This window comes from the organism of the source record quoted next, unplaced genomic scaffold (assembly GCF_019419815.1).
Source record: "Pyrus x bretschneideri cultivar Hongxiangsu unplaced genomic scaffold, Pyrus_bretschneideri_v1 Contig1, whole genome shotgun sequence".
NCBI classification, from domain to species: Eukaryota; Viridiplantae; Streptophyta; class Magnoliopsida; order Rosales; family Rosaceae; genus Pyrus; species Pyrus x bretschneideri.
The window spans coordinates 5,254,341-5,395,494 of record NW_025999390.1 but is presented as its reverse complement, the minus strand read 5'-3'; the positions used below and the strand labels follow the sequence as shown (position 1 = coordinate 5,395,494).

Below are 141,154 nucleotides of genomic sequence, written 5' to 3'. Positions count from 1 at the left end.
AATCCCAAAGCAATAGTCAATTCAATCTACCCAAATGAATAGTAATTGATTGCAATGAATAATAACTTTCCAAGTACATATTCATCCATAAATTGAATAGCATAGTGAATTCATATTAAACTATTATTAATTTTTTATTATAAAATAATAAAGAAATAATTTTATTTTTAATTTCAGATATGATTTTTAACCCATCCTGTCACGCAACGTGTCATTATCCGAAAGTACAATTTTAGTGGATAGATTTTTAAGTATAATTTTAACCAATTATGTAGTGCCACGTGTCATTATTTTGTAAGACTTTGATAAGATTTTTGAACTAATCTTGTCGCGCTATGTGTCACTATCTATTTAGAATCCTTTAGAATAGATTTTGATAAATTTTTTAACTAATCACGTCATGACACGTGACATTATCTACAACCCCATCCTTTCTTTTTTGTCCATATAAGCCCTACATCCCTCCTAAGTCATACACCAAACTCAAATTAACTTAGAATCCTCGTTCATTCTTACAATGTCTTATTCAAGGAGATTGTTAGAAAATCGATGAACAAGAGAAAAAATTGTTTGAGGAAGATGAAGAATTGTTCAATCTCGAGGATGGTGCAAATGAGGTGTTTGTAATGGAAGAGGAAGATGATGATGAACTGAGAAGGGAGAGAGTCTCACATTCTCATCGTGTCATGCAAGTTGTGGGTGAGATCTCCAAACCCAAGCATTCTGCAAACTTAGATAGAAAAATGGAAAAACAAGACAAGGATCTCTAATCTCTTGGAAGACTACATCTACAATTTCTTCCAAGTTTGGTAACAACCCTATTTCATTTTTACCAAACCTTATTTCATTTTCTTACTCATATTGTTTTCTTCAAAATCTTTTGTTGGTTATGGATTTGTACTTTTCTGTGAAGCTCTTTTCTGTTAATTATTAATTATTAGTGTTCAATCCATTGGTAGCATCATAGTTTTTTAATTCACGGACTTTTCTATAAAATTCAAATGGATCTATTTGTCCCATAAAATTTAAATAGGACTAGTTTTTTTCAATTCATGAACTTATTTGTAAAATTTAACGAGACTAGTTTCTCCAGTAGAAGTCAAATGCGACTAGTTCTCTTTTATTAATTATTTCCATTTGCATCATATTAGTTTTTTTTTTTTTTTTAATTTACAAACTTTTCAGTAAAATTCATATGGCAATGTTTTTTTTTTATTATCAATATTTACACTACTGTTGCATTTGCAGCATCGTAAATCTTAGTGTTCAAACCTTACTAGAGGCAGCTTCAAGGGGATAACCTGCTCCCAGAAATCTCGACATTACATTTAAAATACTAATTACATTCCAAAATATTGAATTTCAACTCGACACATTGACAAACAAACAGATTAGTTCTTTGTCTTTGTATTCAGCCATTGGACTTGCCATAAACCTTCCTAGTTAACTTGCCTAATAGCCCTGAGAATTGTTTCTTGATTAGCTTTTCCACTGCTACAATGTTGCGTGTGGTAATGTTGTGTTCGAAGGTGTTCATCACCAACCTTACAAGTTGTCAATTCATTGACATTGTACTTTTCAGATTTCTCATGTTTGAAGGTAGATCGAAGTTTATCTGTCAATGGATTCCCACTTGGTTCCGCACTATGGGCTGTGGAACCAAGTGGAAATCTATTGACAAATAAACTTCGATCTACCTTCAAACATGAGAAATCTGAAAAGTACAATGTCAATGAAATTTGACAACTTGTAAGGTTGGTGATGAACACCTTCGAACACAACATTACTACACGCAACATTGTACCAGTGGAAAAGCTAATCAGGAAACAGTTCTCATGGCTATTAGGCAAGTTAACTAGGAAGGTTTATGGCAAGTCGAATGGCTGAATACATAGACGAAGAACTAATCTATTTGATTGTCAATGTGATGAGTTGAAATTCAATATTTTGGAGTGTAATTAGTATTTTAAATGTAATGTCGAGACTTATGGGAGCAGGTTATCCCATTGAAGTTGCAAATGCAACATTAGTGTAAATATTGATAATAATAAAAAAAAAAAACATTGTCATATCAATTTTATTGAAAAGTCTGTGAATTAAAAAAAAAAAAAAACTAAGATGCTGCAAATGGAAATAATTAATAAAAGAGAACTAGCCGCAATTGACTTCTACTGGAGAAGCTAGTGTCATTAAATTTTACAGATAAGTTCGTGAATTGAAAAAGAACTAGTCCTATTTGAATTTTACAGGACAAATAGACCCATTTGAATCTTAGAGAAACAGAAAAGTACAAAACCACGACCAACAAAAGATTTTGTTGGAAACAATATGGGTAAGAAAATGAAATAGGGTTTGGTAAAAATGAAATAGGATTTTACCAAACGTGGAAGAAATTGTAGACATAGTTTATGGAAGTGGGATGACTGAATACCGAACTAATCTTAATGTAATGTTTGTGGAAGTCGTTCTAGTCATACTCTACTACAGTGTATTCCATGATTTTTGCAGAGTTGCTCTCCGTTTCAGGCACCCATTCAATTTTTGCAGTTCTTGGTTGATCTAATTCATTATTCTCTGAGAATGTATATGCTGTAACCAGATCCTAGAACAAATGATCATGATTAATTACTGCGAGATTTATGGACTGCATGTATATGGTGTAACCAAGTACTTTTGAATTCATACAATTCCACTAACCAAGAGATTTTTCCATGTTTATTGTGTAATCAACTACTTTGAATTTATACAAATAATCTGATACTACTCACAATACAATAATTACAATTCAAATGATCAAATTAAGATATAATTATTTGTATGAAGTACCTGTTTGTTGGATTCATTTCTTATGACTTCTTCTAGCTTATCCATCTCCGCACGCAGTCCTCTGTGTTCCTTCACCTCTTCAGTCAGTTCTTTCCTCAAATTTCCAACTTGCTCCTTAGTGGCCTCTAGCTCTATTGATTGATTCAACATATCTTGTTTCATGATCCCCTTTCCTCTCTTAGCTTTTTAAGCTGGGCATCCTTTTCCTCTCCTAGATTATGCTCCATGTCCTCCAATGTTTGCTATTTTAGGTGACCTTTCGATAATCGGCTTTTCAAATCGTGGTGCACCAGCAGAAGACCAATAATGAAGAACAAAAATCCTGTTGACCTCAGAATTGGGCCAAATTTATCGTCTCTTGAGGCTACCTCTAGTAAGCTTTGTACCATTTGGACACCAAATGATATCATGCTGCAAATGCAATGGAAACAACAGTACGAATTCACGACTCCCATTTGAATATCAGAAAAGTACCAAAGCGAAGTTGGCAAAATTAGAGGAATATGACGATTAAAAAAAAATAAAAAATTAGCCAACGTCTACTATGAAAGAATGAACAAGGTCATCTGCAGTTTCTGGCGGCGTGATGGTGTGGCGAACAGCGCAGGGGAGGAGATGGTAGACCTGATGAGATTATGATTTTGGTTAATTAAATTGAATATTATTAAAAAAAATAGTTACTCTTAAATACAAGTTGGAAATTTCGTTCATTTAAGAATGATATAGCTCGTGCCACGTCATTTGACACTCAATTTTGATGTACAAATTAGTGTCTCTAGCATTATTCAATGATTAATTAACCCTTTCGTTAATCAAATTTTGGGGGTTGTGTGTCTTTGAGGAGGACTATCAAATATGCATGTCAAGCATGAGAAGGTTGATCTCGTACGAGAGAGCAGTAGCATGGAAGGAATTGAATGAAGAAGAAACTGCTCGATGCATCTGCTTCATATTCATCCGCTTGTCATTTATTTAAAACTTTGGGGGCACAAGAACAACGTCATAGGATTTAGAAGACAAAAACTAGAGAACTTAGAAATTAAAAAATCGTATGTCATCACGAAATTTTTTAGTGTGTCGGGAATACGACTAGATATGCCAAGTGAAATAATAAAATTGGTTAGAAACTAAAAAATATATTTCAATTACTTATATTATGACATTTAGTTTACTGGCCTATATACTAAAAAATTTCTCTTTGTCATGAGCATGTGCACCTAAAGACATACTAAGCGGAAAAGGATGCTTTTCCTAAGGATCCCCTAATCGTGACCGTTCATCGTATATCGTGCGGTCAGAAATCATTTTAAATTTTAAAATTTAAAATTAAATATAAATAGTACTTAATAAAAACTGACCGTACGATGAATGGTTACGATCACGGGATCACTAGAAAAAGGATCCGGCGAGAATCCTTTTCCATAATAAGCCAATATATATATATATATATGTATGTATGCATGTATGTATGTATGTATGTATGTATTTTGGTTATGATCTACTCCTTGTACTTTTCTTTATGCTTTATTTATGATCTCACTGTCGAGTGAAACTGACTTCAAGCCTTCAAGGCTTCAGCGAGTGTATATCCTCTTCTTTCTATAATTATATTGAAATGAATCACTTTTTAAATTTAAGGTCTAGTAAAAGTAAAGATTAATGATTTTTCCTATTGAGAAGATTTGGAGATTAGACATGAAGGAATGTTTTCTTCTTTCTAATTGTACTAATTTAGGGGAATTGGAATTAATGGACTATTTTTCTTCATATTTGTGGAGACATGAATTGACCGCATTTCATAAGTGAAGGACACACAGATAATATGCTCAATGTGACGGTTTTGCCGTTGATGTCGTGAATAGACCACATAATTACTCTATGGGAAAAGACGTGGTCTTTCCAAAGGTAATTGGACTTTTATGCCACTAACGGACAATGAGCTCTTTGGGCTACCCAAAATACGTACTGCCACTGGGCCATACTTAGTCCAATGGTGTAGAGCCTAGTCTGCCCTTGTATGTTCTGCGCACCTGTGCATGTACCAATAGGGACCTTTAGAAGTGCTAGCTAGCAGGATTGAGGAGTTTGGCCTGCATCATCAAGAACTGCCTAGTATGCTCTGCAACCTCACCTCCCAGCTGCCTAGTAGGGTTTCTTTCCTATGAATAGCCAAGTCAATTAGAGGAAATGATAATCGCCACTTACTACTAAACATTCTCTCAAATTTTATTTCTCTTTACTACTTTTCTGGATGTGGCATCAGAGGCCCTTTGCACCCCCCCCCCCTCCCTCTCTCAAGGTGTTTGCCAATTAGGTTAACGGTGTTTGTCCTCTTGTAGGAGAAAATCAAATCAAGTGTGTATGAAGTTTGCACCAACAATAACTAATTTATCTTCTACCTGCAAGCTAGACACAAAATTTTCCTTCAACATACTTTAAAAACAATAATTTATTTATCCCAATCTAAGTCTCTAAATCAAACGATTCCGGACAGAAGGGGTGGTTTTGTAGGCAAAGTTACCGAGGGGCAATGAACATTATACTTGTTCAAGGTCTGCTCCAGAATAGTTGCCAAACCAACTAAATATGCTAATCATCCACTCTACTTTTATAATTTTACTCCCACCTTCCTACTTCATTCCTTTCAGTAGTGCACCATTTGGGACCGTTGTCACTGGCATTGGTGCCAGTAATAGATAGACGACATGGATGCAATTGGCTCAAAACAACAGTATTTCAAAAATCTTGAGTTTTGTTTTGTTTATGGTCTCTTATTCTTCAAACTAATTCAATTTGCCTCTAAATGCACCTTCGCAGTACTCTTTTCCATGATGGAGGAGGAATTAATTAATGGAGATTTAAAGAATGGTCAATGAGCACTAACAAACTTGATATGGTTATTACTTGTCAGACCGTAATTGCAAGAATTTCATATTCTAAAAAAGGAGGCAAGTAATGTCTTTTATTTCTCACAAAATGATGAAATTTAAATATTGAACTCAAAAATTTCTAGCATCTCCTAAAAACCGTACATGCCAACACCAAAATGCCAAATTCCAACCCAAAGTTTGCTAAATAGTCCCTAGAGCATCCGCTCTATATAAGGCTGGAAAAATGATGGATATAATCCATTTTAGAGCTCCAAGTAATCTTTGGGGCTTTATAAAAGAATCTTTTTCAATGAGGGGCTATATCTTTTGGGCTCTATATGGGGCTATATATATATATGTAGTAATTTGATTAAGTGATGACTTTTTTTTTGTGTTAGCTTTTCTTAAGTTGATTTTTTGACGTGCGAATCTTTTTTTTTTTTTTTTTTTTTTATGAACCCTTCAATCTAAAAAGTTCAAATTGTGACAAAGTTAAATTTCATCACTTATGAATCGTTCGTTGGATTAGATTCCCTTATATCAATCTCATTCATTGAAAGAAACAAAACCCCACTTCACCCTCTGAAATAATTTCATTTTCACGTATAACACAACAATTTACCTAGCACCAATTGGTAAATTGGTATCATACACTTTTGAAAAAAATTATTTGAAAATTTCACTCATCAATGGCCCATGAACGTTAAATCAATTTGAAATTTTAATTCTTATGGAATTTAAAACAATCATTAATTACCCAAATTGCAAGAAAAAAAAAGTAAGAAACAAGAATTTAAAAAGTAATAAAAGGAGAGTATAAGTGTATTTGTATGTGGAGGAAGAGTGATAGAATTTTGCTCACAGGGTGTCACATCCCGGCCCGGGAGGGACCACTTCATGGGCCCGTTCCACCACCGTAGCACGATATTGTCAGCTTTGGGCCCCGACCACGCCCTCACGGTTTTGTTTCTGGGAACTCACACGAGAACTTCCCAATGGGTCACCCATCCTGGGAGTGCTCTCGTGCGCTACTCGCTTCACTTCAAAGTTCCCATGGAACTCGAAGCTAGTGAGCTCCCAAAAGGCCTCGTGCTAGGTAGGGATGAGATTATACATATAAGGATTACTTCCCTTAGCGATGTGGGATATCACACATGGGTTACTACTTTTATGTGGGACCCATTGTTTTTTGTGGCTAGATGTAATCCGATTTTATGCTACCCAAGAAAGGAAGTTACTAGCCCTAGTGGTGGATCCAACCCTATTTTCCGGCTCATTAGGGATGAAACTTCTTACTAAGGGTGGAAATGTTGTAGCCTCATGCAAGATAAAGCCCCCATTGAGGATGCTCTTAGAACTCTGCACTTCACGACATTGCAGTTATTATCTCTGAAGGAAGATTTGTGAAAAACATGTTCATTTAAGCAACATCAATAGCATGCAATTAACAATTAAAGGCGGAATCATGCTTGTATGCACTTAAAAACAAAACATTTACCCATGAAATTCAAAGCCTAGTAGATAGGTGAACCAAGACTCAACTCAAAACAAAGTGAGTTGAGAAATCAATACCTTTGTAGATTCATCTTTGCATAAGCAAAGGCTAATCACCCAAAGAGAGGGCCTTCATTCCTTGCATCTTAGATCCATGGATTTAGATGGATGAAAAGGTTTCTCCAAGTTCCCAAAATTGAGAACCTTTAAGTCTCCACACCAAGGCATATTGTAGAAGAAATGAGTGACCTTGAGGAAGTAAGATTGCTAGATGTTTTCCTCAAGTTGGCCGGCCATTTCTAGAGAGAAAGGAGAGTTTGTGTTCTCATCCTTACTCCTTAGAAAACCTCATCCTTACTCCTTAGAAAACCCTAAGGATGAAATGGCTATGAAGATGTCTTTATACCACCTCACAATAGAGTGGCAAACTTGCAATTAAGCCAAGTTCACTACCCTCCTCTAAATGGCCGGCCTAAGGGGATTTATTGGGCTATTTGGGCCTTTGTGAATCATTATTCATTAAGTTGTCATACAACTTAAGTCAATGGACTTGACGTTCGAAGCCCATTGGGCCTTAAGGTCCAAAACTATCCCGAGGTCTTTAACGAACTTATTCGTTTTATTAATTAACATATTAATTAATCCTTGCCATAAATAATTAAACCATTTAATTATTCTTACTCATCTCCGTTGAATCTTCAATCTCTACCTTACACGGTGTACGATCCATTAGGTTCCTTTTAGCGAGGCAGTGGGCGATTCAAACTCTTTCAAATCGATTGTGAATTGAAACTTACTTTCAATTCTCCCGTTAGTGATAATACACTTTTAGAGCTTCCACAAACCATGGTTGACGCCTAGCAGCATGTCATGGTTACCCAAGCTAATCAGAAGAGGTGGAGAACCTATTCAGTTTTAGGATTACAAATGCAATACGGTCTTTCTCTAATACAATACTCTTAACCACATTGTTTGGTTTGATAGTTTATTCATGTCTACTATCCAATGTGAGTCTTGTGCTTATATGATTACCTTGAATGTGATTTGGAACACATTCCTAAATCTCATTCATACTTTGGCCAAAGATTCTTAATCATATCATAGAGTATTCTCCCTCAAACAGTTTGAAGGTTAGAGATCCCTTGTTGCGCATTCACTTGCCTCCATGGCTAAGTGCCTTAACCCCAACAATGCCATGGACACCCTCCTGATGGAGTGACTTTGACATAATCAAAGATTAAGGACCTAACCACAAGACAACTGTGATGCCTCAGGTCAAAAGACTAATTTGCATTATCCCAACCATGAGTTCTCATGTGACATGAATATGAGAACTCTTCGTTGATCGTGTTCAGTGAACTCCTTCTCTATTGAGCACCTACGTACTTGTCTTGATGTCACACACACCAATGACTCGAGACTAGTCACTCTCCCTGAGAGAAGACATAGCACGTACTGATCTTAACGGACTGTCAATGCCCAATTGACAATCCTATGATCAGGAACGTTTAGGATGTGTCAACGAAAGAATGGTCTCATAAATCTAACTTCTTTAGATCGCATTCTTCCAATCACATATTCCTTGGACTTATCGTTTAAGCATATAACATTTATATGAGACGGCTCAAACAATAATCTTTGCCCTTTACATTTAAACTACATTAGTTTGAAATGTCCGTAAAGTATCATCATATGATTGGTTTTAGGGCACATTTCCAACAATCTCTAGGCCCTTCTCAAATGTGGCATCTAATCAACAAGAAGGGAGATTCAAATTTGAGTGTGGTGGGCAAACCAGCACGGTCAATAAAAAATACGTCATTCACGAACTCGAAACATCTCACGACTTACAAGTGAAGAATGATCGTAATACTAATTGGTAAGCAATTGGTTTTATCGAACCGTTTAAGGATCTCATGAGGAAGGCCCATCCTCCATCAATCAACACTCTTGGCACTCTCCAATCTCTATCCAATTTAAGAAGTGTACTTAATTGTCATCAAGCACAAATCTGCCTTTGGAGTACATGTCCCCATCATGCACGTAGCTTTCTTCAAATTTTCTTTACTTAAGATCAGAATAACGAATATATATGGTTTAATTGGTAATCATTTCTGCTAAGTACTCTTTATCGTCACATCGATTAAACTTGTTACATTAATCAGATAAGCAATCTTGCCTACACACACACACACACACAACACAAGGTTTAAATGATACAAAACACAAGATTTAAATGATTCAACTTATAGTTATAGCCAATCTTTATGTTTCTTTTTTCTTTGAATAACTAGTACGTACTAAAGCATCTTAATTTTTGTTAAGGATAATGAATTTGATAAAGTTTTATACCCCGAGTTAATAATATTTACGTCTTGATTGCATTCGATCATTGGTAGTGAATAACCGAAATTTTGTAGAAAGTGTAGATTTCAACTCTCTAATAGCTATCGTAATCGTAGCCTACCGTGTATAGTACAAGACTTGGTTTCCGTAGAAGTACGTGAGTGTATGTTAGCCGATCCACATTCGTTTTGCAAAAGATGTTTGATTTTTACACCAGGAATTGATGTTTCCTATATATCATCCGTTTTCCAGACGTTCTTTTGCATGAAGTCTTTTGCTTTTATTAGCAGCACAAAAAAAAATTTATAACACGTGCAAGTGATTATCACATGTTCATTTGAAATTGCATTTTAAAGCACATGAATGTGCAGGCATGTTATGTGTTTCTTTGTAAAGCGTTTTCAATTGTTTCTATATCGAAGAAGTATTTTGTCTATCTGTATAAAAAAAGGGGTTGTAAACGAGGGCGCCATATAATTTCATTGTGCTCATGTTTCACTTTTAAATTTGTTTCGAGCTAGTTCGAGTTAGCTAGGATTGATTTTTATGGCTGAAATTCAATGGGGAGGTGAAATGTAAAATAACAGTTTTAGTTGGAAATACTTTCGACCATGTCGTCAAAAGCACTTCTAATTAAGCATACTATGATCGACGTTGGTGGCAATATTCATCAACTTTTAAGGGGCATTTATATTTGGGTCGAAAAATTTATCATTTTTGGGTTGTGCTTAATGAGTGGGTTCTTGCTGTGATATACCATAATCACCTTTGAGATGGGATGCACGTGTATCCAATTATTATCATACAATCAAAAATCGTAAACAAAACCCACCTGTCTTAAGTCAAAGAATCCCACTCCAAAATTGTTTGATTTTTGATCTACAAAGTAAACAAAAAAACGGAGAAGAAAAATGCATGACCCAGCTCCCCTAAGAAATTGAGTAATATATTATGAAAGGAAAAAGACTATATATAATGATCGGAAAAGGAGCTTTTTGAATGGAAAGAAAGAAGCCAAATAACCTTTTGCATGGTCTCCAAGAAACCATCATTGAAATCTTGAGGCTTTTAAGATGAATGTCCTTCAAAAAATAGATGATCATATCCGTGCATGCCAGCAAAACTGAGCTGGGTTTTTTTATCTCCTAAAAAATGTCAGCTACTTTAAACTTTTATGTTTAGATTGATCTTTTAGTGGAATCTTCGAACTATTTTAGCCCTTATGATCATGAGTAGTTCTGCTGCTGATAGATTATCAGCTGTACAAATCAAAGAAAAGGATTCTTGTATCATGCATTTTCATCATTGCAATAAGAGCAAATAGAGCTAATAGAAGAATAAGAAATTAATGGATATCATTAACAGTAGTCTTTATTAAGAATGAGGATCCTCTATGTGAGGATACTCACATCGTGCAGTCAGTTTTCGTCAAGTATTGTTTGTGTTTAATTTTAAATAAAAATATTTAAAATAATTTCTGACTGCATGATATATGATAAACGAACACGATGTAAGGATCTTCAAGATCCTTACAAAGAAGATCCGGAGAGGATCCTCATTCCTTTATTAATTAAGCATCATAATTGCTACCTCGAAGGGATGTAGGTCACAAGAAAGATTGCTGCATAGTGGCCTGGTCGGAAACAGCTCTATCAATGTTAACACTCTTCGATCACATAGAGATATCAAACGATAACCTTAAAGAACAAATAAACTGGAATCCACAAATATATAAAGAAAATCTCAATGTTTATTAATTGATAATATGAAAGATAACAAACCCTAGCACCCTAAAAGTTGTTTATATAATGTATGTTATCCTTAGACTTTCTTGGAGTACTAATAGGAAACAAATTAAACATATAGCAAGGTATACCGAAAATACTTTAAAATCTTAAAATCTCGTTTTGAGCTAGTAAACCACCAAAATGCCTATACGGCAAGGCTAGGTCTAGGTCTTGTTTGTTTTATTGTTCTCTTCAAGACGGAATATCACGGACCTAAATCAGACACTGAAGTCTAAATCTGCAATGTTTGGATCTTGTTGTCAGATTTAAGCCTTTCAATTTGATCTTTGATCCATTTCGCCATCTGATCTATATCGTTTACATATAAGATATTAAGTTGAACAAAGCTTCAAGTAGAAGCCAATAAGCATGTTGAAGAAATAACATACTGAAAGATTTAAGAGCTATCTATCCTCTCTTTTTTTAAAGGGTACTATTTGGTGACTTCACCACGACAATCTGCCTTATGTGGACCGGAAAATTTCACAGGAGCATTTCAGCCTCCCCTTTAACATCATGTCAAACATACCATTAAACATTTGAGTTATAATACTAAAAATTAATTAACACCTTATGTTACAAAATACAACAAAAGGTGGTAATTAATTCATTAACACGTACATTACGTTATAAGAAACCCAAGAAAAAATTAAGTGAAAAAAGAATTAAGTTAAAAGAAGCTGAAAACAGGAACAAAAATCCTTAGAGGGAGAAATCAAAAAGGTGAAGAAACATTTAGGCCAGCAACACAAGAACGACTTGTCCTCGGAATAGAGTCTAAGGTTTTATATAGTTCATTCGCGCATGGTCTAGCCGTGGGGTCACCAGCAGTGCAGTGAAGAGCTAGGTTCATGGTTTCCACAATCTCGTTCTGATTGCTCGACACGTGTTCTCTGATCATCGAGTCGGTCCAGACATCAAGATGGCAGTCTGAGTAGCAGTACCGTGCCCATTCGACGACGCTCTGGTGCGCGCCAAATTCAGTGTCGGTGGGGCCTTTTCCGGTCAGCAATTCGATCAAGACGAGCCCAAACCCATATATGTCACTCTTCTCTGTAATGACTTTGCTTTCTTTAGCATCTACAAAATGAAGCTTTAAAATTTAGTATACAGCATTTCTAGACTCATAAATTGTTTGCATGCACAAAGAAGATGCGACCGTGTTTTATTTGTTTAAAGTTCAGATATTCTAAACGTTAATTATTCGTTCATAACAAATCAGATAATGGCATATATATATATATATATTCAGATATTCTAAACGTTAATTATTCTTTCATAACAAATCAGATACTGTCATGTGTGTGTGCATATATATATATCAGTCAAGTACGTACGTACCCGGAGCAATGTATGCAGAAGCAATGAATCCCTTGGAGTCCGTCCGAACTTGTGCGGAGAGACTCAATCGAATATGAGGCTCACCTTTTGCGTCTACAATCACTTTCTCTGGTGACATACAACCAGCTACAAGGCTCGGCGAGCAACAACAATGCAAGAAACGTAGAGCTTTCGCAATCCCAACGGCAATTTTCCGGCGCTGATCCCAACTCAAATCCCTCATAACATGAGTCAACACTTTCCCTTCACAATACTCAAAAAGCACATACGCATCGTCTTCGGAATGACATATTCCGATCAGTTTGATCACATTGGGGTGCCTAAGCTTCCCAAGTTCAACCATCTGCGACCAAAAGCTTGGTGGAAGTGATTTCACAGAATCCTCTTTTACCACGAATTGCATTCCGTTGGAAACCGATTCTCCCTTGTATGAAATTCCAGTCTCACCCTTGGCAATGATATTACCTTCTTTGGCTGCCGATAAAATGTCATGAATCGTAACTGATCTTGAAACCTTTGATTCGAAAAAATGCAGCTCCCAAATCCTTTCTTTGATCTCCACCGATTTAACTTCCAATTCCTTTCTCCTCCTCAATAGCACAAACAAATAACTGGCAACTCCAAAAGCCAATAATGCAACAAGAAAACACGTGACAATAAACCACCAAGTAGGGTTTCTCTTAACGCTCTTACACGGCGGTAGAGCACTCATAGTGTCACTGCCACCACAGAGGTTGTTGCCGTCCACTGCGCTGGCATCTATGGCAAGAAACACTGCTGTGGGCGGCAATATGCCGTGGAGTTTGTTGTGGGAAATGTTGACTTGAACAAGCGATACTTTAGCGCCCAAATTCCGCGGAACCTCGCCCGATATTTGGTTTTCGGACAAATCTAGGTCCCCAAGAACCAGCATATCAGAGAGGCTAGTGGGAATCGTGCCGGTGAGGCGGTTGTGGCTGAGGTCGAGGCTAACGAGTTTTTTGCATGAAGACAATTGTTGAGGGATTGGACCAGAGAGCTCATTGTGAGAAAGCTTCAATTGCATTAGCTCCGGAAAGTTCCCGAAACTCGGCAAGATACTTCCTGAGAACCAATTTTCGGACAAGTCCAAGTTCTCCAGTTTTTGGCTCCCGAAAGTTTCCGGTAACTTCCCAAAAAATCGATTTCTCGCCATATTCAGCATTTGAAGAGATGGCATGTCCCACTTTCTGTCGTCGATTCTTCCAGAGAGATTGTTGCCCGAGATATCCAGGAAATAGACAAGTGGGAGTTTGGTGAACTCTGCCGATAATTCACCTGAAAGCCGGTTGTTCTGGAGTCTGACTCTGCTCAAGCTCCTGCAAGAAGACAAGCTTCGCGGGATTGCGCCTTCGAGTGAATTCGAGAAGAGGATGAGCTTAAAAAGCCGGCCCGAGTCGCATAGCGTATCGGGTATTTTCCCAGTAAGGTTGTTTGAGGAAAGGTCTAAGACAGTGAGGCTGTTTTGATTTCCGAGACGTTTTGGGATTTGGCCCGAGAACTTGTTTGACCATAACTGAAGAACTTGAAGCCTTGGCAGAGAAGCCAGAGCTTTGGGAATTTTTCCCGTGAAGTTGTTTGAAAAAAGATGGAGGATTTCCACGTTTTGGAGGTTGAAAACACATTCGGGAATCTCTCCTGAAAGAAAATTGTCACTAAGGTCGAGAGAAACGAGTTTCTCCAGACTGAATAAGGATTGTGGAACTGGACCTGTGAGTTTGTTTCCGTAGAGGAAAAGGTACCGAAGATTAGTGAGGTTGCTGATTGTGATTGGGATTTCTCCGGTGAGGTTGTTGTAAACAAGATTGAGATGATTTAACAGAAAAAGGCTACCAATTTGTTCAGGTATATTGCCGGAGAGATTGTTGTAGCCCAAGTAGATCCACTTCAAGTTCTTCATTTGGCCTAATTGTGTTGGAATTTTTCCAACAAGTTGGTTTGATGCCAAAGTCAAGTACTCCAAGCTAGACATGTTTGATATGGAGCTAGGGATGGTTCCCACCAACATATTTCCTCCAAGGTCAAGAAACTTCAAGGTAGAAAGCAATCCGACGTCGTTTGGGATTATGCCTGAAATCATGTTGTTGGACAAATCTAGTACCTCAAGGGTTGTGAGTGAGCCTTGTGGAAGTGTGCTGGTTAAGATGTTGTTGCTGAAATTGAGACGGCGAAGCGAATTGGACCCGCTGATGAACATGTCTTTGGGGAGTTGGCCGGATAGCTGATTGTTGGAGAGGTCGATGGTTTCGATGTGGGACAAGTGGAAGATGGAGGATGATAACTTGCCGGAGATGTTTCTTCCGGTGAGCTCAATGGCTTTGATGTTGTTATTGTCGTTGCATGTGATGCCATGCCAATTGCATAAAGTGTTGGCTGAAGTGTTCCAGTTTGAGAGGTAGTGTGAAGGGTCGTTGACAGAAGCTTTGAAGGATAAGAGAAGCTGACGTTCCTCACTACCATCCAAAGCACAAGTACGAATTGAGAAGAAGAATAAGAACACGAGCATGCACCATATGAGACGTGTTTGATGATATTGTCTCTTTTCCATCTTGATCATCATCAGCTCAAATTTATTAATATCCACCTAAAACAGCACTGACATTAGAGAGAATAGTATTATTTAAGGTCATATCATCACTGCTAATGTAAGTGTTTTCATTCGAAATTAAACAACACAGAATTAGATTATCATTATCATCTGAGGGAAACAAAATTGAAGGAATATAAAAATAAATAAATAAATCTCTGGTAAAATGTCTACGACGTACCTATTAGTATTAGGGTTTCTGTATGAAGATGATGAAGAAATGTGTGGATTGGAAGAGAAAGCTGAAAGGATTGGTTGGAATTGAAACTATTTGGCGAAGAGAGTTTAGTGAGGGAGAGTGGGAGATTGGACTGTTTAAATAGATTAGAGGGATTAAAAGGTGAGGAAAGTGGGCAAGGAAGTTTGAGATAATTACGATTGGGAACCTTGACTTTCTTTAGAAATGATGGTTTGAACACCGAGGGTCGAAAGGAAACAGGGACAGATGATGGAAAAAAGACACTGATTTTGTCGGGTTACTAAAAAGCTCTTTTGACTGAGCGGCATGGATTTGTAACCGTTGAAGACCTTCCAAACTTTTTTATGCATGAAGATATGCCTTTACCTCTGTTACTTATTTTTTTCTTTGAACTTTTAAAGAGGTTTTACAAATTAAGAAGAGAGCTTCCATAACAAGATTAATGATGAATAAGATTAAGGGAATTTTAACGAAAAGTTTCAGGTACTGTTCATTTTAACGAAAAATCATATTTTTACTTTAAAAAGTCAATCCTGGTACTATTCATTTTACCCTTTATTTTATCCTTATCACTAAAACTCAAAATTTTTAAGTCATTTCATTAGTTTTCCTTAAAATTAACCTAATTGATAGAGGAACACTCACTTACAAACTCAGGCTTTAGAGGAGAGATAGGTGCTAGTAATAATCGCAAAGGCAACATGGTGTGTTGTAGAATAACTTTTCATAGTCTAAATCAAAATTGAAGATCAAGAATCGTAATTAAGAGTAAATTTGGGAGTATAATTCCAAGATTTGTTTGGAAGAAAAGATTTTCACACAACTTTTCTCCCTATGCATACCGTCATTTATTTTTGGCATTCAAAATGAAAGTAAAGAGAATTAAATGACAAAAGTAAACACAAATGTGCAGATATAAAGTATCATTTCAAAATTTTAAAATTTGACAACGGTACATCCATTCAGATCTCATCATCACTAAAGCAAGTATCTTGTTTGCAACCTAAGAACAATAATTGTTCAAACCCATGCAACAGCTTGGTTGGAGTTTCACTAATCATTGTTGCAATATCTACACCTACATGTGTGGTCATTGATTGGTTTGTATCTAAATGACTACTTTGTCAGACAAAATTATGACAAATTAATAAGTCAAAATTATTCTTCAATCTCACTTTAGTGTGTATGTGTGTGTGTATACAATTTATAGAACAAATGAAACTTGGTATTTTTAAGGTAATTATAGCGCATAAGCAAGGGTAACTTGGTAGGTATAGCTAGTTATGAAGAAAGTTGAGGTTTCACCATAAAACCAATTGATAATATGGAGAGTAACTCAACCTTTTATAAGAGGTTCATGATTTGATCCCTCACCAATGTAGGACTTTACCCTCACATTCTCACGCCCTCCTCTGGTGAGGTGGTGCACATGTAGCCGTTGTGCTTCACACATGAGACACATGAGCCAAGCTGCTTCGGTACCATGAAGAAATTTGAGGTTCCACCATAAAACCAATTAGCAATATGGGAAAGAGTCTAACCTCTTATAAGCTCTCGCAAGGTTTCTCCTTTTAACAATGTATAACTCTTTTACCTTCACATTCTCACAAGTTAAAGTTGATCATGATGAAACTGCTACAACCACCACCCCCCCCCCCCCCCCCCCAAAAAAAGCAATATTCTTATACCCTTTTTGCTTGCACTCTATGGCTTTTTTATTATTATGTAGGATTCTCTCGTTCTAATGAGCAGAGAGAGGAAAAAAAAATGAGAGAAAGGAAACTTTTAGAGAGAATAGCAAAAGAGGATGGTACAAACATATACAAGGAGTTACAAGTGAAGTTTTTTTTTTGTTGGGGGGGGGGGGTGCTTTTACGTTACATACACTTAGTGGCAGTGCTCGTGCGCACACTTTCCTTCTTCTCTATTGCCTCTCTCTCTCTCTCTCTCTCTCTAGTCTCTACAATGAGGAGAGGGAGGAACTCAAAGTCTCTTTCTTGAAGGAATATACAATGTCTGGTCTTTGTCATAACCGGCATGCTTTGCTCACCTCCATTTTCTAGGGTTCTACACTTGCCAGCTTCGCTTCCTTCTCTTTCTTTCTTTCTCTAGTTTTATCCCCATGCTCACCATTATCAGAAATATTAGCAACATTCTTTTCCTTTTTTTCACTTTTCATTCTCATTCTGCAATGTAACAATGTCGCATGATAATTCGACTTGTCTATTTTCTAACATTACACGGCAGGATGAAAAGAAGACGGTAAAAATAAAAAGGTCCGAGTATTAAAAAAGTTGATAGCAACCAAAGAGAAATGGATTAGGTACATGTACATTACGAGTTGACAAATTGTATTCATCCACGTGTCTTATTTTCCAACTATCTTCTTATCCTAATTTTGTAACCCTAGGTGATCGAGCTTTTCGTTTTATATTGGTTGGATCGAACCCTTATAACCTCCGTCTTCTGAAACACTATGCAGTCGTGTTTCTTTCACTACGTCTCTCATATGAAAAGGCCATTAGGAATAGGGAATACAAAAATATACTACTTCTAGTTTGTATGACCGTTTAACACAAACACCTGTTCAGTAGGCAAAAATGGTAAGTGCGCTCGGCAGCCACGGAGTGACAAGCAGAGAAAGAACATTTGCTTCTAACTCTTCTTTATTTGCACCAATATGAAGTGGAAATTGAAAAGACGTTGTATAGCAATAAGATATACGCAATCAACAGGCTCTAGATTAATTTAACTATTTACTTAATTAATTTCCTCTCATATATATCCATTACTTGGACTCTTGGGGCCCGTTTGTTAGACCTCCTTAGGAAGGACAAGATTAGCTAGGACTATGGTCCCGCGTTTGGAGCGACAAAGTATTAACTTAAATGAGACTCACCTCAACTGGTAGTCCCTCTGCACCTCACTAAAGGGTGTTATCTAATCCCGAGTAGATCCTTGGTATTAAGCGGTACTAACAAGAAACGGTCTTCACTTTGTCTTCTCCGCTTTCTCCCACTTTCTATGCAGTTTAAGCATCAGAGTTGCTGCTTTCTGCTCAAATTACTAATTTATCTGCATCGTCGGCAATTCCGACTAACTTGTTCCAGAAATCAACCTTCTCAATAACTCCAACGGCCTTGCTTGTGTTGTCTACAGAGTTTGGTGGCATCTTCTTTCCGCTCTTCCTCACATATCATATGCGAAGCTTTTTAATTTCGAGGTCAGTTCAATTTGCACAGCTTTTCAATTTGAGAGTTGTTGATTCAACTTGAATTCTTGAGCCCGCACGTAGAAATATCGGCATGTTAGTGGAGGTTCTGGCAAAGCTACCATCGCTGGAGTCACCTCCGAGAAGCGAATCGAGAGGTTGGCTTTTTGAAAATCGGAGAAGTTCTCAGGAGGCTTAGGTCTTCGGAATTGAGAGGGCTGAGATTTTTTTTATTTGATTTGGGGATTTTGTAAATCGGAGGGCTTAGACCTCCAAACCAGGAACTGACCCCATCTCCCAGTGCTTAATCGAAGAAGAAAATTAAGAAATTGATGCAAGATTTGAGGCTAGAAATTTCAATTTAACAGAGAGAAAATCATGGACAAGAGAAACGAGGTAGAGTAAAAAAAAAAAGGGAAAGAAAATGTGGTTCAAATCCAGTCAACTCTAGACTTGGATGGTATTGCCCCCTTTATTATTAATTTTTATTTAATTTTTAAGGCAAAAGTGAACTAAAAATGGCAAAAAAAAAAAAAGTCCATAATTTAGTCTGACATTGTACCAAACATTTCACTAAATCAGTCCACCTTAGTCTAATCTAAGCCAATTCAGCTTAGTCTCTAAAGCTAATCCAGTCTAAAATAGTCCAGTAAAACAAATGCATCCTTGGAGTTTGATGTAACCATGTGGATATCTTTATATATAAAGCGAATAGCCTAATGAATAGTGTTTTTGGTGTCACAAGTTTGACAAAAAATAATTAAAAAAATGCTCCTCAAACAAGAAACTTCAAAACAATTCAAAATGATGCATCAAATGTGGCATGGGTATTTTTGTCATTTTAATATATATATATATTTTTAATAATTAGTTTCTTTTGTACAGTTTTTTTTTAATAATTAGTACCTCACAATAGGCTAGCAATAATGTGATTCAATCAGTTTTTTATTAAATATTATTTTCTCTATTTTTAAACACGTTCAAAACATCTTAAGAGGTGGATAATGCCGGTTATAAAAATGTCTTTCGCACGCGGATAATAATATGATTAAATTAGTTGTCAAATGATTTTTTTTTTGAACAAACGATATTATCTACACTAAAGGGGTGAGGGTGGGGGTAGGCTTAGCCTCACAATGGGCTAGTAATAATGTGATTCAATCATTTGTTTATTAAATATTATTTTCTCTATTCTTAATATAAATTCAAAAGAGACCAATTTTATTATGTGGATTTAACTGCTTTAATTGGTTTATGAGCGGTTCTTTCTAGCATGATCTAAGATTATCCATTTACTTCAAATATTTGATTTTCCTTTTATTAATTTACGCATATAAATACATTTAAAATGTGTAAATTACGTAGAGCACGCCGTGATTCAAAAATGTCTTCACACACCTGCATGAAGGCTAGCTTTGATTATGGATTCAGTTCAAAATCCTCTTTGAGGGTACTAATATTGAAAAGTTCAATCAGGCCGATATGCTGTAAAGAGCATTAAGTCCAAAACTAGGTTTTATAATCACTATATATATATTTTTTTAGAAATGCTAAAGGGGATTCTCTCAAAAGTGAGAATTTCTTTGGACTCTTTATTACCTCACAGTTTAATGTTACTTTTCGTGCTAACGTTAGAAAATATTGTACCAAAAACATGGGGTGGTAGAGAATCCATAATGAGTCCCACTTTTGAAAGAGTCCTTTTAACATTTATCTTTCCTTTTTCTTTTTGAAGATAATGCTTCTCTCCTTCCTACTTAGGAAAGTCCTTATTTCTCCCAATGTAACATTACTACAACAGACAAACATCATGATTGAAACTTATCATAATCTAAAAAGATTTCAATATGGAGTACTTTCTTCTTTATTAGGAATGGTAGAAGTATTAAATTGATCAGTGAGATGTATGCATGACGTGGAGCCGACCCATTTACCCTTCAATAATCTGTTTGAAATTTGTAGGGCTTCATGTTCCGAATTAGTGACTTAGTTCATTCACTTAGACGGAAATTTAATTATATTTACTTTGCTTCGTTTAATTTAATGACTATTATTAACAGCTTTAGTTTGCACTTTGCTGTGTGTTCTTTCTTTGTGAAACAATAGATTTCCAATGTATTATGGACTGCAAATGTCGGGCGGAAGGGTCCACTACCATTTTGACTCACATCACAAGGGTTATAGAGCCATTAATTTAGCCAAATTGAGCCACACGAAAAAGAAAAAAAAAAATAGCTACTGTCTAATATGCACCAAATAGGTTGGATGATAACGTATTATAATTGCAATGTGTTTGACACTCAATTAATGATTGATTCATTGTATGTATAAAAAAATTGATTGAATTTGTTTCGTGTCTTTGATAATCATTTGTACTTTTTTTTTTCATCTAAAAGTTATTTTTGTAAGCTTTCAAATTTTAACTTGATTCCAATTCGGCAGTTTTTGTTTTTTTTTTTAAACATAATATGTTGCACTGCAAAGGAATTGAACAAAAATCTGACGAGTGCTTTAGCATAATGTCGTATTGTCGCATTATGGACCCGCCAAGTTTCAATTGGGAGATCGTGAGGCAAAGCTATAAGACTAAAAAGTCTAGATTTCACATGCAACATGCAATTATGTTTTTTTGTTTTCTTTTCTGTTTTAAATAATTGTGTTCCATGATGTATTCAAGCTTTGAAAACCTAAAGTTGGATGGGATTGCACGTGTGAAACTCACGAGCTATATGAGATTTTGCGCCAACTATGAACTATGAACTATGACTGGGTAGAGATCGTATATATTTAGGTCAAAATGTACAGGGCTTTTTATATATAGTTTGATTTACATGGGACCATTTTTGTAATTATCGCACTCAACGGGCCAACGTGTACCCCATATGTTTTAACTTGAATAATTGATCTTTGTTTTTCCTTCTTTCCCTTCACTTTTATTTTTTGTCCTGAACGGCGCATCCTAATTTATGGCTGCCAAGTTAAAGACGACGATGATACTTGGAGTTTGGACAGCTCAGGCTTCAGCCCATTACTACTTTGGGCTAAGATTGTTGCTTGGATTTGCATTTTTATTCCTGTTGCCGGAGAATACTTTGTACTCTTAGACCATCTCCAACAATGGGCTAAATGCCAAATTTCCCCCCCAAACCATCTCCAACCCATGCTAAAACATTGGGCTAAATGCCAAATATTAAAGTTGGGCCAAATACCCCCCAGATTTCCCCCCCCGCGCGACTGGACTCGCTGGCCCAAAGGCCAGTCTCGGCCCGCTCACTCGCGAACGCGCCCCACGCGGAGCGCTTGCATTCCGTCTCCGACAGGGTGGGCCCCGCTGTCAGCGGGTTGTCGGCCACCCAGATGAACTCCAACGGCTAGTTTTTCAATCCAACGGTTGCGTTTCAAGGACCGTTGGTTGATCCAACGGTCCAGATTCAAATTTGATTTTTTAAAATATGTTATTTTAAAATACAATGAATCCAACGGCTGAGATCAAATATAATCAAATCTAACGGTAAAAAAAAAGATCTAACGGTCCAAATTTAAATCTAACGGTTAAAATAATTAAAAAAAATTATTTAATTCAAAATTCACTCAAAAACTCTATAAATACCTATGTATTTGTTCAAACATCCACACAAAACTCAAATTTCTCTTACAATTCTTCCAATTTATCTTTCTACCATTTCTTTCCATTTCCAAATTGTTCAACATGGCAAGAGAGCATATTAGAGGTCGTAATTGGACTTGTGAGGAAGATGTTGCTCTGTGCTTGGCATGGGTTTCTGTTAGCGAAGATGGTGCAGTTGGCACTAATCAAAATAAGAAGGTTTTGTGGGATAAAATCATTGCAAAATTTCAAGAAAACTGCAATGGTAGCAGGCGGGATGGTGGTGGTGTTTATGATCGGTGGAAGACTATCAACAAAGCATGCACTTTATGGAAGGGAAGCTTGGAGAGAGCCGTGGTTGGCATGGCTAGTGGGAGGAGCGCCATAGAAATTGTGAGTTTTGTTCTTGATATTTTATTTGTCATGTACATAATATTATGTTGCAACTAATTATTTTTATGTATTTTTTGCATAGGGTGACAAAGCAATGGAAATTTACAAGACAAGAGTAACACCAAAAAATCAAGTTTTTAAGTTGCAACATGCTTGGAACATCCTCAAGGATTGTCCGAGGTGGGGAACCGATGCGGACCAACAATGGGGAAGATTATTTCAACGTGAAGCTGCACAAACAAATGCCGGAGATGAAGGTGTTGATGAAGGTATCGATGAAATGACCTCATCTCCTTCTTTTGCAAGGCCCCCAGGAAGAGATAAGCAAAAGGAAGCAAAGAGAAAAGGGAAGTCCCAAGATCTGATGAGTGGACACTTTGATACCGGAATGGCAAAATTGAACGAAACTCATAGCGCTCGCCAAGAAGAAGCGGCCCGAATGCGTTTGCAAATGAAGGAAATCTCGGATAGGGAGGAAAATAGGTTTGAAATTGAATTCATGATGAAGGACCTCAGCAAATACACTCCAGAGAGGAAGAAGTTCTTACGTGGTAAGCAAAAGGAAATTATGCGAAAGTCTGCCTCAAGGAGTATGTTTCAAGATGATGAATCTTCTGAACCCTATATCCCAACGTTTCAACGAAGTCCATCACCAAGTGAAGATGGTGGATATGATTGTTAAGTTTATGTAGTGTATGAATTATGTGCTTTATTAATTATGTGCTTTATTAATTAAGTTTATTAATTGTGGTTTGTGAATTATAATTTATGTCTTATTAATTATCCAATAATTTATGTCTTATTATTCCCCACTTTGATGTAAAATTTAGTGATTTTTCAATATTTATCGGAATTTAAATTTTTTTAGATTCAAATGTTTATAAAATTAATTTACGACAATCTACGTATTTATTTTTTTTTTTTAAATTTAATTTAAGAAAAAAAATAGCCTAATTTCATTCTTTAATAATCCCGGGCTAAAATTTTAGACCGAAATGGTTGGAGTAGAAAAGTTGTTTCTGGGCTAAAAGCTAAATTTTCCGGGCTAAAATATTTAGCATTTAGCCCGACCATTGGAGATGGTCTTATACGCTATTTTATGTGTGGCAATATTCAAACTAAACACATAATCATTAATGTGATTGTTGGGTGTTCATACATAGACTAACTTGCTATAATATCATAGATGAAGTTGAGTTCTATATATACACCATGAAATCAATTGACAATAAAAGGAGTCCATTTATGTAATTGAGTTAGGTTTAGCTATTGGTTCAATTTGTGTTTTATTGATTGGGTTAGTAGTTGATGCGGCTGATTTGTCATAGGTAAGCCTGTTGCGTTAAACAGCTCAACTACTCCACATTCTGCTCCCTTTGTCAATGAATGAAAACTTGAAGCAGTTCAGTTACATTTTACAGCCTCTTGATCGATTTCTCATCTCTCTGAATTTGCTCTTTCTCAGACCAAATAAATTGAAATAGATGGATTGAATACTAACGATTATAAAACAAATATATGTATGTGTGTGTGTGTGCGCGCGTGCGTGTATATATATATTGAAGTCCGACCAAGTAGTGTACTCATCATACCAATAGTTACATATATTGCTTGAAATCAATTCTTGGACCGCAGCTGTTTCTTCGACCAAGCATTGGCATGCTGTTGTTCGGATTTCTACTCTCAGAGCTTCTTTTTGCTATGTCCCTCAGGGCAGAGGTCAATGAGAGCTTAGGGTTGAGCCTAGTGCTCTTGTACTTCTGGCAAAAGTCCCTGTGCGAGCTCACGACTTCTTGCATGGGAGTGCCATTTGGAGCCCCCGTCATATTATCTTTGACAGCCACTGAACAGAGCCCACAAACCCATTTACCTGAAAAGGAGCCCTCAACTTCGTTGATATAGCCTTGTGTGCACTCCTCCTTCAGCCCACAGCATTCACACTCTGCCTGCTTCACTTCATCAATTGTAGCAAGCATAAAATCGTTGCTACTAAATTCCAGTTCCTTCTTATACTTGCTTATTTCAACTGAAACATCGGAGAATGCCTTTCGAAGCCTTTGCTCGGTCTGCGACTGTATGTATGCATGCATGTTTACGCGAACGCATGCATGGACATGAAAGAGAGAGATTAGCTCAATGATATAATAAACCATGTGTTCAACAAACGTATCAATTTTGTGTGTCTGAATAACATCACCCTTGATGTAAAAAGTTAAAAGCAAGCAATATATTGTATGAGTATAGTTAAAGACAACATTACCATGTCAACTGCTCAGAGACTTGATGATATGATCATATATTTGTTGAGAGAAGTAATAGTTGGCTATGTTGAACTGAAGTACAAGATCGGAACATATCACTTGGGTATTTATACGAAACGAGGGTGTGTGGGTTGGGTTTTCTTGTGTATTGACAGTCGTTTCAAAGGTTGAATGCGATAATGTAATATATTTTAAAGTTAATGTGGATATACATAAGCTTCGAGAAGTTTTCGTCAGTTGCATGCTGAAAGGCCACTTTACAGACCAAAATATCTATGCATTCTACATATAAGTGTTGCTTTTTCATGCCAATGTTGTGCAAATTGCACGCATTGTTATCAAAGTATTAATTTATAAGTGCAACATGCACCACTAGTTAATTGGCTACCTAGGGCTCGTGTTGCACGTTGTTCAGTCGGCGGCCGGGGTTCTTGCATGCATACATGTAAAGTACAATCATAAGCTTAGCTGATATTATATGTGTACTGTAATTAATTGCTTGTAGTCAAGTTTCCACTCGCGAGGAATTGAAGAACCATGCACATCTTTGAGAATTCCATAAGTTTGTACGTGGTCTTTATGGAGCTAGTTAATTTGGGTTTTAAATGGTTTATTTTCGTACTGTGCATCGACCAAAACTTGTTATATGAATATGTATTTGTGTGATCACGTGTCACACTGGTACGTGATAAGCAATTAAGTTATATGATAATTTTGTATTTATTTGTTAATATATGCTATACGTAGGACTATAAATTTTAATATTATCGTCTATTCATATTATAATACTTAAATTAATAACATTACGCAATTATTTCACACTCATGCTGAAATTTATATACGTCTCTTATAAACCCATAAAAGAAGTGATTAGGTCTTTTAAAATGACCAAGTGCACGGGTAGATAAACCAAAAAGAAGAGGAAAATGCATGCAAAAACCGTGGATGATAAACCATAGGACGGTCCCCCTCCATCTTACACTGCCAACAAAACTATCTAGCTAGATAACAAAGACGTGAAGAATGGCCCATCGGTGGAAAAAGATTAATGCTTGATAAAATCTTTAGTTGCGGGGGGTTATTGGAATGGACAATTTAAAAAGTAAACAACACACCATGCCACCATCATAATTTCCTACTGATAATGTTAGAGAGAATAAATTTCTAAACTAAATTTTGTAAAATAAATAATGTGGATGTTAATGGTTAGATTATTACTTAAGTGTTGATTAACGTGTTTATTTCGTATTGGTGACACATTATTTAGTTTATAAACTTAGTTTAAAAGCATAGGCTCCCTAGCATTACCCTTTCTTACCAACATGTTTGTGGTTGTGAGCTTTAGTTTGTTATGGTACACAATGGTTGCACTTTTGGGGCATGTTTACTAATCCGTAATCAAAATAGAGGGAATTGAATTGAGGAGGAATCAGAATCAGATTCATATAAAAGTTGTTTACTAAATTGTCTGGAATCAGAATGGAAATAATGTTGATTCTGTACAGGTTGTTTACCAAACACTCTTGAATCGGTATTAAAACTAGTTTAATTACCAAGCTGCCCATGCCCTAAAGAAATTCATTTATGGGCTAGTTACTAAATTTTAATTTCCAAAACAACATAAACGTAGACCTAATTATATATATATATATATATATATATATATATATTTAAATAAATAAATAAACAAATAAGATAAAGTATAGAAAGAATGAGTTTTAACGAAACACTCACAGTACTATTCACTTTCAACGAAAAATCACATTTTTACATTTCCCTGATACTATTCACTACACCTTTATTTATCATTTTTTATTAAAACTAAAAAAAATTTAGACTTTTCGTTAGTTTTCCTTAGAAAGAAAAAAAAAATCCAGGCCATCGCCTTGAATGAGAACAAACAATTACATATTTTACATCATGAATTGGTGGCTGCGGCGCTGGGCCTGTGTAGGAATGATAAGGGTGGCCGCGGTGGTCAGGGAGAGGTAGGAGTGGCGCTGGGCAGGCGTGGTGTAGGTTTGTTCGGGTAATGGAGGGTAAACTTGGAGTTTAAAAATTCAAGTGAGGGTATAATTGACAAAAGGTTCCATTCCAGATTCTACGCATCCTCGGAATTAGATTTCCACCTATGTCTAGGGAGTTGAATTCCTCCAAATAAGGAATTCAATTCCAAAATTTACATGGATCTCATTATTTTTTTATTCTTTATTATTTGATAAACACAAGAATATTTTAAAATCGAAATTCAATTTCTCTTTTTTATTTTGATTACGGTTACATAAGCATACCTTTAATGAGTAATGATATATGATATAGCATATGAGACATATTCGATAAACGTTTAACTAATGAGATAAAATTCAACATTCCCATGATTAATCTTCAACAAACGTAGAGTTTACATCACATATTTGACATTGAATCGTGGTACGATTAACTCCTTTTCTTTTTTTCTTTTTCTTTTTTAATTTATTCACTCCAAATTACATAAAGGTTATGACATGTAAATTTGCTTTCAAACGTTTCCCTTTACCGTTGATGACGGGACTTGATCACAACTGGGCTTCATCACGACTGACCTGGGGCAGTTTTAGGACGAATCACAGTTCACAAATAGATTTTTTTTTTTTCTCTAAAAACTCGAGTAATGTTATTCAAACCATATTTTTATACCACATTTTTATACGATGTGAACTGTCACATCATTTGAATTAATTATATTTTTAAATTTAGTTTATTATTTAGTAAATTAATAATTAAGAAAAATTAATTAATTAAATGATGATCGTGGTATACGAAAAGTTTTTCTCCTTCTTTTCCTTGGGTTTTGCAAATTTTTCAAATAATGTGGCTGTTCACATCAGATGCCACCTAAGATGTTATAGAAATATGATATAAAAATATGGTATAAATAACATTATTCCTATCAACCCCTTAAATCTCATACTCCAATACTATAACAAATTATTGTTTACCCAAAATGAAATATTGGTTACATATTTAAAAAGGTCAAAGTTGCCATGACTTATATGCTCAAGTAAACGAGACAGTATTTTCCACCAAAAGACAAACGAGATTGTGGCTGGATTTGGTACCGTACCAATCCTCCAAACCAAATTTTTGATATTTCAAAATCTATTATCATTGTCGTGTCAAATTTTCAGTAATACTAAATAGTTCAGTTGGTATAGTAATGTAGTAACGATACCACTTTAATAATAGGCCATTTTATTTTGGCCAAAATCTGAAAACATATTTAGTTCAATTTCAATTATATGGCAGCAACCTCTTTATTTATTCTTTGTCAAACATTTATTACTTATTAATCCAAATTTACTAGATTAAAATGATTATAAGAAAATACCTCGAGGCAACGTATAAGAAGGTAAAATGAGTTCTTCCCTTAGTGTGCCAGTTGGTTTTTTTTTTTTATGTTAAAATTACTGTTTAACTCTAGCAAAACATTTTTGGATACCATTCACATTTATGATTGATTCTGTACAATTATCATACTATTGCTGATTGATACGGATCAGGATCCTCCCCTGAGTAAAGGGTGAGGGTCTTCCTGACCAAGCCCATTGGACCGTTGAAATTTTATCCAACGGCTACAAACAGGGGGTCCCTCTAAAAGTTATAATAATTGTAGCATTTGAATAAAATTTCAATGGCCCGATGAGCTTGGTCAGGTCACCCTTTGCTCAGAAGAGGATCCTGATCCAATTGATACAAAATCAGTATAGTACAATAATATGCTAAAAAATTCACCCCTAAGCTCAATTTTATACAAGGCGTTTATATATTCCTTCATAGCTAGGCTCATCTTATACGACCCAGTACATGTATAAAGAAAGGAATAGAAATTTGGCATAAACTTTATTTATGTGCCAGGGCTAACTAATCAACAACATTAGCAAGTGTTGAATTGTTTAACCGACTGAGTCTCTTGTTCAAATCATCTTCCTTCCCTTAATGTAGATTGAAATTGTAATATCTGTGTAATAAAAAACTAATCGATCAAAGTAAGATTAGCATTAGATTGTTACATTTATTGCAAATGGAAAGTACCCCCTTCGACGCTAACTATGATGGATACTTGTTGTGTTACATAGAGAAAAAAACTAAAAAAGTCCTTTCAAATAACAAAGGTTTACAATTTAGAGTTTAATTAGAGTTTAAGATTTAGGGCTGAGTTCTTCTCGGTTGATTGCGGGAATACAACTGGAGCTCCTTGCAATACCCCCGTTACCCTTTCGAACACTCTTATCTCTAGGACTTATGGATTTTGCCCTAACTGTTGAACTCTTTTTGAAGATCTCTTTGATGGCCTCAGCTTGGTACAAAACGGGGTATGCCCTACCAAGCCTATTGAACTTTTCACAAGCACTCATATGCTCATTTACAGCCTCTTCTCGTTTACCTCCATTCTTGTCCATCTCTTCCTTCACAGCCTCAGCACACAACCCGCAAATTAACTTCCCCGAAAACTGGCTGCGCACGCGATCTATGTACTCATTCGTGCACTCCTCAGACATGCCACAGCACTCACACTTGGCATCCTCAACCTCGGATATAGTTGGAAGATGAATGTCATCATCAAGGGCTTCTTTGCTGCTGCTGCTGCTTAGTTGAGCTGAGATGTCAGATATGGTTCTTTGGAGACTTCCCATTGAGAGTATTGGTGGCTTGTGGACAGTGTTGGCCTTAGAGTATGAACCCATCTGGTTTTCTCTGTTTGGTGGCATGATGATGAACTTGTTGAGGTTCTTAGAACTTTAAAATTTTGAGTGTGAAGATTTATGGACTTGTAGGTTCTATTTGTAATTTATATTGCTTTCTGTTTTCCTGCAGAGGATGAGAGAAATTGTATGTGGACTATGAGTACATGTGAGAGAGAGAGAGAGAGAGAGAGAGAGAGAGAGAGAGAGAGAGAGAGAGAGAGAGAAGGCTCCTGAATAAGCAAGATTTTTCATGAAGTGTTGAAAGCTAATAGGTCTTTTCTGCTTTTTCTGATATGAAGGACTCTGCTTTGGTTGTTTTGGCTTAAATGCAGTATTATGCAGTTCAGTTAGAAACCTTTATGTGGTGAGTTCTTATTGTTATTTACTTTTGAATTATATACTGGAACTGGAAGCCTGGAAATCAGCATATGGTGAGAAAAATGGTGCAAAAAAAAAAAGTATTCATAGACTCATCGTAGGGTTTCGTTGTGAAATTAACAAATTGTTTCTGCAAATTGAGGCATTATTAATTTTCTTTATTTCTTACTGTAAAAAATATAGGAATTCAAAAACTAGGGTTTGACCTAAAGAGCTGTATCTTCACGAGAAACAAAACCAACCATGCATGTGAAAAGTTGAGAGATCATGACAAAATTGTGGTCACATCAGATTCTCACATGTATTCGAAGGTGTGAAGAAGAAAAGCACTTGTTGATCGAGCTGTCAGTATTTCCTTTGTTGGGAAGAAAGAAAACAACGGCATTATTGGGATATTTAGTTAAAAGGAAGGACTTGGATTGTCTGCACTTCCCATCCCATACCATTTTCATCCCTTCTTATATTATGTGGTCACGGTTAAGCCACGTCCATATTTTATATTTTCATTGTTTTTTGTTTTATTATTTCTATAAAAAATTAATATAAAATGTTGACGTGATTTAACCGTGATCACAGAAATAAAAAAGGATAGAAAAGGTCAGGGATGGGCAGGGCAGATGATCGAAGCCCTAAAAGGAAAAGCAGGAAGTTGGATCACTTTTTAACTTTTTTTTTTTTTTTTTTTGGTGTGAAGCGACCTCTTGATCAACTTTGTGAAGGCAACACAGGAACTTCATTTATATGAAAATTACACCAAAAAAAGGGGGAATGACACTTTTTAGTCGGCATGTTACCAAATCTTTATTATTTGGTGGATTCTTTAACCAACGTGTTATTTGTTCATTTATTGTTACGTAGAACGTAGTAGGACAAAAACAAATATTCAATTCTATTTCTTATTTTTAGGGTTTGAATTCCTCGATTATACGCGTTTTCAAATATTAATAATTTTGGAATTGTAAAGGCAAAACCTTCTTCATCATTTTTAATTTACAGGCGAGAGATATTCCAACAGAGATTCGATCCAATTTCTTATTTTTAGGGTTTGAATTCCTCGACCATACTCGTTTTCAAATATTAATAGTTTTGGAATTATAAAGGCAAGACCTTCTTCATCATTTTTAATTTACAGGAGAGAGATATTCCAACATTCGAAAGAGAAGTACTAATTTTGGATCAGTAAAAAACACAAAGAGACGGGCTTGGGCTTTTTGACCAATTACGAAAGTTAGTTTACAATTGGAAAAGCTGAACTTCACTAGGCCTATGGGCTACCTCAACTTTGAGAAGGCCTACATAGCCTGATTATGACAATGTGGATACTCATTTGTGGCTGAGGCCCTTTTCACCCAGCTCAGCTTCAAAAACAATCTTTAGAAACAATAATGCTCACTTTTATTAATTTCACCATTATAAAAATGCATAATTAATTTGTAATCTTTTGTTTAAGGAATTTTGGCCGTGCTTTTAGGGGCTAAAAGTGTTTTTAGATAATAAAGAGTGTTTTTTTTGTTGGCGGTGCTTTTAAAAACTCTTGAATTTTTTAAATAAAAAATTATAATATAGATAAAATAAAATATAAAAGCACATCCAACCTAACGTTATCGCATACCTTACTAATCATATAATTTTGATCAAGCTTAATATGAAATCATTAAGAGGTAATAAGGAATCTCTCATTTTTCTCACTTATCATTCATACAATGAATCTCTCACCATGTTTTGATACCACTAATAATAGTAAAATTTAAAAATAAATAAATAAATTGGGCACGTCGGATTCAATCAAAATCAAGAGTCGTATAGGGTTTGCAATTTTTCCCGGGTTACATCCATAGCTATTCCAAATGAACATACAAAGAACTGACTTTCTGAGCTTTGGTTTTTAGCTTTTCTGGACCCCAATTGACTGATAAGTGCTTTTTTTTCAAAAGCAAAATTGAATATCCAACTTCCCAAAGAAGTATAGCGCCAAATCCCCCATATTTATTTCGGACAAAAATGTTATCCCCCAACCCAAACCACCGATCAATCAACATGCTTTTTTTCTTCTTGCACTTATTTCTTTCCTCTCTGTAAAATTGTCGCAATTGAAAACTACATGCACCAAAAACATCATCTTCAAAGACTTTTTAGGGTAAAGAAGCCAAAAAATTCATGTTGCCACCACATAACAGGTTTTGCGTCCTTTCATGGCCTTGAAAATTTGCTTTCATAAAGCAGAAGCATCGGAGCCAACGGCTAGGTTTAGTTTGGTGACCTAACCCTAATCCTAACTCAATATCCACCACGCACCAATTGAACTGTCCCCAAAAGCTAACTAAACATATCGAAACTACATATTAATAGAATTTTCTTTTGATTTCCTAAACTACATATTAATAGAATCATCTTCGTTAACCAAAAGAGAGTGAAAAAACTATTTAGTTTTCTATCACCACGAAAAAGTTAAGGGTAATAACGTAATTTCACAAAAATAAAATTTTGCTTTTTTTTGTTTAAACATCACCTACATATTAATAGAACTTTCTTTTGGTTTCCTAAACTACATATTAATAAAACCTTCTTCGTTAACCAAAAGAGGGTGACAAGACTATTTAGTTTTCTATCACCATGAAAATGTTAAGGGTAATAACATAATTTCACAAAATAAAATTTTGTTTTTCTTTTTTTGTTTAAGCATCACCTACAGGTGATTTTAACATCTCTAATTTTTTAAAAATTTAAAAAACATTATAACTCTCTCCCTCTCTCCCTTTCTCCCCACTTCCACCTTCTCTCTCACTCTTTTCCTCTCTCCTTCAAATTTTTAAACAAAAATAAAAAATTTCACACACACTTTATGTGTGGGCATATACTAGTTTATTATTATAAGTGAGAACCCGTGATTCAATTTAGACATGTAGACATGATTATGCTAGTTATCAATTTAGAAATCATTTATTTATTGGAATAATTAAGTTTTATACTTAAAAATATATATGATTGATTAAATTATGAAGTGAATCTACTAATCAAATAATCATCTAAAAGCAAGTGATTTGTAGCTTAATTAGTTAAGAACATTTATCATTGTATTTGGTATCCCATATTATAATTCTCTCTTGTAATTTAATGTATATTATTTTATCGTTTGTATAAAACTATCAAAAATATATAATGACGGGGTGAGCTCAATATGTTGGTGTATCTAGTACTAACCCTTCGTAATTTTAGCATATCTATCTCACAATGTTAGAAATTAAAACAATGAAAGTAAAATAATAAAGATTGGACCGACTTGGTCCTTTTTCAAGCTTTGAAAAATCGTTCTGAATCTTCCGATGGTGTATGTATGGGAGATGGTGTTGACAAGTAAGCAAAGGTGTAAAGTCAAAGGGATCTGCTATAAAAATCCCGATTTGATTATTATTTAGCTGTGTAGCTGTGAAATGAAGCAGATAAGGCTCCAAACTCGAATTCGTTCAAATTCGTAAGTAAAATACGTGGTTTCTGAAATGCATTAGTTTAATTTATTTTTTTTTGCTAATTTCATCATTTAACAAACACTAGATCCTAATGCGACATATATTACATCCATATTTTAAGATATATTGATTGTCAATTTTATAAAAAGATTAAAAGAGTGCTTTAAATGTGGACTAAGTCTATGTATATTAGCAAGTAATGTCAAATTAGACAATGAAGTTTATAGAAAAATTAAATTGTGCAATTCATAAACCACGTGGTGTAAAATGTAAAAATTAAAACCTCGTGATTCAATTTGCAATTGACGCTCATACCTTGAGGTGTAAATTGTAAAATCCAGTTAATCTAAAAAATGAATAAAAATCAGATTTGGGCTAAATTTTAAATTTAATATGGTTTGGTAATGGTAATAAATTTTTTAATACCAAAATTTTTAATAGGAAGTTTTAACGAAACGCTTCATGTACTGTTCACTTTTAATGAAAAATCACATTTTTACATTTCCCTGATACCATTTACTACACATTTATTTATCATTTTTCAAGTTTTTTTTTAATTTTTCGTTAATTTTCATTTTTTAATATAATCATTTGTACGAGAGTTTTTGGTATGGTGGGACTTGGATCCTCTCCTGAGCCCAAAGAGAGGATCCTCCTAACCAAATAACTTGGGTCGTTGGATGAAAATCTAATGACTACAAACAAGATGTCACTTTAAAGTTATAATAATTATAACCGTTGAATTTTCATCCAACGATCCAAGTCCTTTGGTCAGGAGGATCCTCTCCTTGGGCTCAGGAGAGGATCCAAATCCGGTATGGTGACACCCATCCCATACATACCTAGCTTGTAGCTAGGTCCCTGTGGTAAAATAATTCTCCTCTCTTTCGCTGGCAATTTACTTCAAAGAGCTTGACTAGCTGGCTCAACATGGCAGCTTAATCTCTTTTAATTAGAGGAGTGTTAAACCCATCCTATTTTCTTATTTCCCCACCCTACTTAAATGTGAAAATTCCATTGACAATTATATCCTTTTAGAGAATGATCGTAAGGACCTAAACAATAACCAATTGTATTTTGTCACGTAAGCATTAGATTTTTTTTCATTAAAAACTAAAATAGTAGAAAAAGAAAAGAAAAAAAAAATCAGAAAACCCCCACCCCATTCTCACTATTATAACCACGACAAGTGCACAACCACACGCCTCCCACACGCCTCCCTCACGGTGGCATCGATGACTGCTACCTTCTCTTCAACTCCTCCCCTTTCCCTTTGTCTCATGACAGTGTATGATATCGATCCAATTTCGGCAACGAAAGAGATTGTGTACAGCGAAGGAAGATGGGTAAACCCATGGAGGTGGGCAGTTTTGAGGCTATGGTAGTGCTGCGAAGGTTGGATGGGGTGGAGCCTAGCTGGGTGTTGGTGCGGCTGCCGTATTGGGGATCATGGTGCAGATGTGGTTTGGAGGTATGTTGCTTCGATGGTTTTGAAATTGGGATGGTTAACAGATTTTTGTCATTTTTTTGTTAAAGAGATATATAAACAGATATATATCCTATATATTCTAATTTATAAAATTTAAAAGAATATAGATAAATATAAAAGGTTATATTAGGAATAAGGGTGGGTGGGAAAAGAGAGTTTTTCATTTTTAACTTTTTGTGGTGGGTGAAATTATAAGGTGAGTGAGAAAATAGGACAATGGAATGGGATTAGTAACACTCTTTAATTAATTGTAAATCAGATTTAATTCATCTTATTTAACTGTCGTGATCTTCGATGCCATTGGTTTGAGTTTTTGGAATTTACACAGAGAATGAAGTACATATAGTAACAAATAAATCTCTACACAATCGTAAATTGATAAATTTATAAGAGATAGAAAATAGAAATAGAACTAAATTTAGGGATTTTGATAATGTCGGCAAGGCCATTTGTTTGGACCTGTTGACTATGGTGGTGTGAAATCTGAAACATGTGTTATTCTCCTTTTTAAGACACGGAAAAAAAAATTAGAAAGGGAGAAATATAGTGTCAAGAGAAGAGAGAGTAGATTGATTATTTTGTTCAGGATGTAACAAAAATAATAAATTTTCATTGATTAATTTACCGTCAAATTAATTTAATGATTGAAATGCAAGGAGAGTTGTGTCTAGATATACACACATTTCTTTGAAACAAAATCATTGTACTTGCATCATTGCCTATCTTTACACACATTGTTTTTCTACCTTTAATAAGAAAAAAAAGCACTTGCATATGATTTTTTTTTTTTTTTTGAGGCTACTTTTAAACGTGCTAAACAATTTTTGAGAAAAAAAGTTGCTTCTTGCCTTTGTTTAATAAAAAAAATTAAAAATACTTTTGAGTTACAAATCCATTGTTAAAATTATAAATATAAACTTCACCATATTTTTACTAAATACACTAAAGTAATAAATAAATTTTTTTTAACAACAATCTTAATCTTAAGAGGTTGTATTTAATTGAGGTTTTAATTTTTTTAAAGAACTCAAAAAAAGAAGGGGTCGAGCCGAGCTGCTCAGCCAAAACCAACGTAACGTATAATATGGCGCGCACCCATTTCTGCACAACCGCCTGCCCACAATTTAATACTTTGACGTAGACCATAGTCATACCATCAAACTCGATAATCCCCTACACACCAAACTCGGCAACTTTTCAATCCTGACCGTCCACAGTCGAAATCACCACTCCCTCAACCCATCGGTCCCGCCACGTCACCTAACCACACAGGAATTAGTCATCCTTGTCCTCCACGCTTTATTATTAACAAACCTCAAATCCCAACCGTCAACATCCGGGCACCACCTAATGAACGCCCAAGATTGACCGCTACGATTCCGAACGACAAAACACTTTATAAAGTCCCATTAAACCGGCAAAATCATTTCCTTCCCCCTTTCCATTTCATTCCTTTTTTCCACCCTCTGCGTTTCTTCTCCCGAACCGGATTCCTCTCCCTCTCTCTCTCTCCCATTCTCCACCGTCGATTACCCGGCCATGTCGACGGCGGAGATGGAGCAGCTGACCTCCGGAGCCAGCAATCGCATAATCCCGATCCTCAAAACCCTAAGAGCCTCCCTCCTCTTCATCCACACCCTCTTCCTCTCCCTCATCCTCTTCCTCCTTCCCCGCCGTTGCCGCCGCGGCATCTCGGAGTCTCTGCTGGATGCTCCGTCGTCTAAGAAGCGAAAGTCGGCGTGGAGGAGAGAGGAGGAGGACACCTTCAGGCGCAGAGCATTGGCTGAGGGGTACCACACCGGCGACGGCCACTGCTGGTACAGCTCCGCCACGTTCTTGTTCCTTGGTGGTCGCAACAACGCCCTCTTCTGCCGATCATGGTTTCCGGTCTCCGGCACTCCAAGGTATAATTCTTCATTGTCTGAATTTGTGTAATTTCATCGGTTTTTTTTACGTAATTTTATAAGTTTCGGAATATTTGTGTTGTTAAATTGTATTTTTGTGCTGGATTCGGCGTAATTTAACAGAATAATTAGCTATAATCTTCTTGCTTTTGTTCTGTCTGTCTTCTGTATAATCTTCACAAGTTCTGATTGTTTTTTGTTTTTTTATTTTTCTAAAATTTCAGGGGTATTTTGATCATCATCCACGGGCTTAATGAGCACAGGTAAAACTTCAGGGGATTTTTTTCTTAATTTGATGGGTATTTTTTTGAAGTTAAATGTTGTTTTGATTGAAATTTTGTGCTTTGATATTTGTTTGCAGTGGAAGGTATGCTGATTTTGCAAGGCAACTAACCTCATGCAACTTTGGGGTGTACGCAATGGACTGGATAGGTAGCTAAAGTTTTAAGATTTCTTGTCATTTTGGATCTTTCGCCTTTATAGTCAAAACGAACATAACTCGCTACGATTTAAGGTCCGAAAGAGGTTTATGCCGAAGAGAGAAACAGAGAGTTAAAAGAGAAAATTTGAGAACTTTGGGAATCTATTTCATGTTTTTGTAGAGTCCCTCTGAATCTTTCACTTTGCAAAGGAAGAGAGGATAATGGAGTCTCATGTTGATACTGAAATTCGAGCTCTTTTGCATTATATATGTCTGGACCTTGTGGGGATTTATGGGAATATCTCATTTGCATTATGGTAGGTGTTTGTGATGGGAAATGCGGGCATGACTACTCGATTCGGATGATTTCTGAAGTCGTTGGAGTTGCGTTTTTATTAATCTATTGTTCTCTTTGTGGTAGGTCATGGCGGCAGCGATGGATTGCATGGATACGTTCCTTCACTTGACTATGTTGTTGCTGATACTGTAAGTTCAGCAGCATTTTCTCCAATTGATTACAAATCTTGCATTTCCATTCAACTCAGCATGCTATCCCCTCATGTCGATATTAGGATTTTCTGTATGAACAATTGAACATAGCCTTTTCGACTATATAGGCGAGCTTACTTTTCTTTCCTAATTTTATTTACTATTTTTTGGTTCCAAGTGTCTACTTTTCAATCCCCCTCAAGTCTGACAGTTTTGATCCTACTCTTTCAATAGGGTGCTTTCTTGGAGAAGATTAGGTTAGATAACCCTGGAGTACCGTGCTTCCTCTTTGGTCACTCAACAGGAGGAGCTGTTGTCTTGAAGGTATGCCATCCAAAAATCTACTGAGCGTCCAACATAATTGGGTTTTAAGTTTATCGTTAAAATTGCTCAACATTTTCGTAGGCGGCGACCGTCCCTCAAATTGAAGGAATGCTAGAGGGTATTGTACTGACATCACCAGCTTTGCGCGTTAAGCCAGCGCATCCAATTGTTGGGGTATGTTCCTTACTGCGTCCCAAATCTTGTGTAACTACTGTATGTTGAAAGCTTCTGCTTTTAGGCGATTTTATCTCCCCCCAAGCTTGAAGCTGTGTTAAAGACATAGTCGTTACATAGTTGCTTACATGTTACAAATCTACTCTCTGATGTCTTTCAGGCTGTGGCTCCAATTGTTTCTATGGTCGCTCCCAAGTTCCAGTTTAAAGGTGCAAACAAGAGGGGAATTCCGGTGTCTAGGGATCCTGCACAATTGTTGGCCAAGTACTCTGATCCCCTGGTCTATACAGGTCCAATCAGGGTCCGAACAGGCTATGAGATATTGCGGATCTCCTCTCACTTGACGCGGAACTTTAAGTTTGTGAATATCCCCTTCTTTGTTCTTCATGGAACTGCTGATAGAGTCACCGATCCACTAGCCTCCCAGGACCTCTACAATGAGGCGGCATCCGAGTTCAGAGATATAAAGCTCTATGACGGTTTCTTGCACGACCTTCTCTTTGAGCCGGAGCGTGTGGAGATTGCACAGGATATAATTGACTGGATGGATAAGAGATTGAGTGTTGGCGTCGAAGATGTTAATGGCCTGTAATTTAATTCACCTACCCACTTTAAGAAAATGAAAAAAATGGGAAATTTACATGTAGCGAATCATCGTTTTTGAAGGAGTTAGGCCATATATAGTTTTAGCTGTCGAAAGTTATACATTTAAGCTGTTTTCTTACGATCATTCTTCAACGCGGTGTCGTTTACTGTTGGTCCTGCTGCAGTTACGAAGATGGTGATGGAGAGAGCATCAGAACAACTCACATTCTGTAGAAATGTGAGGTGTTTACATTGGCCCAATATAGTCAACTTCCTAAGGACATGGCTCCATTGATTTCTAATGCGCATAAAGAATTATCTTACAAATCAATGTTCAACCACAGATTTACTTAACCCCACTTTCCCCTTGCACGTATTTTCGTTTAGATGGGACTATGGGAAATGATGTCAGCATTAATTGTTCACGCTCACGAGTCATGATATGTTGTTCTAGTTTGGTGACTAATGCTAGCATAACTAGAGACGATACTGAGTGACCAACACATTGATCTCAAGATAATTTACACAGAAGAACATGATAGGTAAACGTTTCCTTGGCTATCACAAACACTGTCAATACAAATTTGCCACAGAAATGATCGAGACAAAAAACTTATATGGGGACATACACCAAGTCACAGCCAGCAAACGAGACCACGTCAAAGCACAGTTGAATACGAAGAGAAAGTCATTACAAATTTTACATAAAACAAATACTGAAGTTGAAGGGTTGAGTACATATCAAGTAGTAGTAGCAGATGGAGGAGGATGCTCCATGATCGTCTTTCCTATCAATTGAACAGAAGAATCAAGGTAGGAAAGAAAATCATCCAGTCCCCACCCTTCGATCGGATCGCTAACAAACGACCACTCGATCCTGCACCCATCTCCGCCGTCCATCGCAACTAATTGCATTGTTGCAACTAAACCTGAGATTGCTCACCGTGACCTCGTAGCTCAAGGTCAACAACTTCTCTTTAGACCACTTGATGGTGGACTCATCATTATCAACAGGTGCACTTGAGTACTGGAACAGATCCGGCTGGCCAGGGACGCCCTCCACTTGGCGACACGCGGAAACCGTGGGGAACCACTTTTGTAGGTTGCAGAAATCGGCCAGGGCCAGCCAGGCTTGTTCTGGCGACATGCGTTTTAGCTCGGCGGAGGCTTTGCCTTGCCATTTGGACTGCGTCTGATATTCTTCTTCATCCATAAGAAAAACAGAGAGAATTGAAAAGGAGAAGGTGAAAAGATTGTTCGTTTTTATTAGTTCATATATATTTGTGGAAAGGCTAAAGAACGAGTCATGTGAGATTCTTTGTTTCCTCGTCAATTATTTCTTGACGGCCAAGTGCGGAACTAATTTTGTCCGACGTGTTAATTAGATTTTTCTCATATAAAAAGGGGGATCGCTGGTGACTTCATGACAACAATTTATTTTTTTGGTAGTTAAAGAAGGCTTCCAGAGACAGTTAAGTCTCCAAAATCATGCGATTCACTAGTGTCGAAATTCATGACGTTTTGTGTGAAATACAAACTTGAAATTTGTCTCCAACCACTGATTTACCCGTGATTGTTTGACATGTTAATTAGTTGAGTACTCACGAAAGGTTCTTTAACTATCGCATATTGCAACACTGTCTCGGCACAACACTGACTTCAAACTGAGATGCCAAAATCATTGTGGGGAAGTTTTCCCAAAAGAAAAAAAATCATTGTGATCCCTTCCACCAAGTCTACAAATCTAAACCCTTGAATTTTGATACAACGGCTAAAATTATTATAACTTTTAAAGGAGCCTTATGTTTTTAGTTGTTGGATTAAATTTCAAAGATCTGAATTAATTGACTCAATGGAAGGTATCCGGTAATGATCCCTTTCCTGATTGTGGTGAGGCTGCTATGTCAGATTGCAATGTTGGCATATGCCTGTTTTTTAATTGAATTGTTCCATTTGCTTTCAAAATTGTGCACCAGAAGCTTCATGCATATTTTTTCTTTTAAAAACATTGGTCATAGACTCATAATCCCCAGAACTTGAGTATAATTGGACAGATTACCCAAGGGACATGAATTCGTGCCTACCAGAGAACCTACCGGTATTTTTAAGCTTATAAACATTTTATTGACAAAATAGAAGAGAAATATCATCGATCAAAAATATAATTATATGATTACAAATGTAATAGAACAATAATACAAAATATAACCCACGCAACAACATCGAACCAAATAATAAGATACATTCGCGAGGATAAAACTTTACATCACTTTCTGATGGACTTGCAAAAGACGACGGTCCTTTGCCAAGAAGCGTTGCTATAAGACATCACGAAGATGTCCTCATAATCCTTTGCCTGACGAACAAACAACACACCACAAAAAAATTAAAAATTAAAAAAAAAATTTGACAAAGCACAAAATAAACTCTTCAAGGTATGATTCCTCAACTATGAATCTATGCCTAAACCAACAGAAAAGATAAGCTCACAAGGCCTAAGCTCTACGAGACGGACCCAACACTGTCAAGACAAACAAGATAATTGTTGTACCATCACTTGAAGTCTATGCAATGACAAGAAAACACGGCTATGAATCCCTCAAACTGCTACAACGCCCCATGAGGGAAAGACAACACCACCTATTAATGATCTTGCAATCGTCGGCAAAAACCTACTATAAGTAACCTGTAATCAACAAGCGTCAAGTTTACTCCGCATAATCCTTGATAAGCGCACAAACCACAAAATTACCACCTCAAATTTTAACAACAATTGTCGCTTTAAGATTCAGAGTTAAGCAGTAAGTCATAACCGTCGCAAAAGTTCTCGTCCTTAGAAGAGGAGGGTGACCACAACCAAATTCACAAAAACTTTCCTTGACAAAACGAGAGAGTGATCCTACCAAAAACAGAAAAGAAAAGAAAAAAAGAAAGAAAGAAAAAAAAAAAAAAAAAAAAAAAGAGAGAAGGGGTCAAGAAGGAAGCCTACATCAAGGCCATAGACTTGGGTCCGCGATGGTAGATTCTTTCTTACGGTTTCTTCAGTGGAGGAGCTCCCCATCATCGTAAACCATCAAGATTCTCAGATCGTATATGTTTATCGTATATCGTGCGGTCAGTTTTTGTCGGATATTGTTTATATTAAATTTTTAAATAAAAAAATTTACAATGATTTTTTAACGCATGATACACGATGAACGAATACGATTGAAGAATACTAGGAATCCTCACAAAGAGGATCTGGAGAGGATCCTCATTCATCGTAGATTAATGGTTTACATTGTCAATATGGATATATATAGACAGTTATGCGACACTACTTTTTTACATAACTTTCAACACAAATTTTTGTAAAGCTCACATTATTCTGCGACACTACTTTTTTACATAACTTTCGACACAAATTTTTGTAAAGCTCACATTGTATTGGATTTTAACGATTTGAATTGGTGGTGGACATGCCTTGAAGGTGTTGTAGGGTTATACAAAGAAACCCTTAACACTTTTTAATCTAATGGTCATCTAGTTTCAGATTTGATGATTTTTAGTATACATGATCTTTGAGTGAAAATTTAAAAAACAAACAATTAAGATAGTTAAAATACATTACTAAGTAAGTCCTAAAAAACATGTGCTAAAAATTATGTAAAAATATTGTGTCACGAATTTGTCCCTTACATAACTTATAATTCATTTTACGTTTCAACTTGCCCAAAAATACATAAACAAGTGACCGCTCGGAGGTGGGTTTTGTCGCGGTGTGTTTTTGATTTTGTAAAACCCCATTTTAATCTCATAATCTAATCACGTGTCTTCTAGGTCCCTCTTTGATATTTCCCAAACGGAGTGTTTAAAATTTGAAAATTCCAAAACCCATTTCTAGTCCACATTCTTAGTCGACTGAAAGGTAAAATTTAGGATAAAGTACAAAAAATTACCTTAATTATTGGTATCACAACACTTTTATACATCATCTTTTAAAATTAACAATATTATACCTCATCTTTAGAATTTGGTCCAATGTTATATCTTCCGTTACTTGGCCGTTTATTGTTCAATTAAATGCTGATGTGGCTTGATTCGGAACCTACTTTCTATTAAAAAATTATTAAAAAATAAAAAAAATTATTTAATATTTTTTAAATATTAAAATAACAATAAAAAGTAGGGATATAATATTAAAATTAAAAAAAAAACCCCTCATTTCGTCCCTCCCCTCCTCCCTCCTCCCTCCCCCCTCCCCCCTCCCTCCTCCCTCCCCCATCTTCATCTTCTTCCCCACCTGCAAATCCCAACAAAAAAAAAAAAAAAAAAACAACCCAGATCCCATCGACGGGAAGATGGTTGTGTAGAGAAGGTGGAGGATGGGTGCGGAAGAGGTTGTGGAGAATGGATGAGACTAGTGGATTTGGGGTTTGATGGGTTTTCAAAATTTTTTTTTTTTTTTCCTTCCTCCTTTTTTACCTCCTCCTCTTCTCCTTCTCCTTCTCCTTCTCCTTCTTCTTCTTCCACCGGGGGGGGGTTTGTTGATGGGTTTTCAAATTTTTTTTTTTCTTCCTCTTCTTCTTCTTCTTCTTCTTCTTCCTCCTTCTCCTTCTCCCTTCTTCTTCTTCTGCACCAAGGGAGGGGGGAAATTTTTTTTTTCTTCCTCCTTTTTTTCCTCTTCTTCTTCTTCTTCCTCATCCTCCTTCTCCTTCTTGTTCTTCCGCAGGGGGGTTGTTGGGTTTTCAAATTTATTTATTTATTTATTTATTTTTTTGGGTTTGCATGTGGGGGGAAGAAAATGAAGATGGGGAGGGGGAGGGGAGGGATGATGGATTATTTTTATTATTTATTTTTATTTATTTATTTTATTATTTAAATGTTTAAATATTTAAAAAAAAATTTAGTTTTTAATAATTTTTTAATAAAAAATCGATCCCGAATCAAGTCACGTCAGTATTTAACTAAAAAGTAAACGGCCAAGTAACGGAAGGTATAACATTGGACCAAATTCTAAAGATGAGGTATGACATTATTAATTTTAAAATATGAAATATGAAAGTATTGTGACATCAATAATTGAGATAGTTTTTTGTACTTTAACCTAAAATTTATCATAAATCGCAACGTGTTCTCCTAGCCTTTAAATAACATTGTAATTCTTCTAATAATTAGAATTCGGCTGTAGCCCTGAAAACTTGATTGAGCTTTGTTTCACACGCGGGTTTGAATCCCGGTAGTGGAAAATTTTATTGTTTATTAATTCTAATTTTTTATAACTTCCGTACATTATACAATAATATTAAATTAATTTACTTTTTTTTTATAATTTTTGTATAGTGTCATACAATATAATACAATAATGTCAATTTAATTTTACTTTTTTATCACTTTCGTATAGTGTCATACAATATAATATGATAACGTCAATTTAATTTTACTTTTTTTATTTTAAACTTTCTTATAATGTGCCAATGTGGTACAATATAATACAATAACATCAATTTAATTTTATCTTTATGTGCAACTTTCATATAGCGTGATACAACATAATACAATAATGTCAACTTAATTTTATTTTTTTATAACTTCCTTATAGTGTGATATGTCATAATACAGTAACGCAAACTTATTACTTTTTATAACTTCCTATAGTGTGATACAATAATATCAACTTGCTTGAAGACTAATTCAACATTCACCTAGAAGTAGAAGATAGAAGAGCATTCTCCATATTCTTTGCTATCAATTCAAGATAAGTTTCATAAACAGCTTGAAGATCTTCATATTTCCATCCCTCAACCGGATCACTAACGAATGACCATTCGATTATGCACCCGGTTTTGCCATCTTCACCGTTGATTGGGACTAATTGCATGGTTGCAACGTACGACTTGAACCCGAAATTGTTTTCAGTGATCTCATAGCTTAAAAAATGGTTGATTGGATCAATCATGAGGAGCTTTTCTTTGGCCCACTTGATGGTCCCGTCGTCTGGATATGGGAGAGGAGCGACGCAGTACCGGGTCACACCTGGCTGGCCGGGGACTCCGTCAACTAGGTAACATGCATCAAGGACCGGCAACCATTTGTGCAAGTTACAAAAATCAGCCAAGAGAGGCCAAACTTGTTCTGCTGCATGGCCCTTGAGCTCTCTAGAGGTTTTGCCTTTCCATTTTAATGGTGACTGGTTTTCCCCCATGACAAATAAACAAAGAGATTAAGAACAATTAGTTGTGAGAAACATGGATGAATGGATGCCTTTTTATGCATGCTAGGGTTGGCCAATGAAAGTGATGTGGGAACTGCTCAGTGCCTTGGTCGCAAATCTTTCCTTATATATATATATATATATTTTTTTTTTTTACATATATATTGGTCGGTGCCTTGGTTGGAATCTTTTTTAAGCCCCTAATAATTCACATGGCTTATATTTCTTATACTAATTTTCTGGTTCTATAGCACCTTCCCCAGTGAGCCGAAGGTTTTGAGTTTGATTTTGATTCTAATAATGCGGTCACTACAAATTTTTTGTTCTAAACTCAAGCCCAAAACAATTTAATTATATATACATATATATATGGAAATAATACATAAAATACGTGCAAGGGCTCATAGTTTAGTTAATTAATATTATTTAGCTCAAATTAGAGGTCCTAAGTTCTGTTGGAAAATAGGATCTACATCGGTAGAGCCGTTTTTGACATTTGGGGGCCCTATGCGAATTTTAATAAAAAGGCCCTCCTTATAAAAGAAAAATAATTTTTCGACATATTTATATATAATTCAACAATCAATATTAAAACTTTAATTGAAATCAACATCACACTCTTACTAATTGAATATTCTCCTATTCACTTGAAATTACAATTTAGGGTTCATGCATGAAAAATGGAGCACAACTGAAAGATAGATACATATTCGACAAAAAAAAAAAGAAAGATAAATACATAAATATGCTTGTGTTTGTGGAAGTAAATAATACACAAGTTAGTTTTTTTTATATTGCTAAAGAAAAGTGGAATAAAGTAGTATATAAGTTTTTATTGCTGGAGAAAAGTGGGAAGTTAATATATTAAGTATAAACTCCACTAACTCAATTGTAATATAGAGAAAATCATATGATGTGTTTTCTTTTGCAGTCACAAACTTTTCTATTAGATTATACTCATGTGTAATATATAGAGGATAAAATTTTTTGGGGTGCCTAGAAATTTGGGGCCTTGTATCACCACACCTTTTGCACACTCTTAATGCCCCCTCTGTAAATCGGGCAAGTGACTAAATAAATAGACAATTATAGTTAAGAGATTCAACTCATAATATATCACCGAAACTTTTTATGATAAAATCCAACACCGAATAATATGTGATTATTTTAAAACAATATCCGTCAGTTATGGATTATATTGGGCTTTTAAAAGTTATGACTTTCCTTTCTTTGAGATTATTTTTGTTTTTTTTTCTTTTAATCATAATCTGCATCAATTATCTTATTAGTTTAAAAAGTTTTCAAGCATCCCATTCCACTGTAGCACAATAAAACTAGATTGAGCTATACCGGGTTTGAGTCCCCGCAGCGGAAAACAATTTTTATTTATTTATTATTATTTAAAAGGCAAACGGTTTTATGATTTTATTTGAGATCTGAAATTATGGGGACTCTCCGGAGAACCGTATATGAAAATTTCATGTGTTAAATAAGCTTTGTAGTTCTCCTATCAGTAACATATTCTGTTGTAGTAGTGGATTTAGCATACTCATTCAACTTCGGGCGGCATCAACTTTTTTTTTTCGTATTTTGAGAGAAATGTTAAGGAGATTCACTCAAAAGTATGACTCTCCTGTAAGAAGGATGAAGTTCAAGAGTGTGATCCCAGTGAGGAAGTTATCAATGGTCAAAACAAAGCCACTTGTCAAAAGATTAAATAGGTTGTTATACATATAGTTGGTTAGTTAGAATCTGTTGCTTTGGTTAGAGGGAGTTAGTTGATATAAGAAGGTAGTTAAAGAGGAGTACTTGCTCTGCAAGTTTGGAATTAAAAACTTCTATATAAGTGAACAATGTAAATCGTATAGTTTCCCAATGAAGAAAAATATTTCTACTGATACAACTTTCTCTCATCTCCTTTATTTCTCTTCTTAAAACTGTTATTGTATCTATCTTAACATGGTATCATCGCCCGCCGATCCGGTGCTTCCGCTCAACCTCTAAAGCATTTCTTTCTCTTCTCTACCCTCTAATTTGCATCTCTCTGTGATTTTTGGCGACGGAAAACATACCAGTCGCTCAGAAAGTTGGTTTCTTCTTGTCTACCCACCAACTGTTCGATCAAATGTCTCAGTCAAAAATTGTTCACGAAATCTGCAAAATGGTCACTGTAGCTCAGTTACAGATTGTTCAGTCGCCGATTACCAGTCTTCTCTCAATCGTCTCCACTTCTGTTACAGTAAATCTTGATGATTCCAACTATCTTACTTGGAGCTTTCAGGTCCGATTGCTTCTGGAAAGTCATGGAATTACGGGATTTCTTAATAGTTCAAGAAAGTGCCCACCAAGGTTCAACGACAATTCTGAAGTTGAAGGGGTTGAAAATGATGACTACCTGGTATGGAAAATGCACGATCGTGCACTGATGCAGTTGCTCATTGCCACATTATCAACCACTGCCATTTCTTGCATCATTAGGTGCAAAAGTTCTGCTGAGATGTGGTTGAATCTCACTTAGCAATTCTTGGCTGTGACAAAAGCAACGATCTTCCAGATGAAGACAAAACTTCAGAATATCAAGACACGGTCAAAATCAATTTCTGTTTATCTCCAAAAGATTAAGGATGCAAGAGATCATCTTGCTGCAGCTGGAGTAATTTTTGATGATGAAGATATTATAATTCTTGCATTAAAAAGACTACCTGCAGAATTTAACACATTTCGATGTGTGATCAAAGGAAGGGAGAATGGGATATCTCTCAAAGACTTCAGGTCTCAGCTCCTGGCAGAAGAAGCTATCATTGATCAGTCTTTTGACAGTTCTTCTGGATTGTCCTTTGGTAGTGCCATGGTTGCTGGAATTCAATATGACAAAAGGAAATCACTTGTTCTTGATCAAGATCAACGACGGTCCTCCTCTGATCCATCTTTCAGGCACAATGGAGGATCCAGTTTTGCTAATTCCAATCATAATACTGGATCTTACAACAATGGGAGTTACCACAACTTTGGTAACTATAAGGGTAACAATTTCAGGGGCAAAGGGAGAGGCTGATTCCAATACAATTCAGGTCCCAAATTTTCCAACGGTAATCCAGGCATTCTTGGTACTTCAAAGCCATATCAATCTCACTGTCTGGATCACCCTTCTGAGATTCCTACTTGTCAAATATGCAACAAAAAAGGTAATGTTGCTGCAGATTACTTTCAAAGACATACCAACACTGCCTCGAGCTCTCATATTCAATGTCAAATCTGTTGGAAATATGGACACTTAGCTCTTCAATGCTACCACATAAGTAATTTTGCGTATCAAGGGAGGCCTCCAACCACTAATCTCAGTGCTATGCATGCCAATCATCAACCTTCAGCATCGTCTAAACAATTTTGGCTTGCAGACACTGGTGCTACATCACACATGACATCTGACTTGGCAAATTTGGACCTCTCCACTTCATTTCAAGGAACTGATACAATTACCACTGCAAGTGGTGTAGGTTTGCATATTTCCAATATTGGCATGTCTAAGTTGGTTGTTTCTCATTATTCCCTCACTCTTAAGAATGTATTACATGTTCCAAAGCTTTCTCAGCATCTGTTATCTGTTTATCAACTATACAAAGACAATAGGTGCATATTCATTTGTGATGATGTTTCTTTTTGGGTTCAGGACAAATCCACAAGGAAAATCCTACTCAAGGGGCTGTGTAAAGCTGGTTACTACCCTATACCATTCACCATTTCACATAAGCAAGCTTCACCACCTACATCTCATTCATGTTTCCTTGCAAAACCAGTTCACAAAAGCATATGGCACAAAAGGCTAGGACACACATCCAATGCAATTACTTCTGTAATTCTACATCAATCTCAAGTACTTGCATCACTAGACACATGTTCATCCATTTGTACACCATGTTTAGAGGGAAAGTTCACCAAATTACCATTTCAATTTCCTGTAAACAAATATGTACATCCTTTAGAAAAAATCCACAATGATGTATGGAGACCTGCCCCTTTACTATCCTATGAAGGATTTCGGTATTTTGTGACCTTCATAGATGATTGTACTCGTTACACATGGATTTTTCCATTAAGAAATAAATCAGAAGTATTCATGCCTATTTGAGTACACAGTTTTCTGCTATAGTTAAAATCTTTCAAAGTGATGGTGATGGTGAGTATACAAGTACCAAGTTTCACCAATTTTTAGCACAACATGGGATTTTACATCACAAATCATGTCTCTATACACCTAAACGGAATGGTTTAGCAGAAAGAAAACACAGATATATTGTAGAAACAGCAATAACCCTTCTTCAAACTGCCAAACTACCTAACCAATTTTGGGTTCATGCTTGTGCTACGGCTACTTACTTGATAAACATCTCAGGGTTTTTGGTTGTGCCTATTTTCCTTTGCTCAAACCATATAATACTTCTAAACTTCAACCTAAGACAGCAACTTGTGTGTTTTTAGGATATGCAAGTCAATACAGGGGGTTCCTATGTCTAAATATTGCCACTGGTAAAATTCAAGTGTCCATACATGTTTTATTTAATGAAGCTAGTTTTCCATACTCAACCTTCACAGTGTCACACACTTCCAAATTATCTTCTGCATCATCACGTATTACAATGCATCCACCCAAGTTACCTCCAGTCATCACATTAACAAATCAAGCATTCACACCCTCCTTTCATTCCATCTTATCTCCCACCACGGAGTCTTTGCCTATGCATTCATCTAGTGCTTCAAAATCTCTTTCTGCATCTTGAACCTCAGAATCTTTGGAAACAGGTGCATCTAGTGCTCCAGAGTTTGATTCTTTACCTGCACATGACACACCTGCATTACACATACCCTGTGCCTCTTCCCTACATCAATTGCTTCCACCTAGCTCTAGTACACAGCACCCTATCCCTGTGGATCCTGATTTCCACCCTGAGAGACTAAATGTGGTTTTGTCCATACCAATGAATGTACATCCCATGCAAACAAGGTCCAAGAATGGGGTGTTAAAAAAGAAAGCGTTGTTAGCTACGGTTACTTCTGAACCCAAAACATTCAAAATTGCTTCCCAAGTTTCTGAATGGCAGATTGCAATGCAAGAGGAAATAGAGGCTCTTCATTCTCACCAGACTTGGTCTTTAGTCTCATTACCACCTACTAAGAATTTAGTTGGATGCAAATGGATTTACAAAATTAAAAAAACATGTAGATGGGTCTGTGGCAAGGTACAAGGCACGGCTTGTAGCACAAGGGTATAGTCAATAAGAGGGTGTTGATTATTTGGAGACTTTCAGTCCTGTGGTAAAACCTACAACTATAAGGCTGATCTTTGCCTTAGCTGCTCAATTCAAGTGGTCTCTTAGGCAGCTAGATGTCAAAAATGCCTTCTTACATGGCATACTTCAAGACGAAGTATATATGGCACAGCCTCCAGGTTTTGAGAGTGTCACACATCCTTCAAACTATGTTTACAAACTTCACAAATCATTATATAGTCTCAAACAGGCTCCTCGAGCCTGAATGACAGGTTCACCAGCTTCTTACCAAGCTTAGGATTTTAAGTTTCACAGGCTAATCCCTCGCTGTTTATACAACAGTCTTCCAAGGGCACGATGTTATTGCTTTTGTATGTTGATGATGTCTTTCTCACAGGTAGCAGCACTCAATTGATCAACCAAGTGATCACAGCTCTCACTGCAGAATTCGAAATGAAGGACTTGGGTCTCCTGCACTACTTCCTGGAATTGCAGATCAGTTACACCTCAGAAGGATTATTTGTGTCTCAAACAAAGTATATTAATGAGTTAGTTGATAAAGTTGACCTCCAGGACTCTAAACTGTGTGCTAAACCATGTCTCTCATATCACAGACTCCTCAAGGATGATGGGAAGCCGTATCACAGTCCGGATCAATATAGAAGTGTTGTTGGTGCTCTTCAGTATCTTACTTTCACAAGACCTGACATAGCATTTTCAGTCAATCAAGCTTGTCAGTTCATGCACAATCCTATGATTTCTCATGTTATTGCAGTTAAGAGAATCCTTCGTTTTCTCAAAGGGACATCCACTTATGGCATTCATTTTAAACCAAAACCATTGCATCTGCAATCTTATAGTGATGCAGATTGGGCAGGAGATCCAAATGATCACAGATCTACTTCAGGATTTATTGTATTTCTTGGTTCCAACCCCATCTCATGGGCATAAAAAAAGCAACGCATGGTATCCCGATCATCCACAGAAGCTAAGTATAGAGTGTTGGCAATCACGGCTGCAGAACTTGCCTGGATTCGACAACTATTCTGTGATATGCATATACCTTTACATTCCTCTCCGCTGATATATTGTGACAATGTCTCAGCTATTGCCCTCTCTACAAATCCTGTGTTCCATGCAAAATCCAAACACATTGAGATCGACTACCATTTTGTCCGTGAAAGAGTCACTCGGGGTGATCTTCAATTTCAACATATGTCTTCGACAGACCAATCAGCAGATATCCTAACAATGGGCTTATCTGCACCATTATTTCAGCACCATTGCAACAATATGATGCTTAGTGTTCTCGAGCATCAGCTTGAGGGGGGATGTAAGAAGGATGAAGTTCAAGAGTGTGATCCAAGTGAGGAAGTTATCAATGGTCAAAATAAAGCCACTTGTCAAAAGATTAAATATGTTGTTATACATATAGTTGGTTAGAGGGAGTTAGTTGATATAAGGAGGTAGTTAAAGAAGAGTTCTTGCTCTGCAAGTTTGGAATTAAAAACTTCTATATAAGTGAACAATGTAAATCGTATAATTTCCCAATGAAGAAAAACATTTCTACTGATACAACTTTCTCTCATCTCCTTTATCTCTCTTCTTAAAACTGTTATTGTAGCTATCTTAACATCTCCATCTCCTTATATTTTTTGTATAATTCTCCATGTTAATATTATAAAATATAGCATCAAAAACATGGTGAAAAACTTGTGCAGGTGGTGGAGAATCCAGAAATAATCTCATCTCCTTTTTGTAATTGTTTTACATTTTATGACTTCTATTTAATGATATAATTACAGAATATAATCACATTAAGCTAAAAATCCCAATTAGCAAAACAAAACACAACTAAAATATTAATTATTAATATTTGTAGATCTGAATTTTCAAATACAAGGTGCACCTTCCATTCTCTTGGACATTTTCTGCCATTCCACCTCATATTTTTTCACCAAATCATCAAAAACCCACCCTTCCACAGGATCAACGGTCACAGACCTATCTCGACCGTCTATATCCCCTCGCGGAACAACCCTGACCGTGGATACATACGACTTGAACCCAATGTTATTTTCCACGATCTCGTAAGGTCAGCATCACAAACGGCTACCAATCGTTCCTTGGACCTGCTGGAGGACTTCTCACCAATGGGTCTTGCTCGAGGGACGGAGGTTTGGTGGAAAAGGGTTAGGGAGACACATGACGATGGGCTTAAATGGACACATCACACGGGTTTTATTTGCTTTTTAAGTTGGACATGCTATTTGTTTGCTTTTTAAGTTGGACATGGTAAAGCCTAAATGTCGTTACTCTGTTGTGATGAGAAAATCCATCCGATCACCATTTTGGTATGTCACCAGTGAATTTTTGGAATCTCGTGTTTTGATTGAGTCCATTTGGCTAAAAATTAAAACATTATTTCAACCATATACAGGAAAATTGGTAGATATTAGAAAGGTTTTTAGCCAAAATGATCTATGAGATTTGTATAAATTCTCATTTTGGTCACTGATTTGAAATCAATAGAATTGGTCACTCAGTTTGTCCACACTCAATCATTTTGGTCATTCGGTGAAAAATCTCCATAAAATAAGGATAAAATGACAAAAAATACCCTTAAATTTTGTCAAATCATTTTGACCTATTGTTTGTTATATTAAGAATAATTTTGTCATTTGGATCCTTATTTAACATAATTTTTCACCAAATGACTAAAACGATTGATGAGAACAATCTCAATAACCAAAGTAAGGAATTAGGCAAATATCAAAGATCATTTTAACTAAAAGGCCTATTATAAATTTAAATTTCATTCATAATTTTAAACAGTTTCCTCATTTTCTACCAAATATTAAAACACTCCGATTTCAATGCATTAGGATTATTTTCTTCTAACAGATTGCCGTTGTTTAAATTTTAACTTCTTTTGTTTTGTTTTTTAATTCAACAACACTATGAAATTTGGACTTAGATCTCTTCTAATAAAGTAGAAACCAGAATAAAACATGATACACTAATACAATAATATCAACTTGCATGAAGACCAATTCAACGTTCACCTAGAGGTAGAAGATACAAGAGCATTCTCCATATTCTTTGCTATCAATTCAAGATAAGTTTCATAAACAGCTTGAAGATCTTCATATTTCCCTCCCTCAACCGGATCACAAACGAATGATCACTCGATGATGCACCCGGTTCTACCATCTTCACCGTTAATTGGGATTAATTGCATGGTCACAACGTATGGCATGAACCCCTCATAAGCCATGGGATTGCTAGTCCTGTTTTCAAAACACGACGTTTGCATTGCAAGTCTGCAAGCATGCTTATGGGCAACTCCGTTTGCCCACCCATGCCTGAATCTAAAACTCAACCCCACCCACATCCTAAATCTCAAAATCCAACCATCAAAATTCCAAAAAATTAAATTAAATTAAATTAAAAAAAAAAAAAAAAAAAAAAAGCAAAACAATAACAACAACAACCTTAATAGAAAAAATCTTCCTTGTTCCCGTAAATTCCTAGAAAGGTTTCCTTTTTCCCAGAAATTTTTGAAGAAAAATGGATAGAGAATGAGAGAGTAGCTTTGGGGACGAAGAGAGATGGAGAGATGGAGAGATGAAGAGGGAGGAGAGAGTAGCTTTGGGAATGATTTTGTAGGAAAAATAGTTTTGAAGCGTTTTGCAAGAAAAATGGTTTTGAAGTCTTTTCCAGAAAAAAAAAAAATGGAAGGAAAGGAAAAGAAATAATGGGGATGGAACCTAAGAGGAAGAAAAGTACAAAAGTGTCTAGTGTGATAGAAGAGTGTTTTACAATTTTTAGAAGAAAAAAAAAAGAAAGAAAAAGGTTGAATTAATAATAAAATACTATAAGATATATGTTAAATAATATTATAATTTGTTAATTATTTTGTTTTTTTATTTTGACGCTGCACCAAATGCTTCACTAAGTTAGTTTAACTTAGTTTATTCTAAACCAGTCCAACTTAATCTTTAAAGCTAGTTCAATCTGAAATAATTTAATGCAACAAACGCACCCATGTATTCATCATATATTAGAACTATTCGGTTCCTTAGTCACAAATCTATTTTTTATTTAAGACATGTATTTAGGTAGGGCTGGTTCGGTATGGGATACCGAACCGAAAACGGCACATCAAGTCCCAAATCGTTTATTTTCGGTATGAAAATCTAAGGACCGATCCCAAACCAAAATTTCGATATTCCTGAAGTTTGGGATTCCCGAAATATCGAAAATATTTCGGGATTTTCCGAAACCGAACCAAACCTGCATCAAAATTTAAAACCCCAATTTAAAATCAAAGATTCATGGACCTCCCACTCCCCTACCAGCCCACACGGCCACACCTCGTCCCAGATTTGTCGACCTACCCACCCCTATCTCCATCCCTCTCATTCCTGGGTTTGTCTTTGCTGCCTTCGGGAGTCGGAGAGCTTTGTGACGTGCACCGAACATAATTAGGTACCCATCCTCGTCGATGTGTGACCTTTTCCATGTTTTGCCGAACGAAATCGCCATCGGAGGGCTACTCTGCTTTGCAGCGATGGCACTGCTTCGTGGAATTCTGATGCCATGACATCAATGTATGGTTGTTTCCAAATCCTAAATTCGTGAAGCTTTCTAGATCTGCAACAAGAAAAAAGAGAAGCTACAGAGTGCCTTGGGCTTTCTTCATTATGTTCATTTGAGGGAGTCGGTGGAGGGAGAGAAGAGGTAGAGGATGGCTGTCAGTGGGAGTGGGACAATGGCAGACAATGATACTATCAAGAAATAAAAAAAGAAAAAGGTGAAGAAGACAGATAGCTATTGGCTAGAGGAACGGACTGAAAGCCAAAAACCCTAAAAATAAAACAAAATATTCGGGATTTCAGGAATACCGAAAAAATGTGATTTGGAAAACCAATCCCATACCAAATTCTTCGATTTTTTTCGGGACGGGATTATTGAATTTTGGGATGGTTTTGGTTTGGGATTTTTCGATTTGGGTTTGGGACTTTTTCGGTTTGGTTTGGGATTTTTGAGAATTTTTTCCAATCCTATATTTAGGTGGCCACTCACTTCTATATATAATAAGATGCTCTAAGCCTCTGATAATGGACATGGCTTATATAATTTTCTGGTTGTATATAGGGATTATAATTATAACCGTCAAACTCGATAATCATGGATAATCGTCCGAATGGAATGAATTTGGATATAGAAGTTTGGGTATATTTTGGATATGGGGAAAAATCGTTTATATTATTCGGTTATGGTTTTGTACATGGTTATAGGGGTTCCCAACCTGTATCTGTAACCGAATCCGACTCGAATAGTAAATAATATAATTTATATATAATATAATAGTATAATATACATGTATATGTATATGTTTGTATATCTATTATTCACCGAATTCATTACCTTGAGAATACAAAAGTTACATTTTGTAGGAAAATAAAGTTTTGAATCAAAATCAATGCGAACTCGTTGGTGCTTATGGGAGATATCAAAGACAAGCCAACATCATCAGTGTTTTAATTTTTATACTCAACAAGATCCATTCCTAATCATTTTATACATCAAATGTTTAATGACAAAATTAATATCTACTAACTTGTAATGTCTCAACTAGACGAATATATTTTTTTGTATTGACAAAGAAGGATATAACTGTTAACCAATGAGGAATCCGTTACCTGATGAACATGGTTATGAATAATACCCGATGATTAGTTTGTGGTTATGAATATGATTAATTTTTGTGGTTATGGGAATGAATATAGCATTTTGGTCCTCAAACTAAACCGTTGTCATCCCTAGTTCTATAGCCCCTTTCTCAATGAGTTGAAAGTTTTGAGTTTGATTCGAATTCTAATAGTGCGTGCCACTACAAAAATTTTGTTACAAACTCAAACTTGAACAACTTAATTATATATATATATATATATATATATATATATATATATATATATATATATAGAATCACATTAGTTGGCCAATTAAAGTTTGATTTTCTTTAAAAACGAATTTGAATTACATTATTATTAACTTATTGTGAAGCTTAATTCACTCACTACCCTCTTAATGTAGATATATAATTTGTTAAAATTATTTTGAAACTTCCAAAATTCCATTTTCTAGTTCAAAATCTCATTTTAGTCGACAAATGTCACCTTAACTGGGAGGAGGAGGGTAATATTTATCACAAATTGCAACGTGTTCTGTTAATCTTTAAATAATATTTTAATTCTTCTTTTGATAAATACAAATTGCAACGTGTTTCACATCTGTATACAATAATGTCAGCCTCAAAATAACTTTTTTCATAACTTCCACATAGCGTGACCAAAGGGGTTGGGCTGTTTCCCCGTTAAAGATGTATGTGTGCTCAGAACGTCGTGAGATAGTTTGGTCTATATTTAGTGTGGACATTAGAGTATTGCAAGGACTTTTTCCTAGTACGAGAGGATCAAGAAGTATACACTTTTCGTGTATCAGTTATCGTACCCACATCAAACGCTAGATAGCTAAATGTGGAACGGATACTTGCTGAAAGCATCTAAGTAGTAATGTCAACTTAATATTACTTTCGTATAGTGTGATACAACATGATGCAACAACGTTAACTTAATTCACCTTATTTATAACTTCCCTATGGTGTGATACAATATAATATACTAATGTCAACTGAAAACCAATTTTAACATAAATCGGCATACAAGATACTACATCACGTGTCACTATAAAAATGATGGAATATGCGTGTTAAAAAGTTTTTAAAAAATAAAATTTCCTATCACTTATATAAAAACACGTGGTGTACCACTCGTATTTCCATTACAATAAAAAAAAAATCGTTCACCTCGAGCTAGAAGAGCATTCTTCATGTTCTTTGTTATCAATTCAAGATAAGTTTCATAAACAACTTGAAGATCTTCATATTTCCATCCCTCGCCCGGATCACTAACGAATAACCATTCAATTCTGGACCCGGTTCCGCCCTCTTCACCGTTGATTGGGACTAATTGCATGGTTGCAACGTATGACTTGAACCCGATATTGTTTTCATTGATCTCATAGCTTAAACAATGGTTGATTGGATCGATCATGAGAAGCTTTTCTTTGGCCCACTTGATGGTCGTCCATCGTCCGGATAAGGGAGAGGAACGGTGCAATACCGGATCACACCTGGCTGGCTGGGGACTTCGTCAACTAGGTGACATGTGTCAAGGACTAGCAACCATTTGTGCAGGTTACAAAAATGTGCCAAGAGAGGCCAAACTTGTTCTGCTGCATGGTCTTTGAGCTCGCTAGTTTTCTGCCATGACAAATAAACAAAGAAATTGAGAACAATTAGTTTTGTGAAACATGAATTAGTGGATGCCCTTAAATACATGTTAGGGTTAATTAGGCCAATGAAAGTGATGCGGGAACCGGTCGGTGCCTTGGTTGCAAATCTTTATTTATTTATTTATTTTTTAGTTGCCCACTCACTTCTATATATAATAAGACACTGTAAGCCTCCAATAACGCACATGGCTTACATAATTTTCTGGTTTTATAAGACCAACTTTAACTTTTGGAGTAAGTTCTAAATTTTCCCTTCTATTCCCTCCTTTCTGAATTTCTCTCCAACCCTTGTTCTAAAATTGAATTAAGTGTTAAAAGCTAAAAAAAAAACATAAATTCCCTCCAAGATTTAGCCCAAAAAACTTGGTGGAGCCCAGAGAATATGGCCTACCCACATGGGGCTGTCTGTCTGAGATGTCTGATGGGTAACTGAGCCCAACAACTCTTTTATGATCTGGTGGCCACAATTAGTTGGGTTGTTGGTTCATCCAACGGTCCACATTCAAACCCTTTTTTTTTAATTGTATATTTATATATTTATTGAATCCAACGGTTGAGATCGAATCTGATCAAATCTAACAGTAAAAAAAAAAAAGATCTAACTACCCAAATTTAAATCCAAATGCCAAAATAATTAAAAAAATTATTTAACTCAAAATTCACCTAAAACTCTATAAATACCTATGTATTTGTTCAAACATCTACACAAAACTCACTTTTCTCCTACAATTCTTCCAATTTTTCTTTCTACCATCTTCCGAAACCATTTCTTCCCATTTACAATTCTTCCAATCTCTATCATGTGTTTCATATTCTTTCAAAGTGTTTCATGAGTTTCATGCGTCGATTTAGTTATTTTTAAATATTTATCGGAATTTAAATATTTTTAGGTCAAAATGTTCATAAAATTAATTTATGATAGTCTACATATTTTTTTTTAAGTTAAGTTAAAAAAAAATTAGCCTAAGTTTATTCTTTAATAATCTGATACTAAAATTTTCGGCCAGAATGGTTGGAGCAGAAAAAACTATTTCTGGGTTAAAACCTAAATTTTCTAGACTAAAAATTTTAGATTTTACTCCAAGGGTTTGGAGATGGTCTAACACCTTCTACAGTGAGTCAAAGGTTTTGAGTTTAAAACGAATTCTAATAATGCACTCTAGTTAAAAAAAAATTGTTATAAACTCAAGCTCGAACAATTTAATTATACATATGGAAATAATATATAAAATATTGTGCGAGGGCTCGTAGTTTAGTTGATTAATTATATTTAGCTCACAATTTGAGGTCTTAAGTTTTGTTGGAAAATAAGATTTTGCATCGGTCATGTGAAAAAAAAATATACAATTAATACATGAGAGATTCTACTCATAACATATCACCGAGACTTTTAGGTGATAAAACCATTTTTTAAGAGGGGGGGTGTTTGTGCCAAAAGCTTTGATGGGCTTGTGTCATAAAGAGACGAGCCAAAACCTTAATGTCCTCTGTTTATAAGTTAGCGAGTACTAAGCTCAAAGCATCCCAAAGGAAAAGCAAGTCTTACACTATGTTTGGATGAGAGAAATAAACATGGAGTTTTGGTAAAAGTTAGAATTTATAAATTGACAGGCACCAATTCTCTTGTTTGGATTTATAAACATAGAAATTTAGAATTTCCGCATGGAAAAAAAACTTAGAAATTGGGACCTCCAAATCCCAAGTTCAAATTCCATGTAAATAGGTATCATTTCTCAATTTCTATGATTAAGAGTTTAAAAATAACAAATTTCGTATTCAATTTCATTGTTCTTTTAGTTAACCAAACAAGAAAATTTATAAATTCTAGAAAATAAAATCTCATCATTTCAATTTCCGTCATTTTTAAATTCCTTAGTAATCTTAAATTTCTTCACCCAAACATAGTGTTAGGGAATGCTTTGCTGTTCTTCCAGCAGTTCATGGGTGCATGGTCTAGTGTTATGTTGAGTGCTTTTAGTGGTAATGAGGTGCTTTCGCGGTAGTTGAAGTTCTTCCCATGATTGTGGAAGCTCTTCCGGTAGCAATGGAAGCTCTTTCAGTGATTGTGAATGCTTCCATTGGTAGTCAAATGTTTCCGTCGGTGACGAAGTGCTTTCCTCGATGAGGAAGTGTTTTCCTAGGTGACAAAGTGCTTCCTCCGGTAGTTGAATGTTTCCCTTGCTAGTTCAGGCTGTTTTGAAGAATATTTGTTAAACCAACAAATACTGGGAACAATTGTAACTTGTTTGCATTGATAAATTATAGACGACGTTAATATTGTTTACTATTTAAAAGGATTTGCTTGTTGATATGCTTTTGAACCTTGCACTTTTTTACATTCGTCCGTCCCCCCGATAGTTCCTAGCTTTCGTCACTGTCTGCACTTAGAGAAAGCTTGCTCTGCTTGGTGGATTCTTGACTTTTCGTTCTTCTCCCCTCGTGTGGTTATCCCATTTATAGCGTACTGATGTCTTATATTTATTGAAGTAGGGATCTTTTCAGACTTTAGTTGGGGAATCTCTTGGGTTCTTCTCGTATTCGAAATCAACTAAGTCTTCCCTTTATTTTTTTTTTCATTGCTGCAATTATAGGTTTCCTTTTGGTATAATGTTGTAGAGGCTACGAGTCACGTGAAGCTTGTTTGAGCACTCTGCCCAAAGTTTCTTCTTCCTTGAACCAAGCCCCACATCATGACTCTATTTTTGGTAATGCCTCTCCATACTTTCTCTCTTCTTTTTCCTGTGTGATCTTGGAAGGGAAAGCCTATTTTCTACACAATAAAAGTTTGCGTAACTCCAGGTAAACATGTGATTCGAGTTTTTATTTGGTTAGCTCGGCTTTGAGTTTTAATTGTTTCCTAAGTATCCTAGTTGGTTTGTTAGGGAAAGTGTAAGGATAAAACTATTTTCTCTCAAGCCTTCGCACATGAAGCTAAATTCATGTGCTTGGACTTTTGGTGCTCCTAAGCAGCCTAAAGCCTTCTACAATTCTAGTTAGGGCTAGGCAAACGGGTCCTGGACCCGCGGTTAGGGGCGAGTCCAAGTGGATCGGGGCAGGTACGGGGCGGGTCTTATTTTTAAAAATCTGAAACGGGGCAGGGCGGGGCGGATCCATGTTATTTGCGGGGCGGGACGGGTCGTAATTACTGAGGAAACGGGTCCCCGACCCGAACCGTTTCCACCTTCCAAAATTTAAGATTTAATCTGATCCGTTGATTAAAACCACGATCGCACTCAAGATCAAGAGTCTCTCAGATCAGACTCTCAGTCTCAGACAGTCAGACAGACCTCGACAGTTCCCTTCCCCCACTCCCCAAATCTCCTCTCCTCTCTACTCTCTCGTCTCAGAGTCAGACCTCGATCGCTCGCGCTCCCATCTTTTTCCATCGATTCTCCACTCCACCCCTACTGACTCGACTCGACTCGACTCCTTGAGACTCATAGTGAGTCAGTGACTGTCGACCTCGACTGTGTCTGTCGACATTACATCAATCCTCCCCAATCGCGAGTTCCGACCACCACCACACGGTCGACACCAACCTCGCCGTCGAGAACACTACCATCATCCTGCAAATTCCTAGGTAATTTATGAATTAGGGTTTCTGATTTGGGAATTTAGGGTTTTTGGGGCTATGATTGCATAAGCTTTTCGATTGATTATATGGATTGCTGCAATTTGATTACTAGCAAAAACTTGTTTATTGGTTTTGAATTTTATGGATCTGCTTATAGATTGTAGATTTTAAGTTGTTTGGTTAAATTTGCAGAAATTTAAGTTGTTTGTAGATTTTAAGTTGTTTGGTTAAATACTTTGGTATTTAAATTTGCAGAAAATTTGTAGATTTTAAGTTGCGTAATTTTCTGACTTTTCAGAGAGACAGAATCGTGTTGCTGTTGTGTTGAAGGCTACTGGGGAAAGCTCCGAGTCTTCAACATCTATTGTGAAATCTGTTCAGAATGTGGTAAGCTCTTTCCCGCTGCGCTTTCATGATCAAATTTTTATATTTATGATTTGTGCTCAGTACATAAAGAACTATAGAGGGTTTCACGTTATGCTTTGGCTAGCCTGAATCTGTAGGCAATATTTCCTTTCTTCATTTGATTCCTCTAATGGTTTTCAATTGTGTGCAAAGTTTATGAATTCCCCCTTCAGTAAATTTCGAAAAAGCATGCATTTTTCTTAGCTATGAGAATGGGCTGTGATATGGATAACACACGATTTTGTTTTTTAGCCAACTTTTGGTCCTAAGAATTTGTCATTCTATGGAATGAAGAAATACATGCAATATTTTCTTTCTTCTTCATTCGACAGATTGACAAGTTAATTTTGATCTTTTTTTTTTTTTTTTAAATATCAGGCTTACTATTTTCTTCCTCTCGCTTTGATTTGAAACAGTGGGATAATTCTGAAGATCGGCCAGCTCTTGTTGCTTTGGGGTTTGCAGCTGTAGTAGGTTTATGGACATCAACGAATTTGATTACAGTAATTTTCTTATCTCTCTGTTCTTTTCAGTTCTTGAAAGGAATGAAAAGTGTTGTTGCAATAGTTGATATGAGCTTGTATGTACTAATACCAACTATCAACATCTGGTACTTTCTGTGGCATTCATATGTAGGGACCAAGTTACACTGTCAAAGCTTAAAACTTCTTAAATTTTTAGATTAATTAACATGCACAATATGGAGAACATTTTGGTAAAATGTCATGAATGGTGAGTGCATGCATGTTGCTGCATGTTACTGGCCTGCAGGCCCTGCACACGATTTGAATTTTGAAATTTGAAGTACATGAGAAAAACTGTGCAGTTTGCAATCTGTGCAAATCTGTGCAGTTTGCAATCTGTGCAGTTTTGTGCAGATTACAATTTTTTTTTTTTTCAAACAACCAAAAAAAAAAAAGAAAAAAAAAAGGGACCCGTGGACCCGGCCCGAACCTACCCGCTTCAACCGGGCAGGGTAATGTCCGGTTCTAATATTAAAAAATGTAATCCCCGGCCCGGCCCGTGCCCAGCCCTAATTCTAGTTCCATGTAGGTCCACTGAACTTCCGCAACCATACACACTATGAACCACTCGGCAAGCCCCGTTATTGTGGCTTGGGCCCATTTAAACGTGTTGATAAACATGCGTGATTTGCGTGTGTGATACACACTATGAACCTCTCGCACTTTATGCATGGATTTAAGCTTGGGTTGTAACGCTTCCACGACGATTTGGCTTTGAGATATGATTGGGCTTGTAAGTGAGATTTCTAAGGCCCAACAAAATGCAACATATAATAATAGGTGATTAAATTGGGACAATATTAATGATGTCAGTCATGGACCATAATGGCCTATAAAGTTTATCTAGTTCTGACTTCCCTTTCTTTGAAAAGTTTTTTTTTATTTTTTATTTTTATCATAAATTGCAACAATTATTTTATCTCAAAAGTGAGATTCTTCGTAGACTTTCCGTCACCTCATATTTTTCGTAGAATTTCGATGCCAACATTATAAAACTTTATGCCATAAACATAAAATGATGGAGAGTACATAAAAAGTCTCATTTTAAGAAAATCTCCTTAACATTTCCCTTATTTTATTAGTTTAAAAAATTTCAAATTTCCCTTGTAGCATCTCATTCCGCTGTAGCACAATTAACTGGATTGGGCTTATATAACCCGGGTTTGACTCCCGACAGCGGAAAACATCTTTTGTTTAGTTTTTGTTATTTTAAATAGTTTTGCTGTAGTTCTCCTATTAATATTATCAACATATTCCACAAAACTTAAAGAGGATTGAGCATACACATCCGGGTTCGACTCCCAGGCACAAAACTTGTCAATTTGTAAAGGATATGCTAGAGAGACCATATTTTAAAACCAAATGACATGTTAATCAACATTGAAATAATAATGCAACCATCAATATTTATATCATTTGGTTTACAAAATTTAGTTTAAAAATTTGGTATTCCTAATCGTAACTATTAACAAAACAAAACATGGCCACAAATTCTTATTAATATTTGTAGCTCTGAATTTTCTAACAAAACACGGACATTTTCTGCAACCCCAGCTCATATTTTAACACCAAATCATCAAAAACCCACACTTCCACAGGATCTACCTGTCATGGACCACTAGTTCACGCACCCATCTCGACCGTCGATATCCCCTCGCGGAACAACTCTGACCGTCGATACATACGACTGGAACCCAATGTTACTTTCCACGATCTCGTAGCTCAGACTCTGGTCAGCATCGTCAACGGCTATCAATCGTTCCTTGGACCAGCTGACGGACTTCTCACCACCCTTGGATGGGATTGAAGAGCCAGAGCGGTATCTGATGCAGCCGGGCTCACCGTTGGTCCCGTGGATCCCCTAGCAAGTGGCTGGGGTTGGAAACCACTTGTGGAAATTAAAGAAGTTTTTGAAGAGAGGCTTTATTTGGTCCACTGTGAACTTTTTTTAGGGTTGCAGGAACCTTGGCTTCCCACTTTGGATGTGAGTCTCCCTCCATTTGATTTGATCTCTGTGCGTGAGATTTGGACTCACGATCTCTCTCTTCTTTTTTTTTTAAGTAGAAACCGGGAGAAAACTTTTATATTAAAGTGTATATCTTAATTGCTTCTTTGTCTTAATCACGCACATAAAGTGAGATGAAAGAGATATTTGAGTATATTAAACCAAACAATGTTTTGAATTCAACTTCAAAATTGAACTTAGAACCACTTAGAAGTTAGAACCAAGTAATCATATATAATAGACTTTTTTTTTTTGTCAGAAATCATAATAGAAACTTTTTTATTTTATTTTTTATACGAAATAATAATAGAATTGGATGCACACGAAATTGATGAGAAAAAGTGACAAGATTATACTTTACCTGCGGCTTATTGTATTGTCCTTACCATCTTAGTCAAAACTATGTTGGAGCAATTTCTGTATCATGTGAATTATGAGTATAATGAGGAATAATAACAAAATTGTTTCACGATACGTATATGACTATATTGTATACATACTTTCAGACTTTATTCACCCCATGTCTGGTCTGTAAACGATGCAAGCGTTAACTTGTTGTTTGTTAAAGTTTCATACATTTTTAAGACAAACGCCGAACACTCTAGAAATAACAAGAGTACTCAAGATTATCCAAAAACTAAACTCCAGAATTTATTTCTAATATGAAAGTAGTTTGTCCCATTATTTAAATAGCAAGCTTTTTCTTTTTCTCGTCCCTTAAAAATTTGACAGAGAATTAGTTCGAATCTTTCAATAAAAAAGAAGGTCGAATCTTTTGTGTAAAAGGATCGTTCGTTTTATTTATCAGATCAAAAACTTATACGAAGAGAAAGAATGTGATTCTTCTTCAAATAATCATATACATTGGTTAGAATCTCAGAACTTTCATATTTGAACTATTTGGATGACGTTCTTCTTTGCTTCAGATATAAATATTGTTGCTGCCTATAGAATATCTGAGGTACCTTCTTACCTGAACAGTCGGCATCTAAGTTATAGCTACCCCAATACCAATTGCTGATGGGGGTTGATGCTTTACTAGTAGAATTAATAAGTTGGTATATATGATCTACATCTATACAAGTCATTGAAATAAAATTCCACACCTAACAAAAAATATATGTAAATACGACTGCCATTGCCAACCTAACACAATTAGGGTTATTTAATAAGATGGTCATTTTCATTCACTGAACAAAAAGAAAATTTAATGGCCCTTTGTAATGAGTACTTTTTTTGGTGTAACCACACATAGTAGCGCGTTATAGAACATGAGTGCATTTTTGCTCACCATCATTTAGTGTGATATATACTCACCACCCTATTTATCACTATTAGATGAGTTTGAATTTTAAGATTTGTTCCTATCCATTACACGAATCTCGAAATTTAAACTCATCTAACGATTATAAATAAAGTGGTGAGCATACACCACACTAAATGGTGGTGAGCAAAAAATACTCTCATAGAACAAATATATCTACTATATTCTAAATCTAAGATATGGATTCTCTCGTATTATAATAACAAGTAACTTGGTAGCACCATGCAGTAGTGTGGCGGTAGTCTGCTGGTAGTTGTGTCTCTATTTTCAAACATAGGTCTTAGATCCGACTCACACAGAAATATAATATATATATATATATATATGAATAATGAGTACAATTCTTAGTTGTGATTGAACATTATGGTGACGTAGCTATGTTATGAGAATAAATCTTGTTGTGAGTAGCGATATCTAATTATGACTAATTTGTTGTGATAACCCAATTGCATTTTACAAATGGTTATTTCTCGAAAGTACACTATGGTCCCATGTCAAATGTTCAACCACGCCAAAATCCACAAAATGTGGTTTGCCACTTTGCCATTCCTTCCCAACCCTCCAAAGATGAATAAAATGCCAACTTCTTCGACTTTAAGTGCACCGGGGATTAAACAAATAAAAGACATAGGATCCTACATGTTAGCTTTCATCATGATCAAATCCAATACGTAAATAAACTAATTCAAAGACTTTGATTTCCTTAACAGTTTGGTATATAAATTTGAAAGTACAGGATAATGTAGGGCTAAGGGGAAGGCTTACACCTAACTAAAGCTTTCCACATATTGCCATTCATTTTTCACTTTCTACTCCTTTATCCCCCACTATAATTAGTCCATTATTAATATGAACTTAGCTTTATTTTTCCTTATTTCACTTCCCTGTACTATAATATTGGTTTTTGAATGATGTTTTTGAGACACATAAAACTGACAAATTTACAAACGCATTCCTTAATATAGGTAAAAATAATGCTAGGTACGCTAACTTGTACACCAAATGATGCGGTACCATTCAAATTTATACTTTAATTCAAGTTGAATTTCATTAATGATGTACGTGTCACGTTATTCAGTGCTCGAATTTGATGCATATTAAAAAAATGTATGGATAAAACTATATGCATCAAATTCGAGCACTGAATAACGTGGCACATACAACTCAAGATTGAAATCAATGGTGGCAATTAAAATGGATGGCAGTTAATTGATTTGAGAAATTAAAATTTTAATTAAAAGTTCAAACGCACTAGTTTTGTAGGGACAACTTATGCAAATTAACAAAGAAAAAACACCTAATTAGAAAAAGAAAAAGAACAGCACAAAACAAAAGGCAATGATTACGCATATTATGTTACACTTATCAACATTAATAGAAAAATATGAAAAATACACTCTTTAGACTTTAGTCCCCAAAAACCCAATACAGATATAAAAAATAAATATATTAGGGCCCCATCCTACTCTGTTTGGCCTTTAAATATATTCCTATCTTCATCATTCTCTCATTGAACTCATAACCTCTATGATCTATCTCTGCCTCCCAGTTTTTTAGCCTCTGAATAATTCCTTATTCCCCAAAACCTAAAATATGGAACCTACAAATACACCGTTCATAGCCAAGAAATTAGTCAACATGGTACGTCTAGTTTTGTTCACCTTACAAAAGGGTGTGTCCAAGAAAAAGTTGACGATGATGAAACATGGGAAGATCTTAGGCAAGTCTTTCAATGATTTCATGGTCCGTCACCAAACTGCGCTTAGCTGCAAGTCGCACGACGTGCACGGGACGTCGTTCGTGTACCCGTTGGAGTACGAGTTCAGCTGCACCAGCAGCCCGCCACGCAGGTCATCCTACACTCCTCCGTGTCAATCCGGCAAGACGTACAAGGGCCGGTATGTATGGCAGCATTCGCGGAGGGGAGCTTACGTGCCGATGATGTGCGAGGATGCATTGGCGACGGTTCACGGGGTGAGGAAAGTGAATTCTCGTTGCAGTGACGTGGTCGAGCCGCTGCCAATGGTCAGGCGGGCGCGGGTGAGGATAAGGGAGTGGGAGCCTTTGTTTCCGTTGAGTGGTGATGAGGAGGAGGATTACCACGTGGACAAGGCAGCCCAGGAATTTATTGACAAGTTTTATAGAGAGTTAATGTTGCAAAAGTGGATGGCTGCAGGTCGATACAGCTGAAGTAGGCCCACGAGTTTAGATGCGGAGAGAGATTTACATGTAACAGGTACCCGATGATCAACGTCTTCGGGAGGATTTTCATATTGTTCGGCATAATACGTTAGCTTCTAATATGTGCAGTTCATCTCGCTGATCTTAACTGCTTTATTAGATCTAACGTATTAATTAAGCATACTGAAGATCGAATGTCATCTTTATGTAGTTTGAGAGTGTATTTAGTGAAGCAATTAGAACTCATGCTTTCCTTATTGCATGTACAGTTAAGACTTAGAGAACGGTTAGAAACCTTGCATGTATTATGAAATGCAGAAATTCGTCAGAGTTTAAAGATTGTAAGTTTCACTTTTTACCTTTTTGTAAAAAATTTAAAACACAACGATGTGAGATGTTATCGTATAAGTGAACGACATGATTAGTATTTTCAATTCTACAATATATTAATAAAATATACATACACATACATATTAAGTTATGATTAGAATAAAATAATAACACTAGTTAAGGGTGTTTCGGATACCCCGAAAAAATTATCTAATTTCCATATAGCGTCATGGAGCCAGAAGATTGAAGAAGACCAAAGGTAAGTTCAATAATTTGGTGAATCCGATAATCCTATAAAATAATGTTAAACATTAAACAAAAGCAAATTTAAGCAATGGATTTCAATTTAGGCAAGGACTTAGATCCTCTCCGGATTTCCTTACTGGGGATTCCGGGGATCAATTAATACCAACCATTCATCAAAAATTGTGTGGCCACAGTTTTTTCTTTTGAGTAATGTTATTCTTACCACAATTTTGTACCACATTTCTTTATCATCTTAGGTGGTAGATAAGTTGGACAAGTTATATCATTTAATTTCAATTTTCTTATTAATTAAAACACTTAAATAAGGAAAAGTGCAGACTTCAAGATCTCCCTCTGGCGTTAGTAACTTAATTGGGTATGAACCCTAATCCGATAGACAAACTTGATTTTGACTCCTAATTCGCATGAAAGCTAATAGGCGTTACTTAATGAAATAATCAGATGAAATCCTTCTTTTAAACCACAAAAACATATTTTGAAAAGAAAAAATAAAAATCACTAGATGAATAACCATGGAGTACCAATGAAGATTGGAGACCGAAATACTTGAAGAGGAATGAGGATTGGGGCTGCGGGGCATGAGTCTGGGGATAGAAATCAATGGTGATTGTGATATATGAGTAAATTCTATAAAGCTTGACCATAATCATGAAAATCAACAGAAATCAATAAAAAAAAACTGGCGTGAAAAAGAAAGGGAAGGAAAAAGAAGGAGAATGGAAAGGGGAAGGAAGAAGGAGACCCCTCGTATACTACAATCATCATTTAATTAACAATCTTTTTATTAATTATTGATTAACATTTTGAAATTAAATGCTAATTAATTTAGATGATGTGACTATCCACATCAAATACCTCCTAAGGTGGTATACAATTGTGGTACAAAAACATGGTAAAAATAGTATTATTATTTCTTTTTTATATTTTTCACGCAAAACAAAACTGTCTTACCGTTGAAAATATAAAAAAGAAAAAGTGGCCACATAATTTTTAATGGACGGTTGGTATTAACTGATCCCCGGGATCCCCAGTGACAAGATCAGAAGAGGATCTAATTCCTTTAGGCAAAGTCCCTTTTTTGCGAGGCACGATCCGTGAACGATGGGCGCCTACGACCCATTATCTCACATAAACCTCATAGAAGTCTAATACAATCGTAAAAGAAAAGTTCTTTCAGAAATACAACCCAATGATTAAACAACGAAACCACAACTAGCTATTAAAAGAAAGTTTTAAGCACCTTGGATGTGAAAACAAACTAGAAAGGTAGCATTAGCAATGGAGACTTGCTTAGCAGTAAGCAGGTGAAAATTATGAAATGGTTGCCTTTGTAGCCAAATGACTTGACAAACAAGTTTCGTACTTTTTACGTTTTCTCTTCATATAATTCCAAGCAGGGATTTACCTGAGTTGCAAACTTGCAATTACTCTGTTGCTGCATTCTTCTCTCACTCTTTAGTATGAGCATCTGCAGGCAGAAACTATCAGATTTACGAGCGATGCACGTCAAGCCGCTTGCAGAAAGCCAACTGGAGATCGCATTCGTCTCTTTAGGGATATTGTAGTGAGTCTATTGGTCGAGCCTACAAGGACGAACCAGATACTCAAAATCTGCTTAAATCTCATCCGAGGGTTTAATTTTTCTAACAGAAATGAATCGTTACCTTCAGAATGAAAGGTATAGGAATCCTGCTGAAGTCGAGCAGTGCACTGATTTCTCTCCATATTTGTAAGGGCTACATCAGTATAAAAGCAATCCATATCTAAAATTTTTGTCCATATAATTAGACATGTTTTTGGATCTACCTTATGAATATCCATATAGACTTGAGAAGAAGGACAACACCATCAACAGGGACTTTGGATATTTTTGGTAAGGAAAAGTCAAGGTATTTGTTTACAATACACCGCGGGAAAATACAAGGAGGTAACAGTAGCCAAGCCCAGTTCTTCCAGCCCTTCCTTTATGTTAGTCAGCTGATGCCTTACCGATCCACTGTACTTAATATGTTTCCATGTGCCATTTGACGAATTGTAGTCCTTCACTTTTATCTTTTCCTGTATCGACAACCTACTTTATCCCATCTATAAGGAGGTTTCAGCCACATTAGTGGCCACAACTACACGAGATTGCTCTTCTGGAGGCAGCCTAGCGTAAGGAGGGAGAACATGCAGTGCCCCAGTTTTCCCCATGCTAGGATTGGATTGGTTAGAATAAGCCTCCAGATCATCAGTATCTTGGCACAATGCATCCCTATAATCGTCTTCCTCACCATAATTTTCTAGCTCACTCTTCGTATCTGAATCATACGAATAAAACCCCAACTCATCATCCTCGTCTGTCTCGCACTGATCTTCTTCAAATGCTTCACAAATATCCGTTTCAATATTTGTTCCCTCAACAGAAAGTGATCTTTTCATAATCAGTTTCGAAGCTCTGCGTAGCTTTCGACACAAGGACCCTACTCGCTGCCCGGTGACAACGACAAGTATTCCCCCAGGTGGCAGCCTCTTGTGAATTTTCAAGACCTTTGATATGCTTGTTTAACATAAGGCTTTTCTGTATCAGTTCTCATTTCTAAGGGAACGGTTACCTTAAATTGTCTGGTTTCAACTTCTACGATAGGAGGGTAGCAAAACAGTTCTGACGAAGTCTTCCACTAGCAACGTAGCACTCATCAACACAAGCTTTAATGGAAAAATCTGATCTCCGGGTGTTTGGACCCAAATCTACACTATAGATCCGTACAATTAAGACCGTTGAGTAAGAATAGCTCCACACCATCGGATAAAAATGAAGATAATTTTATTATATATTATGATTTTTATCATAATAATTATGATAAATAATGAATTATCTTGGACAAGACAAACGTGATGCAAATAATATCTCTAAACTGTAGTTTAGAATTAATTGGAGATATTCGGCATATTGGTGTTGGCAGATTCACGCGGCAATACAGTTACTACTGGATTAGTTTCGTGCAATTAATCCATGCATGGGATAAAGGTGAAATTATGAGGTGATGTGACTAGGATGACATCTGAACAAAAGAGTAGGCTTCAGCTTATGGACACATTGGGAAGAGTCCATTAGCACAAGGATAGTGACGTTGTGATCTTTTGACCGTGGATCACATGATGACGGGATAAAGCCATCATTGTTTGGTCAGATGTGGTCAATTAAAAAGAGATAATTATGGAGTTTTTTTTCCTATAATTATCAAGAAGAGATCAAAGGAATATCCTCCACGTGTGCTTGGGAGCGGCTAAATCAAGAGGTGATACCGTGCATGCCGCGTATTGTGGTGATGAAGATTGTTCAAAGTTGTTTATAGCATGGCCCATGGGTTTTACAATGTGGTCATCAAGCAAATATCCAACCCTATAAATATAAAGCGGCAGATAATGGTAAAGCTCTCTCAAATTCAACACACAAACTGCCTTGCTCAAACTCTCGCTCTATGCGAAACCTCTCAACAACCTTGAGATTTTTATTTTCTTTTTCCGCCAAACACATCTTCAGTTTGGATAAACAGCACAATTTGAAGGAAGATTTGTGAAAAACAAGTTCATTTGAGCAACATCAACAACATGCAATTAACAATTAAAAGGCGGAATCATGTTTATATGCACTCAAAAACAAAACTTAACCCATGAACTTCAAAGCCTAGTAGATAGGTGAACCAAGACTCAACTCAAAACAAAGTGAGTTGAGAAATCAATACCTTTGTAGATTCCTCTTTGCATAAGCAAAGGCTAATCACCCAAAGAGAGGGCCTTCGTTCCTTGCATCTTAGATCCATGGATTTGGATGGATGAAAAAAGTTTCTCCAAGTTCCCAAAATTGAGAACCTCTAATGATTCATCACCAAGGCATAATGAAGAAGAAATGAGTGACCTTGGAGGAGTTTGATTGCTAGATGATCCCTCCAAGGTGGCCGAAATTTTAGAGAGAAAGGAGAGCTTTTGTTCTCATCCTTTCCCCAAAAATAACCATTAATGAATTTTAGGCTATAAAGTCCTTTATATAGTCCCTTCAAATAAGTGACCTAATGGACCAAAAGCCCTATTCTTCTAACATGGCCGGCCTATAGGTTTATTGGGCTTTCAAGCCCTTTGTTTATTCAAGTTGTCATACAACTTGAGTTAATAGGCTTGACATTCAAATCCCATTGGGCCTTGCGGCCCAAAACTAACCCGAGGTCTTTAACGAACTTATTCGTTTGATTAATTAACATATTAATTAATCCTAGCCTTAGATAAATAATTAAACCATTTAATTATTCTTACTCATCTCCGTTGTTTCTTCAAACTCTACCTTACTCGGTGAACGATCCATTAGGTTCCTTTTAGCGAGGCAGTGGGCGATTAAAAACTCTTTCTAATCGATTGTGAATTGAAACTTACTTTCAATTCTCCCGTTAGTGATTATACACGTTTAGGGCTTCCACAAACCATGGTTGACGCCTAGCAGCATGTCATGGTTACCCAAGCTAATCAGAAGAGGTGGAGAACCTATTCAGTTTTAGGATTACAAATGCAATACGGTCTTTCTCTAATACAATACTCTTGACCACATTGTTTGGTTTGATAGTTTATTCATGTCTACTATCCAATGTGAATCTTGTACTTATATGATTACCTTGAATGTGATCTGGAACGCATTCCAACATCTCATTCATACTCTGGCTAGAGATTCTAAATCATATCATAGAGTATTCTCCCTCAAACAGTTTGAAGGTTAGAGATCCCTTGTTGCGCATTCACTTGCCTCCATGGCTAAGTGGCTTAACCCCGACGATGCCGTGGACACCCTGATAAAGTGACTTTGACATAATCAAAGATCAAGTACCTAACCACAAGACAGCTGTGATGCCTCAGGTCAAATGACTACTTTGCATTATCCCAACCATGAGTTCTCATGTGACATGAATATGAGAACTCCTCGTTGATCGTGTTCAGTGAACTCATTCTCTATTGAGCACCTACATGCTTGTCTTGGTGTCATTCACACCAATGACTCGAGACTAGTCACTCTCCCTGAGAGAAGATATAGCACGTATTGATCTTAACGGACTGTCAATGCCCAATTGGCAATCCTATGATCAGGAACGTTTAGGATGTGTCTACGAAAGAATGGTCTCATGAATCTAACTTCTTTAGATCGCATTCTCCCAATCACATATTCCTTGGACTTATCGTTTAAACATATAACATTTATATGAGACGGCTCAAACAATAATGTTTGCCCTTAATATTAAACTAGATTAGTTTAACATGTGAAATGTCCATAAAGTATCATCATATGATTGGTTTTAGGGCACATTTCCAACACAATTGCCGTAGAATCAGCCGATCCGGAGCACCTTCAGTTTGGATAAACAGTACTACGTCGAGGCCGATTGGTTATGTATCCAAGTCTTGGTGGAGAAGGATTTTTGAATCCTTATTGGCAGAGGTCATCTCATTAGCCTTTTCGCCGCAATGATGTGTTATAGATTACTGGGCTTGGCGCATTGAACGCCGAGTTGTTTTATGATTGGATATTCATAAGTAAGTTTTAGAGTTCAGCATTCTGACGGTCGAACCACATTTACCATTAAGACATGTATCTCTTTTGAGTACTTGTGTTCATATAGTTTGGTGCCAGTTCGGCATGCTTATACTCTTACGAATATAATCACTATGACCGAACCTGGCGTCGACGATCATTGAACTTCGCAAGACTAACAGCCTTGTCTTCAGGCTCTAGAACCCGAAGATTGAGACGTGTTCCTTCCTCGGCCGCAGTCGCAAGATCAAGAAGTCAGCAGCGCGCTCAACGTAACATCAACACATTTTACTCCCCGGTTGAGCTCGACCGACGAGTTGGCACGCCCTACACATAACCGAAGGACATAGTTAGCTTATTGATTACTCGGTCTGCGTGCCACGTAAACTTGGTAGTTTTTAGGATCAACACCGGGACTTAACAGTTTTTCCCGAACGCATCAACTTTTGCTGGTTTTTATATTCATTCTGTAATCACATGGAAGAGAGTACAAGGAATGGGGTTATAAACCTTGATTAATGTAACATTTAGTAATAATAACCACACTTGAGGTCACCTGACGCGGTGACACGCTATGCTAACACGTGAAAGCATTCGCATAAGAATGTTTGTGGTGTAGCTTGTAAAACCATTTTGTGAATGACAATGAATTATGCCTAGAATAAATGAGGGAATAATTGACTTGACAATCAAGTTAATGAAATCTCTAGGACTCTCGGTGCCTTAAGGAAATAAACATATTGGAGTCCTAATTAAATGCGATCAATTATGGACCTTTATTAAGTAAATACAAGGAATAAGAGTCATGATGGGACTCTAATTGATTAAATATGATTTGGGTTGATATCCTTTCCGATAATAGGGAGGAATTGGTTGAAACCCTAGCTATATAACCTAAGAATAGTCCCTACTTCCATACCAACTGAAACTCACAAAAACTACAAGCCTATTTCGATAGTAGAGTTCATTGAGAGGTAGTGGAAGTAGAAGACTACTTCTACTTTGTTCGCAAGGATCAATGGCTTCATCTTCATAACCATGTCTTTCGTATTCTACAGATAAGTTTAATATAATTAGTTGATATCTATTTTATATTGATTTGATTTATTCGTGATCCTAATGTCTTGTTGTTGTGATTTTTGAATATGTCTTACATAGCTCCGAACATGAACTTCATCAAGATTTATAACAGAGTATTTCTTCAACAAAAAAGCACTCTGCACGTTAAGAAGAAACATTACACAAAGAAGACAATAATGATACCTGTTTTGGTGTAAAATACATTATCAACACATATAATCCAGCATAAATATAAACCTGAATAGCGAAGACATTAGTTATTTGATGCTAAAACGTTCAAATCATGACATGGATTAAACCATATCATTTGCCTAAAAAACCTTGAGTTCTCATAGTAATATTCCGTCAGTCATGAATTTGATGGAGCAACATTTACTCATCCTTTTGTCATGCCGAAGTTGAAAGCCAACATCTTCACCTAAATGTAGTCCAAGCTCAAATGCTACTCGCCTAGAAGTCGCATAGAATGCAACATGGCGAGGTTGAGTAAACACCGATCATACCACTCTGGGCACAAGAGTAGCTCAAGCCAAACACATCTTCATAAAGAAACTGCACGAAAAGTAATCAATCGCAAAATTAGTAACAATAATTAATGTACAATTAGAACAAGAATAAACGCCAAAAAATTAACCCACCTGAGGAACTTGGGTCGTTTCACATCCGGCCAATCTCTCCACGTATAATAACAGTTACAGTGGAATTTTTGTTAATAGCCTCCATGATCTCCTGCTCCATCATTACTATTGGAAGCTTTTTTCTTGCCTGTGATCAACTTCATTAGGTCTTGATACATGTACTGTAGTTGGGGAAATTAGAGACCTTGATGCAGAAAAATCTGATGCCCTGCGGATGTCTAGTAAAATTTGTCCATCAAGTTTCGTTTACAATTTTTCGTTTTAAGGAAACTTCTTTGAGTAAATTGGAGTGTTAGCCCTTGATATTTGAATCCAAGGTTTAATTTGCCCTCGAAATTATGTTTTTGGATTCAAGAGTGCACGGACTTTTCAAAAAGAGTTGACATTAACACTAAAGACTGACTGCACTAGAATTTCCGTCAATTTGCTCATATGGCGTGCGTATAGAATCCACAATTTCGTTAATGTGAATGCTAATCGAGTTCAAAATTAAAAAAGAAATAAGCATTCTAATTCTTCTACAGAAGGCATATGTGTATTACAACAAACGGCAAGTAATCTGAAGGCAAGAAACAAACATGGAGCAACGTAAATTGACAAACAAATATAGAGAGCCACATCAAAGGAACAAACCTAATTGGCACCCAGTACCAATGTCCAAAATAGTTGGATGTCTCGGTTTTAGGGTTTAGGGTTTTAGCCAAAAAAAACTTAAATTTACAATTTCATAACTTTAAAATATCTAATCACATATCTTCTAAATATTACGTGTATTTTATGTATTTTAAAATAAGCAATTTGGTCCGATTGATATAAATCGCATCTAAATCGATTCTTCTTGTTTGATTTGGTTTTTATAAACCGAAATGACAAAAAATAAATCAAAACCGGTTTTGTTTGGTTGGTTTTCAGCTTTTCAGTTTGTTTGTCGAACCTTAGTTTTCTTAAGAAAATTAAGATCATATGATTGATATTATATTGTAAGTTCAAACTTTTGGTCACATTTAATTTTCCAAAAATGAAAGAGTCCGTTACACCTTCTGGAAAGTGGAGCACGTGATCCCTCTGCAATTTGTTATGCAATTTTAAATTGTAATTTTCCTTGATATATTAACATTATCCAAAAAATAAAATATAAACCCAAATGAATATGAGCATCCTCTTCGGATCCTCGTTGTGCAGATTCTAGAAACCCTTCAATCACGTTTGTTTATCATACATTATGCGGTCAGTTTTCATGAAGTATTGTTTATATTCAAATTTAAATAAAAAAATTTATAATAATTTATGACCATACGATGTATGATAGATGAATATGATTGAAGCATCTTTAAAATCATTATAAAGAGAATCTTAAAAAGAACCTCGTTCCAATTTTTATCCAAAAAATAAAAAAAAGTTAGTTGATCACCATTTTTTAGTTACAAAATCTCAACTAATTAAGCTCACAGTCATAATATATTAATAATATTAACAAAAAAATTCAAAAAAATATAAACAAATTTACAAATTTACCTCTCCATCTGTTCATATTTTCTCTGTCTCTTTCTCTGCGCTCTGAAAAATCCAGAATCCCCTTCTTCTCCTTCCTCCTTTTCCATTTGATTTCCCTCCACAGATCCCAAAATTCCCTTCTCCAAACCCTAATTTTCTCTCTCTACACCATCTGTTTCGCTCTCTCTCTCTCTCTCTCTCTCCCTCTCTCTCAGCATCCACACTGATCGATTTCATCCGCCGATGGTTCTACAAGCTTCATGAATCTTCCCGATAAGGCGCGCTTCTCGCTCTTCATGGACCACCGCCACCGATCTTACCATGCCTGAGCTGCGTCCACGCAGAAACCCAGACCCGATCACCAAGACCCAGCCTCGGAAGGCGACTGTACGGACTCGGCGGAACAAGAAGAATAGTAATAATAATCAGAAGCAGAAAAAGAATAATAATCAAAAACAAAAGAAGGCAGCTGTTGCCCGCAAGCGGAGGTGGGCCGAGGGCGGTCCGGTGATTGAAACGAGGTCGTTTAAGGAAGACATAGAGGAGGAGGCAAGTGAGAGAGCAATGGACGAGTACGATAGTGGCGGTCACAGTGGCGATAAGGGCCTTGCAGCTGACGACGAGGGCGCAGCTCCCATTCCCGAGAAGGTCACTCTCTTTTTTTCTTTTTCTTTTTTCACCGCGGGCATTCCATTTCACTTTATTTTTTTGGAAAAATTAATTTATTTTTCGATATTGGGTTTTTGTTTGGATGATGTGTGGGATGAAGAAGGTGAAAAAGGGAGAAACTTTTTGTGTATTTTGTTTGTTCCATTCAAAGTCTCAGTCTTTAGTTCCATTTTTAAATTATAGAATATGAGGTTGAAGAAAATTTTAAAAATTTTGTTTTATAGTAATGTTATTGTTTATTCATAATCTACTAACTTTGAGGAAGGTCTTGAAAGTCCTGCATTCTGCGTTTTCTCGTGTTCTTACTTCCAGTTGGGATGGGGAGAATGTGTTGTTGTTTTTCATTTACTTAAATGGGCAGTGAACTCTTTGTGAGTGGGAGGCGTGGCAGGAAAGTGCAGTTTTCTTCTTAATAACGTGTGTGTCACGCCGTCAGGTGTGAACTATTTGATTAGCATTTCGTCGTATTCTTTGAAAATTTTGCTCATTCTTGATTTATTGACAACAGGTCCAGGTTGGTGGTTCCCCAGTGTACAAAATAGAGAAGAAATTGGGGAAAGGAGGCTTTGGTCAAGTATATGTTGGTCGACGCATGGGGGCTGGTCCTGGAGCTGTTGAGGTGTGCAATCATCTTTTCTTATGGCTTAACATCATTGCATAATCTGTTTTCTGGAAAGAAAAAACAAGAAACAAGTGTTCTGTCGGATTTGTATTAACATATCTGTTTCATCTAGGTTGCATTGAAATTTGAGCATAGAAGTAGCAAAGGATGTAATTATGGCCCACCTTACGAATGGCAGATTTACAAGTAAGAGGCTTCTGTCTTCTCTTGTGATATGTTTGTTGAATAGATATCACTTTCTCACCTGCCATCTTGTATTTTGACTCTCACTTTATCTTATGTCTACACAGTGCACTTGGCGGTAGTCATGGGGTGCCAAGAGTTCACTATAAGGGTCGGCAAGCTGACTTCTATATCATGGTATGAGTTGTTTGGTAAATGTAGTTTCTAATTACCCTAGTTTCAGAATTATAAATCAACCCTACTCTGTATACAGGTGATGGATATGCTCGGACCTAGTTTGTGGGATGTCTGGAATAACAGCTCACACACGTAAGTTTTTCCTGTCTTTATATTGAAAAGAGTTAACCCTGTCTTTATAAAGAAATAGATTTTCATTTTTCACCTTATTATTTGCTTGCAACACTTAACATTGTCTGCCTATCTGACATTCCTACCTTTTAAATTTCAGGATGTCAATTGAAATGGTTGCATGTATTGCCATTGAGGCAATATCCATATTGGAGAAGATGCACTCCAGAGGGTGATAATTTTGTTTCAGAATTTCTGTCAGTATAATTATTAATGGCAATTTACCTGGTTTTATAACCTCTCTGATGATGTTGATGGCAGATATGTACATGGGGATGTAAAACCTGAGAACTTTTTGCTTGGCCCCCCTGGAACTGTCGAGGATAAGAAGCTTTTTCTTGTTGACCTTGGATTAGGTAAGTCATTGTTATAGAATCTCCTTACTTACAGCTGAAATTACTTGTCAGGGTAATTTACCAAATGCCTTGTCATCTCACTACCTGTTTTTACATGACAGCCACCAGGTGGCGAGATTCGACTGGCCTGCATGTTGACTATGATCAACGTCCAGATGTTTTCAGGTGAAATAAACATTGGTTAATTATTTGACCGTAACTATGACGATCTTTGCATGTAATCCAAAAAAACAAAATGATTTTACTCATTGGTATACTGATCGTTAATGTGCTGCAGGGGAACGGTGCGGTATGCAAGTGTGCATGCTCATCTTGGTAGAACTGGTAGCAGGAGGGATGACTTGGAATCTCTAGCTTACACACTGATATTTCTTCTTCGTGGTCGGTTGCCATGGCAAGGATATCAGGTTCATAATTTAAAAAATTTGTGTAGGCTTGTATCTAATTATGTATACCACTCTTAACACAAAATCACAATATTTTTTTAGGGAGAAAATAAAGGATTTCTTGTCTGCAAGAAAAAGATGGCCACTTCCCCAGAAACTTTGTGTTGCTTCTCCCCTCAGCCATTCCGACAATTTGTTGAGTATGTGGTGAATTTGAAGTTTGATGAAGAACCAAACTATGCAAAGTACATATCCCTTTTTGATGGAATTGTTGGCCCAAACCCAGATGTCAGGCCAATAAATACTGATGGTGCTCAGAAGGTACTTTGAATGTCTTGCATCTATGTAGACTATATTTTATGGATGTTAGTTATAGGTCTTCCTTTGGAGTTCATCTAACTTATATCTCTTGCATTGGAAAGCTTATATGCCAAGTTGGACAAAAGAGAGCAAGATTGGCCTTGGAGGAAGAGGATGATGAGCAACCAAAGAAGAAGATTCGTATGGGGATGCCTGCAACCCAATGGATTAGTGTATACAATGCTCATAGGCCTATGAAGCAAAGGTATATCCTTACGTTTATACACTAAATGTATAAATTTAGTTCAAGTTTGACCCATCAGTGAACTAAGTTTATGTTTTCATTTGTTGTAGATATCACTATAATGTTGCAGATGTGAGGCTCTCCCAACACATTGAGAAAGGAAATGAAGATGGGTTATTTATTAGCAGTGTGGCTTCCAGTTCAAATCTTTGGGCTCTAATCATGGATGCTGGCACTGGCTTCAGTGCCCAAGTTTATGAACTCTCTTCATATTTTCTGCATAAGGTTTGTGATCCATTATATCAAGAAGAGCTGTCCACTGACGTTGAAACTTAGTTTGCACAAGCATCGTTGTTTATTTGCGTGGATTTTTTTCTCTTTTAGATTACGGTACATGGGGGAGGATTATGACTATTTCTTGTTTAAATGAACACATCAATCATACTATTTATCTCTGTTTTGAAGGAATGGATTATGGAGCAGTGGGACAAGAATTACTATATCAGCGCGATAGCAGGAGCAAACAATGGAAGCTCTTTAGTTGTAATGTCTAAAGGTTAGTCTAAGCATCTGTGATTCTGTATATCTACCTTGCCAATGTAATTGTGCATCATTGATTCTGTACAGTTACATTGCCAATCTAGTTGTCTAACTAGTCCTCTTTTGCTTCATAAAGGGACCCAATACTTACAGCAGTCCTATAAAGTCAGCGATTCATTTCCTTTCAAGTGGATTAATAAGAAATGGCGGGAAGGATTTCATGTTACTGCAATGGCAACTGCTAGGAGTAGATGGGCTATTGTTATGTCCCGCGGTGCCGGATTTTCTGACCAGGTTTTATTGGGATTTGCAGATATCAGCTCTATTGATGTACCCTTTTGGTGTTGGAGAAAAATCATCTCATATTGTGTTTTGCCTCCCTTGACGTGAACTATTTCAGGTTGTGGAACTAGATTTTCTGTATCCAAGCGAAGGCATTCATCGAAGGTGGGATAATGGTTACCGCATCACGTCAACTGCAGCAACTTGGGATCAGGCAGCTTTTGTCCTTAGTGTTCCAAGGAGAAAACTGGCAGATGAAACTCAAGAGACGCTTCGGACTTCTGCTTTTCCTAGTACACACGTTAAGGTGGAATATTTGACTAATCATTTTCTTTGTACTTGCCTTTTCCTATTCATTCTTGTTTCTGAAAGCTCAAGTTTCTATGTGGCAAATTTGCAGGAGAAATGGGGAAAGAACCTTTATATTGCATCTATTTGCTACGGTAGAACTGTCTCATGAACAGCCAAGCTTATGTTGAGATGCCACGGATGGAATTCTGATAATTTACCTTTATGAACAACAAGCCAGCGTTTACCATTTAGTGCCTGTTCAAGAGCAAAAGATCCTCTCACGGGAAATTGATTGGTCTTGGCATTTGGGAGTTGATGTACGCTAAACTCTTCTTTATTGCCACCATAACATAGCATCTGTTGTCTTTCAATCTTTTGAGCTTATTATATATCTCACTGGGAAGTTGTTTATTCCCTCCCATTGTGAAAAAGTTTGTGCATTGCCAAAGCAATAATTCCTTCGGTGAAGGCATGTGCACAAGCCATGTTTTGATTATTGATAGAATTTGGGAATGTGCAGCTATGACTAGCTGTGGTTTTTGATGTTCTCAGCCCTTCAGTATGTACTTGGTTTTTTTTTATTCCCCCTTTTCTTTTGAGGGGGTGAGCTTCTGTGTGGACTTTAAGATGAGATGTCCCAATTTGACCGTTAAACAGAAAGTAGTTGTATACTTACAAAGCATCAGTGTGTAATGGTTTCTTAGTCATCTTAGTTTTTGGTTAATCTTAATCACTTTCCAAATGCTTGTATCCTTTGATTTATAACCACTGATTGTGTATCCTGACCTCTTATCAGTACATTACACATAGAAGTTGTGCAACATGACTATGCTAGATTTCCAGTGAATAAATGGGTATTACAGGTTAAATAGTAGATAATTTTGGTCAAGGTCTTTGAAGCAGAACTGCAGTAGGGAAGGTTATATTGCACCAATGTATGAAGTAAGACCTATGATGCCGATAAAGAACCCATCTTTCCCATTGGTAAGTTGTATGTCAGATTTTGTGCAAATTTCTCTCTTGCAGTTTATATTATGATTTCCCGTGTCTGATTTTGTAGCTATAATGTCTCGCTATCAATTGGCATTCATAATTTGTTAGACAGCACTTAGTTGTTTGTGTGTACTCAAGTTAGCAAGGATTCTCTTCACTTGTCCCCTTTATTTTACTTTTGTAATTGTTTTATTTGATGTAAATAGTTGTCTTTGTGTTTCTAATAGATATAAGGTGAGCTGCTTGCGAGACTTTGTGGTTCATGCATATCCATCCATGATGCTGCTATTGGAGGAAGTGCGAGTTTTCAAACACAAGGTAAGCCATTTTTCTTTAAATAACATCCCAACAGACCTGCCCTGGTAACTGTTGTTAAACTTCAATGGCATACTGCTTTTTATCTTGTATGAACATCTTTTTGATGCATTTCTAGTTTACTTGCATAAATGAGCCTGTAAGTTGGTTAAATGGTACGTCGTAGGAAACTTAATAATGGTGGGTTCTAGAAGGAAAGTAGTTAAACGTAAGAGAACAGATTAAGAGCCAGAAAATTGAATGCTGCACCCATGACTATGCGTTTGCTTATGCCGAAAAGCATTGGTCATTTTTTCGACCAAAAAAACAATGCATCTTGTTGATAATTCATATGTGCTATTATTTCCAATGTGCATACGAGTCTATAAGAAAAATGTGGTTCACTCATACAAGAAATGAACGGTTAAGATTGAACTGATGGGAAAATTTGCATGCAAGCCTCCCTCTCAACTCCAAGCATTTGGTTTCTTTTTCAGCTGCAGATGTGAAGCGATCTTAGCCCAAAGCACGGCATTGCTGTGCTGATTTTTCCGGATTGAACTGATGGGACTGATTGTGCCAATTTCCGCGAGGTCATGATTTGGAATTTTCAGGAGACGAATCGATGATGAACTCGAGGCATCTAGGTTGCAAGGGATCGGTTTTGTTTAAAAACTATTGTCAAATTTAATCAGATTTAAACAATGTCAAAGTGAAGGATTTCAGTGGTTGCTATCGTCGTTTGAAATACATGAACTCTTTACTTCCCCCCTCTTCCGAACATGTCGCACGCCTAGAGCTCATAGCGGAACTAGAGAAACTGACTTATACATCGTATGCTTGTGTGCTCGGAATGACGGTTTACGAAAACTAAGCTTTCCCTATATGATAACTTGGATGGTCATGACATTTTCGTTCCACTGCCATCCTTAACTGCAAAGAAAAGGAGTGGTTTAGAAGGAACTATTGAACCGCAACCATATGGTTTATAGTAATTTTCGACGCCACACACCTTTCTAGAATCTAAACTTCATGCAAAATAATGTGTTTCAATTTCACCTTTGGCGAAAATCTAATCAAAGATCTCTCGCTTATAAGTAAAGATGAATACCACTAGACTGCGGTACGAGATGGCTCTTGAAAAGTTAATGGTCGCATTTTCAACATAACCGACCTTAAAACAATCCTCCGCGCAGGACATTCCAGTGATGGTCTTGTTGCTAGAAATCCGTTCCGGGCGCCGATAGCCTATTCAGTGTTTTGAGTCGAGCAATGGCGTTAGTAAGACAAACAGTTGTTAAGGGAGAATTGCGGTGGGAGATCGAACCCGCATCAGAATTATTTTCGTTCTTCCAAGTAGAAAAACTCGGTATGTCTTGAAAGTCAGTCACTTATGAAACTTATAATAAATGATCAGACGACTTCCAAATGGCAAAAGATGTAATGAATCTCAACAGACAACACTCTCAAAGAGCACAAGTCGGATGGTTTTCCAATTGCATAGAAACAATAACAGAACTTGGGATTTACACTACAATGTGTTACCACACCCATTTTCTCACACAGCACCCAAAAATGTACGTCACGAATTGACCCCCCTTTCTATACCCGTATTCGTACATATGGTAGAACCCTAGATTACCAAAGGGTTACAGTGATCCATCAAAGCCACAACCTCGGAGACTCGCAAACATCGACTCCCCTGTACATTAATGGGTTCTGGTGATCCATCAAATCCACAAGCAACAGACTGCCATATATCGACTACCCAGTATGCATTGTCTCTCTTGCTAAGTGCCCATGCCCCGTTCATGCCCTCGCACAGCTCGAGTACAAAAAAGCTTGACAAAATTGAGCTGGCGTTAAGTGAAAAACTTGGACAATGCATGAAACATCTAATGTTTTGGCCGACGACACAATCTCCTCAAACGAACTCGTTCCTGGATGATATTAAGCATCATCAGATCACGGTTATATATCTTAAGACTGAATTGAAAAAGGAAAAACATTAGCAATACTTGCCTCGCTGTTGTCGTGATTATAGCGGATTGAGAAAAGACACCTGCAGCCCCTTACATCGTGCATTTTCCTTTGAATATCTGTAATATGGGCATCGTAGTAGATTGCTTGATCTCTCCTCTCCTAATAATAACCAAGCCACCAAAATGTAAAAGCCTACCAACTTGAAAGATATGACGGTAAGGTTATTACCAAAATAGATTTTTGAAATTTACCAGGAAGCAGAGGACATGATCTCCAACCTTCAATGTATGACATTCTGAATGCTCCAGTGGCACTGAGCGCTCCCGCACGGCTTTTTTTACATTAACCCACTCATCCTCTTCGGCTCCAAATCCAACAAATTTGACACGAACTTCCTTTAATAAATGACAAAAGTCGCTTAATGAATTTATGAATGTATGTTGTACTCAAAATTCAGACAAACATGTAAATCGGAAGCAATCAGCAGTATATACATGAATAGAGCAATAAGTTATGACTTAAATACTTACAGTTTCCCCCGTACTAGGGAATCTGTGAGCAAGGAACTTTTCAACATCATACCTGCGGCAAAGTAATATAAGAGATTCAGAGAGAGAAGGACTGAGGGGGTTGGAGGAAAAGGATAGAAAGCATCTCATGATCAAAACATGCCATGTTGAGGTTCACATTCAATTAAAGCGTACAGATATAGTATTACCAACGAGAGATGAAACTTCAGAAAGAATTACGTTTGGATAGCTATTTTACACTAGAAAAAGGACTTTTGAGGTGAAGCTATACTGAAGTCAAAGGGATCGGGGGCATTGAAACTATACTTAAGTCTTCATTATATTTTCAAACTTTGTACTATCTGTTGCCTTAATAATGCAGTTGCTGAAGGGACTTCAAGGCATTAAACCTGTACCAAGGTGCGCATGATCATTTATTCCATACAGCCTTAATCAAATGCCCCATATCAATCTTCCCATGATTTGTAACAAATGGCAAGTTTTCTAAGCATGCCAAATTAGGCACAAGGTTTTGGAACAAAAGATGCCAATAACCAACAAGATAAAAGTTATAGAAGCAATAACAACAAACTGAAGCATCCAACATGAAAAAACGTAAGGGGACCAAGAAATTCAATGACAAAGTCATCCTTGTTTGTACTAACCATGCCCCATCTTTTGACGACCTTGCCTCAAATTCCAACTCTGATACATCTGGGATCTCTTCTTCTGCTTTTAAATGGACATTTGTCAATTATTTACAAATGATATTATGTAAAAGACAAACAGTTCAAATAACTTCTTATATATGACATTTAGTGGCTGGTTGATAACAGAAAGAAAAAATTCTAAACAACGGTATATAACTAGTGGCACAGTTCAAAAAGTTCAATAATCTCGGTTGGCTGGTCGTTCACTATTTTTCTAATTTTGCATATAATGAAATGAGTTCACCGTACAACAATCAGATCTAACCAGTTTTCAAAAGCCTTACAAGCTTGCATAGTACTAGAGCCTAGACATAAAAGCAACAAGCACTTGTGAGAAGCACCTTTAGGTTTTTGAGAACTTTTGCGTGCCTTATTTGAAGGGCAATGTCCCTGTTCCTCAGAGAGATTTCTGGATATGTTTGATGATTCTTTCACCCTATTCTCGAACCAACTTTGCACCTAAGAGAATTGCAACAATGGGCGTTTTAGAAATGATTGATCAAGGCCACCTTATGGTAAAAAACAACAGCAACTACAGATGGAATCAAATGAAAGGCAAAAAAAGAGATAAATATGTTTAACCTCGGTCCATTTTACGATAGGTTTCCCAGCACGACCAGCGGAGCGACTGAATACAAATAACAAACCAAAGTAGGAGTTAGACCAACTATTACTCGAAAAGTAGTAATCAGTATGATATGAAAGTCTAAGCATGAAATTAAACTCACTTAAAACTTTTTGCAGTACTTTGACAGAACTCTCGTTCCAGCACCTGTTCTCCTAATTCCCTCGTCAATCTCTCCATTTTTTCAGTCTAGTCGCAATCACAAAAACCGAAAAACCAAAGTAAGTTCATCAGATAATCCCCAAATTACGAATTCAAAATGCTAAACGAACACTAATGCAGTCTTAATCACATTAAGCGTGCTATATTTTCAAAAGAACACCTCAGAAGCTTTGGCTAACATCAAAATCCACACTTATATTATCAATAAAATCACAATAACCAAGCAATACCCAATTGAATTTAACCAAAAATAAATCAAATTTAAGAGAAATTAGGGAAAAAGGAGGAGAATTTGCATCCATTACCTCGGCCTTCGTAAAGCCGATGAAAATCTCTCTGTTTCTGGGACGAAGACCGTCCATTGACTCTCTCTCTCTCTCTCTCTCTCTCTCTCTCTCTCTGTGAAACCCTAGCTTTGTTGAATTTGATTGCTTTCCCACTCTCCCGTTTCTCTCTGTAAAACCCTAGAAATTGGAAAGTGGCTTTTCTTATTCTGATTTTTTATTTTTTTGTCTTGTCTTCGTCTTGTCAAAGTGAAATGGAAAACAAACACACACTCTCTCTCTCTCTCTCTCTCTCCCCCTCTCCCCCCACCCAAAAAAAAAAAATCAGGTGTTTGTCAGGAATATATGGGTTTCTGACAGGCCCAACTTAATTGCCAGCCCAGAAGGGGTGTTCACCACGAGTCTCGTATTTTAAGGCCTCTTTTAGTTTTTAGTTTTTTTATTTAGCTTATGTTTAGCTACGTCCCTTAATACTTAATTTTAGTTTTATTTTGTTCTATATAACTCAAAAGTTATTATTTTATTGCTTCATATGTCTTAGATCTATTAATTTCTTATACGAACTTGATTTGGGTGCGTCATGCTAATCAACTTTTGTTTTATTTTTTTCATCTCTTTAATTTCTTTTAAACTAAATATTTTCTGATTTTTGAATGTTAACGTATAATGAAGATTTATAATCAAATTTATTGCACATGTGGCATAATCTTATTGGGTGTTGGGTCTTACATTTGTTTTAGAAAGCAACATATAAATTATAGGGAGAATAAAGAGTCTACAAGTCAAAGTGGAACAAATTTTGAGTTTCAGATAGTAAAGTGGTGACTTTTGAGTTATAAAGGTCAAAATGAGATCAAAATGGAGTTTCAGGAGACGTAACTAAAAATAAGTTTTTTATTTTAATAGTGTTCTTCAAGATAAGAATGGATGAAGAAGGGTGATGTGAGAAAGGTGATGAAGTATGAACGAAAACAAAAATTTAGAAGTGAAAATAACCTAATTTTTCAATTTGTAGTTATTATTTTTTTGTCTTTTTGTCTCGCCGTCATTCATACATATTCTCCCTTATCTCTAATTTTCTCCTATGCGTTTTTCACCATCACGAACACAAAATATAAAAACAAAATAGTTGTAAGAAGTAAATATGCAAGAGAATGTGGCAAACGTCACACATTCTAGTTTGGTGGGCTAAAATATGAAGAGCAAGTATGAGAAATATATTATTACTCACATCATACCTGTTGGCGCGTTTTAAATTTATCAGCAAGTATGAGAAATATATTATTACTCATATCCTACTTGTGTGGGGGGTTTTAAATTCATCTGCATAATTTATTAAAAGCCTACCAACTTAGACAAGATGTACAAGTTTTTCACACATAACAATATGGTTCTTTTTTCTTTTTTTTTTTTGGTCGCATAAGCATATAGTTTATATTACAAGGGATTCGCTTGACAACAATGACAGATTTAGGAATTTTTTTCTAAGTGAGCAAGGTATAAAAGTTTGGTGCGATGTTTCTGCTTAAGTTTCTTTATTGGGTGAAATGAGTTTGAAATAGGAGAGAAAAGCTGAAAATTATGAATGGTTAAAGGAGATTTGCGATTCTCCATCCCCGCACCATCTTGTGTAGCCCAACTATTGAACGAGCAAAATCCAATTTAATAGTGAGATTTTTTTAAGTCTGTCCACCCTTGGCACCAGTGGCGGAGCCATAATTTTTAAATAATGGGATCATGATTTTGATAAAAAACTTCATTGGACCATTTTGTCGAGTACTTGATAGGAACATGTCCATTTTTGCCAACATCTGCAGAAGGCTTATGCTAACATATGTTAACAACTACTATGATACGTAAAGATTTGTAAAGGTTGGTTACAATAAATTGTAGAATAATGTTCAAGATTGATAAAACTTGTCAACTAAGATATTTCATCAAGCATTTGATGACTACAATAAAGTCACTTACAAGAAGAGAGAAAAGGAAGACATGGATGGTAGAAAAAAATAGAAGTTAAAGAGAAGTTTGTAATTTAGTTCGTCTTATCTGTTTATAAATTAAGTCAAACACGATACACATACAAATATATGTGGGTTGTTAAAATTATTAACGGACAACCAACGATTCTATTTTAGCTCTGCCACTGCTTGCCATTGAATAAATCCACCAAACATCCGCTCATGCTTGGGAACCTTGGGCTCATGGTCGGTAGTCAAAAAGTAAGTATATTATTTTATGAAAGTCCTTATGCACATTTGAAAGATTATGAACTAGTAGCTCACGCCAAAAAAATTTGTTTAATAATTCGTACATTATTCAAGGGTTAAAGTCCTAATCAGTGGTTAGTGCCAAACAAATTAATACTTTCATGCTTTTACGTGCAAATAACAAAGAACCCGATTAATTAAAATATATTTTGCAGCAGGTGAATATAAGATAACCACAACAAATTTGGGATTTGATACTTTTTGTCTTTGTGACCAGAAAATAATAATATATACAGCCATAGCCATCAACCGTTGTACATTGTTGATACTTGGTAACATGTTAATAGTGATTAGTGACGCACATATAACGTAAGAATTTTATATTACTTACGCGTTTACCAGTATTGGTGGCACGTTTACGTACCCGTATTCGGAATCAATTTACGGAATTGGATTCCAATTACGGTATACACATTTGTTTACGTAATCTTGGGAAATCAAAATACATGTGGGGTCCACACGCATTAAGGAATCCAACTCCTAATTTTGGAGGAATTGGACTCCCTACATAAGAGAGGTATTTCAATTCCTTGTGACTTGAGGAATCCGGAATGGATTTTATTTACCAATTATGCCCTCACTTGTTTCTAATTATCCCAACATTGCCCTTCATTTGACACTCATTATGCCATCTTTTAATAAATAAATAAAACCTATTTATATATTTTTATATAGATACATTTTATTATATAAATTTAATTAAGAATTTAATTAAATTAATTAGTGTGAAAATAATTTATTTATGTAAGGGCAATATAGTAATCAACCGAGTTTTCATTCCGATTGAAGTGAATTAGTAAACAACTTATATGGACTCAACATCATTCCTACTCCGATTCCAGACAATTTTAGTAAACAACTTCAATAGGAATCCGATTTTGATTCCACCTCATTTCAATTCCTCCTCAATCTAATTCCTCCTCAATTCAATTTCTCTCAATTTGATTACGGATTAGTAAACGCGCCCTTGGTTTCAAATTATATACGTAGTAGCAAAGTTAATATGATTATTATTTTTAATTCGTTGGGTTTCGGACTCCCTAATATAAAATTTTAAAATTTAACTCCATGTCGTTTTACTTGAGTAAGAATTAGGGCTTAGGATAGGAGGACGAAGTCATAAGATTTTTATTATTATATTAAGGGGATGAGAGAATTAGAAACTATTATAATAATTTAAGAGGAGGAAATTTTGAACCCAAGATATATGGATGAAAACTCAACACCCTATCTACTAGAATATTATACCACATGCAAATTCATAAGAATTGACAAAGCTTAATTTGTGGGTAGTTTCGGATGTTAGGCAACAACTATTTTAAGGATGTTAGCTACCATTCATCATTCATGTTCATACAGGCATGTGCTTGAGTTTGGTGTTAGGTGCGATCGATACCAATTTTAAAGTTGAATTTATTTGAGTTTGTACCAAAAAAAAAAAAAAAATTAGAGCATTGTTCTTGGATTTTGGTTTAATTAGAGTTATGATCCATGAATTAAAAATTGGTTTTGAACTTGTCTTAGTATGAGTAACGGTACTTTTAAGTAATATTGTTAAAATTTTCATCCAAAATAGAGGGTTCAAATGGGCAAATAAGGGATGAAAGTTCTAACAAAATTATCCAAAATTACCATTCATTCACACTGTGATAAATTATATAACCAATACCCACAAATTTTTAGTTTCAAGTCTAAAGCTTCAATTCGACTAAAATTTAAAAACCAATGTTTCAATTTTCTCGAGTCACATATAAGGTTGCGCACATTATCTTATCGATCTGTCATCAAAGACAAAATCACAAAGGTTTGAGACAAGGTAGTGTAGGCTCTTGAAATCTCATTAACCCGATGAGGTGGTTTTTTTATTTTGATTGGACTTTGCACAACGACTAGGAGCAGCTTTGTAAGATCCCACATCGTCTGAATGAGAGGAGATGATGTGCCTTATATGTACATGTCCACCTCTCTATAGTGAGACGTATTTTGAGTGGAAGCCCAAGAACAAATCCGTGAGGGCGTGGCACAAAACAGACAATATCTTACTATGTGGCTTGAGATGTGACAATTTGATATCAAAGCTACCCCAGTCGGAAGTGTGCCGACAAGAACATCAGACCCCTAAGGGGGGTGGATTGTAAGATCCCACATTGCCCGAGGGAGAGGAGGTGATGTGCCTTATATGTACATGCCCACCTCCTTATAGTGAGATGCGTTTTAGGTGGAAACCCAAGAACAAATATGTGAAAACATGATCCACATCAGACAATATTTTACTATACGAACTGAAATGTTACAAGCTTCAAACCGTAGAGATTGGTGTGGGTACGATATTCTCATGCAGCATAAAACTTTTGACCTGCTTCAAAAAGAAAAGAAAAAAAAAAAAAAACTTTTGATCTTTGAACGACGGACTCATGAAGTCACGAGTGACCCAAAATTAGCTGTCTAAGTCATATTTTTACGTGTTGGAGTAGGTATATGTGAAAATAAAAGGATTTTCTATGTTCATACTTGCCGGCGTTCTTACCAACTTGGGTTCTGAAGTGCATGTTGGGCTTAAAGAGCAGTCGGTTTTGGATCAGATTGTATCATAATCACGACAAATTTTTCACTATGTTCAGGATGCGAGTTGGTACAATATAGGTCATTATACAAATGGAGAACATAATATATTTTTTAATGTTTCTCTACTTGTGTTATAACAGGTAATAACTGGCTCGTGTTTTGAGTACACGAAATATTTCTCCATAATCACGCGGTGTTATAATAAACATATGCCTCGTTTGATGTTTATAATTAATTTGATTTGAATAAATCATTAGATTCAATAAATGTTGAATAAAAAAAATGGGTTAATTTTGATTTTTGATTTTTGATTGAAGTCTCTTTCCTGCTACATAAATGACATAATAATAAAAGAGATGCAATAATACCAATAAAGACTCAACCGCTTTTTTTTTTTGCTTTCATTTACACTACCAATTTAATTATTCGAAATTGCTTATGAGTTTTGATAAAAAAAAATAATAATAATTGCTTATGGGTGCATTCTAGATTATAAAAAAATGGGATTTTTTTTATTTATATAATAAAATTGGCCACATTTTACATATAAAAACTTGGTTCATTTACATAAAATTCTGGGTACATTTTATATAGAAAACATTGGGCACATTTCATATTAAAAAAACAGTGGTACATTTTAGATTAAAAAATAAATAGATTTTACATTAAAAAATGGGTACATTTTACATAAAAAGTGGTACTTACAAAAAAAATACAGATGGATTTTACATATAACAAAGTGGTACATTTGTAAAAAAAAGAAAAAAAAAAGGGTACATTATAAATAAATTATGGGTAAAAATAAAAGGTTAAAAAAATTATGACTACAAATAAATTTTTTTAAAAATAAGGGACAAAAAGAAATTAATATATGGGTACAAATTAAAATTTAAAAGAAAATTGGTACAATTTAAAAAATGGTTGCAAATTAAAAATGGGTACAAACTAAAAATATAAATATGTGACAAAAAGTTTAGCCATAAATATAATATATCAAATGTAACGTTTCTAACACTAAATGAATATATTTAAAAATAAAACTTAATTATCTTGACATATAAATATTCTCTTTTTGAATAATTAATGGCATTTTTTAAACCGAAGGACCTTTATCAAAATTTAAAAAGAAATAAGGTTTTAATCAATGGAATATAAAAAATAAGAATGGAAACCTAATTTCTCAAAAAAAAAAAAAAAAAAACTCATTTGCGTATGTTATTCAAATTAAGGTAAAAGATGCATTAAAAACATTCAGCACTCCTAATCCTCACTAAAATGGACTCACAAGATAAGCTTTATTCATAATTAATCTATTTTTCATCTTCAATTTGGACAAAATATGCAAGTTAACATACATCTCGTCGTTCAAAATTCATTAAAACTACTTAGTTGTCAAAACCAAGTCAATTCGAAACACAAAACGAGACTTTATGTTATAATAGGCATTTTTAAGTGTACTTATTACACACTACTAGACAAATGCAATACAGTAATTTCTTGTTAAAATGAGATTCTTCAAATGTGCTTAGCGAATGATTGCATGAGTACGGCATATAATACAAACAAATAAGCAAATAACTTAATTAAATAATTAAAATTAAATAAAAATCTGCAAAGGTAGGAAAAGAAAAATGTTGGACAGGTCTCGGTCAAATTCCACAAATGAAAGTGCTCGTCGTTCACGATTTCGAGCTTTGGTCCAAAGGCACGACAGACTGACGTGGACTTCATACAGATATAGCTTCACCAGTCACCACCTCAGAAAGTCAGAATGCAAATGTCTACATAGAATTTTAGACCTAACTAGTAGTTGGGACGAATTTTGAACCTATATTTCATACGGCACGTCTTATATTCGATTTTTGGTGTTGGTGAATGGCATGATGGTCATGGAGAGACTGAAATATCTCTGTGAGTCCTCCTAGTATCTGGAAGAGTGAACTGTCGTGGCGAAACCACCAGTTACTTTTTTTTTTCTTTAAAAACCTAGAACACCGTGATATTATTCTTTCACTCAAATTATATTATGCGTATTTGTTTTCAATAATATTCTCTTTTTTTTTTCAGTAACAATAGTATTTTTTTTCCCATAATATTCTATAGAAGTGAAAAATATATATATCATTTAATTATATTATAACACGTAAGGTGATACATTATATATATATTTTTTAACAAACGATATTATCTACACTAAGAGGGTGAGAAAGTAGCTAAGCCTCATAATGGGCTAGCAATAATGTGATTCAAATTCACCTTTGGTGAAAATCGAACCTAAAACCTCTCACTTACAAGTGAAGAAGAATACCACCAGACTATAGTACTAAGTGACAAGTATACATTATATTATATAGCAAATCAACTAATTGAATTGTTAATAGGTACTCATAAAGACCCATTTAGTTCGATTTCATCTTACATCATTATCACCACAACCTCATATTTATATTACGATAATATCAAATTAAGCGGGTTTTAACAAGTATCCATTAACGGTTTAATAAGTTGATTTGCCATATTTACATTATATAACAATTATTCTCCGTATGAATACGAGAAATTCTTTTCTCATTTACCCACAAAGAACGCTGGAAAGTATTTTTGTCTTTCTTTTAAAGAGGAGTAATTTAACTACGACCAAGACTCACTCAATTTCGATAAAGCAATTTTTTTTCCTTTTGTTGAATGATTCTAGATCTTGTTTGAAAATGAAAAATTTAAGGAATGAAAAAGGTTGAAGAAAGTAGACATTACGCGGAGAAAATAATGGCATATGGTGATCAAATCATGAAGAAAAAGTGATGAGCGTTATGGTAAAGTAGTAGGAGAATGACTTATATTGAACGGATTCACAGTCACGTGATTTTTTTTTGTCCAATAATGTATTGTTATGTGCAAATTTTTCTTCATATGACAATTTACTATTGGATCGAAATGTCACGTGACAGTAAATCCGTTCCATGTAAGTTGCTCTCAGTTGATAGGAGTAAAGTCAATCAATAGTAGTCGCGGATGAAGATGCAGAATTGATAGCATATGAAATTAAATGGAAAAAATCAATCAAAATAATGCAATTTTGTTTTTGGAAGCACAACCAAAATGATAATTATAATAATAATTCTATGGTGGGAATTAATAAATTAAATGAGTAGTTGGGACAAATTAGTTGTGCGCAAAGGTAACTCTTGTTACTTTATATTAGCGTTCAACGAACGCTAAAAGTAGCCCTAACAAAATCTTAATTTAGTAGTTGATCAAATTATGTATCGGACAAACATGATGTCAAAAATCATTTCATCGACAGTGATAAGAGCTTTTTCGGTTGATGATTTATTAGGTATATGAAGACATCTTGTTATTGTGTAATTTCTACTTATGTAGTGTTTAATTATCACTGTATCATATCATAGAATCACCTGTATTAAAGAGTGTGTTAGCGAAATAAATCATTACTTCATTGTTTAGTGAGAATTTAGCAATGAAATGAGTTTGAGGTGTGGTTTTAAGTTGTATGGTTTGACGTGTTATAATTTTGTTTTCATATAAAAAAGGAAGGAGAATTTTTTATTTATTTTTATCGAAAAAAAGGGATTTGATTGGGAAGAAAGGAATCCACTTTTCTCTGCCTACAAAGTCTGTGGAGAAGGAGGAGACATAGTAATATTTGGCAGACCCTCCAATATGATGTCGCTGAAGAGACACAATTTTCTGGTATACACACCCTTTTTAAAAATTATCAAAATATATTGAATTTTTTATTACTATTATTATTGCATGATTAGTTGACTAATGCAGCACACGTTGTTAGACCCTGTTCTTCTCTTTGACAACGAAACCTACCTTATTTTCAAAAACCCTCTGTAATTCCACAAAGGGTAGGAAGTAAGACCCAAATCCCACCTTTTATACTCCTATAAAACGCAGGTTTTGGGTTCCTGTTTTGCAAAACACAAGAAAGTCTGCATCTTTTGCCTGTTTTCTGGGTTTCATTGGAGGACTGCATTGCGTTTTGCAGAGGAGGATATTGGTGGGTTTTGGATTTAGAGATCGGAAAAAGGTCGGAGCTTTGATGGGGAGCGTAGTGGAGGAGATAAGGAACGGTGGTGGCCACTCAGTGGTGGATGTGGAAAGTAAGGCTGGCTTTGGTGGAGGTATTGAGGACGTGTACGGTGAGGATTGTGCCACGGAAGATCAGGTTCTCACACCATGGACTTCCTCGGTTGCTAGGTAACAAACACACACAGCTTCTTTTTCCATGTCATGAATTTTTGTCTGCAACTGTGTGCATAATTCTATTTTTTTTTTTGTCCTATGCAAATTCTCATTTTATTGTAGTTTTGTCTAAATTTCCCTCCTCCTTTTCCCGGGAAATTTTGTGTTTTGAGGCTCATTTTAGTTATTTTTCCAGCAATTATCAAATGGCTGAACCTTTTTTAATTGTTTTATTTAATCAAACTATGTTTAGTTTCAGTCAGAAATTTTTCCAAATTATTCTTCTCTTGGTACGAGGGCGAGCTTTGGCTCAACGAAAAGGTTGCTCATTTGTAATCGAAAGGTCACAGGTTCGAGTAATAGAAACAGCTTCTTTACAAAGTAAGAGTAAGGCTACGTAACCCTCGCAAAGTGAGAGCTTTATTGGCTTGGGATCACATTTTTTATTCTTTTCTTGTTTGGTTATTTGAGATAATCTGATTTTATGATTTTCTCCTTTTCTAAGTTTCCCAAGCTATCCACTTTGGATCAAGTTCGAATCTCTCTTTCCGTAGTTTAGATTACGTTAAGAATACGCTGGAATTAAAAAAAAAAACTTATCTTTAAAATGGTTTTCTCTTTTTATTCCGCACTTGCTGAAACCATGTTTCTAGTTAATGAATCAATTCCCAGAAAGTTGAAAATGCAGAATTTGATTTATTTTTTAATGCATCTTCTGCAATCTAAATATGTTACAGTGGATACACATTGCTGCGTGATCCACACTACAACAAAGGACTTGCCTTCACAGAGAAGGAGAGAGATGCGCATTACTTGCGCGGCCTTCTGCCTCCAGCCGTCCTGACTCAGGAGCTTCAGGTTTGCAAAACGACCTTTCCTCAAACTTCATTTTCATCATTTTCTTTCATTTTCAATGATTCCTTTTCGTTGTTTCATCTTCGGCTAAACTTCGTGTCATAATTTCGATCATCAGGAGAAGAAGTTGATGCAAAATCTTCGCCAATATGAAGTTCCGTTGCATAGGTACATTGCAATGATGGATCTTCAGGTAATCTATTGCTTTACAAGCTTTATACCAGTGGATCATTGTAAACTGCAACTGTTATCAAACAGGTTCGTTGTCATTAATTTTCGCTTCTTTTTCTGGCATCGTTCTTGTTTTATTGCGCAGGAGAGAAATGAAGGACTGTTTTATAAGCTTTTGATTGATAATGTTGAGGAACTGCTTCCTGTCGTGTACACGCCAACTGTTGGTGAGGCTTGCCAAAAATATGGGAGCATTTTCAGGCATCCACAGGGTCTTTACATCAGTTTGAAAGAGAAGTACGACCATCTGATAACGTTTTTACTTCATCTCTCATGATTAGTTGCATACCTGTCAAGCATATATTGAGGGATAAAATTTTTCAGGGGAAAGATCCTTGAAGTACTAAAGAACTGGCCAGAGAGGGGTATTCAAGTTATTGTCGTGACTGATGGTGAGCGTATTTTGGGGCTCGGGGATCTTGGCTGCCAGGTATTTGATGCAGATTCTACGCAGTCGTTATGTGTGTATACTATGTTGGAACTGTTCCGTTTAACGCATGTACATATTTTGCTTGGAATTGTTACCATTGTCTTTGGTTGAATCACTGTCACCTTAATTGACATGAATGTCCCGAAATTTTTCAGGGCATGGGGATTCCTGTTGGAAAGCTCTCTTTGTATACTGCACTCGGAGGAGTTCCTCCTTCAGCCGTAAGCATCTCCACACTGCTGCCCCCTTTCTTTGAGTTCAACAACACAAGCAACAGAAAATTTTGCCTCAGCAAGTTTAAAATCTGTGTTTTTGTTTACAGTGCTTGCCTATAACCATTGATGTTGGCACAAACAACGAGAAGTTGCTGAATGATGAGTTTTACATTGGGCTAAAGCAAAGGAGAGCAACTGGACAGGTTAAATATTGTTTTTTTTTTTCACCTTATATCTTTTGTTTTACTTTCACAGTTGTTTCAAGTTTTAACCATGTGAAATACAGAGTCTATAAAATTGAGGTGGTCTTTTACCTTTATGATATAGGAATATGCAGAGCTTCTCGAAGAATTCATGACTGCAGTTAAGCAGAACTACGGAGAGAAAGTCCTAGTTCAGGTAGGTAGAAGTCTTTCTAATCTTTCATGTTATTCGGTTTATGGAAATTCTGAGTTCTGTCCTCCTGGTTTCGTCACTCTCTGAATATCGTTTGCTATCTGTTACTTGTTTCTTCTGTAGTTCGAAGATTTTGCAAACCACAATGCATTTGAACTGCTGTCTAAATACAGCAAGACTCACCTTGTCTTCAATGATGACATTCAGGTAACACATTAGACATTCTTTTCACAGTTAGTAATCTTGCTTCCAGGATGTTTACAAACTATTTTCCTTCAATTTGGTTCAGGGAACAGCATCTGTGGTCTTAGCAGGACTCATCGCTTCCTTGAAATTACTTGGCGGAACATTAGGTGACCATACTTTCTTATTTCTTGGTGCTGGAGAGGTGAGGCTCGAAAACTACTCAGGCTGAGAGTCTGTATGTTCATAAAATGCACTGGTTTTTGGATGCTGTTTTTAACTTTTCCTTCTTTGCTACTGAAGGCTGGAACCGGTATAGCAGAGCTTATAGCTCTTGAGATATCAAAAAAGGTATTAACTTGCTTACCTCAACTCTGCCTCCTCTCCCCGAAACAGTTTCTTCGGTTAAGAATTTGTGTTTAACTATGTGTTTACATCTTGGCAGACCCGTGCTCCATTGGAAGAAGCCCGCAAGAAGATTTGGCTTGTGGATTCTAAGGTACTTAAAAATCTGATTGAATTCTTCCTTTCGATTATAAGCGTTTACTTAGTTTATCTTTTCCTGTTCTTATATGTTGGCTTTGGCTTTAACCGGGGAAACATATTCGTTGCAGGGTTTGATTGTTAAATCTCGCCTAGGATCACTTCAACACTTTAAGCAGCCTTGGGCTCATGATCATGAACCCATAAAGCAACTTGTAGACGCAGTGAAGGTGCGAAATATACTTTAATAACACAATATCTTTCAGTAGTTTCTCCTCCTGTTATCTTACACATTCCCTAATTCATCAGGCAATCAAGCCAACAGTGCTGATCGGAACATCTGGTGTGGGAAAACAATTCACGAAGGACGTTGTTGAGACCATGGCATCCTTGAATGAGGTTCACTCACTCTCTCTCTCTCTCTCTCTCTCTCTCTCTCATATACGATGATCAACGCAAGTGACATTGATCTGGTGATTGGCATGCAGAAACCACTTATCCTAGCACTTTCCAACCCAACATCGCAAGCTGAGTGTACTGCTGAAGAAGCTTACACATGGACCAAGGTAACCAATACGCTCTTTCTTTCCTTCCCTTTCTCTTTTCTCTAAGTTTCGTTTGGGTTATAATGCGGCTATATAAGCCAGCAGAACCCTGTTTAACAATCATATCGTTTTTCTCATACGAAGGGTCGAGCAATTTTCGGTAGTGGAAGCCCATTTGACCCTGTCGAATACGAGAACAAACTCCTAGTGCCTGGCCAGGTTTGTACCTTCCAACTCAAGTAACCATTTTGCTGCGAATCACTCTTCATTTGAAAAAATAACATCTTACCGTCCCCTAACCATGTCATTCAGGCAAACAATGCCTACATATTCCCCGGTTTTGGCTTGGGATTGATCATGGCTGGTGCCATTCGCGTACACGATGACATGCTTCTGGCAGCCTGTAAGTAGTACTCGAACGACAAGTTTCAAATCAACGCTCTCATCTTGGTTATTTGTGAAAATCCTCTCATCATTTTGATTTCGCAACAGCTGAAGCTCTGGCTATGCAAGTTTCCGAGGAACACTACGCCAAAGGATTGATCTACCCACCATTTACCAACATCAGAAAGATATCAGCCAACATTGCTGCTAAAGTCGCTGCTAAGGTCTATGAACTCGGTAAGTTCCTTTTTTCACAAGTCCTACTCGGAACAAGCACTGTATTGTAACACAATTTACTGAAGCTCGTATTCGATTTGGTTTTCAGGTCTGGCTTCTAATCTGCCTCGGCCAAAAGATCTCGTCAAGTATGCCGAGAGTTGCATGTACAGCCCGCGCTACAGAAGCTACCGTTAAATACGCAGTGTTCGCAGCCTGCAACTTCTATCAACTACCATTTTTTCCCACTAATAATTTGTATTCAGTTTGGTCCCATCTCTACTACCGCTAGAAAGATTGTAATTTTCGTTTTGCCAACAAAAAATAAGAAGCAAAAATCGATTGTACCTCTTCTTCGAGGGCTCAAGTTTTATATAACATCAATTTTAATATCATGATACCAAAACAGCTTTTGAGATTGTTAGAATCACTTCTCAGAAGAGCACCACTGTTAAGTGACTTTATGGGATAAGTGCTTTCCTCGGAAGTGATTCTGGCCCTCTGGGAGTCGCTTCCAGACGGGCCCTTGTCTTTTAGAACAAGAACTCCGTTTTTTGAGGAACAATTTTCTTTACCGAGTGCAAGTTGCAGCACGCTTTCAACTGGAAAACTAAATGCCAGACTGAGCTCAGAATGATTAAAGACTTATCCCACATACAATACTCGGCAACCTCATCAAGTTTTACATCGAATAATTCGCAGATAGGCAGAAGGGGCTATACAAATCGTACTTGTTACACGGTAACAGGAAAATTCAGGGAAGCAATTACAAATTTGAGATATATTAGACTTACTAGTGCAGGTCATCAGAAACTTGGGAACTTCGAATCCCCCAAAAAAATTTCGGCTTCAAATTCTTTTTTGTGGCTGTAAAGAGCCAACCCATATGGGTTTCGCAGCCCGCACAGTTTGTTATTGTCCACGCATACCTGCAATGGCGAGCAAACTCGCAACTTAGCAACTCCATAATACTACAATTCTTATGTCACATTCAAATCAGAAACCTATCTTAAACTAACTTGCTATAAAGTGACAGAAATGCCAGAGATATCCAAAGGGGTGTGAATAATATAATCAAACATTTGGCTTAAATTTGCTATCATTGCAGCTAGATACCGATTTAATTCATACCTGATAAGTTCTAGTCGTTCCATATAATTTATGATCATGATATACGTTAATTTTTATTTTTTTATTTGTTTTAAATATTCAAATCCCTATAATTCTCTTTTCACACATAGACTCTAAAGAAGTTTATTAATATGTACTTGAAAACCATTAAAGGGCCAAATCAAGACAGACTAATCAGTGGCCTTAATGACGATCAGTGTACTAAAAAGTAGATGAAAATGCACAAGAATTGGTGCTCTTCAAAATAGTAAATTGGTCAGAGAATCTGAAGAATATTAAGGTACAAGTCCATACCCAGGAAACCAGCTGTATTCACTCGTTGGTGGTCCTATAAGTGCCAAGCCATTTGCTTTGTAGAAAGTCATTATCTCATGAACGTGGCCATCTGGGTTCACATAAGCACCAAGAGGACCTTCACTTGACATCACCAGCATATTACTCCGCCTCGCAATGATACTCTGCATTGTATACCAAAAACATGAGTAAATAAAACACACAACGGGCAGTGTTCTGAAGTAAGTGCATTACCTGACATGTTTTACACTGAATAAGATCAAAACTCTGAAGCAACTCAATTTCTCTACGCAACCTATATGAAATGCCGTCAATCTCCAAAAGCTCCTGCCTTGTAGATTCCGAGACAGGGATTTTACTAGCGATATAAAATGACAAAAGATCAGGCTTCTTCACAAGACGATCCATGCTTGGTGCCCCAACTATCTCTTTCCACATATCTGTAATGCCAGAAATTGACAAACTCTGTAAAGCTGAATCCTCAAACATGACAGCACACAAGCAATTCTAAGATTGTTTCAAACAATTCTAATAATTCTAAGATTGTTTCACATCCATTATAAAACTAATCAAGAAAATGGGCGAAATGTTTTCAGTTAATAATAACATATAAAACTTAAAATGTAAGTGCCTGATCCTTTTTCATTTTTAGTTCTAGACAGTGGTAATATCTTCTAACATATTAAGGATCACAACCTTTCAAACATCAGGTGTAAACCCAAAGTAAAAGTCAAATACCTGCTGCTCTTTGAGCAAGACAATAGGAGTCGTACATGCAGTATACCCAATGGGGCCAGAATGCTCTTGGAACTCTACGAAACTGATTTAAGTCCGTATTTCTCCAATATTTATTTGGCTCTTTCTGTTTGCAGGATTGCATGTCTGACATGGAACTGCTTGCCAAATCAGCATTACTAATCTCAGGGCATGAATGCAATGAATCTGAAGAATCAGAGTCTTTTGATTGCAATTGTAAATGTGACTTCTCATCATCACTGCTTGAAGTTGTTGATTCTTCCATTGTATCAGATCCAGAATAGGAACCAATTGCAGATTGGTGAACTTGTCTCTCAGTCAATGACAGTGCACTCTCAAAGCTTTCATCTGAATTTGTCTCTGAATCATTGTCCACATCCATAGATCCATTTGACTCTGCACACGAATCATTTAAAGGCAGTTTAACTGAGAAATTATGGCCTCTTGGATTACTAAATGGTGCCAAATCTCTGAATGCATCCCGTGGGGCCCTCAATGGTATATCTTCCTGGATGATTTGGACTTCTCCACATGGCTGACAGATGAAAATTTCACACCAAGTAAGACACTAAATATATGAATATGACCAAATAAAAATAAAAGGTTACCAAATGATCATCTCTCTCAAACATAAAAAAAATTCTAACCGCTCCTTCCACATCAATCCAACGGCGTCTTAGACGAAATCTCTGTTGGCCACGAGTTACCACATTCAGTGAGCCATCCTCTAATCGCCGATATTGCCGAATCTATAAAAAAGAAATATAAATAGTTAATTAACCCAGCAGTTATAAATGAAATAGCATAGGTGACAACTTAACAGTTTCTACTTATGAGCAGTAGAATAAACTTAATATACCTCTGCGGTTGTCCCAACATTCGCAAACCTTATTCTTCCATTATCAGGATCTCTGAATACCCGAATCTGAACAAAAATTTCAGGGTAAAGTACCATGAAACAATACATAATGAAATCCAATGCAGGGGCAAAACAAGTCATTACTTGTCACAAGGAGTTCACCTACCACACCAATGGTATAAGGAGCATCAACTTGGGTTAGTGCTCTCTCAATAGATAGTACAAAATTCGGTTGAATAACTCTTAAGGGAAGGGTTGCTTCTGGGAAGAGGACAACTCCTGCATATATTATGTAGATAAAACCAAGTTCTCTTTAACATAAAAAAAGTAGTTTATACTTTATACAAACATAAAAGAATATGAGGAAAATGATAACAAAAACAAGACTAACAGCAGGCTTCACTTTGATTCTCTTCTATTTCTCATTCATTCCACTTGCTCATTAGGAAAAAAAAAATACGTTTAGGGCTAGCAGTTACTTGATTCTATTGATTTTTTTAGATAATTTTACCAAGCAACTAAATACTTAAGACACAATGATGTTAAGAAAAAAAGGCTCTTGTAACATGATAACATCTGTCCAGAACAATTTTATTGATATAGAGCATTCAAATGACAGTCTTTCTTTTTTATCATCCAACAATAATCTCAAAAATGATTGCTCTGTCCATACAATATGCTAGTGATCTAACTGTCTCTCAACCTCCTATTATTCCATGGTACGTTCAATTTTTTTTCTTAAAAAACTTTTCTTCACTACCAAAATGGCTATACGACTTTGCACCACATGGCTAACACCTGTGGCTAATGCAGTTACGCTAAAATGCCAAGCATATTCAACAGCTACCAAGAGGAGAAACTGAGGTTTGAAATCATTTAACAATCAAATGTAAAATGATAGTACCTTCGAGATAGAAAATAGGGAGCTTCAAGACGGCGCCCCCATCAAGAAAAGCCACCCTGTGATGAGTGTCTTCAACCTCTGTTTCAATTAAAGTGTAACTAAACACCAACACTTTGAATGGAAAATTGGGAACAAATAAGTATAAAAATGGAAGTACAAGACCAAATGCCTACCACCAAGATACGTATGCAGCGAAGCCAAACAGGTATCGAAGGCATAATCATCGGACGTGTGCCGACCACTTTTCTCAAACAACAAATCAATGGGATAATTAAATAAAAACACAAAATTTCTTCTCAATTTGACTGTTATTCCTCATAGAAAATTCCAAAACAATGTATGATCACACTATATGTATAAAAAAGTGTAACAAATTATATATAATCAACTAACAACACTGATATGACAAAAATTCAAATAAAAACATAAAATACCAAAATTGAGTTTGTTACTCGTCACATAAAAAATTCGAAACCCTAGTTCCCAAATTAATCAAACGAATTGAAATTCTGATGAGTTAGAGTAGAAGTGGGGGAAATGATGATTACGTAGCGTCGCGGTCGTCGCCGGAGGAGTCGTCGTCGACCTCTTCGACCTGCAGTTCTTCGAGATCGAGTTGCCGGATCTCCTCCATCTGCCGCCTCTCTCGCGCCAGAATTCGATCATCGTCCATCTCTATCGCACTGTGGGAGTTTGGCTCGTTAGGGTTTTTTGCTTGGAAGAATTGAGAAGTTTGGAGCGACTTTGTCTTTTTCTCCCGTCCTTTGAAATTCCCAGTTCAGCTGCTTCTTGTACACTGTTTTTTATTTCACGCCGTCGGTGCCGACGTGTCATACTCATAATATTTGTACGACGTAAAGAGTTTTAAATTTAATTATTGTTAAAAACGAATTTAAATAATATTATTAATAATTTATTATGAAAATAATATTGTTAAAAAAACAAAAAAAACATTAATTTTTGTAAAAAATGAAAGAATCCCTGTTAACCTCGTTAATCTGATCACAACGGATTCTCTCTTCTCTTTTTTTTTTTTTTTCTTTTATTTGAACGATTGCAGTTAAATTATATTAATATTTTATATTACTTTTTGATATTAAGAGAAAAATAAAGTAGATAATGTGAGAGTAGGAGGTGGAAGAGAATGAAAATGTGAGGGAGAGAATCGTAATCCCACGCCGTCAGTGGGTCTCTCTGAAATTTCGTCTGGCAGCCGTTAAACTCTCTTATCAGCAGTTTGGTGTGGCCCCCATAGAAAACAGCTCGCCGGATAAAATTTTCCAAGCCGCGAAATCAAAGCAAGGGCCATCATGGGTCGCCTAGTCCTCTCCCACTTCCTCACCGTCTCCACCGCCTCTTCTCCTCGCCTCGCATCTTCCCTGTACTCTCTCTATCTCTCTCTCTCTCTCTTCAATTTCCTCTTCCATTTTTCATTCGCACTTTCAAGTGATGATTTTTCTTGAAGCAGGTGTGCTGGTGGATTTCGAATCCGGCAATGGAAAGCGCCTACTTCAATTCCGCAGATTCGGCTTCAAAGCGCTCGAAACGCCGGCGGTTTTCGGTGCTGCTGCAGCGTTTCGCTCTCGCAGCCCGCTGCTCCGGAGACTTCTCCCAGCTCTGTAAAGTAATCCTTACTATTATTTGATTGTTGGTTATGTGCATTGTGGTTATAGATTGAGGATTTTACTTCTTTAATGTTCGAAGTTTTTGGCTTTTCGATTTACACACTCATGGGTTTTCATCTGTTTGATGGTGTTGAGAGTGTGAATCCCGCACCGGCGACTAAACCCTTGCTTAAACCTATGTACGGCTTCAAATGAGTGCAATTGTATTTCAATTGTTGTTTCTTAGAAAAAAATCACGTTCTTTTGTTTGTTTCAATTTCGTTACTAGTATGTAAGTTCCATGCACTATTAAGTTTAAGCATGCTTATGTATACTTTCTTTTTTGCATTGATGCCAAATTCTTCACTGATGTAATTTGAAGTAGTTTTGTTTTTCAGGGATGCTCAAGGGCCTGTAGTTAACAAATATATCCAATAGTAATCAGATTTATATTCAATCTCATTGGATCTTTGATTTATAGGAAGAGGATAGTGTCTGGAGTCCAACCGACGGGTTCAATCCACCTGGGAAATTATCTTGGCGCCATAAGAAACTGGATTTTGCTACAGGTAGCGCCAAATTGTGTGCTTTGGAAAATATTGCTTTGCATATTGTATATATACACTATACGGTAAGCTAATATGCAATGACTCTTATTTTGTTGCAGAATACATATGATACTCTCTTTTTCATTGTGGACCTTCATGCGGTATGGCTTTCCTGTCATTTTAACTTTTTTTAATTTCCATTTTGGTTACTACTGCACATGGTGCCATAGTTAGAGCAGAATCATTCCCTCATTGTATCTATTGATGTATGTTTTTTGCAACATTCTATGTAGTATCCAAGAAATAACTTGCTGCTCATAAATTTAAACAAATAGAACAGCATGCATTGTCTTCCTTTTTGGGTTGTGGCTGTGAGAACTGTAGAGTTCTATCTTTTTTCTCTATTCTTTCTCTCTCTAAAGCATTCACGTTGTTAAAACTTGAATTTTCAAATTCATTCGCCAAAGTGTCCTGCTTTTTGGTTCAACATATGTAGATATTTGAATTTATAGAGAAAGATTGAGGGTCAGGGTTTGTTTTCCTTCTTATAGAAGGGATAGGAATAATGAGTTTATCTTTAATGTTTCAAAGTTTTTGCTTACAGATTACATTACCGTATGATGCACAACAACTATCCAAGGCGACAAGGGATACAGCAGCTCTTTATTTGGCATGTGGAGTGGATACCTCCAAGGTCTAGTCAACTTTAGTCCTTTGTGTTGTTGTTTAGAACATTGTACTTTTGCTGAATATTTTAATTATGATTTGTATACGCAGGCGTCTGTCTTTGTGCAGTCTCATGTTCGTGCCCATGCAGAAATGATGTGGCTTTTAAGTTCTGTCACGCCTGTCGGTTGGCTAAACAGAATGATTCAGTTTAAAGAGAAATCACGCAAGGCGGTGCGTTTTTAGCTGTACGAAAGCTCCATCATGGTTCTGTATCTAATCAACTGAAAAGTGCTTTCAATGATGACATGCCTTACATATAATACATACTTATAATTGTTGTCCATTGTCTTTATCGGTCTCACCCTGTTTTTAATTTTGTAGTTTGACTTATGCCTTGTACCATGCTGTAGATTGTCATTTGTCACTACTAATGTGCATTACATTTCAAATTGGGTTTCTTCATAGAAATAGCTTCAAATTGGTTATCATTACAGATGCTTACATGTTACTATCTACACTTCAAGTAAATCGCATTGTTTTGTTTTGACTATTGTAGGGGGACGAAAATGTTGGTGTTGGTCTTTTGACTTACCCTGTTTTGATGGCTTCTGATATTCTTTTATATCAGGTAAACTTCAAAATTTGCAGCTTTATAAAGGATCTAAAATTTTATATCAGGTAAGAATTGAATTGTGTTTAAGGAGGTATAATAATCTGGAGCACTTAAAGCAGTGCGTGCTTTTTTGTGCACTTGTTTCACTATGCGTATGGTAGATTAATCATTAAACTATATGTTATTCTTATATTTCTCTGCATGCTTCTGTAGTCTGACTTTGTCCCGGTTGGTGAAGATCAAAAGCAGCATTTGGAGTTGACACGTGAACTGGCTGAGCGTGTTAATCATTTATTTGGAGGAAGGAAATGGAAAAAATTGGGAGGGTGAGAAGCTATAGCACAACTTAAACTTACAAATATCCGTTTAATGTGTTCACCCTATCTCTGCATTGACTTCTTTACCAAAAGTCTCTGTGTAGAACTTGACCCTTGATATTTATATGTTGTTGCAGGCGAGGTGGTTCAATTTTTAAGGTGGAGATTTTTTTTTTGATAGCCCTTAACTTGAGCTCATCAATAACATAAGTAATACAAATGCCCCTTCTTTATTAGGTTCCTGAGGCTCTTATACCACCAGTTGGAGCTCGAGTGATGTCCCTAACTGATGGTCTTTCCAAGGTGATCTACATTTTGAGTTCTCATATAATTACGTAGTGCAGTATAATTTATATTATTTTCTGATTAAATTATTATGTTATTGTGGTGAAAATACATATATTTTTGTAGCATCAAGGGAGAAAATGAGTAAAAAAATTGCAGGAAAAAATGTTAAGACCATGTACCAAAACCACTTGAGGTAATAAAGGGATGTGATAGGGATTTGTTTTTATAGTTTTCAATGCTTTCCAGTAGAAGAATGGAAAATAGAAACGAGGACTTCCAAATACTCCCGTATTATATCCTGCTATTTCTTTTTGTACAGATTGTTCAAATGACCAATATAATTGTGTAACATAAGTTTCTAAAGTATACCAATTACTTGATGATATGAACAAATTCATCATCTTACAATTTCCGTTTGCCTTGTTACTATTATTATCATAACATCTCAAAGTAGTAGGTAAGAATGAGATCCTTGAATATCAGAATTAAAAAATGTAGGGTAAACGGAACACATGATCAAAATTCTAGCTATTCCCTAATTGGACTCTTATGACTAGTTCCCACCTATTTGTAGGCATGTGTTAAGTATGTTTTAACTTTTAAGTATTGTCATCAGTTATATGAAGAAGAATCTTCTTCTTATGCTTACTGACATTTTTGGTTTCATTGTCATAGATGTCCAAATCTGCGCCTTCTGACCAGTCCCGAATCAATCTTCTGGACCCAAAAGATGTGAGATACACAAATTTATCTTTCTCATGGAAAGTTCGTTAGGCCTCCTATTTTCCTTTTCCTATTCTATTCCAGTTTTGTTTTAGGTTTCTCCGTCAACTTGATCTAACTGTCTCAATTGTTCTGTAGGTCATATCAAACAAAATAAAGAGGTGCAAGACTGACTCATTTTCAGGGTAAATACCTATCCTCATCACTTCAAGCTTGTCTTTAGATGTTATCCTTCATTGATATTACTGTAGTGTTGGGGTCATCGTTCTGTTTTGTTATTTGTTTATTGGTAGGTCTGATAAACTAATCTATGTTGTTTTTTGTTTCATATGGTAATTCTTGTAGTATGGAATTTGATAATCCTGAAAGGCCTGAGTGCAACAACCTTCTGTCAATATATCAGCTTGTTTCGGAAAAGACAAAAGAGGTAATAAATTTCATTTGAGTTTTCATTAGGTTAATGCCTTTGATTATACATAGATTCATATACATAAACTTCTACTTGTGAAAATTTGAGTACCATATGGAAATGACTGACAATATTATAGTTAAGAAAACTACTGTTATTTCTCCAAAAACAAAAAGAAAGAACATTACTAGGAGGTTTGAGATGTCTTACCGTGGTAAACCTTTATTGTTGCAGGAAGTTGCAGAAGAATGCCGATACATGAACTGGGGCACTTTCAAATCAGTCCTATCTGATGCGTTGATTGATCATCTGCATCCTATCCAGGTTTCAATATCCACTTCTCATCCTTTTTGATCGGTCATGTTTTCAGGACGGTTAATATGCATTATTTATGCCTATTGATGGGAGCACTTTTTCTTTCTATTGGTTGGTACAGTGCATATATTATCCTTCTACACTAGTGATAGTGCATGCTTAATGTTTTTCATAGTTTGGGTTGGAACTGCCATCATGCATTAGGCGTTTGATTCTATGCTTTATGTGAACCATCTGTGCAGGTATGTAGTTTCCTGTTTTCCCATCTCTTCATAACTTGAAAACAAAAATTTCCATGTACTTCCAAGGGCATGTTTATGCTTTTTAAGCGACAATCATTTACCCCGACTGTGCTATACTCCTGACACGATTGGCTTTTAGTTATTAGGAAATGGATTTTATTGCAAGGGATGCACAGCTGCAAATTTATGTGAATGAGTTGGCAGGGAATATAGTTTCTAAGTGATTTGTTATGCATCAAGTCTGTGGTTATATTTCTTCATGTGTGTATATTTTGTAATCTGCTTTGTCTACACCTTTGCATTGTTCGTCAAAGATATATTTTCTGCTTTTGCAGGTTCGCTACGAGGAAATCATTTCTGACTCAGCTTATTTGGATGGAATTTTGGCAGAAGGTGCTAACACAGCTGCAGGTATAGCTGATAATACTCTCAATAATGCCTACCAGGCTATGGGATTCTTGCGGAGATGAGCGGAGCCGATGCTGCAGGAAGAATTCATTTGAAAGGACCAGTAAGATAGAAACTTTAAAGTCAACTTTGGAGAATGGATGACCCACAAATTATTTTTTGGAGCAAAACAACCAACCATAAGCATATTCTTGATGAGTGAAAACTGAAAAGATATTTTAATGGGAAGGCCTCGAATATTTAATTGTTGCAGTTGCCACCATCCGGATAGGTGTTTTTTTTCATGAATTACTTATATTGTTCCGTTAATTGGTAGTTTACCCGACTTTAAAATGTAATATAATGCGATTAGTTCATAAATTATTATGTGATTTGTTCGTTTTCTTACAGTAGAATTTTAATCCGCGTGGAATCGTCAAACCGTTATTTACTGGTTGTTCCACATCTTTCCACAATTTCCTCTTGTTAGCAATGTATTAAAAGGTGGGGGCGTGGCCAAGCGTCCAATGGATAGCCTAGTTTAGGTGCGAGGCATGATGTCATTGTTATATATATTATATAAGTATATTTATAACAATATAATACTTTGTAAAAACAAATATAACTATAACTAAATCAAAGATAGTATCATATTCTTTATTACTAAGTCTAGTTGTACTTGGAAACTATGTCATAAAGTCTCAAAATGTTATAATTATTTATTTTATTGTAAGCAATTATAGAGAACTTCAAGGAAAATAAAGATGAATGGTCACAATTGTAGGAAAATTTCAAGTAAAATAGAGGTTGAATGTTGCAATTATAAGTAATTTAAAAGGAAATAAAGGTCGAGTGGAGTAGTTATAGGGTATTTAAAATGATATAAAGCAATAATTATGGGAATTTAAAGGAAAATAAAGGGTTGAGTGAAGTATTTATAGGGTATTTAAAATGAAATAAATGGCAAAAATAAAGGGTTGAGTGGAGTATTTACAAGATATTTAAAATGAAATAAAGGTTGATGGAGCAATTATTATGGAAATTTATGGGATTTGAGAGAGAAAAGTCTCTTCTTCTTTTCTTCGTTGAAATTTTAACGGCATAAAACATTTCACAAAACTTGGATTTTGATGAAAAAAAGGCCCAGATAAACACCCCAGAAGTCCTAAGGCCTGCCTCCGCCACCTAGACGTGCTTTGGCGAAGCCTTCCGGCCACTTCCTCAAAATAGAGGCGGAAACACTGACGCCCAGTCTTAGAGGCCGCCTAGGCAAGCCTTTTAAAACACTGCTTGTTAGTGATATGATAATTATTCAATTTTACTTGAGATGATCACATTTGCTGCTCTTAGACCTGGTGAAGCTGATTCTGGTACTTTATATTTCTCTAGTTTTGGTTAGTAAATTTGATTTTCGGAAGCTCGTATATTTCTTTAGAAGCTTAAGGTTTATCATGATTCTTATCGGCACAGTAGATAGCGATAGAGAGAATATAAATCCTTCCAATGATTGGAACAACCATATATTCATATTCTCATCCCATTCATCCATCCACCCATGGCCTTGTTTTCTTTACAAAAGAAAAGCAGCTGTGAGCCGGTGACCACGCATTGACAGTAACGCTGACAAAGACAGTGAAAGGTCAATGGCAGTGGCACTCTCTAAAATCTTCGTCTTTTTCCTCCCACCTCTCTCAGTCTCTCTTGTTATCTGGCAAGAGAATAAAGGGACGCGTCTCCTCTCTGCTCATCTTTCTCCCCTTTTAACATTTTCGTGATAATTGCAGAGACGTAGAAAGAAGCGACAAGGACCACCGCGACAACGCCTGCAAATTCGAAAAGGTTTATTCTCATCTCAATCATTGTTACTGTATGCATTCTTGGTTACATAATACTATATTCATCTACTTGATCCCTATCTGCATATACCTTTAGAATACTAAGCTTTTATTACTAAGTGCCTTGTAAAATAAGCTAGAGGTTCTTCCTTTGGGCTGCTAAGAGAAAGTTTGTGTCATCCTCTTATATGGTCTGCAGCAAATTTGTGTTTTGGCATCCCTTTATTTGATCTTTGATTTGTCCCTCCTAAGTTGTGGTATTGGTGGTGTTGTATTTCTCTCCACCTGTAAGTAGGAAATCTCTTATTCAACTCACTTGGATGGTGAATACCTAATTATTAACCGGCTCATTACTCAAATTCTCAACTCCTTAAAGTGGATCATATATTTTTACACACACACATATATATATATGGATGAAGAACAAATTGATTTGCCTATTGTTTAGAAGAGAAATGCTAAGAACAATCGTTCATGCTCAACTGAGCGACTTTCAGACTTTCATACATTATGGGATGATGGATCACTAGCTTGTATTAGCAACTGGAAATTGCCAACTCGTGGGTGGACGATTGTCCTTAGCAGTGCTCGAACCAGAATGAAGATGAGAGAGAGATGGAAGAATAAGCACTTGGGGAACTTGGCGAGTATATGTGCCAAGCCAACCACTACCAAGTAGAAAATAAAATCTTAAAAATCTTAAATCGCCTCACATGTGGAAAAGTGGGGAGGTATTTTTGTGCATTTGTGAGACGTTCATTGGGCTTTGCGAATTGCGATCACAATCTCGACGTCCTTAAGAGGAAAGAAGGATTCTAGGATTTGTTCCAAAGTTGGATCGTATGTGCTATGTGGGATACAACGAAGCAGGAAGCTCATGCGGGATGTGTGCTCTCTAACGGGCAATGCCTGTGTGACACGCTTTCTCAACAGGACCATAAATATGTCTTGTGGGACAAAGTTTATTTCTCGTTTGATTTGATTTTTCGTACGTTAAGATAATTTACGTCAAATTTATCTTAAATAATGAGGAATGGTGGTTCCCATTATTGGGATTGTATTGTTTCTGAATTCTTATTTAATATGTTGGTCGAAGATATAAATATTTTAATTAGAATTTAATAAAGTGTTCCTATTTGACAAAAAAAATATATCTAGGAGTTATTATTATTATATTTATATGTAATTTATATGGAAGTTATTTGAAAACAATTTAATCTTTAGAAATTTAGTCACAAATAAAGCAAGTTTTATTCGCTGAAGAGTGTAGGCTCCCCTCCAAAGATAACGAAATTGTCGAACTTGCCAACTTAGTGTTGTAGGGTTTTTCTTTAGTTTCCTCTGTTTTTTATTTCACAATTAAAGATCTTTTCTTTTATCGCAAACAAAGAGTACAATCTTAAAAATACCAGCAAGTTTGAATCCAACGGTTAGCGCTCCTATGTTTTCATCCACGATTCAATGAATTTGATTTCATTCGTTAAATGAAAAGACGTTTATCGTTGTCTTCTATTTGTCTGTCAAAAGAGAGATAATCATTACTCATTGCTAGACCAAATTGGATAGAGAAGCCAAGATATTTTCACGTACCCCTCATAGATTTTTTTGTGTGCCTTTATTCACTCTCTACTCGACATGCTATAAATACGTTGGCTTGCCATGTTGCCATACTAAGGCATATCATTGAGTCATCTACTCTTACTCTACTCTAAAACGAGAAGTTTTTTGTGGGGGTTTTTTAGTCCAGTTTTTGCCTTTTTCACATACCATTTCCAAGTTTTTCGTTTTAAACGAAGAGAATGGACAGAAACCAACTGCAGCGCCAGGTTGCCCTCAAGAGAAGCTTTCTCTTTGAGCAGGTTACTAATTTGATTCTCTCTCTCTCTTTTTTTTTTTTCTTTTTTTGTTCCTCTTTTTTTTTTTTTTTTTTTTTTTTGTCTGTTTCAAACCCTATCTTTGGCCTCTAAACATCTTGAAAAGTGCATGTCGTATACTCTACACCGATAACTTTTCATGTTTCACCAAATGTGAATGGTTTTGATATGTGGTTATTCGACTACTAAGGTTTTCCAGTTTTTGTTTGGAGGGGATTATTGGTCCGTAAATGCTGATTTTCTTTAAAATCGACATGCTCTCAAGTTTTGATGAATTGATCAATACATTTGTTTTCGTATTTTATTTAATTTTCTCGTAATTTTTATTTTTTGTTACATTAGAGAATTTTGAGCTTTCAAACTTAGTCTACTTCTACCTATAGCCTACACCCACCCTCAACACTCCGCCAACCCTAGTTGCTTAATTTACAATCATTTTCCATTTAATACCGTCCATCTCTTTTGGTGTGGGTTTGAAAGTGACCTTTAGAATGGCCCAAATATATTTCATGGATAAAGCGCCGAAGCCCAATATTTTGAATGTACAACAAACCCTAGCCATTTCGATCAGATTGATGACAAAAGTTTTTTATTTTCAAGAAATTTTAACGAAAAAGCTTCCGGTACTATTTATTTTGACAAAAAAATCATATTTTTACACTAAAAAGTCAATTATGGTACTATTCACTTTACCATTTATTTTATCTTTATCGTTAAAACTCAAAGTTTTTAAATCATTTTCATTAGTTTTTCTTTATTTTTATCAGGGCATTGCATATCATGGCTCTGAAACCATACCAGAAAAAGAATGGTACGCTAGAACATGTTTAAAGACATAACGTTTACAATTATTTACTTGAATGTTTGCAGTGTTACCTCGATCCTCAGCAATTCGTTCAGCTGGAGGAATTGCAAGACGATGCAAATCCAAATTTTGTGGAGGAAATTGTGACTTTGTTCTACAAAGATTCAGCTAGACTGTTTCAAAAGATTGAGCAAGCACTGTAAGTAAATAGCACCCCCAATTATATACACTATATACATTCGTATTATCGAAACTAAGTATACCATGAGTAGCACTAAGATGAATGTATTTTTACACTGAGTTATGCAGGTACAGTAGGCCTATAGATTTTGCCAAGCTGGATGATTACATGCACCAGTTCAAGGGTAGTACTTCAAGGTACCAGTACTACTTGCTTTGATTGGAATTTAACTTGAATAAATATATTGTTTTTCCATTTAATGTATTGATTAAAGGTAAATTTGTAACAGCATTGGAGCTATAAAAGTGAAGAATGAATGCTCCCAGTTTAAAGAATTTTGTTTGGCTGCTAATGCTGATGGGTAAAAACATACTTCATCTATTTGTAACCAATTTTCCCCCCACTTCTCTGCTTGCTGGGACCTCATTGTGATTGATTATATGCAGATGCGTCAGGGCTTTGGAGAGAGTGAAACAAGAACACCAGACCTTGAGGATTCACCTTGAAAATTACTTTCAGGTATTACTCTCTCTAGTTGTGTGCCTTGGGCAAGTAAAAACTTTCTTGTAAGAATTGGATAAATCCGCCTCGATCTCTTTCTTCTCACTCATCAACCCAGGATATGAGCGAAAAAGAGCGGGGATATATATCCTCGGGAAAGGGAAGTTAAGTAACTAGCTAGTTTTTCTTTTTCTCATCTATATATGTGTGTGTTTTGTGCATCTGTAGTTGAGAAGGCAAGCAGGACTAGTACAGCGTGTCTAGTGCCACAGAATTGCCTGAGATGCCAAGTTGATAATATGGAGAAAAGAGCTGTCATCACCACCATTTTATCATTTTCTGGTCCGAGGGTTTTACCTTTAAAATATCAAGTTAAGCCGGAGTATTATGCAGTTTTTCAATTTTGGTTGGCCATAGAAGTTAAGTTATATGTGTTTCAATAAATATGGGTCTTAATTAGCGTACCAATAATGCAGATGTAGATCTTCTATGGTTTGCATGCGACTCTAAATTATGTATTATCTTGGCCCTTTTATGGGATTAATAAATTTGCACTTCTGTTTTATATGTATATGCAAACACTCATGACTTGAAGGGAGTGATGAGTCTCATTGGTGTATGTGATTTTTCAATGTCTTAGTCATTGTGGAGAAGTAATATTCCAATGCCTTCTACTTATCACGGTCACCATCATAGCAAATAATGTGCATATCATGAATACAAAGATGCATTAATATATATATATATATATATATGTATGTATTATACTTCATATGTAAAGTTCTTTTTTACACAATATTTGGTTCTCGAGAAAATATCACTTCTCAATCTTCTTCAACTTTAATTTTATTTAAAAAAGTGATTGATTATTTAGGATGCATAATCAACATTTAGGGCTTAAGTTTAATACTTTTTAGTCTTAGTCTTCAAATTGGTTAATCATTTATGTTTTAACTTCTTCATCGTAAACATGACAAACTTAATATCTAACTTTCCTTTAAAACATCAACCTTATTAACACAAAAGATGAAAGTTAAATGAAATTGAACATAAGTGAAATTTTATTGACTCGTTCATCCTTCTAAAAAAAAGAACGGAAAGTCCTGAACAAAGAAGATTCTTTGCTGGAACATATATATGAGGGCATCATTTATCAAGAGCATTGGTTTGGTATATTGGATGGTTTGTTGGAATAGGATTCTCTTACCTCCTCTCACATTTTTTTATTTTATCTTTCTCTTGCTATAAAAAATTAATATAAGATGTTGACGTAACTTAACCATAACCGTTCAAATAAAAAAAAAAAAAGAAAGAAAGAAAAAAAAAAAAAAAAAGAATCAGACTCCTAGTTTGTTAGAGCGCAAAAAACTTGCAATGATAACAACAATCAAGGAGGGTGAAGAATATGAAGAGAGCAGAAAGCAAAAAGAGCCTAAAGTGAAGTTAGGATTTGTCAAGATTGATTGACGGGTTGAGGGCAGTGATGATAATCTTTATAAGTGGGATGTAGGGGTCCACCACTAGCCACCTCTTGTTATGGCAATCGCAAAGGGGTGGCCTTGCAAATGATGATCATCACGACTTTGCCCTATGTGCAACATTCATTGAACATTTGATCATAAGTTGCTTTCTTCCAAGAACAAACAAATTCAAAATTTAATGAAGGGCACAGCTCAAAAAATGGTGTAATCGAAGGTAGGCTTTCCCCACCAACCCAACCCATCAAATACAATGCCATGCGCAAAAGAGAGAATGGGATATGTAATCGATTATATATCTTTTGATATTTATCTATTATGTCACGTATATGAGAAACATATGCAAAAAAATAGCTAAGAATTTTTTGCATAAAAGACATAAATCTCCATATAAGTAGTGCAAAATGCAATTATGTGAGTCTTAAACCAGCTTAACCAGGTTGTTAAGATCTAAGTGTGACTATAATTTGCATGCAAGTATTTCTACAAGCACATGTTTGCGTGGCTTAGCTAGTGGAGTTGAAGGACCACTACTTTTTGGTGACTAGGAAGTCTTCTCCATGAATATACAAAATAGTGCTATGGCTACTGCGGCATATATCTGACTGTTCCTTCAATTCTAATCCAAGTCGGTATCACTTGTGCTTCAATGTAGTAATGACCCCCATATCTTTATATCTGATAGGCACAACTTAAATTTAATTAAGAATGTAATTTTAATTAATTAAATACTCCGCCTAAATCCTCAACCCTATACAATCACGTATCTATCCTTTTCTTTACACAAACTAGTTAGACACATAATTATATTTCTCCCAAGTGTGAGCCTTGTCACATCCCGGCCTGGGCGGGACCATTTTCCGGGCTCACTCCACTACTGTAGCACGATATTGTCCGCTTTGGGCCCCGACCACGCCCTCACGGTTTTGTTTCTGGGAACTCACACGAGAACTTCCCGATGGGTCACCCATCCTAGGAGTGCTCTCGCGCGCTACTCACTTAACTTCGGAGTTCCCATAGAACCCGAAGCCAGTGAACTCCCAAAATGCCTCATGCTAGGTAGGGATGGGAATATACATATAAGGATCACTCATCTGGGCGATGTGGGATGTCACACATCTAATTAAGTTGTGAAGTTGATTAAAGTTAACAAACGGACGGTTGTGCATCCTCACCTGATTGATGTCATTTCGTCTATCAGCCAGGCTTATGTGGTATGCACTATGAGAAAAAGGGTAACAGAAAGGACAACGCCTTGGCAAGTTGGGTGGCTCCCAGATGAAATTGTAGGCATGTGTTTTGTTTTCTCCTTCTTTTTTTATTTTCAAGGAAGAGAATAATAAGCAACAAATTTTTTTCTATGTACTCAGAATACCGTCACATATTGTTATTATTTTGCTTAAATATAACGCAATGTATAGTTTAATTTATCAATATATCATAGAAGTGAGACATCAACCATATTGCACACTCATGACATAACATGAAAAATTCTCAATAACCAGACTCATCTCTCTCGCTATCTTATCTCGCTCTCTCACCCACACCGCACATATAGGCACATTGAGTATGTTGAGCTGAATGCTGTCTCGGTCATTTGTCACAGTGTCATCTATATGTGACCGGCCACTTATTCCACCAACACGGTTGTTACTTGTTTTTAACACTATATTTTGTATTTTTGAGTCTAAAATACCAGACAAGGAATCTTCCCAAACATTTTCCTTTTCTTGCATGTGCTCTGTTACTAGTCCAACCTGAGTCTCCAAAAAGCAAGTTATTGGAAGAATTTGCTATATATCTCCATATCTACAACCACTGTGTTGTACTACTCATCTACTTAGGGTTCTCAAGGCTAGCTACTTAACTGTTTTTGGGTTCCCTTAGTAGATTTCCATGTTTCGCACAAACCCCAGATTTTAATTTCTTGAAGTTTTTGTTCTTTTACTTTGTAATTTGAAAAGTCCAGCGTTCGTTCCAGTTTTCTGTTTTCAATTTTCAAAATTTTGAGATTTGAAGAGGTTAACGTGGTCTATATAGAAATGGATAAGTTGTATAATATGATTTGTGAGAATAATGAAGAAGTGGTTGTGAGAGCAAATAAGAGAGGGTATGTTGCAGCTGAAGACAAAAAGCTGGAGCTGAGGCTGGGTCCTCCTGGAGGAGAAGATCGTCAGTCACTTCTCTCCCTTGGTTGCTGCAACAACAACAACAACAATATTCCTCATGAAGCCAAAAGAGTCTGTCATGAGGAGAAAAAAGAAGAGAGAAAGTGGTTGGCAAACAGTTCATCATCAGATCCTGCAGCTAGTGCTTCTGAACTTACGAATTCAGCTGCAGCTACTGACTCTGATCAGAAAGGGTACAACTCTATATCTTTTCTTGCTTTATTTGCTTCAACTAAAGATGGTTTGGATAAGGGAATCAATCTTTTCGATTCATATCAAACAATTGTCGTCTATGAGATTTGAACTCAGAGCTTCCTTCAATAAAATAGAGACTAAGTGCTCTAGATCAAATGGTCATGCTATAGGAATTTATCTTAAGCATGTGATCAGCTAATTAATGTAAAATTTATCATGTAGTAGCATACAAAGTTGTTGAGTAGTTGACATGAAATTAGCTCTTGTTGTGGAGTTGAATGATTAAATATAGAGTCTAGAGATACTTCAGTAAATACTATACTAATTTTATTATTTTCTTTGCTACCCCAGTAAAAGCAGAATTGTACATGCTCCAGTTGTCGGGTGGCCTCCGATCCGTTCATCCAGGAAAAATCTTGCAAGCAGATCATCATCATCAAGCTTTGCAAACCCGGCAGCTGATTCGGAGTCACCAAATGAAATTTCGAAGGAGGGAAATGGAAAATCTGATAGATCTACTTATTCCAAGCACCACATGTTTGTAAAGATCAACATGGAAGGAGTTCCCATCGGAAGAAAAATTAACCTCAAAGCCTATGATAGTTATGAGAAACTCTCTTTTGCCATATATGAACTCTTTCAAGGTCTTCTTGCAGGTTATTTTATTTATTTATTTTACTTTGTGTGTGTAGAAACTCAGCTCCTAGTACTAATTCGTTTATATTATTTACTAGATATTTTTTTGGTTTCACATGTACAACTGTGATTTATTAACTTGCTATTATTTTTTTTATATGTCAATATGTAGCTCAAAGAGTTTGTTGTGGTGTGGAGAAAGAAGACACGAAGGGAGAGACCAAATCAAGAACTGAATCATTACATGGCAATGGGGAATATACTCTACTCTATGAGGATAATGAAGGGGACAGGATGCTTGTTGGTGACGTCCCATGGAAGTAAGCATTACAATACTAACTTTACTAAATTATTGGTACTGATTAGTGAGAACTCAAGTATTATTTAGTTTATTATTGACTAAACTCTCATATTAAACATCCATAATTTAAACGAACAATCATTCAGTAATTAGCAAAACATAAAGCACTTAATTAGAAACATACATGTTAGGGTAGTGCTATCCATACATCATTTTTTACTTTTCATACATTCTTTGTGAGCGGTGTGTGGATAGCACCACCCACATATTATTGTATATCTTGTAAAATTCAAAATTGTAGCTGTTTCTGGAGATTTGTTTTGTGACATGGTTCTCATTTCTTCCTATTAACAATTGCAGCATGTTTGCATCCACGGCAAAGAGGCTTCGGGTATTGAAGAGCTCACAGCCTTCCACTCTACAACGTACGTGAAGCTTACTTATGTTCTCATAATTTTTTTTCTGTGTTAAGTTTTCATGGATAGCTTGATAGATTGGATTGCTATTCAAACTTTCTTTGAGCGACTCTACGCAACACATAAACAAGTTGAGTATGAGCCGCTCAAAGAGCGAGTCCGAATAGCAATTTAGCTTTAGAATATTTATAATGGAAGTTTGCCTGTTTTTAGTTAGTAGCGGTCAGCATGAAAAGACACCACTTGATTCTACAGTGGAAGTTGGAATCTGAAGATGAGGCAGTTATTAAGTGGAGGAATTCCCATACATGCGATGATACGAAACTCTACGTAGTTTAGGGGTTTCCATCAAGTTTTCTTTGCTTCTTTTCCTCTCTTTAATGGCCTAATTAAATCTTGTATATTAAGGGTGTTGAAGATCTCTGTGATTTTGTGTTTTCTGTATCTCCCTTTCTTGTTGAAATATTCAGGTTTATAGCCTTTTGGGCTATTTGTGGAAACACCTTGTTCATAAGTCGCTATAGGCCTACCGAACTCACACCAAAAAACAAAAGGTTAGGCTAGTACTAGCATGCTGTTTATTTATATTATAACATGTATACTTTATAACCGACATGATGATGTTATGATCACAAACCCAACAAATTTTCCTATATGTAGCTCTGAACAAATTTCCGTTTATGACTCAACAATTTGGAGAAGTGAAAAATAACGATGTCACTTAGTAGTGGTATTATTTTCCACTTATAAATGGAAAGTCTTAGCTTTGATTTCCGTTAAAAACAAATTCGATACCACATTATTATAGTTGATTCATTGTATGGCCAATACTAAATCCCTCAACCAATTTTTTTAATGGAAAACACAGACCCAAATCCCCCAACCATAGTGTAATTATATCGTTAATATTTTTTTTTTTTTAAAGTGACAAATGATGATTAGGGCTTTGTGAATTTCCGCTTAAGGCTAATGATGATTTTCATTTATGCTGTCACGGAAAGCGGGTGTGGAATCGATGATACTTCTATGCATTTTTCAAAGTCCCAAATTATACTTCTGATTATTTGGGTGAGGAATTTTCAAGTCCTCAGCAATTTCAAAGTCCCAAGGTATTTCAAAGTCTCAAGGGATTGAGTTTTTTTAAAATTAAAAAAAAAAAAAAAAAAAAAAAAAAAGTCTCAAGGGATTGAGGTCAAGTTAGAAAAAATGGACCAAAATTGTTCTGTTTTCTCACTGTTTCAGAGTCAGACATCTCTTCACTTCGTCTGGTTGTTGGTGTACCCTTCCACTCTCTAGGACTCTCATGGCACAGGTAAATATAATCTAGGGCTTGTTTCTTATCATCCTCATTCTTTCCCCTTCCCGTTTATTTCTAGGGTTTTATTTTGTTTGTCCACTAATATCAGCGGATGATATAGTTCGTTGGTCTCTTTTTATCTCACTATGTCTCTAAATATTCATGATTGCTCTTACATATTTACTGAATTCTGTAGGAACCATATATGTGTCAAACTCAATAGATTGGAGCATCGATCCCTGAATGGTCCAATTGTAGCTTTGGTTTTTGAACTAGAAGTCCATCAAAATTAGAATATAAATTTGACAAAATGTGCAGCATTCGTCGTGATGCCAATTTAGTGAGATTTTCTGTTTGCTCGAATTACTCCATATAAAAGGTTCGCGGGCATTTCATATGCTTACTTTTGATTGAAATTCTCATTGAGTTGGCTTAACCAACTATTCACATTTTTTTTCAAATTCATATACTAATTTTTATAGATTTGTGGAGACCAAATTTAGAGATCAATGCTCCAAATGTCATTATGTATGCATGCATACAGTAATGTTTTGAGAGGCATTTGCACACCAATATCCATTTGGTACAGTTGGATGTACGTGAAAAATGGCCACAAGGCAGCTAACTAGTACTTATGGATAAAAAAAAAAATAATGCAAAACTCAACAGATAATCAAGTTGTAGCTGCCAAAAGCGTCAACTGATAACATCCAGAAGAAATGGAACTTTCTCACTGAGAAGATGTTTGAAAAGAAGAGCTCAGCTTCCCAATGTGCTCGCCTTGACGTACTGCCGGAACTGAGGTGGTCCGATGCACTTAAGTCCTATATACGTATGCGGGACGTGAGCTATTTCCAAAGCCATTAAAATGCATACATCTCTGTTGAAGCTCAGGACATTCTTGAATACAGAGGTGTTGGAGTTTAGTGAGAAGCTTGAAACCTGTGGCAAAAGTTTTATACGGGGGCAACCACATATCTTCAAGGACCTAAGAGAATCAAGAACCTAAAACCATTCCGGCAAAGCTATTAGATTGGGGCAGTTACTAATTTCCAAACAGTGCAGTGCCCTCACATTTTGCAACCCTTCTGGCAGAGAATCAAGCCAAGGACAGGTCAGTAGGATCAAACTTGGAAGGGCGGAAAGGTGTTAAACACCTTCTGCAAAAGAATCAAGATTTGGACAGAACATAATCATCAAGTGCTCAAGCAACGCGAGTTTTTCCAAACTCGAAGAGAAGTCAGATTACTGCAGTTTTCAATAGACAAAGTTCTCGAAGGGAACTTAAACCTCCAATCCAACCATCCAACCAGCCAGCATTGATATTATTTCGTGACAGTTACTAATCTCCATTGAGTCCAGAGCTTTGAGGTTTTGTAAAGTCTGAGGTAGAGAGGAGAGCTCTTCGCACCACGCAATGGTCAATGATTTCAAAGCAGTAAGGTTTCCGATCGGCAAAGGCAGTGAACGAAGCTTGGGGAAGGACATGATCTTTTAAGAAGACAGACAGGGTGATGCAATGTGCCCTTCTGGGAGAGTGAAAAGGCCTGGAATGTTGTCTAGAACAAGCACAGAAAGGAGACTTAAATTTGATATGGAAGTTAACGTTAGAGTACAACCTTGCAGTTCCAGATGTTGAAGGGATCGAGGTAATGCGATAATTTCTAGCGTGGGACATCTTTTAAGGATTAATTTCCTCAGGGACGAGAATGAATTTTCATTAATTGCGCTTGAACACTCTTCCAAGTTTGGAAAATCAATGACTGATAGTTCTTCAAGTGATGAAAACCATATGTCTACGCCATCACCGTAGAACTCTATACCAATGCGCCTCATGCCATGCATCCCATGCAGAGAAAGAGTCTAAGTAGCAGAAAATTCCCAAGGGCTGGAAGATGTTCACAAATTTTCCCTGTTCGCAAGTTCAACTGCAATTACATTTTCTGGGAAAGCCCAAGCAGCAAATCTAATTCCTGGATAGCAATTTATAACTAGCTTTTTCATATTTTTGTGTGATTGCAAACTATCGAGGATTTCTTCAGCAGGTTTACAATGATTTTTCTTCATCATCAGCCCAGCTGTTTTCGAGTCGACTGCATGTCGTACTTCCTCTAAGCGTGTTAGATTCAACTTGCCATAAAGATTTAATTGTTTTAATTCAGATCACTAAGGTGACGACCTTCGCTGCTAGGGATATATAATGGCAATGTCTGAAGTTGACGTAAACGTTTAATACAAGCAGGCATCATAATCAAACGTTCATATCCAAATATGTTGAGATGTCTTAGGCAGGTCATCTTTTCCAAGGAAGGCAAATAAGTAAGGTTATGACAATTAATTAGGTTAAAAGTCTGCAGAGATACAATATCCTTTGCCTCACTAGGAAGCATGTCGATAGGCGTGTAAGACAGGTCAAGATACATTAAACATATCAAGCCGCGCCCAGTGCATCCGGCAAACAAGAAACATCACAACCATTGAGATCTAGCAAATGCAAATACACAAAACTTGTGAGCACCTTACCCATATTGCTTGACAAGCCAAAATCTCCAATGAATAATAGAGTTCGTAAATGGTCTGCTTCATATGGTGCTTCTGGAATTCTAATTTCCCCATATGTATAAACGATAGATGAGTATCGAATTTCTGATAGAATAAGCGGTGGAATATCTCCTTCGATTGTAACGAACTCTTTTCCAGCAGCATATCGCGCAAGATCATGAATCACATCAACCGTTTTGTATCCAACTACGTCATCAGCATCAGAAATCTCTACTTCTTGAAAGAAGGACATTCCAAAATACCAACTTTACTAAATTACTAGTGGAATCCGTCTATGGAATTAGTAGCTGATGGTGAAGTAGTATTTATCTCGTATTCTAGGTTACTGCGTTTTGATTTGTTTCCGAGCTAGTCTTATTTCTTTGTTCTCTTATAAATTCCTTCAAGTTGGAGAAGAGTACAGTAGTATGAATTATGTGAGATGTAGGGAGAACTCTGAAATTTAACTCCAAAACTTTTATTCTTATATAAACTCAATAGTTACGGTGTTTTTGGCTAGACTACGTACTTTTATAGTTTTATGAAAAGTGGTGGCTTAATTATGTTAGAATTAGAGTATCCAACCAGGGCTGATCCAGGGGGTCCTCCTGAGTCCCAGGACCCTATAGAAGTTGGAAAAAATATAGAATTGGTCGCTGGAGGACCCTATGTCCAACTGGTATGAGACCTGAGTATGCCCACAAATTGTTCAGAATTCGGCAGGCCTTGGCAAGTGATGCTCAACTGATCTTGGGACAAGCCTTAGCAACATGGCTTGGCAGGTGATACTCGGCATCAGGTCTTGGAAGCTGTCGATAGAACTAGGAAGATAGCGACATGCCAACCAAATGCTCGATGCGTTGTGTGCGCTTGAATATTTTCCATTGGGACCATGAGGTTAATGTACCCTGGATCGGCCAATCCACCGAAAAAGTTGGCCATGAATGGAGAGGCTCAAATTTTCTCGTTTTAATTAATTAGGTTTTTTGGTGCTTGATTGAGGTTTTGACCCCTTTGTTTGGGGCCTTTGTGCCTTCTGTTAAAATTTCATGTAACATGAAAGCAGCCATAACGTTGGATTTGAAACCTCAAGGCAGAAGTTCAACTAAAACATTCAAGAGATATTACAAAGTAATGTACAAAAGAACAACATGATAAAGTTTAGATTTCTTGCAAGTAAAAAATTGGGTTGATTTGTAACTTAAAACCATTAAAACATAAAACATATTTATTAACTTAATCATTTTACTATAATAAGAAACATTATTTGGAATCTCTCAAAGTGAGTCCAAGTAAGACTTTCCGACATATGTAATGTAGAGTACGAATACTAGCAAGAAACCTTATTGCGGTACAACGTATATTATTACAATATGTTGATGCACTGTATTAGTGTAATATCATTGCCGTCCCCGACTCTCCAAAGCCAAAATCACCTTCCTTCTGTTCGAAATTTCGAATATCTTGAGGGTGATGGTAGAGTGGGTTTATCTGGCCCCTTTTTCTTCTTTTGGATCTTCCATGCACTACCAAACGTCTGCCACTTAGATTAACCATTTACTATGTATGAATGCAGTGCACAAATTGTCAATTAAGGTTGTATGTAAGTATTACATATTCAAACAAAGCTGTGGTCCCACCAAAACGCAGATCTGAAAGGTAAATATCATAACTAAGTAAATGCGTAATTTTGTCATTTATTTCTTATAACCATGTATGTATGGTAGAGTCATGATTTTATGACAATGAGGATGTGACAGAGAAGTTCTCAATTATATATTGATTGTTCATATATGATATACTTTAGGCCATATGCATGTCTAATACAGATATAATTTTTGTCTCAGTTTTTTATATTCTTATATCTTCGAATATTTTTCTATTCAATGTTTAATGTTGAAAGAAGTCTCAAATTCGAATCCCGACCGCATTGATCGAAAACGAAGTTCTTGGATCTCTAAATGATGTTAGTATATGTACTTAATTATTTGCAAAATAGTATCAAATGCACAAGTTGTATTATGATGTGTATGATTTCCATGGGTTAGATACTAAAATTTAGTGGTAACTAAAGCATCTTGTTTGTGTTAGAGGCACCCAATTGCCCCAACCCTGCCTCCGTAGTGCATATATCATGTATGTATTATATATATATATATATATTTTTTTTTTTCTTTTCGTATATTTGTTTTATATAAGTCTTTCTTCTGATACAGAGAGACTTACTAGTACAAAAACATGTTTGCGCGACGGAAACTTGCGCGACACAGCAAATTTTGTCGCGCAAAGCATGTTTGCGCGACGTAGCCGAAGTCGCGCAAAGTAGCTTTGCGCGACAACACTTTGCGCGACGAAGGAATGCGTCGCGCAACGTGATTTTGCGCGATGAAGGTGCACATACGTCGCGCAAAACATCCTTGCGCGACGCATTTCTTCGTCGCGCAAAGCTACTTTGCGCGACTTCGGCTACATCGCGCAAGATATTGACGCCAAGAATGTTTTACCGCTTTTTTCCCCAACTTTAGCTCTAAAAAATCATCAAAATCAGAGTTAAAACTATCGTTAAATCGTGCTTTTTTGTTTATAACCGTCGAAAAGTTTTATCCCGTTACTTGATCTCTGAATGTTTGTTTTTTCTATCTTCTAATGGCTCTCTTACAGGTGAAGACTCTGTGATGACGGATGCAACAACAGCTACGATAGTAGCTAGGAACCTCCTCACTCCTAAAGATAGTAGGCTGCTTTCAGGACGGTCCGATGAGTTGGCCGTTCAAGAGTCCCTAGCTCTCAGTGTTCAGTGTGCGGGCTCTGTTTCCAACATGGGCCAACGCCTACTTGCTTGATCCCGTCAAGTTGAATCATTGATGGCGGAGGTGGAAAATCTTAAGCAAGAGATCAAACAGCTTAAGTACGAGAATAGAAGTTTGCACGTGCTTGCAAATAATTATTCGACAGGCATGAAGAGGAAGCTTGATGAGCTGCAAGAATTTGAAGGTCGAATTCAAAGTGACCGTCAAAGGCTTGCGGCTTTCTTCCAGAGGCACCTTTTTCCTGCGTCATCTAGCGTTCCACCACGTATTGAGGCCTCGAATGATCTATCTTTGATGCCTCCCGCTCCGATGCCTCTTGGTCCGATGCCTCCCGCTCCTAGAGTTTTGCCACGTAGTGGGGCTTCACGTAAACAACCTTTGTGAAGGCTCCATTTTCTCTTCTTTTTTTTTTTTTTCCTCGCACTTGTAATCTCTCGGAGATCAATGAACATGCTTTGTTTTATTCAGTGTATTGGGTTGCCTCCTAAGTAGCACTTTCTTTTACGTCTTGCAGCCGGACGAACATTCTTCTTAGGCTCAATTGGAACCTATGGCATGGAATATATCTTTGAATGGAAGGTGACTTATCACCCTCTTCTAATTAGAAAATTAAAAAAAAAAAAGGAAAACCCACAATATACCCAAGGCCTGATTCCTTTAATTTCAACACATTATAATTCAAAGTACCAGTTATCATTTGAAAGATAGCTTCTTTGAGCTTTTATGGTTTGGATGATTGTGTGAGCCCTTGACAACTGTAACCGGACATGAAGCATTTGTCACCACATGGATGATTGTGTGAGCCCTTCTTCCTTTTTTCCCTTTTTCTTTCCCTCTTTCCCTCTTTCCCTCTTTCCCATATATTGAATCCAAATTTGATTTTTAAGACTCATCTTTCCCTCATTCCCGTAATATAATTAATAGACCACTTGATTTTCCCTCTTTCTTTCCCTCTTTCCCTCCCGTATAAAGCTCTTTCCTTCTTCCCTTTTTCCCTTTTTCTTTCCCTCTTTCCCTCTTTCCCTCTTTCCCTCTTAATCTAATAGACCACTTAATATAATTAATAGACCACTTGATTTTCCCTCTTTCTTTCCCTCTTTCCCTCCCGTATAAACCTCTTTCCTTCTTCCCTTTTTCCCTTTTTCTTTCCCTCTTTCCCTCTTAATCTAATAGACCACTTAATATAATTAATAGACCACTTGATTTTCCCTCTTTCCCTCCCGTATAAACCTCTTTCCTTCTTCCCTTTGCGCGACGAAGGAATGCGTCGCGCAACGCGATTTTGCGCGATGAAGGTGCACATACGTTGCGCAAAACATCCTTGCGCGACGCATTCCTTCGTCGCGCAAAGTGTTGTCGCGCAAAGCTACTTTGCGCGACTTCGGCTACGTCGCGCAAGATATTGACGCCAAGCCAAGAATGTTTTACCGCTTTTTTCCCCAACTTTAGCTCTAAAAAATCATCAAAATCAGAGTTAAAACTATCGTTAAATCGTGTTTTTTTGTTTATAACCGTCAAAAAGTTTTATCCCGTTACTTGATCTCTGAATGTTTGTTTTTTTTATCTTCTAATGGCCCTCTTACAGGTGAAGACTCCGTGATGACGGATGCAACAACAGCTACGATAGTAGCTAGGAACCTCCTCACTCCTAAAGATAGTAGGCTGCTTTCAGGACGGTCCGATGAGTTGGCCGTTCAAGAGTCTCTAGCTCTCAGTGTTCAGTGTGCGGGCTCTGTTTCCAACATGGGCTAACGCCTACTTGCTTGATCCCGTCAAGTTGAATCATTGATGGCGGATGTGGAAAATCTTAAGCAAGAGATCAAACAGCTTAAGTACGAGAATAGAAGTTTGCACGTGCTTGCAAATAATTATTCGACAGGCATGAAGAGGAAGCTTGATGAGCTGCAAGAATCTGAAGGTCGAATTCAAAGTGACCGTCAAAGGCTTGCGGCTTTCTTCCAAAGGCACATTTTTCCTGTGTCATCTAGCGTTCCACCACATATTGAGGCCTCGAATGATCTATCTTTGATGCCTCTCGCTTCGATGCCTCTTGCTCCGATGCCTCCCGCTTCGATGCCTCTTGCTCTGATGCCTCCCGCTCCTAGAGTTTTGCCACGTAGTGGGGCTTCACGTAAACAACCTTTGTGAAGGCTCCATCTTTCTCTCTCATTTTTTTTTTTTCTCTCGCACTTGTAATCTCTCATAGATCAATGAACATGCTTTGTTTTATTCAGTGTATTGGGTTGCCTCCCAAGTAGCGCTTTCTTTTACGTCTTGCAGCCGGACGAACATTCTTCTTAGGCTCAATTGGAACCCATGACATAAAATATATCTTTGAATGGAAGGTGACTTATCACCCTCTTCTAATTAGAAAAAGAAAAAACAAATGGAAAACCCACAATATACCCAAGGCCTGATTCCTTTAATTTCAACACATTATAATTCAAAGTACCAGTTATCATTTGAAAGATAGCTTCTTTGAGCTTTTATGGTTTGGATGATTGTGTGAGCCCTTGACAACTATAACCGGACATGAAGCATTTGTCACCACATGGATGATTGTGTGAGCCCTTCTTCCCTTTTTCCCTTTTTCTTTCCCTCTTTCCCTCTTTCCCTCTTTCCCTCTTTCCCATATATTGAATCCGAATTTGATTTTTAAGACTCATCTTTCCCTCCTTCCCGTAATATAATTAATAGACCACTTGATTTTCCCTCTTTCTTTCCCTCTTTCCCTCCCGTATAAACATCTTTCCTTCTTCCCTTTTTCCCTTTTTCTTTCCCTCTTTCCCTCTTTCCCTCTTAATCTAATAGACCACTTAATATAATTAATAGACCACTTGATTTTCCCTCTTTCTTTCCCTCTTTCCCTCCCGTATAAACCTCTTTCCTTCTTCCCTTTTTCCCTTTTTCTTTCCCTCTTTCCCTCTTTCCCTCTTTCCCATATATTGAATCCGAATTTGATTTTTAAGACTCATCTTTCCCTCCTTCCCGTAATATAATTAATAGACCACTTGATTTTCCCTCTTTCTTTCCCTCTTTCCCTCCCGTATAAACCTCTTTCCTTCTTCCCTTTTTCCCTTTTTCTTTCCCTCTTTCCCTCTTTCCCTCTTAATCTAATAGACCACTTGATTTTCCCTCTTTCTTTCCCTCTTTCCCTCCCATATAAACCTCTTTCCTTCTTCCCTTTTTCCCTTTTTCTTTCCCTCTTTCCCTCTTTCCCTCTTAATCTAATAGACCACTTAATATAATTAATAGACCACTTGATTTTCCCGCTTTCTTTCCCTCTTTCCCTCCCGTATAAACCTCTTTCCTTCTTCCCTTTTTCCCTTTTTCTTTCCCTCTTTCCCTCTTTCCCATATATTGAATCTGAATTTGATTTTTAAGACTCATCTTTCCCTCCTTCCCGTAATATAATTAATAGACCACTTGATTTTCCCTCTTTCTTTCCCTCTTTCCCTCCCGTATAAACCTCTTTCCTTCTTCCCTTTTTCCCTTTTTCTTTCCCTCTTTCCCTCTTTCCCTTCTTCCCTTTTTCCCTTTTTCTTTCCCTCTTTCCCTCTTTCCATCTTTCCCATATATTGAATCCGAATTTGATTTTTAAGACTCATCTTTCTCCCTCTGCATAAAAATATTGTTCTTCTTGATGTTCTGTATATTCATTTTGACTCACTGGATTACTTAGGTATGTATCGAATCTAGTAATGAAATTAAATCATCCAACTCTTGTATCTCGTTATTTAATTCATTTTGATCTATTTCATCAATTTTTGAAATTACCTCTTCTGTTTCTTTTTCAAATTCATAAGCTAATCTTATCGATTCGTGTTTATTATAATCTTGTACTTTATGCCATGTCTGAGTTGCTTGTTCATGAATGTCATTGGGTTCATAAATTATTTTTCCGATTCTTGCATTCTTTTCGTCATCTAAATAAACAAATTCGGATTCAATATCATTTTTTTAGTTTTGTTTACAAATATTAAAAACCAAAATATATTATCTTAATATTATTATATTTCTTACTATTATTTTATTGTTTTTCATATTCGTAGGTAATTTTCGATCTTGATGATATATTTCCCGAGGTCAAGGCCTACTTAGATGAGACCTTAGCAATCCGGTACAAACATTGGAAGAACTATCTTCACACACATTTTAAGCTATGGGATACTCCAGAGATTGCTCGCCTACATGGTTGCCCAAGCGAGTTGAAGGACCGGCCAGAGGATTGGAAATGGCTTTGCAAACATTTTACGGACCCAAAATTTGTGGTATGTACATAATATTTGAATAATAATTTATTATTGTTTTAGTTATTTTTTAAAGCTTTTTTATTAATTTATTTTAAATAGTCGCATTAACATGTATATTGTGTGTTTAACAGAAGAAATCTGTTGCTGGCAAGATAGCTCAGGAGTCAAAGACACTTCTCCACCATTCTGGTTCAAAGCCCTTTTCATATAGGCTTCAAACACGACGTCAGGTAAAAGAGCATTACAGTTCTCCAAGAAGCAACATCGCAACTTCCCCCGGAGACCCCAATTGAGGACGTCACAGTACCTGATGATGCAGGTTTTCAGATTTTGACTGATGTCCTAGATCAGAACTTCGGTCATCGTCACGGCAAGGTTGTTCGGTGCATGGGGAAAGCACGACTTCGTGAGACTGGTGCCTCTTCTTCCAGATTAAACACCACAGAGGTCGATTCATTGAAGGAGGAAGTGATAACCCTAAAGGGTCAGCTTAAGGTCCAGGGCGAGCAGATGAGGGCCCAGGGTGAGCAGATGAAGGAGCAGATAAGGGCCCAGGGCGAGCAGCTGCATACTTATGACGGACAGATGAGAGATCTTATACGAGCCATACAGATGACCGGCCTCCAAATCTCACTACCAGTACCTGATCTTGCTACACCTTCAACCTCCGAGCCACTTCACCCTGCCGATACCCAGTAGCCACTTCACCTAGAAGATTACTTGTAGTTTTTTCTTTTTTATTTGGACATCTTGTATGTACATTTTCATATATTGTATAATTAAATACTTTTCTTTGGTTAATTAATTATTATTTAGAATTTAATTACAATATTATTAAAAATTAAGAAAGTAATATTTTTTACCAAAACCAAATTTCCACTTTGCGCGACATACAATACATCGTGCAAAGCATGTTCCCAAGTTGCGCAAAGTATCTTTGCGTGACGTAGACTGCGTCGCGCAAAGTATCTTTGCACAACTTGGGAACATGCGTTGCGCAAAGACACTTTGAGCGACTATAGTCTACGTCGCACAAGGATCTTAAGTGACGTAGGTTGGGTCGCGCAAAATACGTCGCGCAAGATCCTGAGTGACGTAGGTTAAGTCGCGCAAAATACGTCGCGCAAGGATCTTGGGTGACGTAGGTTGAGTCGAAGCCTTTACATGTGTCGTGCAAAGAAACTTGCGCGACGGATGTTGAGTCGCGCAAAATACGTCGCGCAAAGTGTCTTTGCGCGACGATGGGGTTACTTGCATCGCGCAAAGCCTTTTGTCACTGCCTTTCCGCGACGGTTTGTGCGCAACGAAGGTTCGTTGGGCAAAGTGTTGCGCGACGTTTTTTGACTTTGCGCGACGAAGGACCTGCGTTGCGCAAAGTGTTTTTTGTACTAGTATGCAATGGCCCTTTACTACAGTGATGGAGAGAAGTTGAGTCATTGCATGACGGTCGGCGTGGGTTCAAACCTTACCGGTAACTAATCTAACATCTAATCTAGCAAGATTTATTGTTTGACCAAAAAAAAAAAAATTTGATCTATATTTAGTAGATGGTGAAAATTCGTATGCACATTTATATTGGTCTTTCCTAATTACATTACATGCGTCCATGATAAGGCTCAGCGTTAATATAACGCCTCCCTCCATCTAGCCTCCAAGAAGGATATGAATTTATGATTCACACCATGCAAAATTTGGTAGTCAATTAATACTTAGTCAAATTCAAAACATGATGCATTGATGCCACCTCAGCTCTTAAAATTTAAAGGACTTTGCATCTGTCCACAAAAGAATGCCTAGTGTGCTCGCCCTTTCATTCGAGTTCAAATTCTTTTTTCAATCGATTGGAGGAGTTTGAAGTATCACTTGTACAGAAGAAGCCATGCACAATTAAGACAGTATTAATGTACTGCACCATTTTTTGAGAGAGGGGTTTGTAGTCTCCTCTCATCTGATACAATTGCATTTGTAATATACTCATTTACCAAAAACTGAAACAGGAAGAGAATCCTTAGTGTGATTGATCATGAATTTCAGAATGAATTATGTGAAACTGGTCTCAATCCTCCAGAAAATGTGGAAGAAAGAGATGTAGACGATGACAGAAAATCGAAAAGACTGGTATGCTCCTCTCTGCCATTTTTTTAATCTCTTTTTCTCTATTTACTTCGCTTACATTCATTTTTTTTTCAATTTTTCAGTTAATCCCTTTTATAAAATTGATATCTTTTCTCCTTTAATATAATTTCTCTACATTTTTTTTCCCTTTCAATCTTTGGGCTGAGGAGGACTGGGTGGAAACTGGCAATTATATAAGAACTCTATTGAAATCAGAACTACAAGAAACAGTGCAGATTTTTTTTTATTTTTTTTATTTTTTTGAAGTTTAGATTATTGCATCATTTTGCTGACAAAAAATTGCATTTTTCCTTGTTTTTTAAGAGAAAAATTGCATTTGTTTTAAACATTTACATGAAGTATTAAACTTATAATGAAACTCACACCATTTTGATTTAAAGATATTGTTTTCAGATATGCAATTTCAAGTATGTCTTGAATTTATTTTTTGAAGAAAAAAATGGTAAAAAAAACCTTGGAGAATCAATAATACACTCATTTTTTTTCTCGCTCAACTGAAATATAGCCATCAATGCAACAAACTTCCTTTGGATACAACTATAATAGTCAGATTCTGGTTTTGTTTGGACTTTTTGTTTGAATTTAACAATTTGAAAATCAAAATTAAATAACTCGCCTTTGGAATGTGTATTAATACATGGATTAGGTTAGAGCACTATTGGTCGGCTTGCATTATACAATTGCACCCAAGTTTAAATTTTTCTTTCCGTTGATTAGAGTAGGTTAGAAATATAGGTTTATCAAAAGATATTAATCTTCTTTTTAGGTGAAATATTTGCAGGGACTGTGTGGAGTGCGTGTGCGCACATAATCACAACATCAGTAGGTGCTGGAGTGCTCTCTCTGGCATGGGCCAATGGCTCAACTTGGCTGGCTTGGTTGCATTTCCATTCTCTTGTTTTGCACATTTGGTGCACTTTATGCTGCCACTCTTTTAGCAGATTGCTACAGATTTCCAGACCCAGTCACTGGCAAGAGAAGTTACTCTTGCATGGAGGCTGTCAAAGCCTATTTAGGTAAAATTATCATATGATTTGTAAACTCTCATGCAAATTTACCCAATTATTTTTGGGAAATGCTCTACTCTACCACCATTACTATTCTTTAACCTTTTAGGTGGAACAATTTACAAGTTACGTGGATGGACGATATATTTAAATCTTGCTACCATTGGAGTCGGCTTTACAATAACTACGGCAAAGAGCATGATGTAAGTTTTTCCTTATTTGTGGAGGAGAAATCGGAACATTAATATCACTAGACTAATAACTAATATGAGTTCTTTACATGAATTTGAGTAATCAGTGCCATACAAAAATCGAATTGCCATCGCAAAAATGGCGGTGATGACCCATGCAAGTTCTCCAACATTCGTTACATTCCTCATGTGATTGGATTTGGAATCGTGGAAATTTTCTCATCACAACTCCCAAACTTTCAAAAGCACTCTTGGCTCCCAAAGCTTGCAGCAATTATGTCTTTTGGGTATACCTTTCTCGGAATTGGACTTTCCATGACAAAAATCATATCGGGTAAGTAACTCCATCCACAAAATATGAAACCTCACCCCACCAAAATGAAAAATGAGAACGAAATGGAAGGGTATCGAACTGTGAAAAAATTCTTACTCATGGAAGTTCGTATAAGGCACTACTCACACAAAAGACAGGATCCCTTGCATGCATGTTGGTTACATTTGATCCCACTTTTTGTGTGAACAGTGCCGCTGACGAACATAAGAATTCTCCACACTAGGTTTAAAGTATGATTTAAAATAAGAAAAAAAAAATCTTATGCAACTTATATGTTAGTGACTGTTGACGGTGTTTTATTGACTATTGATTAAAATCTTGTTTAAATATGTAGTCCAAAATTAACAATATGATAGCATAACGCGTCATACTATTATAGTATAAAATATAACATATGTTGTTATTCCTCATGAGCTAAGTGAAACATTATCTAAATAGGTTGCTTGAATTGATAGTCTAATAACATAAGATGTCAAACGTAAGGTCGGATGTTATTTCATCTGAGCAGGTACTTTGTCAACTGGGTGTTTTGAATTGTTGAACTATTGGCTAGAAGGAGGTGGCCCAATTCCAAGTTCACATAAACAGGGAGATCCCAATCAGACTTGGGAAGGTAAAGTTCAACATAACATGTTTAGGCTGTAATGGAGGACAGCCTACGGAGTGTTGGTCTCATTTCTTGCCATAGCTCTGCCATTCTTCTCCGACATGCTTGGCCTTCTTGGAGCCCTAGGCTACTGGTCACTCATAGTGTACATTCCAGTGGAGATGCACATTGTGCAAAACAAGATTGCGAAAGGTACAATTAGATGGTTTGGGCTCCAATTGCTGAGCCTTTTGTGCTTGATTCTTTCTTCGGCTGCAGCATCTGTTGTCATTCATGGTCTGTATATGGGTCTCAAAGCCTACAAGGTCTTCATATTTAAAGAGTGAATGAACCGAAAGTTAGCATATGCTTCGATATCAGCATAGCTTATGTGTATTAGATAAAAGGATTTTGCTAAAAAAAAAAAAAAACAGACATTTGCCCTGGCGAGTTACAATTGATTTAAGCGTTAGTGGATACAATTTGAGAAACTTGTAAGAACAATCTCATTAGGCTCGTATATACCCCATATATTAACATGTTTGGTGTTCAAAATAACAATTATTTTCTAAATTTTTAGTACATGGGAGACTTAATTATGCAGCCTTCATTTTCTACATTCACATATGCTTTTTTTCAAGGGTGTTCTGCTTTTCTTCTTCTCTCGTCTTAAGCATTTCAAACTTTAAAAGTGGTAGACTAGTACACTTGAGTTCCGTCTCACCATTGTAAACAATGCAATTTTGTATGGGATCTACAAATCAATGCGGAAGCCCACTTAAGGCACTTGCATCTCTATTTCGAAATTTTAATATTATTATTATCTATTAAAATTTTATTAATTGAATATTAGAAGTGGTATTTTTTAGTGGAGAGATGTGCCGATCCTAATATGAGCAATTGGAATTTTTTGCTTTTCATGAATGGGTACATACTTTCTAAGGAGGTATCTCAATTTCTATAAATAGGCTATTACAAGAACATCATTGTTGTATTCTGAGAGACAGATGCCGATCAATTATGAGTACCATAAATAGAACGTAAACTTGTCTTAAGGATAAAATGTCTAAACATTTAGACCATAATTTCAGGTTTTTCTTCTCAAAAAAAAAAAAAATCGGGTTTTTTAATCCAATTTACAAGTGTATTAGCATTGTGTTTTTATGAGTATGCATTAAATAGTTTATATATTTGCATAAATAATTTCTTGTTTTTATATGTGTGTGCATTAAATAGTTAATTTATTTAATAATTTCTTGTTTTTATATGTGATTAACGTAGGAATTATACCGACTGTTTTTGACACACCCCGATCGAAATCAAGACGTGACCCACAGTTTCCACCATGTGTGAATGTGCCTATTATCAAACTTATCTGAGGCATCACCAGTGTGGTGACTTCTATTCATGAGCATTACAGCAAATTCGAGTACAAAATTAGGCACCAATATCAAGTGCTCTAGCCTAAGATCTCAAGACATGCGTGATATATAATATATTCCAAATTATTTTATAACATCACAAAGATCATCTAGTCTAGCAACACTTACTTAGTAGTTTCGTTTTGTTAGGGAAAGTGCTGAGTTGAAATCTTATAGAAGACAAATGTTAATAAAAACGAAAACTTTTATAGCTATCAAATGCGATAATTTAAACGACATTCTTCCGATTTGCCATCTCAATTTTCACGTGTCAAATAACCTCTGCATACGATTGTTTTGGTTATTCTAATATTTTAAATTCTCCCCATAAAAAACAATATCAACCTATGATAAAACAATGTTAGCAAGAGTGCAAGAGATTCCAGAAGGTGATGTATGCTGCAACCAACTAATATATGTAAATGTTATATATAAAGGAAACTTGTATGAAGCGCATGATGTTTGTTCTTTACCTCACCAACCAAATAAGTGCATCATTCCTTCTAGATGCAGGGCTGATGGCCCATCATGTTTCTTTCTCTAAAGTATATGCTAAAAATTCGACCGTTTGTTCAAGCGCTGTTTCTTTAAGACTATTCTGGGGGTACGGGGATATGGGTATGGGTAGGGGATTTGGTTTTCTAAACCAACCCCAAACTACATTATCAGCCGCCAAAAGAACATTTTCTGATTATTTTATCATTTTCTTCCGACTCGCCTAACCCACTGTTTATTATGTTGTACAGAATTAGCTTGATATACGGTATTAATAGACATGTTAAGAGTCTTAAAAATTCGGATTTCAGTTATTGTATCACTCGAAAGCTAAAGCTTTTGAGTTTTATATGTTTTTAGTCCATCTTGTTAAAGTGATTGGTCCTTTGATTTTCCCACTCAAATGACTGACTGTCTGTTGAATGCAACAGTAGCATATATAGGCGGCCTAGTGGAATGCCGATGAGTGTGTTCAAAAGTTGCGAAGTCTTTAATCTTTATGAAGTTCTTTTGAAAAGCAAGTATTAGGATTTGACTAACATGCATATTAGTCAATGACCAGACCATATTATGATTTTAATACACAGATATTAGTATAAATACAGACGAATTATTACCAACTACAAAATTTTCTGCTCACCTACCATTGTCTGGTTCGCGCCATTTGTACTCTTACTGACTTTTAAAAAAAAAAAATTGCAATCACATAATATTATGATTTAGTGGTATTTAAAAGTGAGAGATTTTAAGAGAATTTGAACTACATTATTGTTAGTCTGTTGTGAGGCTAAGCCGACCCCCTCTATTTTAGTGTACACATTATTGCTAACATGTTATTCAAAAATAAATAATCTAAATGAAGACATTGAAAATCATTAATTAAAAAAATAAATATACATAATGGGATAATATAATTAGAAATGCTTGATAACAAAACAATAAAGCAAAGGCCCATGATCTTCCCATATTCACAAATAGGGGTGTGATATCCACACTTCTTATTAATTTATAAGGTAAATTACATAAAATTACCTCAACTATTGGGTCATTAACAGTTTCATACCTCGTTTTTAAAAAGTTTCAATGTTTTACCTTATCTTCGAATTTGTTGCAATGTCATACCTTCCGTCAGTTGTCTGTCAATTCCTCTGTTAAATGTTGACGTGGCATGAGGCGGGGCCCATGTTTTATTAAAAAAATTAATTAAAAATAAATAATAAAAAAAAAAACCCAACAAAACCTAGATCCCATCACCCCCCACCCTTGAACCCCATCCCCTTCATCATCTTCCCATCCGTCCTCCCCCTGCCAAAACCTCCCTTTCAAACCCAGAACCCCACCCCCACCTTCCCCGCAACCCCCCCCCCCCTTTTCTTCCTCCCGAGCCTCCCACCCACCTCCCTTTCCTCCACTCTCTTCACCTCCTCTCCCATTCAAAACTAAAAAAATAAAAATAAATAAATAAAAAATAAAAATAAAAACCATTGAGGTGGTCCAACTTCAACGAGAAGGATGAGGTGGTTCGGGGAGGGAAAGGTTGGGTGGGGTGCGACGATCTAGGTTCAGATTTGTTTATGATTTTTTGTTTTTTGTTTTTTACAAGTTTGAATGGGTGGGGAAGGAGGGAAGGTGAAAAGAGTGGAGGAGAGGGAGGTGGGTGGGAGGCTCAGGAGGGAGAATGCGGGGAAGGTGGGGTTTTGGGTTTGGAAGGAAGGTTTTTTTTGGGGGGGGGGGGGATGGGGAAGATCATGAAGGGGATGGGGTTTCGGGGGTGGGGTGATGGGATCTAGGTTTCATTGGGTTTTTTTTCTTTTTTTAATCTTTTAATTTTTAATTAATTTTTAAAAATTTTAAAATAGAAAGTAGGTCTCATCTCATGCCACGTTAGCATTTAACAGATGAATTGATAGACAACTGACGAAAGGTATGACATTGCAACAAATTCAAAGATAAGGTATGGCATTGAAACTTTTTAAAGACAAGGTATGAAACTGTTAATGACCCAATAGTTAAGATAGTTTTATGTAATTTACCCTAATTTCTACCATTTGATATTCTTTAATTATTTCAATCCAACGACCGAGAATTAAGAGAGTATGTGAAAAGTAAAAAAAGTGTATGAATAACACACCCCTCACAAATATGCCCTCAGTCACTTTTTGCAAGCTCAGGGATTATGGCTGAAAAGAAAATTGCCACTCAGCTAATGACCATCACACTAAAAAGTTTCTCAAAAATGACAAATTAATTCCTCCCTGTAAATTCTGATCGTGGAAGATGTGCACACGCTTGCTTCAAAGTTGCAGGATGTCCAATGTTTTTACATTCCTCGAGTTTGTAATGGCTCACTAATTAGAGCAAGTCCACCGGGGACCATTAGGCCAGCACCAATGGCCCAGCACCTAGCCAATCCCCTCCAGCCCAGATCCATATGCCAACTAACAGCCCAAGCTGTCCCATAAGCAGTCCAAAATGTACTGAGCCAAGGCCTGACCTATGTGACGTCATGCTAACGCCAGCGTGACATCATATGCCATTTTAAATTTCATTTTGCGCCAGGCGCGTGGGAAGCACGCATGAATGGGCGCACGTCCCCGACGAGAAAAAGCAAGATATGTGCACTAAGGGATCTAATAGGGAGGCCACGTGGCTTGTTCTAGGCCATTGGATTTCCAACGGTAAAAAAAATTTGAAGTTGAAATTCAACAACTAGTGACATGGCGTGATCTAGGCCGTCCGATCCAGAGATCAATGGTCCACATTTTTCTACCCAAAAATTTAAAAAATAAAGGCACAACAGTCAAAATTATGACCGTTGGGCACGTGTTAACATATAGGCTAGTTTGATTTGAATCTTTTTCAAATCCAACGATCCAGATTAATTAAGTAAATTAAAATTATTAAAAATTAAAAATATATATATATTAAAATTGTTAAAAATACAAAAATTAAAAAAAATTATTATTTTCTATAAATAACTAACCCCTCATCTTCCACCGTACACCTCATAAGTTAGTGTGTCGATATTAGTTGAAAATCTTATCGAAATTTTGGCTAAATTATTGTAAACAGTTAGTAACACGTGGTGCGTTGGGATTGGTTAAAAATCTTAGCGGAAATCTATTCACAAAATAGCACGTTCGGATAATAACACGTGGCGTGACGAAATTAAAACTTATCCGAAATTAAAACTTATTATGTTATAAAATAATTATTTAATATTTTAAATGGGCTGGGTGCCAGGGCATTTTGTAGGGGTGGAGATCATTTGTGCCATCGCATTTTTAGACTTTGCGCCAGCGCAATTTTTAGGGGTAGAGAAGCATTTGCCATTTATTGTTCATAGGGTCTATCACTGTTCATTGAGTGGATTAAATGGGCTGAGTGTCAGCCATTTTTTTAGGGGTGGACTTGCTCTTAGCTCAACTGAGCTCATTTGAAAGTGTTTTAAAATGATTGAAAAAGCTTTCATCGAAAATATTTTAAAATTAATCTTTAGTAAAAATGCAAAGTAAATTTTGAAAAATAAAAAAAAAAAGGTACTTAAAGTGCTTTCTGCAATAAGAAGATAATAAAAACGATTTCAAACATTTTAAAAACGCCTCCAAACAAACCATAAGGATGGTTTATCAATTGAAAGCTCTTCAGTATGGTTTGAGGATCCTCCTGATGTAGTACGAGATATCCTCTTTCAAAACTTATCCTTGTAAAACAGTTGCTTTTATCAATAATATATCGATTCCCTTCAAAAACTAAATTATGAATGTCTTATTTC

The 141,154-nt window shown here is 36.3% G+C and overlaps 15 protein-coding genes and 2 pseudogenes across 37 annotated transcripts; 8 read left to right on the top strand and 9 right to left on the bottom strand.

The window, feature by feature from the left end:
- Positions 1-11,779: 11,779 nt before the first annotated feature.
- LOC125475957 (leucine-rich repeat receptor-like serine/threonine-protein kinase SKM1) lies at positions 11,780-15,541 on the bottom strand. 4 transcript variants are annotated; one of them, XM_048581462.1, is made up of 3 exons: positions 15,451-15,537; positions 12,749-15,266; positions 11,780-12,403 (listed from the first exon to the last, which is right to left on the bottom strand). In XM_048581462.1, exons 2-3 carry the CDS (start codon positions 15,240-15,242, stop codon positions 12,039-12,041), a joined length of 2,859 nt encoding a protein of 952 aa, XP_048437419.1. In that variant the 5' UTR covers positions 15,243-15,266; positions 15,451-15,537; the 3' UTR covers positions 11,780-12,038. The 4 variants fall into 4 exon arrangements, with proteins under 4 accessions (XP_048437419.1, XP_048437414.1, XP_048437413.1 ...); XM_048581457.1 differs by having other exon boundaries at positions 11,781-12,403; positions 12,665-15,277; positions 15,451-15,541; XM_048581456.1 differs by having other exon boundaries at positions 11,781-12,403; positions 12,665-15,266.
- An 8,736-nt stretch (positions 15,542-24,277) lies between these two features.
- Positions 24,278-24,769, bottom strand: LOC103957128. The gene has a single exon (XM_018649818.2). It carries the CDS (start codon positions 24,767-24,769, stop codon positions 24,278-24,280), a length of 492 nt encoding a protein of 163 aa, XP_018505334.2.
- Positions 24,770-28,760: 3,991 nt separating this feature from the next.
- LOC125479667 lies at positions 28,761-30,122 on the bottom strand. Its single transcript, XM_048589346.1, has one exon. It carries the CDS (start codon positions 29,686-29,688, stop codon positions 29,119-29,121), a length of 570 nt encoding a protein of 189 aa, XP_048445303.1. The 5' UTR covers positions 29,689-30,122; the 3' UTR covers positions 28,761-29,118.
- A 6,383-nt stretch (positions 30,123-36,505) lies between these two features.
- LOC125475952 (monoglyceride lipase-like) lies at positions 36,506-38,999 on the top strand. The gene is made up of 7 exons (XM_048581435.1): positions 36,506-36,902; positions 37,127-37,165; positions 37,264-37,334; positions 37,745-37,809; positions 38,047-38,136; positions 38,218-38,310; positions 38,471-38,999. The coding sequence occupies exons 1-7, from the start codon at positions 36,538-36,540 to the stop codon at positions 38,900-38,902; spliced, it is 1,155 nt and encodes a 384-aa protein (XP_048437392.1). The 5' UTR covers positions 36,506-36,537; the 3' UTR covers positions 38,903-38,999.
- Positions 39,000-39,533: 534 nt separating this feature from the next.
- LOC103957078 lies at positions 39,534-40,260 on the bottom strand (annotated as a pseudogene).
- A 3,720-nt stretch (positions 40,261-43,980) lies between these two features.
- Positions 43,981-45,079, bottom strand: LOC103957126 (lachrymatory-factor synthase). Its single transcript, XM_009369220.3, has one exon. The coding sequence runs from the start codon at positions 45,077-45,079 to the stop codon at positions 44,576-44,578; it is 504 nt and encodes a 167-aa protein (XP_009367495.2). The 3' UTR covers positions 43,981-44,575.
- Positions 45,080-63,741: 18,662 nt separating this feature from the next.
- Positions 63,742-64,220, bottom strand: LOC103957125 (lachrymatory-factor synthase). Its single transcript, XM_009369219.2, is given in 3 exon segments — positions 63,742-63,825; positions 63,827-64,159; positions 64,161-64,220. Coding segments are annotated over 3 exon segments (477 nt in total).
- A 2,506-nt stretch (positions 64,221-66,726) lies between these two features.
- On the top strand, positions 66,727-68,089 carry LOC125479648. Its single transcript, XM_048589296.1, has one exon. The coding sequence runs from the start codon at positions 67,143-67,145 to the stop codon at positions 67,737-67,739; it is 597 nt and encodes a 198-aa protein (XP_048445253.1). The 5' UTR covers positions 66,727-67,142; the 3' UTR covers positions 67,740-68,089.
- A 2,323-nt stretch (positions 68,090-70,412) lies between these two features.
- LOC108867931 lies at positions 70,413-77,200 on the bottom strand (annotated as a pseudogene).
- LOC103957076 (casein kinase 1-like protein HD16) lies at positions 77,110-83,368 on the top strand. 16 transcript variants are annotated; one of them, XM_048581418.1, is made up of 19 exons: positions 77,110-77,741; positions 78,271-78,381; positions 78,497-78,570; positions 78,675-78,744; positions 78,821-78,876; positions 79,016-79,087; positions 79,177-79,271; positions 79,373-79,436; positions 79,549-79,678; positions 79,760-79,978; positions 80,080-80,222; positions 80,312-80,486; positions 80,667-80,757; positions 80,878-81,035; positions 81,142-81,330; positions 81,424-81,631; positions 82,218-82,298; positions 82,535-82,625; positions 83,099-83,368. In XM_048581418.1, exons 1-16 carry the CDS (start codon positions 77,415-77,417, stop codon positions 81,481-81,483), a joined length of 2,034 nt encoding a protein of 677 aa, XP_048437375.1. In that variant the 5' UTR covers positions 77,110-77,414; the 3' UTR covers positions 81,484-81,631; positions 82,218-82,298; positions 82,535-82,625; positions 83,099-83,368. The 16 variants fall into 16 exon arrangements, with proteins under 16 accessions (XP_048437375.1, XP_048437356.1, XP_048437360.1 ...); XM_048581399.1 differs by having other exon boundaries at positions 82,375-82,625; XM_048581403.1 differs by having other exon boundaries at positions 82,205-82,298.
- A 662-nt stretch (positions 83,369-84,030) lies between these two features.
- LOC103957075 (protein SAWADEE HOMEODOMAIN HOMOLOG 1) lies at positions 84,031-87,162 on the bottom strand. Of its 2 annotated transcripts, none has more exons than XM_009369158.3 (9): positions 86,896-87,162; positions 86,532-86,617; positions 86,386-86,431; positions 86,145-86,262; positions 85,759-85,825; positions 85,115-85,166; positions 84,836-84,979; positions 84,624-84,743; positions 84,031-84,541 (listed from the first exon to the last, which is right to left on the bottom strand). In XM_009369158.3, exons 1-9 carry the CDS (start codon positions 86,950-86,952, stop codon positions 84,497-84,499), a joined length of 735 nt encoding a protein of 244 aa, XP_009367433.1. In that variant the 5' UTR covers positions 86,953-87,162; the 3' UTR covers positions 84,031-84,496. The 2 variants fall into 2 exon arrangements, with proteins under 2 accessions (XP_009367433.1, XP_009367434.1); XM_009369159.3 differs by having other exon boundaries at positions 85,759-85,822; positions 86,896-87,160.
- An 8,121-nt stretch (positions 87,163-95,283) lies between these two features.
- On the top strand, positions 95,284-100,254 carry LOC103957074 (NADP-dependent malic enzyme). The gene is made up of 20 exons (XM_009369157.2): positions 95,284-95,420; positions 95,725-95,936; positions 96,659-96,779; positions 96,895-96,969; positions 97,093-97,244; positions 97,332-97,437; positions 97,593-97,658; positions 97,760-97,855; positions 97,980-98,051; positions 98,172-98,255; positions 98,338-98,436; positions 98,535-98,582; positions 98,677-98,730; positions 98,846-98,944; positions 99,024-99,113; positions 99,203-99,280; positions 99,404-99,478; positions 99,572-99,662; positions 99,752-99,880; positions 99,969-100,254. The coding sequence occupies exons 1-20, from the start codon at positions 95,391-95,393 to the stop codon at positions 100,055-100,057; spliced, it is 1,866 nt and encodes a 621-aa protein (XP_009367432.2). The 5' UTR covers positions 95,284-95,390; the 3' UTR covers positions 100,058-100,254.
- A 239-nt stretch (positions 100,255-100,493) lies between these two features.
- LOC103957072 lies at positions 100,494-104,583 on the bottom strand. The gene is made up of 10 exons (XM_009369155.3): positions 104,352-104,583; positions 103,977-104,044; positions 103,804-103,881; positions 103,066-103,178; positions 102,900-102,965; positions 102,688-102,789; positions 102,023-102,575; positions 101,519-101,724; positions 101,285-101,448; positions 100,494-100,788 (listed from the first exon to the last, which is right to left on the bottom strand). The coding sequence occupies exons 1-10, from the start codon at positions 104,474-104,476 to the stop codon at positions 100,653-100,655; spliced, it is 1,611 nt and encodes a 536-aa protein (XP_009367430.2). The 5' UTR covers positions 104,477-104,583; the 3' UTR covers positions 100,494-100,652.
- Positions 104,584-104,946: 363 nt separating this feature from the next.
- On the top strand, positions 104,947-110,328 carry LOC103957071 (tryptophan--tRNA ligase, chloroplastic/mitochondrial). 3 transcript variants are annotated; one of them, XM_009369151.3, is made up of 15 exons: positions 104,947-105,184; positions 105,269-105,427; positions 105,889-105,976; positions 106,075-106,116; positions 106,560-106,649; positions 106,733-106,855; positions 107,181-107,252; positions 107,451-107,563; positions 107,692-107,713; positions 107,792-107,857; positions 108,518-108,574; positions 108,704-108,750; positions 108,911-108,992; positions 109,209-109,298; positions 109,867-110,328. In XM_009369151.3, exons 1-15 carry the CDS (start codon positions 105,114-105,116, stop codon positions 109,999-110,001), a joined length of 1,257 nt encoding a protein of 418 aa, XP_009367426.2. In that variant the 5' UTR covers positions 104,947-105,113; the 3' UTR covers positions 110,002-110,328. The 3 variants fall into 3 exon arrangements, with proteins under 3 accessions (XP_009367426.2, XP_009367427.2, XP_048437259.1); XM_009369152.3 differs by having other exon boundaries at positions 104,950-105,184; positions 105,272-105,427; XM_048581302.1 differs by lacking the exon at positions 104,947-105,184 and having other exon boundaries at positions 105,326-105,607.
- A 3,085-nt stretch (positions 110,329-113,413) lies between these two features.
- LOC103957070 (histidine-containing phosphotransfer protein 4) lies at positions 113,414-116,434 on the top strand. Its single transcript, XM_009369150.3, has 6 exons — positions 113,414-113,612; positions 114,498-114,631; positions 114,742-114,810; positions 114,903-114,974; positions 115,060-115,132; positions 115,343-116,434. The coding sequence occupies exons 1-6, from the start codon at positions 113,553-113,555 to the stop codon at positions 115,376-115,378; spliced, it is 444 nt and encodes a 147-aa protein (XP_009367425.1). The 5' UTR covers positions 113,414-113,552; the 3' UTR covers positions 115,379-116,434.
- Positions 116,435-118,208: 1,774 nt separating this feature from the next.
- On the top strand, positions 118,209-120,803 carry LOC103957069 (auxin-responsive protein IAA2). Of its 2 annotated transcripts, none has more exons than XM_009369149.3 (5): positions 118,209-118,954; positions 119,307-119,599; positions 119,764-119,911; positions 120,253-120,317; positions 120,522-120,803. In XM_009369149.3, the coding sequence occupies exons 1-5, from the start codon at positions 118,635-118,637 to the stop codon at positions 120,578-120,580; spliced, it is 885 nt and encodes a 294-aa protein (XP_009367424.2). In that variant the 5' UTR covers positions 118,209-118,634; the 3' UTR covers positions 120,581-120,803. The 2 variants fall into 2 exon arrangements, with proteins under 2 accessions (XP_009367424.2, XP_009367423.2); XM_009369148.3 differs by having other exon boundaries at positions 118,233-118,954; positions 119,307-119,611.
- A 13,398-nt stretch (positions 120,804-134,201) lies between these two features.
- LOC125472606 (amino acid permease 6-like) lies at positions 134,202-134,906 on the top strand. Its single transcript, XM_048574272.1, has 3 exons — positions 134,202-134,361; positions 134,462-134,555; positions 134,651-134,906. Exons 1-3 carry the CDS (start codon positions 134,202-134,204, stop codon positions 134,883-134,885), a joined length of 489 nt encoding a protein of 162 aa, XP_048430229.1. The 3' UTR covers positions 134,886-134,906.
- The last annotated feature ends 6,248 nt before the right edge of the window (positions 134,907-141,154 follow it).

Excerpts from the sequence above, each read along its gene's own strand:
- LOC125475957 (XM_048581457.1), bottom strand. The coding sequence starts at position 15,242 with ATGATGATCAAGATGGAAAAGAGACAATATCATCAAACACGTCTCATA. Across the intron at positions 12,404-12,664 it reads TTCTGCATACATTGCTCCGG|ATGCTAAAGAAAGCAAAGTC; the intron begins GTACGTACGTAC and ends TTCATTTTGTAG.
- LOC103957128 (XM_018649818.2), bottom strand. The coding sequence starts at position 24,769 with ATGCATGCATACATACAGTCGCAGACCGAGCAAAGGCTTCGAAAGGCA.
- LOC125479667 (XM_048589346.1), bottom strand. The coding sequence starts at position 29,688 with ATGCCACCAAACAGAGAAAACCAGATGGGTTCATACTCTAAGGCCAAC.
- LOC125475952 (XM_048581435.1), top strand. The coding sequence starts at position 36,538 with ATGTCGACGGCGGAGATGGAGCAGCTGACCTCCGGAGCCAGCAATCGC. Across the intron at positions 37,335-37,744 it reads GTACGCAATGGACTGGATAG|GTCATGGCGGCAGCGATGGA; the intron begins GTAGCTAAAGTT and ends TCTTTGTGGTAG. Across the intron at positions 38,137-38,217 it reads GAGGAGCTGTTGTCTTGAAG|GCGGCGACCGTCCCTCAAAT; the intron begins GTATGCCATCCA and ends ACATTTTCGTAG.
- LOC103957126 (XM_009369220.3), bottom strand. The coding sequence starts at position 45,079 with ATGGGGGAAAACCAGTCACCATTAAAATGGAAAGGCAAAACCTCTAGA.
- LOC125479648 (XM_048589296.1), top strand. The coding sequence starts at position 67,143 with ATGGAACCTACAAATACACCGTTCATAGCCAAGAAATTAGTCAACATG.
- LOC103957076 (XM_048581425.1), top strand. The coding sequence starts at position 77,415 with ATGCCTGAGCTGCGTCCACGCAGAAACCCAGACCCGATCACCAAGACC. Across the intron at positions 77,742-78,270 it reads CAGCTCCCATTCCCGAGAAG|GTCCAGGTTGGTGGTTCCCC; the intron begins GTCACTCTCTTT and ends TATTGACAACAG. Across the intron at positions 79,272-79,372 it reads TCTTGTTGACCTTGGATTAG|CCACCAGGTGGCGAGATTCG; the intron begins GTAAGTCATTGT and ends TTTACATGACAG.
- LOC103957075 (XM_009369158.3), bottom strand. The coding sequence starts at position 86,952 with ATGGACGGTCTTCGTCCCAGAAACAGAGAGATTTTCATCGGCTTTACG. Across the intron at positions 85,826-86,144 it reads AAGTTCTCAAAAACCTAAAG|CAGAAGAAGAGATCCCAGAT; the intron begins GTGCTTCTCACA and ends TCCATTTAAAAG. Across the intron at positions 85,167-85,758 it reads TCGTCAAAAGATGGGGCATG|GTATGATGTTGAAAAGTTCC; the intron begins GTTAGTACAAAC and ends ACTTTGCCGCAG.
- LOC103957074 (XM_009369157.2), top strand. The coding sequence starts at position 95,391 with ATGATGTCGCTGAAGAGACACAATTTTCTG. Across the intron at positions 97,659-97,759 it reads GAGGAGTTCCTCCTTCAGCC|TGCTTGCCTATAACCATTGA; the intron begins GTAAGCATCTCC and ends TTTTGTTTACAG. Across the intron at positions 99,881-99,968 it reads TGCTAAGGTCTATGAACTCG|GTCTGGCTTCTAATCTGCCT; the intron begins GTAAGTTCCTTT and ends TTTGGTTTTCAG.
- LOC103957072 (XM_009369155.3), bottom strand. The coding sequence starts at position 104,476 with ATGGACGATGATCGAATTCTGGCGCGAGAGAGGCGGCAGATGGAGGAG. Across the intron at positions 102,966-103,065 it reads CTCCTTATACCATTGGTGTG|ATTCGGGTATTCAGAGATCC; the intron begins GTAGGTGAACTC and ends ATTTTTGTTCAG. Across the intron at positions 100,789-101,284 it reads GAATACAGCTGGTTTCCTGG|GTATGCGTGGACAATAACAA; the intron begins GTATGGACTTGT and ends TCGCCATTGCAG.
- LOC103957071 (XM_009369151.3), top strand. The coding sequence starts at position 105,114 with ATGGGTCGCCTAGTCCTCTCCCACTTCCTCACCGTCTCCACCGCCTCT. Across the intron at positions 107,253-107,450 it reads CTGATATTCTTTTATATCAG|TCTGACTTTGTCCCGGTTGG; the intron begins GTAAACTTCAAA and ends ATGCTTCTGTAG. Across the intron at positions 108,993-109,208 it reads TTTCGGAAAAGACAAAAGAG|GAAGTTGCAGAAGAATGCCG; the intron begins GTAATAAATTTC and ends TTATTGTTGCAG.
- LOC103957070 (XM_009369150.3), top strand. The coding sequence starts at position 113,553 with ATGGACAGAAACCAACTGCAGCGCCAGGTTGCCCTCAAGAGAAGCTTT. Across the intron at positions 113,613-114,497 it reads GAAGCTTTCTCTTTGAGCAG|TGTTACCTCGATCCTCAGCA; the intron begins GTTACTAATTTG and ends GAATGTTTGCAG. Across the intron at positions 115,133-115,342 it reads ACCTTGAAAATTACTTTCAG|TTGAGAAGGCAAGCAGGACT; the intron begins GTATTACTCTCT and ends GTGCATCTGTAG.
- LOC103957069 (XM_009369148.3), top strand. The coding sequence starts at position 118,635 with ATGGATAAGTTGTATAATATGATTTGTGAGAATAATGAAGAAGTGGTT. Across the intron at positions 118,955-119,306 it reads ACTGACTCTGATCAGAAAGG|TAAAAGCAGAATTGTACATG; the intron begins GTACAACTCTAT and ends TTGCTACCCCAG. Across the intron at positions 119,912-120,252 it reads GTTGGTGACGTCCCATGGAA|CATGTTTGCATCCACGGCAA; the intron begins GTAAGCATTACA and ends TAACAATTGCAG.
- LOC125472606 (XM_048574272.1), top strand. The coding sequence starts at position 134,202 with ATGGCTCAACTTGGCTGGCTTGGTTGCATTTCCATTCTCTTGTTTTGC. Across the intron at positions 134,362-134,461 it reads GGCTGTCAAAGCCTATTTAG|GTGGAACAATTTACAAGTTA; the intron begins GTAAAATTATCA and ends TTAACCTTTTAG. Across the intron at positions 134,556-134,650 it reads ACTACGGCAAAGAGCATGAT|TGCCATACAAAAATCGAATT; the intron begins GTAAGTTTTTCC and ends TTGAGTAATCAG.